Raw genomic sequence first — 144,179 nt, 5'->3', positions numbered from 1 at the left:
TATAACTGTCCGCTCTAATCAATTGTTGGCCAATGCTTCTATTTTTGCGCATGGCAAAAATGGGTTTCTTTAAGGGACTTGGCAAATCTTACAATAGATGCCAATTTTTCAAAATGATGCGTTTAAACTGATTCGTGTGTGATCCATAAGTTGTGACACACACCAGCTCAGTCAGTTCATTTTTTTCTTTTTTTACCAGGAGATTCTCTCTCGGGGTGCATCTGGCACGTTTTTTGGAATGGTTACGAAGTTTTTTTGGATAACCCCTTTTGGCCATTTCTGCGCAAAAATTTGTAGCATGGTGATCAAAGTCAGAAATTTCAGTACAATTCCTTCTTATTCTCAACATTTGCCCAAAAGGGAGATTTTCTTTCAGGCACTGTGGATGCGAGCTTTTGAAATGAAGGATTGTATTCCTGTCCGTTAGTTTTTTGTGTAAGGTCGTTGTTAGGATATTTTCGCGGACGCCTACTGTGATGTCCAAAAACGTCATTGTACTTTTACTAGATTCTATAGAGAAACCAATGTCTCTGTGCCTGGAGTTTAGCCAATTGTAGAACTGGTCTAGGTCAGTCTGGCTCCCCTGCCACAGGAGCCAGACGTCATCAATGTATCTAAGCCATTGAATTATATGGCCTACGAATGGATTGTTCTCATATATGAATCTTTGTTCATATTGTGCCATATAAAGTACCGCCATCTCAGGTGCGTATGGACAGCCCATAGCGATGCCTTTTATTTGGATGAAAAACGCATTCTCAAATTTGAACTAGTTACTGCGTAACGTAATTTCAGCCAATGAAAGGATAAAAGAAGTGGGGACTCGGTGCGGTCTTTCTCGTTGTTCAAGGTATATTTCCAAGACCTGTAGTGCCTCATCTTGAGGGATTTGGGTGTATAGTGAGGTGACGTCTAAGGTCACCATCAACTGGGTGGCATCATTGAATGATTGTCCCTCTATCCTGTTGATAAAATCAGTTGTGTCCCTGAGATATGACTTGACCTGCGGTAGAAAGGGTTTTAGAAAAAAGTCTATATATTTTGAGACCGGTTCCAGTGCAGAATCGCACCCCGACACAATGGGTCGGCCAGGCGGTGTTTTGTCATTCTTATGGATTTTTGGTAAAAAGTACAGGACAGGCGTCCTTGGTGATTTTTTATTCAGAAATTCAAATTCCTTAGGGCCTAGGAATCCCTCGTCAAGTCCTGTCTTGGTGATGGTTGCGATTTTATTTTGTATGGCATGCAAAGGATCCTCCTTAATTGGTCTGTACCAGTCTGGGTTGTTAACATGCATTGTTCCTTCCTCCAGATACATGGTGCGGGGCCATATAACGACTGCCCCTCCCTTGTCTGCTTGTTTGATTAAAATGGACGTATCTGATTTGAGGTTCTGAATGGCAGATGTTAACCCTTTAGACATATTTTTGTGTACAAAATCTTTTTGTTTTTCAAGTTTTGAGAGGGAGGAAAGGACGGCTTGTTCAAAGGCCATGACCTGTTTGGGAATGTTTTGAGTCGGAGTGAATCTGGACTTGACTCTAAGCCCTGTGGTTTCCAAATTGGACGTCACTTCGGCATCCGCGAAAAACACCTTCAACCTAATCTTGCGACACAAATCTAATGCCTCTAATTTCAGTTTGGTAAAATCCGTTCTTTTGTTGGGGACAAACTTGAGGCCCAGGGATAAGAGTGATACTTCGTCCTGGGTGAGTTGTTTGTTTGAAAGATTAACTATGGTTGATTTCTCTAACTCTTGTAAGTTTTGTTGCGTGTTCGCATCTCCCACGGTTGTTTGAAGCGGACCCGTGACTGTCCGCCTCTGCCTAAAAAAGGAGATGATACTGCAGCCCCTCGTCTTTTAGAATTGTCCTGTCGAGACTCAGATGACGAGTCAGACGATGTTGTATCTGAAAAAGTGAGGAACCTGTTCCTAGACCTGCCTTGGAATGATGTTAGGGCCCCTCTTGATTCCCCTGATGTATAGAAATCCTCTTTCAGGAATGGATAAACTTGTTCCAATTTGAAGGCTTTAGAGTCCCTTTCAAATTGTGCTACTTTTGCATTAAGTGTATTATCCTTAAAAAGTTGTATTTCTTTTTCAATCTTATCTAAAAGATTTTTGGCTTCAGTTACCGTTTGGTTGTCAGATATAGTCTTGATTAACTCTTCAATTTCTTTTTCTTCTTGGCTACAGATACGTTGGGCTGTCTGTATAGTGTGGACCATGAGGTCCCTACTACATTTGGTATTGATCTGACTGAAACCCTTTTTGTAATCTGTGTCCTCGGTGAAAATCACCGGGATGTTCTTCACCTGGAGCCCCCAAGGAATAGTCCCAGCTTTAAGGTGTTTTAGTAAGAAGTGGCCGTGTAGTTCGGTTCGTATGTGTTTCTTTTGGAGACGGGTCAATTTGTCTGCCTCATTTTGTTGTTTGGCTGAGGTACTCAATGTTATATTGGAAAAAGGAGATGATTCAATAAGACTCGCAATGTGGCTCTCCGTAAAGGACAGCGTATCCTTCTCTGCCATGCTCTGCAGGAGACGTGTCCCCTGCAATGGAGTGAATCAATTTATTGATAAGGATGACCAAAAGTGTCAATCCCTACCCACTCGGGTGGAAACCCGCACTATTAATGAAAAGAAAGGAGGGGTTTGGCCCTGTAGGGAAGAGGGTAGGTAGGGCCTGTTAATGCCAAAGAAGGGGGGATTTACCTATGCCTCAATATGCATAATTACAACACTTAATGATTGACAACGAGAAAACCACACTGTTAGTTAACTCAGACAAGTGATTTATGTCTATTATTTATGAAAAATTCAGAGATTGTACATTACTTACGACAGAAAAGAATACATAGTCAACTTCACATTGAACACACTGCAAACATTTTTTGCAAAGGAAAAAGCACAAAAAACAAGTGTGTGAACAATTATTATGTGAGTTGTGGTGAACATATCAACATAATGTGCATATACATTGTAAACAGTGAAGAGCAAATGTCTCGAAAAACAGTAAAAAATAGACTTTCATACAGTCAAATCAGGTAATCACGTTTGGGGGGTACGTCTTATTCAATACCAGCCCAACTTCCTGTAATGTAGTGTTGTAGTTATATGAATACAGGAAAGACCAAAACATAAATTAGGACCAGCCAATAATTTTAGGCAAAAACATTGATGCTAAATGCCAACGCGTTTCGAATGCCAATGTACAAATCATCGGATTCTCATCAGGGCGTGGAGTTTATCCATGGGTACTGTTTAGGGAGAGAGAACAGGGAATTGGATTTAGTTTGGAGCACATAAAAAGTGAAGCTTTTTCAATTGAATGCATCACCCGATGCAGCATACCTTATGTGACCAATGGATTGTGGTCATTTGAGTCTTTTAAGGGATAGTCATCATATGTCATCATATGCCGTGGGCGTCAACCTGCAATGCAGTGACATTGGCAAGATGAGTGTTTTTAATGAAATATAGGCTGGCACTATACGCGTACATTTATGTGGCCAAAAAAGATTACCTCTGTGTGTGGAGCAGCCGCTCCGAGGTCGAGGCCAGGGAGGAAACGGATCTCAGTTCAGTGACCTTTTGTAAAAATCTACAAATACAAGAAAAATGTGTGGTCTTAGCGAGGACAGTTGGTATATCTTTTGCCCCAAAAGAAAGGGAAATAATGGATTGCTTACTGTTCTCCTTGAATTTGGGCGATTAATTGTTTCTTGAAGGTGTCCTGTGAAAAAGAAGACAGGCGGGAGATTCAGAGTGCCCTGTCTGTATTTATCAGAAACAACGAATGCAAATTCGGATGTACGCCGTGGGGCGTCTTACCGTGAATTGTGACCCTCGAGGTATTGGGTCACCCGTGTACTTGAGGGCAGGGGTCTTAGTCAGGAGTGGATCCTGTAAGGGAAAGGACCAGGCAGGTTGAGACCCGGTTGCGCCCGAGTGAGAGCGCGTGTATGCGCTTGCCCCAAAGCGGGTACTTCCACAAACTACAAAACCACTAAATCCAATTCCCTGTTCTCTCTCCCTAAACAGTACCCATGGATAAACTCCACGCCCTGATGAGAATCCGATGATTTGTACATTGGCATTCGAAACGCGTTGGCATTTAGCATCAATGTTTTTGCCTAAAATTATTGGCTGGTCCTAATTTATGTTTTGGTCTTTCCTGTATTCATATAACTACGACACTACATTACAGGAAGTTGGGCTGGTATTGAATAAGACGTACCCCCCAAACGTGATTACCTGATTTGACTGTATGAAAGTCTGTTTTTTACTGTTTTTCGAGACATTTGCTCTTCGCTGTTTACAATGTATATGCACATTATGTTGATACGTTCACCACAACTCACATAATAATTGTTCACACACTTGTTTTTTGTGCTTTTTCCTTTGCAAAAAATGTTTGCAGTGTGTTCAATGTGAAGTTGACTATGTATTCTTTTCTGTCGTAAGTAATGTACAATCTCTGAATTTTTCATAAATAATAGACATAAATCACTTGTCTGAGTTAACTAACAGTGTGGTTTTCTCGTTGTCAATCATTAAGTGTTGTAATTATGCATATTGAGGCATAGGTAAATCCCCCCTTCTTTGGCACCCCTGAAATCAGCATGTGTGTGCATATGGTGCACATACATGCCCTATGGGCATGTATGTGCGTCACATGCCACATTAAAAAATGACAATTTGTGTATTTTTACAAGAAATCGCAAAATACCACCAATTGAAAGTTGGTGGTAAATTGCGATTTCTTCAGCTTAATTCGCTATAGAAAAATGCTTCATACATAGCATTTACGGAATCGCAAAATTGCTATTCCTTAAATGCTATAGCAAAATAAGCAATCGCAAATTTATACGATTCCTTATGATGCGATTGTTTAATACATATAAAAAAATGTAAAACAGCCTTTTGCGATTCGCAAAGGCCGGAATTCACCGAATTCCGTCCTTTGCGAATCAAAAAAGGCTTGATACATATGGCCCTAAGTACCTATTTGCACTTACCTTCTCATTATTTTGGTTCTCCATATTTCTGACATGATATGTCTGTTTCCAATATTCTGTCAGTGGTCCAATACCAGCCTGTCTACCAGAACAAAAGAGCATCCCCTCTTGTGTGTGCCTACCATTTGTCCTTCAAATGTGGCTTCCCCATTGAAGCTTGCCTTTAGGGTTCACTCCCTGTTTGACATTCTGTCCAGGGATAAGTCATTCTTCTCCAAATAGCAGACCCATTGTTTTCCTTCCTAAGAGTCCTTCACACTTCCCCCAAGGAGGGCAGATGGCTGTTTAATGGCCAGCAATCGTAAACGTCACCGGAAAGCTTTGGGCAACAAAGAGGCTGTCTGTTAAAGATGCCACTTGTGCAAATGTTACATTAAATTCAACTTGAGCATCAAGTCAGGTTTAATGCAGCAGTTAGTTTGAAACCTAGAAGTACCAGCTTTAACAGACCCATTCAAAAGTTAGCACAGTTGAGTGATCAGCATGTAAACTGATACTCACCAATGGGGCTACCGGCCTTTCTGCAGTAATAATGACAAATACTCTCCTAGCCTATAACAGGATTCATCCAATGGCTCTTAGAGTTGGCCTACCCTTCAGCTAATTTCTACGTGTTGCAGAACCTGCTCCCATAAAGAAGATTACATGAGAGAAGCCTTAATTCTAAGAGACAAATTGATGAATAGAAGTTATTCCAAGAAAATAGTAAATAACTCTCTCAAATGTACATAGTACTCTCCAAAAGAGTAACTACTTATTGCCAAAAACAAAACCCCTCTCGAAAAATTGATTCATATTACCACCATTTTGCACCCATACCAACAAGATTCACAATTTGATTACAAACAATTTCAATGGTTGAAAGCATTGATCCCACTCTAGAAGGCTATATGTTTGCGTTCAAATGTGGGAAAAATATTAAAGACCACCGGGTACACTCTTCCACACAATGTTCGACTATTCCTAAACCTAGAACATTAGAAACAACATAGGGAAAAAGGTAGTTTCCGCTGTGGGAATTATATTGCATGTACTTTCTCTTTTGAAACAAAAGTCTTTGAACATGGTAACATTAAGCAAGAACTGAATTTCTTTTCCAATTATAATTCACGCAACATGGTATACAGTATTTGGTGTCCATACAAACTACCCTACTTTGGGCAAACATCTCAACCCACCAAGACACAAACATGCCAACACCAAAGCAGGATAAGATGTACAGTACTGAATGGACCTTTGGTCACTCATTTAATTGAAAAAACATAAGTGACGCAGCTGCCATTTCAGAAAGAGATGGAGACATCTTACAGATACTACAGAGGATGGAATGGGTTAACTCCATTAACCTCGGACTGAATCTCTCAGGGAAGTGGTGAGACTTTGTTGTAACTCTATTGAAGGCATTTCTGAAACTAGCTCAAAAACTGTTAATACTATGATCTACTGTGTTGTTCAAATGTAATTATTTTTATATGTATCTATTTTGATATTTTTATTTTCAGAAGAATCGCCCATAGAAAGAAACAACACCCTTCTCCCCCCTTTCATGGAATTCCTTGAGGCTGTGAAGAGCCCAGAGCTGCACAATCTTTGTGCATTTCTTTTTTCTACTCATCTAGCGACGTCAGGCCAGGTTGCAGTGACAAGAAGCCCGGGGCACGCTGCTCCTCTTACATTTAGCTAGAGGAAGGCGCGTGATGCATATCTGACATTTGGCAGAAGGCAGCTCACTTCTGTGGTCCTCCTGAGATCAAAATGCAAGCAATTCATTGAGCATTTACCATGCTGGGTGGTTGACTGCGGCAGTCCACTCTTTTTGAAAAATATTAGAAATGACTCGATAACTTGGGCAGATGCTGCTAGTAGCTGAAACAGGAAACGCTAATGGGCTGTTTTGACGCTAGATAACAGCCTAATCTTTCATACATTTTTTTGTGTATTGTAGAGATAAATTGTGATATGGATTGATGTATTTACTTCCTATTTTAATATTGGACATTTTTATCCGCAACACGGAACTAGAATTGTCAGTTTTCCTTCCCCTCACAGGGGTAAGTAGCCCATATTTGCATAATCTGACAGTGTGTTGAATGATTAATTCATGAAACTATAGCTCATGTTGGTAAATTCCACCTTTTTCTTTACGTATGTTTCTTTTCGTTAGTGCCCAGCTGGACCCCATGTGAATAACTACCCTTCCTAACACCCTGTTTTTTTGACACTCACATGATTGGTGTGCACAGCAACACTCTGGCAATTTATTGCTGTATTGTTTCAGGTAATCCTCCTATCATGCAGACTATGGTTCTCTCCTTTTTCTCTCTCTGGCCTGCTTTGTCATCCTCTTCATTACATTATTCCAGGTGTCCCTCATTGTTAGGTCCCGATGAGACCCCCTTTTGAATGTGGGGTCGGAACGCAGTTGACATGCATCTAAAACGAAACCATTTTAAGACCCTAGTTACTAAAATGAAAGAAGGCTGTGGATAATTGCTATGTATTACATTATTGTTGTTGTTATATACGATGAAGCCTTGCTATGTGTCACAATTCATCACTTTTTGACATTTAGGTTCTAAGTTCACTTGGGACAGCGAGCAATTTCTTCGTCAGCAATATAATAAAGTTGCAATACTTACACAAACAGTATTTGGCCTCTAAATTGTGTTCTGTATAATTGTTTTTTTCTCTTTCAGCATCCTTATATCTATGATAATTGCCATTGTGCATAGTTATTATTAAGTATCCTGCACATTGTCCCCAGGAACCATTGTTCCCTAGTAATATATTACATAACCTGCTTCCTTGTGATAAGGGTGGCCATGTTCCCTGAACACAACGTATTAATATACAGCACCCTGCCTTAGGGCTTGTTAGGCCTGCCTTAGGAGTGACTTATGTATAGTTAAAAGGAAAGTCTGGATTTTGTTTCAATTTTATATACCAATGTCAAGATAGCAGTTCAAATACTGTTTTGCCAGCCAGCAAAAGCAGACTAGGAGTCATGCTTCACTTTGCCACACTTGTGGTGCACAATAGGAGATTGAGACCAAGAGGTAATCTTTAAGTTACAGGCCCAGGGTACCCCTTGTACCAGATTCGAAGGACTTATAAGTAAGAAAGATTATAGCAATTGTCGGTGAACCAATCAGGCATACATGTTTCGAGGGTCAGAGCATTGGCACTGAGGCTTGCTTGTCAGGACTCAGTGCACCGTCAGCGTTGAAAACCCAGCAGCATCAGTCCAAACTTTTTGGTGTGCTCGTGCAATATGAGGCATTCCTTACACTACCAAAGAGAGGTGTAAGCAGGAAAAAAATGTTTTTTAACATCATTACTGCCTCCTTCAATGTGTGATGCATTGTGCATCACACCTAGTAAGATGAATTTATATAGCACAGTGGCGTTTGCCATTTGTAGTTATAGTTAGGTCAAATATCTACACGAAAAGTTCATTCACATTGGCTCCTTCTTGGAAAGCTTGTGAAGTCTGAGCCAAGGATAAGGGAATTCCCACAAGTGCAATTTCCCATAAGAAAATTTGCTCTCACACACAGAAAAAAATGGCTGAATAGAATGATACCTAATTTGAAAAAAAGATATACCTTGACCTTTACCTATGATGGTGCCAGATATGCTCTGATTGGAGCATTCAAAGTTGATAGCTGGATCCTGATTCACTAAGCTGGATGGGCACACCCTGACCACCAAACCCACCAAACTTCCCCTAAGATACCGGCGTCTCACAGCTCGACTCCTCCTTGCCTGGCCTCAAAATGGCGGATCGTGAGGACTCCTCCTGGTCGGAGCCTCACTGGAGCCGCCTGGTTCATCCCTTACTTGACCGGAGCCTACCAGAGCCTCACCGGAGCCACCCTGGAGCCACCTCCGCTGTTGTCTGCCACACACACTGCACTTCCCCTAAGCTGCCCAAGTCTTGCAGCTCAACACCTCCACGCTTGGCCTCAAAATGGTGGATCGTGCGGACTCCTCCTGATCGGAGCCTCACTGGAGCCGCCTGCACCATCCTCCACTCGACCGGAGCCTCATTGGAGCTCCCTAGATCGACTTCCACTGTGTCTGCCACACACGACGCACTTCCCCTAAGCTGCCCTCATCTCACAGCTCGGCACCTCCTTGCCTAGGCCCATAATGGCGGATCGTGAGGATTCTGCCTGTTCGAAGCCTCACTGGAGCAGCCTGGACCGCCCCTTATGTGTCCGGAGCCTCACTGGAGTACCCTGGAACGGCCTCAGCTGTTGTCTGCTACACAGAGAAAAAGAGATCCGCCATCATCACCACACAAAATGATTAGCCGGCACTAAGCACAGGAGACCCAACTCCTGCCTTCTCCCTCCACCGAGCCGCCCCGTCTTCATATTAAAGCCACAAACACCCGCGCCTGTCCTTGTATTGGCCGACTCCAAGATCCCTCTGGCTTGAGAACACCAGTTATTACCCACAGGACCCACGGGACACCGTGACACTCTGTCAGATAGATCAAGCACTCTTACCTGCGTTCTCGCAATCTCTTAACTGTAAGGTCCTTTGATCGGTTTTGCAGAGACGCTATGGGCCAAACTCCCAAAACCCTACCTTACACCTGTGATCTTTCTTTTTAACACTAGGGTGATGGATAGCAGTCAGGGAGAGAGGCCGGATCTGACGCTTTTAAGTTCTTGTAGTCGACCTGCGAAGCAACAAGAAACTCTTTAGACTTTATCCTTTTAACTTTTTCTTTAACTCTTAAAACCCCTTCTACTTGTTCTAATGTCAAGCCGTTAAACTCCTACCTGCGATCTACTAGACTTGGCTTCGCGTCCTGGAAGTCGTCGTCTGATGGAGTCTTTTGAAGAGATGCTGTTCTCTAGCGTCCGAAGGTGGTTGAACTGTCCGCCCCCGACTTTTTATGTTGAATGTACAATTATTCTGTATAAAACAACAATATAAATCATTTGCACTTTCCTTTAAATTTTTTAATACCTGCTAATCAAATCTATTTTAAAATCTACTCACTTTTAACATAATTCACTTGTTGTCCAAACGACTTCTCACTTGGGATTAAAGAATTAAGTTCACATTCTAAAACATCATGTTTACTATACAACATTGCAAAATTTACTAAAACATCCTGTTTCCTAAATAGCGCTGAAGTTTCACACCCGAAAATAAGTCTCAGAATGGATCTGTGTCCAAGTTCCCTTTTTTACGAAGAATGTCCAAAAATTATTCTTTGGCTAGCGTTGGGCGCCTTTTCTTAATAAATGTTACTTAGCTCTTTCTCTTTAGTGCTGAAACTGAAGTATGACGATTTCCTGAAACCGGAGACTCAGGCCTGGATTCCGATTTTAAGACCTCCGATAAAGATTCTTCAGACGCGATGTTCCTCCGCAGGCACAAGAAGACTAAGCATCTTCTAGAATCCCGGGTGTGGCTTTTATAGTCCTGCCACACCCCGGGACGTCCTGGAAGCTGTACCTGGTAACGTTTCTCTCACGCTGTGTTGAACAACACACAGCGCGAGAGCTTTCCAAACGAACGCGTGCAACTTCTAAAATGCGTCTCTTTCTTTCTGTTTTGCCGATTTTGCCTGTAATCTGCTCGCAATGCCCAGATCAGAGTTCCAAGTCAATTTCTTAAAACATCAGACATCGCCATCGACACTTCAGTGTAAAACATGCATTCCTTCAACAATTACGGTCAAGCATAGGCATAAAACACACATTACTACATAAACAATGTACACAAACATAACTGGAGTGCTGGATGCACGGGACAGGGGTGGGTTTCAAGAAAGGTGAAGGTTTTGGATTATTCCTTGTGAGGAGTTTAATTCAGGATTATGCCTACAGAAGGGGTCGCAACTGTTGATTCATGACAGTACCCTCCCCGTAGAATCCCCCCTAATACTGTGGGAACTGGTTTTGGTTTCTCTGGATATCTGTTATGAAAGGTTCTTAGGATCTGAGGAGAATTTCCTAAATTAACAAGGGGTTCCCACGAGCGGTCTTCAGGACCGTTACCTTTCCAATCTACAAGCTAGAACAATTTGCCCTTCACTCTTTTGAAATCAAGCACTTCTTTTACTTCATACTCTGGCATACTGTCTACCTCTACAGCTGGGGGATGAATCAACAATCGGGTTTCTGGATTGCATGGCTTAAGGAGAGAGACATGGAATACTGGATGAATTCGATAAGTGGTTGGTAACTTCAATTTCATGCTAACAGGATTAATAACTTTTTCTATAGTGAAAGGACCTATGAATCGTGGACGAAAGGTTTTATGGCATTTTAATTTTAAGTTTTTTGTAGCTAACCAAACCTTGTCACCTACTGAATAGAGTGGTTGTTCAGTGGGAGATAATTTTCTGGAATAATATGCGATTGGATGCATCTGTCCAGTATCTTTACTCCTTTGGGACAAAATGCCTCCGACTGCAAATTGAGAGGCATCCGCTTCCACAATGAAAGGTTGAGAGGGATCAGGATGCTTTAATACCGGGGCTGTTATGAATTGGTCTTTTAAATCCTGAAAAGCCAATTCAGTTTCTCAGGTCCATTCGAATTTCATGTTTTTTCTTAACAATTTAGTGATGGGAGTTACCTTTTGCGAAAAATTGTTTATGAATCATCTGTAAAAATTTGCAAATCCCAAAAAGCTCTGGATTTGTTTCACAGAAGTAGGACTGGGCCAATCTATAATTGCTTGAACCGTTTTCGGATCCATTTAAATGCCTGCCAGACTAAGGATGTATCCCAAAAAGTCTACTGTGGTTACATGGAATAAGCTCTTTTCAAGTTTTGCAAAAAAAGAATTTTGTAAAAGCTGCTGAAGAATGGCTCGTACTTGCTTTACATGTTCAGTTTTTTCTTTTGAGTAAATGAGAATATCATCAATGTAGACGATACAACAATTATCCAGGAAATCTCTTAGCACTTCATTTATAAAAAACGGGAATGTGGCTGGAGCGTTGCAGAGTCCAAAAGGCATAACCTGATATTCATATAATCCAAATTTCGTACGGAATGCTGTCTTCCATTCATCTCCTCTCGGACTCGCACCAGATGATATGCTCCACGCAAATCCAGTTTAGTATAAATGGTGGCATCTTTGATTTGATCCAGTAATGTTGGAATTAATGGTAAGGGGTATCGTTTTTTTACAGTCACATTGTTAATTGCTCGATAGTCTATGCACGTACACAATTCTCCTCCCTTTTTTGGAATAAAAAAGAGAGGAGAAGAGACCGGAGACTTAGAGTGTCTAATAAATCCGTTAGCTAGATATTTATCAAGATCATTACGTAAATGTTCATTTTCTTTTTCAGTTAGCGCATAAATGCAGCTACAAGGTAGAGTCGCCCCGGGAAGTAAATCTATTTGGCAGTCAAAATCTCTTTGAGGCGGTAAGGTGTTGGCCTTTTTTTTATCAAAAACATCCACTAGATCTTGATACTCATCAGGCACTCCAGCAACAACCAAGACGCTTTTGGAATTCTTTGGAAAATCATAACCCTGTATTAACAACTCTGAACCTGGGTATTGTTGAAAACACGTGGCATGACAATAATCAGATTTAAACAGTATGCTTCTGTTTGTCCAATCAATATATGGATTATGAGGCACTAACCATGGAATGCCCAGAATTAAACCAAATTGAGGAGCATCAATTATGTCAAAAGTTATTTCCTCTACATGTTTCTCAGCAAAAGTCATCTTTAAACTTTCAGCATGATGTTGAGTTCCTTTCCGTCTACTGCTCTAACAATTTCTGGAGAGTCTTTTACTACCTTTTGTAAACCTAGTTTTTGGAATAATTGAGTGTCAATGAAATTGCCTGTAGACCCAGAATCTATTAAAGCATCTATGACCAAGACCGATTTTTATCTTCTTGAGATTGAAGAAGAATACGCATACTGAGATGACAATGAGAGGCAGTTGGAGTTTAGGAGGCCAAGCTGGTATGTGCACTCGATAGATTGACCTCATTGTCTACCGAGTTTTTTAGTTTTCCGTATGCTGCATTGTTGCTATCTCTGAAGCTTTGACTTTTGGTCTTACAGGTCGTGTGGGACAGTCCTTTATGAAATGTCCAGCTTTCCTAAAGTACATACACTGGTTTAATTTCCTACACTTTTCCCTCTCGTCTTTAGAAAGAGGTCCTCTAATAGTCCCTATTTGCATAGGTTCAATTGGGTCTAACTTAGCTGTAGAAGGTTCTAGTTTTGAATTTCCCCTTTCTTTGAACATCATCATCCTGAAATCTGAATTTCCTCTTTCACCCTTTCTTTCTGAAATTCTATGATTGAGTTTAACAACTAGATCAATAAATTCCTCGCAATCTGCTGTTGGATCTAAAATTTGTGTTATCATATCTTTTAAATCATCACGTAAACCATGATAGAACAGAGATACACGTTTTTCTTCTGGCCATTCTGCTTCTATGACCAGTCTATTGAAGGTAGAAATATAATGTAACAGATCAGACGAACCCTGCTTCAGATTACGTAGTTCGCGATCTGCTGTTTGAACGAAGACATGTTTGGCAAATAATTTTTTCTTGGCCCTTTTGAACCGTCTAAAATCATTTAAAATTGGATAATTTCTCTCTACATATGGTACAGACCACAAAGCGGCATCTCCCCCTAAATAAGATAAAATGAAAGCAACCTTGGAGGAATCGTCCGGAAATGTTGTAGGTTTTGCCACAAAATGTAACTGACATTGATTAAAAAATATTGTAAACTTGTTGCAGTCCCCATAGAATCTCTCTGGGGGTGCTAAAGGTACAGTAACTGGAGTAACCACCTGAATTTGAGTACTAGCTGAAGTATTAGGTGTGGTATTCCCACCATACAAGGTTTGCATGGTTGGTTGAAAAACTGGAGGCTTTATATAGGATTTTTTGTCTGAGCTAAAGGTCCAGGTTGTAGGACTAGAGGGTTGTAATCTACTCTGAATTGCTGTTAAATCCCTTCTTAAATCAGCATACTGAAGGACTGGGCTATTCTAAGGCCCAGCGGTGCCAGGGAACAACACCTGAAACCTTCGTGGGTTACCTGTTCCGGCGTACAAATCACAGAGACACGGGGCACTTCCTTCGGCGTCAAAGATCAAGGTTTATTTACTGCAGGGATACAGAAATTGCAAGAAGTACACTACGTGTAGGTTCTGAGAGACTGCTTCGAATTGCAACAGTGGATCGCTCCTTTTATACATATTTTAGTCATAGCACAACATGGCGAACAAAAGGTTACAACTCAGTTCCCACAGTAAACTTCAAAAGGGTTGCTTTCATGTCTTCAGGAGCCCGGAACATAATTACAGTAGCATTGCCGGTTCCCAACTGTAAAAGTACGTTATCCCACCATTAAGTACATCCCATTCTGGCTGTAAACGAGTTGAGAACAGAAACAGAAACAGGTGCAAGGAAGACAAGGATAGACAACAGATTGAAAAAGAGTGTAGAGGGCAATATCGGAAACACGATTGCAGGATCAAAGGATTCGTGCCTAATGCATGCACGGCTGAAACAATAGACCGGCACGGCAAGATGAGCCTCGAACGGAGCCATCTGCCTTTGCAGTGTCATCCCCCTTGTCATACAGACACCCTCAAAGGAACACGTGTCTTCCGCAAGAGCTTGGGAATCCCAGGGTCACGAAGCGGACAGTGTCCGTTCGCTGGCTACTTGAGGGCAAGAGACAAAATGGATGCCGTATCTAAAATGGACCCGTGGGTTCAGATGGAGAAACCCACGAATAAGACGAACGGTTCAGGCCAGCGTAGCGAAAACGCGTACACCCACTAAACTCATCATTTGCGGTTCATAGATACCAAACTCGTCCATATTCGAACGAGTCGGAAACGCCATTATGATTGTCACGGAACCTCAGACGCTCCTTTTGCCCTCATGTAGGCAAGCACTAGTTGATATCAGAATCGATCTCGATATTCATCAAATCATTCAGATGTTGCTGCAGCATCATTCTATCAATCAATGCTTCTTTGGTAACAGATGGCTGTCTTATACACGTTGTAGTTTTGGGTAGGTATCAGGGACCCCCTGTTAGGATCTACTCCTGGGTCAGGGAAACAATAATTTTTTAAACGGTATACACCCAGGCAGACTTAAGCTACAAGGAACTGGCTAATTCGCAACACATTTTAAGAACAACATATGATAAACACACAAATGGTAAAAAACAATTAGTACAACAGACTGTTATGATATCAAAAATATATTTTTAATCTCGATATCTTTTTTTAAAAAAATAGTATAATAAGTGGTTTAGAAAATGTTACTGTGTATACATGATGAATATAGTCAGTAAATTAGTACATTGATTATGAATGACAATTCTGATACATTGTTAAAACCAAAACATAAAAGAAAATACATTTAAAGTTAATTTCAAGATTATTCCTTTAGATTTTGTTAGACTTGGGCTGTGTCAATAAGACGAACGGTTCAGGCCAGCGTAGCGAAAACGCGTACACCCACTAAACTCATCATTTGCGGTTCATAGATACCAAACTCGTCCATATTCGAACGAGTCGGAAACGCCATTATGATTGTCACGGAACCTCAGACGCTCCTTTTGCCCTCATGTAGGCAAGCACTAGTCGATATCAGAATCGATCTCGATATTCATCAAATCATTCAGATGTTGCTGCAGCATCATTCTATCCATCAATGCTTCTTTGGTAACAGATGGCTGTCTTATACACGTTGTAGCACAGAGGCCACATGATCATCAGAATCTTCCAACCCCACGTCGACATCAGGCCCCAAAACCATCCTAGTAGCGTCCAATCACCTACGTCCACTTGTATGGACTCGGAGATCTTATGCAACTTCGAGATGGCTTGATATACAGTTGGAGCGTTATCAGGGATGAAAATACAACAACTCGAATGGATAACCTTGCACACACCACCTCGATCTGCAAGGTCAACGTCTAGAACCATACGGTTCTGCAGCGTCATAAGCCTATCCGCCTGAAGCTCTGCTGTCAAATTACCAAGAGCACTCGCAGTTATATTAGCAGTCAATTCGACCACACGAGTCATCTGTCTCAGGTTCCTACTATTAACAATAGGTCCCCAAAACGGCAGGAAACCCTTAAAGAAGTCTCCTGCTTCTTGACCGGCAGTGTCCTCTTTGCTAATAACACCTCTCACAACTCTAGTCTTGTGATAGTCCGAGGCAACTGTGAAAGTCGGTGGCAACAGATTCGCAATATAACAGGTGCCCGAGAAGTCACGGGGCAACCATGTATATGCGCGATCGTAACATACAAAGTATGTACCCTTGGCAGTCAGGAAAACGGGGGGAGAGAGCATTGGTAAAACATAAGTTTCAGTACAAGCACTCTTCCCAAGCTGAGCTCGCGGATTTCGACCAAGACCTTGCAAGCAGAAATTACCGAGGTGGGGTACGATCCAGATCGGAGACGAGCTTTTAAGCTGTCTATCACCCACTGACATGCTATACTCAGCCTCACTCAGATCCTCATATGCTCGCACCTCTTCCTCTGGAATAAGCGATGCATCAAAAATATCTCTATCTAAGTCAACAATCGCTCTTGCCAAAGGCTTGTGGTACAGGCCGGGACCAGGATCTGCAGAGCGTGGCTCTCGATGGGGGTAGGAATCTAGTGCGCTACGGAACATAGTTTGAAATGCTCGAGCTGACCCCTGGGAGCTGTAAGGAAGAACCAAATACGGAATACCCATATCCATGGTATGTGGCATTAACCCACACACCCAACAGTTAGTAGTATTCATCACTAACTGATGCTGATGTAGGAGCTGGACAAAGGAGTTATTCATGAATTCCGCACGTCTAACCTGTTCATGTTGGGGCAGAGGATGAAAGGGATCTATGCCGTTACAACGCGTTATTTTACAACGCAGACCGTTACAACGCAGTTTTTACAACGCAGGTACCATTACAATGCATGCCATTACAATGCATGTCATTACATAGCAGATACTATTACAATGCATGCCATTACATGTAAGTATTGGTAAGTATATCTTTTTTTTAAAAATGTAATAAAGTTAATGTAATTAATTTAATTTATTAAATATAATTAAAAAATTGTTAAAACAGTAATTAATTTAATTTAATTTAATTATAGTAATTTAATTAATATTAAAATTTTTATTAATTTAATATATTTAATATAATATAAATAAAGAAATATATTAAAATAAAAAATAGTAAATAATATAATGTAATTTATTACAATAAATATAATTTAAATAAAATTAAAATAATACTTAATATAATTTAATTTAATATAATTAAAGAAATTTAATTAATTTAAAAATTGTAAATAATAATAATTAAATGTAATAAATTAAATAAATTTAAAAATAAATTAATTTAATTCAAGTAATGTAATTCAATTAATTTTTAAATTGTAAAAATTGTAATTAATTTAATTAAATTTTATTAAATTAATTAAATTAATTTAATTTATTTAAAGTCGTAATACCCCTGTACCCCAAAACACAAACCCAGCCCTAAAACCTAAAAATACCCCTGTACCCCAAAACCCAAACCCAGCCCTAAAACCTAAAAATACCCCTGTACCCCAAAAACCAAACCCAGCCCTAAAACCTAAAAATACCCCTGTACCCCAAAAACCAAACCCAGCCCTAAAACCTAAAAGTCGTAATACCCCTGTACCCCAAACCCCAAACCCAGCCCTAAAACCTAAACATACCCCTGTACCCCAAAAACCAAACCCAGCCCTAAAACCTAAAAATACCCCCTGTACCCCAAAAACCAAACCCAGCCCTAAAACCTAAAAATACCCCTGTACCCCAAAAACCAAACCCAGCCCCAAAACCTAATAATACCCCTGTACCCCAAAAACCAAACCCAGCCCTAAAACCTAAAAATACCCCTGTACCCCAAAAACCAAACCCAGCCCTAAACCTAAAAATACCCCTATACCCCAAAAACCAAACCCAGCCCTAAAACCTAAAAATACCCCTGTACCCCAAAAACCAAACCCAGCCCTAAAACCTAAAAATACCCCTGTACCCCAAAAACCAAACCTAGCCCTAAAACCTAAAAATACCCCTTTACCCCAAAAACCAAACCCAGCCCGAAAACCTAAAAATACCCCAAAATTACTTAAATTAATATATTAATATTTTATTTTTAATATTAATTAAAATAATAAAATAATGTAAAATAAAATTAAATAAAAATAATATACTTACCTATACTTACGATGTAATGGCATGCGTTGTAATAGTATCTGCTATGTAATGACATGCGTTGTAATGGCATGCATTGTAATGGTATTTGCGTTGTAAAAGTTGCGATGTAATGGTAGTGCGTTGTAAAAGTTGCGTTGTAACGGTGCAATACCGATGAAAGGAATGTGGAGAAATAGTGGGAATAGATTTCGGTTCAGAAGAAGAAGTAGGTGAAGCAGAAGGCAATAACAACTGTATTCCAAAATACACTCCACCCACCAATAGCATAGAAACAGTCAGAAACAGCAAGAATACCTGAAACAAAAAGCATTTTGTTCGTACAACCCTGTGCAATTTCGATCTTTGAGCCGACATCCTCTCTACTTCCAACAACTTAGAGAAATCCATCCTCTAAAAAACCGTCCGTAACTTTCTTGAAGCACTTCGTTCTGAGTAGCTATTATCAATTCCCAGGAGTTCCCAGGAATCGACAAAAGTAACCGACCTAGTGTCAGGAACCTGCTAAACAGAAGGAAGTACTCGCACGGCCCTACGGTCAACCCGGATGAAAGGTTTTCTTTAATCAAACATTCAATTTTTTAATACAAAACTCCTAGCTGTGGAAAAAAGGAACACACGTGAAAAAGAATTCAAAAATCAATAGAAGATGCAAGTGTTCATAATGTTCGTGGCAACAGTAAGGGGGTAAGATGAATTCAAAAAGAAAAAGGAATTGCATTTATTAGTCTTTGTCACGTGAACGAAGGAAATATCTACTTCTTCCAGGACGAGTCTGTTCTTCAAATAATTGGTCAGATTGCGAACCGGTGTTCAATTGATCAGATGACAGTTCAGGCCTCGAATTCTCCAACGCTGACGATTAAACAAATGTATCTGGCTGCAATGAAGTGTCTCCTACCGGTTGAGCATCACTAAACGGCACAAAATGTAGAGGGGTCTCTGTTTCCGTTGCGGCAATCCCAGTTCGAACCCAAGAATCTGCCGGCAAAGGGATCGGAACTTTCTTGGTGTGGGTGGCGTGCACCCAATTCTTTCTGCCTTCCAACCGAACTGCAGTCCTTGTAGCCAGCAGGACTTGGAAGGGACCCACAAATCTCGGCTCCAAGTTACGCTTTCTTCCAAAGTTGCGGGTGACAACCCAGTCACCCGGTTGGAGCCGATGTCCAGGACCCTCTGTCTGTGCCGGTAGAGCTTCAAAAACCTGTTGATGAATTAACCTCAGTTTAGCAGTCAGATCATGAAGATAATCGATCAACATTGGGTATTCGAGACTATCAAATGCCTTAGGCTTCGGGACCCCCCAAATGTTCGCAGGACGGCCGAACACAATCTCATATGGGCTAAGCCCTACTCGAGAGTGCACGGTCGCCCTGGTCGACAAGAGAGGTAGAGGCAAGGCATCAGGCCATGACAAACCAGTCGTCGCTTGAATCTTAGCAAGTTTCAGTTTCAGAGCACCATTGTACCCTTCAACTAAACCCGCTGACTGGGGATGATTGGCGCTATGGAATTTTTGTCGAATTCCAAGGCCCTTACACACACTCTTCATCACACTCCCCACAAACTCACTTCCGTTATCCGACCATACAATCCGTGGCATTCCATACCGAGGAAAGTATTCCTTCAGTAGGACTTTCGCTGTGGACAAGGCAGTATTATCTTTAAGAGGATAGGGCTCAATCCATCTGAAGAACGCGCAAACCACAACTAAAACGTACTTCAGGTTATTGCATCTCTCCATATGGATGAAGTCCAATTGGATAACCTCAAAGGGACATGTAGGAGGAGCAAAATGTCCAGGTGGAGTGGGGGTGCCCTTGCCAGGATTATACATCATACATACCATACAATTCTTAACCACTCTCTCAGCACATTTAGCGATACCATCATTCTTCCATACAGGGGACAACAGCTTACCTATACCTTTCGCGCTAATATGTGACAAGCCGTGAGCCATAGTCACAACGGCTAGCACATATGCATCCGGTAGCATCCACCTCTGACATTCCGACAAATCAACCCAACATCCATGCGCATCTAACTTTCGCGTGCTTTCTTTCCACTTAGTCTTTTCAGTTTCGGTGGCCTCATTCTGAATTGCTTTCACACTCTCAACAGTGTCCTCACATATACCAGTCTCCGCCGGCCACCTCACTAAACTCGTAACGTACATTCGGGTTGCAAGATTCTTAGCTGTCTCTTTAGCAATCTCATCCGCAAATGCGTTACCACGACCAACATCATCCGTAACCTTTCGGTGCGCGCTGCATTTAATGATTGCCACCTGCTTAGGCAATGTAAGTGCGTCTAAAAGATCGTTCACGAGCTGTCCGTGTTGGATCTTCATGCCATGCGATGTCATAAATCCTCTTTCTCTCCACAATCGACCAAAGCTATGTGCAACGCCAAACGCATATTGACTATCTGTAAACACATTCACTCGCTTTCCCTTAGACAAAACACACGCCCTTGTCAACGCAATCAACTCTGCTGCCTGCGCTGAATTCTGACTCAATCTCGCAGTTTCTACAACCGTACTCAACGTCACCACAGCATACGCAGTCGTCACATCACCATTCGGCAACTTGAAACACGAACCATCAACATACAAAGTACCATCGGGATCTGCCAATGGAGTGTTTTTTAGGTCAACACGACCCTTCGTTTCTTCCTCAGTTCGTAAATAACAATCATGTGGTGGTACATCATCTGATTCCATATTAGTCGGCAACAATGTCGCCGGGTTCAGTACATTACAACGCTTTATTTGTATATGACTTGCCAAGAGCGTCAACTTGAGTTTTTGTACGATTTAAGAGAGTGTCAACTGCATGCGGAACCATCACCGTAAGCATATTATCCATGACCAGTCCTGCAGATTGCCGGATGGACACCGCAGCTGCCGCTGTCGCTCTTAGACAACTCGGCAATGCTCTAGCTACTGGGTCCAAGGTCGAGGAAAAATATGCACATGGACGCTGCTTACCGCCAAATTGCTGCGTCAAAACACTCAATGCACAACCCTCTCTCTCGTGAACGTATAGTGTAAACGGCTTGCTGTAGTCAGGAGTACCTAACACAGGAGCCGAACACAACGCATCACACAATTCAGAAAAACTTTTCTGACACTCTTCAGTCCATGGCAAAGGAGTCGGAACATCCTTGCACGTGAGGGCTACCAATGGCTTCGCTAGCAATGAAAAATGTGGAATCCATTGCCTGCAGTATGACGTGATACCTAGAAAGGCACGCACATCTCTGAGTTGTTGGCACAGTCATTCGAGCGATCGCTGCAATTCTCTCTGGGGTCAACCTTCTTCCCTCCTTTGACAATAAGTGACCTAGATAGGTTACTTCTTGACAACAATATTGAAGCTTAGAAGGTGACACCTTGTGATGTAAGTCACAGAGATGCTGTAACAGCGATACTGTAGCAATTTTACAAATCTCTTTAGTGTCAGCAGCCACTAATAAGTCATCAACGTACTGAATCAAGGCCGCACCAGTCGGTAACACAAACGCATCAAGTTGACTCTTTAGGGCTTGGCTGTAGATCGATGGACTCTCACAGTAGCCCTGAGGAGCGCGTTTAAACCTGAAGCTGCGACCACCTAATGAGAAGCCGAAGAGATCTCTGCTTTCCTCAGCAATCGGAATGCTAAAGAAAGCATTCTTCAGATCGATTACCGAGAACCAAGAGGCAGAGGCTGGAATCAGAGTCAGTAAAGCCGTAATGTCAGGCACCACAGGAAATTGTGGAATCACAATTTTATTCACCTTCCGTAAATCAATGACAAAACGGTACACAGGAGGCTTGGATGGATCAGTTCGTTTTAGAATAGGTAACACAGGACTATTACACACATTTCCCCGAGTTTCCTCGATAACATCCTTCTTGATCAAGTCATAAATGATCGCTAACAGCGCTCGTTCACCATCAAGAGAGATACGATACTGGGGAATACGTGGTAATCGCACATTCAATTTCAATTGGACAACATAAGGTGATATGTCCAGCAGGCCCACATCATTGGTACCTGTTGCCCACAAAGACTCAGGAAGAGAACTCAATTCTGGTGGAAGCTTATCAGTTGACAAATACATAGGAGAGATCACTCTCTGACCCAATGTAAGCCCCACTCCTGCAAGAGAACAATACAGAGTCGCATAGAACCGCTTCAACAAATCCAGGCCCAAAATATTCTCACCACAACCAGTAGTCAAAATCAAAGGGGCTTCTAGCTCGCGGGGCCCAATTGTGAGGGGCAAAGGGCTAGAGACCGGGTTGCTAACGGGGGCGCCAGAGAATCCAACGGAAACATTCGTTAAGCCAGACAAAGGTGCACCAGGGAGTTTCGAATGCATGATGGAACTTTTCGCTGCACCAGTGTCCAACAGAAAAGGCTCAACTACGCCCGATGTTGCAACTGCGACGTAAGGCCCTCTCTGATCAACCGGAACTGATACTACTCCCTCTCTTTGTCTGTGGCTGTCCTAGTAATTACTGTCAGCATCAATATCATGCTCGACGTAATAATCGTCCACATGATACTGGGCAGATCTACCAGACGATGAATTGCGCTGATCAAATCAATTATTCGAGTCTGATGAAGTGGTAGAACGCTCATTCTGATTTTGAGTGACACCGCGACCTCTACCACGTGAAGCCTGTTGAGGACCACTACGACCTCCTCGAGCCGAAACACCATTGTTTCGGTCACGCAAAACTTGACAATTAAACTTCAAATGGCCTTCACCTCTACAATATGCGCATTGATTATACCCGAGCATAGATCTCGGTGTAGAGGAGTCAGTACGCGACTGAGTCCTAGAAGACTGTGATTGTGATCTATTTTGCTGTTGTGAGTCATTTTGATTCGAGCGCAGAGAATACGCTTGCTGCAACAGAACCTTAGTTTTAAGATCCTTCGTTTTCTTATCTGCACGATCACTTTCTTCCTTTTCTCTATTTTATTATAATGTAATATTGAGCCGTAGCTAATATTTGAGCAGAGGTAGAAACAGCCCACAAACTTTCGGAATTTTTCAATTTGTTGCTTAGTTCAGGCAACAAATTCGATACAAATTTATCCACAAACAATCGCTGACCTCCCTCAGTGCTCATATCCTGACCACTGTGATCGATGAACGCTTCCTCAAATCTGGTAAAGAAATCAGAGACACTCTCGTCCTTCTTCTGCTTGTACACAGACAATTTATTCCAATTAACTCTCATTGCCGGCATAAGAGTCTTCATAAGTGTAATAATCCTCTGGGGCAGATCAGTAATGAGCTGTTCAGGCTTAGCCCCACCAATTTGTCGTCCGTCGGCCGCCGCAAGAGCAGCCCAATCACCGCCTAACTCGGCTACGTGATTCTCTTGACGTATTTTTGCCCAAATTGGTTGAGGTACTACATTACCGAACAACATGTCGATATCGGCGAGGTTCATAACAGTAGCATCCACTAATTGGGATAACTCTTTATAATAACCTGCCGGATTTTTACGAGGGTCAGGTAAAGTTTGTTTCACCTGTAAAACTTCAGACCGCTTCCATGGGAGGTGTATCCAAACTCTCTGGAAATGTGGCAAAATCGGAGGGTTAGCACCAGGGTTACCTGGCATCCACACTGGAGGAACTTCTCGCATGGGATACTGACCAGGTTGTGCCATCCACTCCTCAGTTGAGTCATTAAACAATGCTCGAGGTTGTACTGTAGATCGAAAGGATAGGAAACGCTCTAAAGCACGTCGAACATTACTACCCACAATCATACCGTTCGAAAACTGATTCTGGAGTTCAGTCATTTTGGGTGGTACATTGTCTACCTCGTCATTATCCCACTCCTCTCATAAGGATTTACATATTTCCTCAAACACAAATCTTTGTGTGGGCTCATTGAATTGAGAGAACGTCTCGAAAACTATGCGCGGGGTGTACTTAGCAGGATGCCTAATCCATTTACGCGTCATTTTCACTAACATCTCACTCTCCCTACCACCAGGAATTTGACTTCGTCTTTGAGGAGCATCAGAAACATCGGACCCAAGGATCGGTCCAAATGGAGAGTAAAGGTTAGCAACAGCATTAGGTATGCGACTACGGACAGAAGGAGAAGAAGAGAGAAGTACAGGGGCAACAACATGAGGGCTAAACGCAGGAGCAGTAGGAGCAGTAGGAGTAGCCAAGAGAGCAGAAGTAGCGGGAACAATAGACTGAGAAGGGATAGGCAGTGGAGCAGTAGGAAAAAGGGCAGGTAAGGGAGCAGGGACAACTTGAGGAACAAGAGGATTCGGAAGAACAGGACCAACGGCAGGCTGACCAGCAGCTGCCGGAACAACAGGTTGGGGAACAGGAGGAACCACAGGGGCTTTAGTATCCTGTGCGTATGGAGGTGGTGATTTCAGTAGATAGGACAACAAAGGGTCCTCTACCGCTTCTTCTCCCTTTTTATCAAAACTCGACGGTAAAACAGGATAACACTTATCCACCGCCATATGTTTCAGTCTAGCAAAAACTTCCTTTTCCTTCTCTTCTTTGTCTCGCTGGAACTGCTCTGCATTTCGCATCACCGTAATGATGCCTTCTCTCTTATTCTTCTTAATCTGTTTGATTTCTTTCTGCTTGGCCTCTTTTCGCCATAACCGAAAGGAATCAAACATGGCCGGCCTAGATTTCTTTTTAAACAATTTTGCCTCAAGATTGTCCAAAATTGCAGTTTCGAAACTACCATGAGGTGGCCAACTGAGGACACCATTGTCTTTAGTATAGCGGATCCAATAATCATTATATACGATAGGACCCACTTCATGGCGACTATAGAGCTCATAGATCGGAGTTCCAACAGGAGGTATCGGATATGAGTCCTCCAATCGGGAATCCGCACCGCAACATTGAAGGAAACCAAACAAAGTACTACGGCCAGGCATCGTGCACACTAACCGAGCTTACAAACTTCAAGGGTTATCGAATTACGATGTCCTCGCAAAAATGCAAGACCCTCAGTTTTTGGCAATTGCAATCGTCAAATAAAACCCAACAACTAAGAACCAACAACTAAGAACCACAAATGCAATGGAACCATGCAAACAACCAAGTTTCAACAACAACGACCAAGGACTATGGGAGCGACCCACAAATACTTAACTGAAAGAGCAATGGCGTCACCAGGAAGGCCCGTCTATCGTCTCGCCGTACAAAGGACTACGCCAGGTGCCAAAACAGGTCGACAGTCAGGGCATCAGTCCGTCGCAGCCGTCAGGAGGCGGGAATCTTGGCGGGAAAAGTCTTCGGACCACTTATTTCGACAACAAGATCGATGAAGCGGGGTGCACCTTCCCTCGGAGATTTCACACGAAGTTCCTCACGATCGTCGGGCTTTGGACCAGTACCGCTGATGTCGCCCCACATGGGCGCCAACTGAAGGACTGGGCTATTCTAAGGCCCAGCGGTGCCAGGGAACAACACCTGAAACCTTCGTGGGTTACCTGTTCCGGCGTACAAATCACAGAGACACGGGACACTTCCTTCGGCGTCAAAGATCAAGGTTTATTTACTGCAGGGATACAGAAATCGCAAGAAGTACACTACGTGTAGGTTCTGAGAGACTGCTTCGAATTGCAACAGTGGATCGCTCCTTTTATACATATTTTAGTCATAGCACAACATGGCGAACAAAAGGTTACAACTCAGTTCCCACAGTAAACTTCAAAAGGGTTGCTTTCATGTCTTCTGGAGCCCGGAACATAATTACAGTAGCATTGCCGGTTCCCAACTGTAAAAGTACATTATCCCACCATTAAGTACATTCCATTCTGGCTGTAAACGAGTTGAGAACAGAAACAGAAACAGGTGCAAGGAAGACAAGGATAGACAACAGATTGAAAAAGAGTGTAGGGGGCAATATCGGAAACACGATTGCAGGATCAAAGGATTCGTGCCTAATGCATGCACGGCTGAAACAATAGACCAGCACGGCAAGATGAGCCTCGAGCGGAGCCATCTGCCTTTGCAGTGCCATCCCCCTTGTCATACAGACACCCTCAAAGGAACACGTGTCTTCCGCAAGAGCTTGGGAATCCCGGGGTCACGAAGCGGACAGTGTCCGTTCGCTGGCTACTTGAGGGCAAGAGACAAAATGGATGCCGTATCTAAAATGGAACCCGTGGGTTCAGATGGAGAAACCCACGAATAAGACGAACGGTTCAGGCCAGCGTAGCGAAAACGCGTACACCCACTAAATTCATCATTTGCGGTTCATAGATACCAAACTCGTCCATATTCGAACGAGTCGGAAACGCCATTATGATTGTCACGGAACCTCAATTCTCTGATCTCATTTCTAATAACACTGCAGCTATATCCTGCAGAGTTATCTGCGGAGTTTCATCCATACCGTCTGGGCAAAACTTTTTCGTGGGCTTGGTCTTCTGTCAGATAGATCAAGCACTCTTACCTGCGTTCTGGCAATCTCTTACCTGTAAGGTGCTTTGATCGGTTTTGCCGAGACGCTATGGGCCAAACTCCCAGAACCCTACCTTACAACCTGTGATCTTTCTTTTTAACACTAGGGTGATGGATAGCAGTCAGGGAGAGAGGCCGGATCTGACGATATTATGTTCTTGTGGTCGACCTGCGAAGCAACAAGAAACTCTTTAGACTTTATCCTTTCAAGTTTTTCTTTAACTCTTAAAACTCCTTCTACTTGTTCTAATGTCAAGTCGTTAAACTCCTACCTGCGATCTACTAGACTTGGCTTCGCGTCCTGGAAGTCGTCGTCGGATGGAGTCTTTTGAAGAGATGCTGTTCTCTAGCGTCTGAAGGTGGTTGAACTGTCCGCCCCCGACATTTTATGTTGAATGTACAATTATTCTGTATAAAACAACAATATAAATCATTTGCACTTTCCTTTAAATTTGTTAATACCTGCTAATCAAATCTATTTTAAAATCTACTCACTTTTTTTTTTTTTTTTTTTTGAAACCTTTATGGCACAATAGCAGCAAAACAAATACGGGCCTACAACCATCCGGCCGGCCACAACATATGTTGAAGCAAGTTAGCAAGCAATACGGTAACACGGTAGTATCTGAGCACAAAATAGCAATCAGCCTGGGTTACACTGGGTATCTTCGCACTACCGAGAGACAGGAGAAGTTAAGGTTAATTTTTAAAGTTTTTTAAGTATGTTCCAAAGTATAAGCAATAGGAAGGATCAGAGTTCCAGCAATCCACCAATAACATGAGAGGGCAACGTCGACCAGAGAAATCCAAGCAACAGAAAAACATAATCAGACTAGCGGCATGGGAATGATACGACAGGATAGTGAGAACAAAATATGTTGCATGCCAGTTGCCGCCCCCCTCGCACCGAGCCACCCTACTGACCCAAGAAAGAAACAGGAAAAGAAAAGAAAACCAAGTGTAAAGAAAAAAAGAAGGCCCATAGAAACTGAAACGGACAAAATAAAATCCCTACCCCCCTACCCCCACCCTACACGCATGCAGAGGCTACGGCCTACCCCCCCTAGCAGTGTACCTGTCGCCCAAAAAGGAGTACCCGGAATGATCACAGCGCTTCTGGACCTGGAAGCGCTGTGATCCCTCAACGCTCCTGCGCTGAGTGGTCGCTCCCCTGTCTCTCTGCCGAGACACGGTATCGTACACTGCGCTGCATTGTGCTTAACTGTGATTAACTTGATTATTTGTGTCCTGCTATTCATAGCGCTCGCTGCATTGAGATTAACTGTGTTTAACTTGATTATTTGTGTCCTGCTATTCATAGCGCTCGCTGCATTGAGATTAACTGTGTTTAACTTGATTATTTGTGTCCTGCTGTTCATAGCGCTCGCTGCATTGAGATTAACTTTGTTTATTTCTGACCTGTAGTTCATTGCGCGATATCCCCCGGAGCCCTGCTCTGCTCCCCCCTCCATTTTGTTGCTGTTGTGCTCCGTTTGAGGTCACTTGAGCCCGCCCCGCCTCCCAGCTGAGCCGCCCTCGCCCCTCCCCCTTCCCACTTCCATATATGACCGTCACAATTGCGCGCAGTGTCCACGCGCAGCGACCGCGCCCAATCCGCGCCAAAGTTGCGCCAAAGGTAAGCCCGTCCACGCCCGTCCGCGCCTGGACCGCACCCAGCGCCAGACCCCCTGCCCCTCACACTGCCCAGCCCTCCCGCATTACCTACGATGCCACCACCCTCCTAGCCCTTAACCCCGGCCGCTTCCCCAACTGCGTCCAAGCCGCTCCTGGACACACTCATGGACCCTTCTCCTGCTACTCCTGCAAGTTCGACGGCACCAAGAACAATTCCTCATCTACGTACACACATCAGATATCCAATCCCAACCACCTACAATGCATCCTGCTCAACACCCGCTCGGTCCACAGGCACGCCATTGACCTCTGGAATCTACTCGACACCATCTCTCCGGACGTCGCCTTCCTAACAGAAACATGGATGAATGCCTCTTCAGCCCCACACATCTCCATTGCCATCCCGGAAGGTTATAAGATCATTCGGCCACACAGGAGGAGGCATCGCTATCGTCCATAAGAAATCCATCCGCATCTCAACCAACTCAGACGCCAATCTCGGCAACTCTGAACACCTTCACTTCCAGATTTACATCGACCCCAAGACCACACTCAGAGGCACTCTCCTCTACAGACCCCCAGGACCCCGCGCACAATTTAGTGAGGACATCACGGACTTCATCACCCCACACGCGCTCCCTTCCAAAGATTACATCCTTCTGGGAGACCTCAATTTTCACCTTGAAAAGAACAACAACCACAACTCCACCACCCTTCTGGACAACCTCGCCAACCTCGGACTTAAACAACTGGTCACTTCCCCCACCCACATCGCAGGTCACACACTCGACCCAATCTTCACCTCCAGCAATCATGTCTCTTTCAGACACACTACGGCCCTCCTCTGGACCGACCACAGCTGCGTTCACTTTACCTACAACAAGCCCAAACCCAACAACCACCCCCAACCAACTCTACAAAGAAACTGGAACAAAATCACCATCGACCAGATCTCCTCATCGCTTCTTCTAAACCCCCCAGCCCACTCCTCAAACCCCGACCAAGCCGCCACCAACCTCACACTATGGTTATCCAACAGCGCCGACATCCTAGCACCACTGAAAAAACGACAAATCAAACTTGGCAGCAAGAAGACCTCCTGGTTCAATGATGATCTTAAGAAATCCAAGAAACTCTGCCGCTCCCTTGAGAAGGCCTGGAAAAAAGACCCAACCTCCAGCACCAAGGACGCCTTCAAGAACGCCACCCGCATACACCACCAACTGATCCGAAAGGCCAAGAAAACCGCCTTCAAGGACCGATTAGATAACAACGCCCACAACAGCAAGGAACTTTTCAACATCGTCAAGGAATTTACCAATCCCCCGGCTAACTCTAACGACATCACCCCCTCTCAAGCCCTCTGCGACTCCCTAGCCTCATTCTTCCACAACAAAATTGCAGACATCCACAACAGCTTCGACAACCAACCCGGAGACCAACCCACCGAACCACATGCTGGACCTTCACCCCCCTCGAACACCCTCAACGACTGGAACCCAATCTCCACTGAGGACACCATCCGCCTGATGAACTCTATCCACTCAGGATCCCCCACAGACCCATGCCCTCACCACATCTTCAACAAAGCAGACTCCATCATAGCACCGCACCTCCGAGACGTCATCAACTGCTCCCTCAACTCCGCCACCTTCCCGGAGAGCTGGAAACACGCTGAACTCAGCGCCCTTCTGAAAAAACCCACAGCGGACCCCACCGTACTCAAAAACTACCGTCCCATCTCGCTCCTTCCATTCCCGGCCAAAGTCATCGAGAAAGCTGTCAACAACCAACTCGCCGCCTTCCTCGAAGCCAACAACTCCCTCGACTCCTCACAGTCTGGCTTCCGAGCAAAACACAGCACGGAGACTGCCCTCATCGCAGCAACGGACGACATTCGAACTCTACTGGACAATGGAGACACAGTCGCCCTCATCCTCCTCGACCTCTCAACAGCCTTCGACACAGTCTGCCATAGCACCCTCCTACAGCGCCTCAGAAACATCGGAATCCAAGGAAAAGCACTAGAATGGATCACCTCGTTCCTCACCGGAAGAACCCAGAGAGTCCGCCTCCCACCATTCAAGTCAGAGGCCACTGAAGTCATCTGCGGCGTACCACAAGGATCTTCACTCAGCCCCACCCTCTTCAACGTATACATGAGCCCCCTCGCTGCCATCGCACGCCAACACAACCTCAACATCATCTCCTACGCGGATGACACTCAACTGATCCTATCACTCACCAATGACCCTAGCACCGCCAAAACTAACTTACACGAAGGAATGAAAGAAGTAGCCGAATGGATGAAACACAGCCGTCTGAAACTGAACTCAGATAAAACAGAAGTCCTCATCTTAGGCACCTCCCCCTCTGCATGGGACGACTCGTGGTGGCCAGAAGCCCTTGAAAAGCACCCATCCCGACAGACTACGCACGGAACCTGGGCGTCATCCTGGACTCCTCACTTTCGATGAACAGACAAGTCAACGCCGTCTCTTCATCCTGCTTCAACATTCTTCGCATGCTCAAAAAAACATTTCGTTGGATCCCCACCGAAACTAGGAAAACGGTCACCCATGCTCTGGTCACAAGCCGACTGGACTATGGAAACACCCTCTACGCCGGTACTACCGCTAAACTCCTGAAAAAACTCCAACGAATCCAGAACGCCTCAGCCAGACTCATATTAGACATCCCACGTAAAGAACATATCTCAGGTCACCTGAGGAACCTCCACTGGCTTCCCGTCAATAAGAGGATCACTTTCCGACTCCTAACCCACGCACACAAATCACTCTACGAAATCGGACCAGAATGCCTCAACACACGACTGTCCTTCTACACCCCCTCCCGCCAGCTACGATCATCCAACCAAGCCCTCGCCACGGTACCCCGCATCAACAAAACCACTATGGGAGGCAGATCCTTCTCCTACCTGGCAGCTAAAACCTGGAACTCACTTCCCACTTACCTTCGCCTTACCCAGAACCACCTAGCATTCAGAAAGCAACTTAAAACGTGGATATTTGACAAGTAATTCCCCACCCCTCCTCAAGCGCCTTGAGACCCTCTGGGTATGTAGCGCGCTATATAAATTCTCTGACTTGACTTGACTTGAAAAAAGGAAGAAAGAAAGGTATCACATAAGATTGGAGGAGGGCCATACATATAAAGTCAAAACAACCAGCATGTGATTTCTCGGCCGCCCATCCCCGGATCCCCGAACCAAAGGAAAACAATGTTCAACTCCACCGTCTATCCCCTGCAGCTACAGCAGTATACTCTACCGCAGTCAATGAAAGGGGGAACACCCTCAACCCTGTCCCCTGCGATCTGGGGTATTGACGTAGTCCAGCTGCACGGTAGCCAGCTTGAATGGGATAAGCAAACGGGATGATCCCAGCAGGTTAGGACGCTGTCCACCAGAGTCTGTCCAGTTCAAAGCCATGCGTGCAACAATGATAGAAAGGGGGACAACGCATTTCAACAGTCCGCCAAAATCAGCCGGCCAAAACAGTAGCATCAGCTTCAGGAGAGAGTTGTGAATGTCGCGGGTAGAACACAAAGGAATTGCCAAACATGGCGCCCACGGACGACCCTCCGGCCATTGCACAAGCCCACTAGCATCAGACCTCTTCACCACCATTTCAATCAACACAGAGGTGTTATCAAGCTCACGTATCTCCAATGCCCCGGAGCACACCCGGGTAGGCACTCCACAGTAATCGGGGATAGGGTGTGGCACAGTGTCCTGCAATCAAGAGCCATCTCTGCCCATCGGGGGCACGTAAGGGGAAGTAGCGTCCAGCCGGTCCCCTAAGTCCCGGGCATTATCCTGTAGAGCAGATCTCACAGTACTCAGAGCGCACAGGATGTCTCCAATCTGCAATGGTGCCATAGGAGGGAAGAGGGCAGCGGGTCCCTGCACATGGGGCTCGCGGAATTGTTGTAGCCCTCGAGGCTGGTCTCCAGTATCCCTGCCACATAGCCGGTCACCCCATCTGGGTTCCGCATAATAGGACCGGGCTGGGGGCACAGGGGAAGCACAAACCATGTTGACACCATGCACGGCGTCAATGTATTGTGGGCAATCGGTCAACTCACCAGCAACAGCCCGGAATAGGCACAAGAGCCGAGAGTGCGACCGTCAATATGGCATCCACCGCTTCGCTGGAAGGGACGAGCGACCAAGCAGTGCCGTCTGCGGATTAGGGCGAAGATACAATGTTGCACTTTCAGCCACGATAGCTCCCAAGCGTAGAGATGAGCAAAGCTGAGTGGATCGCCGTAGCGGAAAACACAGCGTAGCAGCTGTTCTCCGCCGGCCGCCTCTGCCCCGCTTCAATGTCCGCTGTTAATGCAAACATGGCCGGCCATCGCAAGGAACAAAGACCCGAGTAGCTACAACCAACGCCAGGGAGGAGGTGAGGGCGCCCCGGCACTTCCACCGCAGGGAGCGAGCAGAGAAACACACCGCTGGAGTCAGAGTCACCTCCCGGTCCCGAGGGTTCGACTCAAAAACAGGATCGCTAGCAGGAGAAGTCGCGGTCCGGGAGGAAAACGAAAGGATCGGCGGAGCCGAGGGATCAAGCGGCCATCATGGTGGCAGCCTAGGCTCCTCCCCCAATCTACTCACTTTTAACATAATTCACTTGTTGTCCAAACGACTTCTCACTTGGGATTAAAGAATTAAGTTCACATTCTAAAACATCATGTTTACTATATAACATTGCAAAATTTACTATAACATCCTGTTTCCTAAATAGCGCTGAAGTTTCACACCCGAAAATAAGTCTCAGAATGGATCTGTGTCCAAGTTCCCTTTTTTACGAAGAATGTCCAAAAATTATTCTTTGGCTAGCATTGTGCGCCTTTTCTTAATAAATGTTACTTAGCTCTTTCTCTTTAGTGCTGAAACTGAAGTATGACGATTTCCTGAAACCGGACACTCAGGCCTGAATTCCGATTTTAAGACCTCCGATAAAGATTCTTCAGACGCGATGTTCCTCCGCAGGCACAAGAAGACTAAGCATCTTCTAGAATCCCGAGTGTGGCTTTTGTAGTCCTGCCACACCCCGGGATGTCCTGGAAGCTGTACATGCTAACGTTGCTCTCACGCTGTGTTGAACAACACACAGCGCAAGAGCTTTCCAAACGAACGCGTGCAACTTTTAAAACGCGTCTCTTTCTTTCTGTTTTGCCGATGTTGCCTGTAATCTGCTCGCAATGCCCAGATCAGAGTTTCAAGTCAATTTCTTAAAACATCAGACATCGCCATGGACACTTCAGTGTAAAACCTGCATTTCTTCAACAATTACGGTCAAGCATAGGCATAAAACACATATTACTACATAAACAATGTACACAAACATAACTGGAGTGCTGGATGCATGGGACAGGGGTGGGTTTCAAGAACGGTGAAGGTTTTGGATTATTAATTGTGAGGAGTTTAATTCAGGATTATGCCTACAGAAGGGGTCGCAACTGTTGATTCATGACACACAGGCACAGGTGAGCTGCGCCGACGCTAATCCCTGGCGACCTGACTCCTGCCTTCTCTGGCCACCCTGCAGCCCCTTCCTAAGAACTACACCTCCATTCTCCCACACCCGACCTATAATGGCAGACCACAAGGACTGTCCGGCCCGAGGATTCCAGCTATATTGATCCACAGGACTCCGTAGTACAGATACAGGTGAGCCGTGCCGGCGTTTATCCCTGGTGATCTGACCTTTACTCTCTCCCTCCACCCCTAGCAGCCCCCTCCCCATCTCATCCTGTCACCCCCCGTTCCCATTCATCACCTCCCCCCACACTTGCACCCCGCCGGTCACTGTACCTTCCCTTCCCTCCCAAGTCCCAACTCCCCACCTAATACCCCACAGTCGGAACTCTTTCACCATCATCTTCCCCCCTCATCTCTCTACAAAAACGAGATGCCTCTTCAAACAGAAACTTATCCGCCAGCACAAAGAAACCCTAATCACAGACATCTACCACTCGGCCTCCAATGGTCCGACTAAGATGGACCTGATATTCCACACTGAGAGAACGGAAGACTGGATCTCCATGATCAGAACGCAACTGTATATCGCCAAAACCACATCCACTTCCCACAGTTGCAAACTAACCTCTATACTCCCTATGAGCTCGGTTGGAAGAGGGTACACATCCGTGACCATCTACACGAACGGCACGGTCCTCATTCAGGCTAATAATAAAAACCTTGAAGCTTTCGACTCCCTATTTCCCACATTAAGATCAGCCCTCCCAACCCTACTGCACCCCGCCCCTATCTACACCTCGCCCACATCCACAACCAACAGAGAAGCCTTTGTTCCTCCCTTTCGCGATACCGACATGGCCCTTTACGCTCCTCTTCTCCCCGCCACTTTCCAATGCACGCTCACAGCCAACCGACCACAACAGAAAACTCTAACCACATACCCAATTCCCCATGCCAGCCATCCTACCTCCCACACCTACCGTATCCCTCAGCTCTGTACGGATAACGGTACCCCGCCCCCTTATGGGGTCCCTCCCCAGCAAACCCACAGATGCGATATGCCGACAGGGACCACCCTCCCCACGAGCCTCATCATAACTCTCAGACACTCAAAACCTCTCACTGTCCCTTCCCCTCCTCTATCTCCGACCTCTCCTTCGTTCCCGAAAAAGGATAACCTGACTTGCTCCACCATTAAGAGACCTCAATTCCTCAACCTGAATGACAACACCCTAGATGCCCCCAACCCCTCCCTCGATTCCGTGTCACAGCGTCTAGCGACTCTTGAAAGCCAGATAGACGTAATCTCCCGGGGCCTAACGGAAATCTTCTCTAACCTAGGTATAGCCCGTAAACACCTAAAACCCCCTTCCGGGTCTCCCCACTACGTCAGCACCAACCTCCCCCCTGGGCTCTCAGAATCCACTAGTACCCATCTGCTGCGGTCTCCCCGACCGGGTCCCGGAATCATATGCACTTAAGGCCCCAAAAAACAGAGCCCCCTTCCCTAAGATCAAGATCCATACTCTATCTGATACAAAACACCCAATCTCAAGGCCCTCCAGAACAGAAGCACCAATGTCAGACTGTGAAGCAGCCCTTCTAGCCGCTGCATAAAACACTCCCGCCTTAGACTCTCCTAAATCCAAAATTCAAGTGATCACAGGGCACCGGAAAGATCTTCCCTGCACCAAACCACTGAGACATCCTGTCCTGACCGCCAAACCGAGGGCGACTAAAGATAGAACTACCTGAAATCAGATGCTTTCACTAACTGCCTACTAATCAACTGCAGATCAGCCTCATTACACGCAACAGAACTAGCCGAGGCTATCCTCACTCATGATATTGACATTGCGTTCCTCACGGAGACCTGGTTGAATAAGTTATCTCCTCCCTGTCTAGACATGCTTGTACCGTCTGGCTTCTCCCTCATCACTAAAGACAGGATAGAACAGCGATGAGGAGGGGTAGCTATCATCCACAAGGATAGTTTGGGAATCTCGGAAACCACCTCTTTCGAGTACAATTCCTTTGAATGTCTATCCGCCATCATCAACACCAAAGACAATGATACTTTACTATGTCACCTGCTCTACCACCCCCCAGGCAGAAACAACGCTTTTGGAGAACAACTATCCGACCTGATAGCACAAGGTGCACTTGGCGACTCCAATAACCTACTTCTTGGGGACCTGAATCTACGATGGAACGAGGCACACAATCCTCTAATCCAATCGCTATCTAGCCTCCTCGAGGATAACAATCTTAAACAACACTGCACTGAGGAAACTCATTACAAAGGAGCCACATTGGATGCCATCATTTCGCAAAAGAACTCTATCACGATCAACCACATACTTTCCGTCGACTGGTCAGACCACCACATGATCCTATTTCATATCAATCACCCCACTATCTCCTACCAACCTCCACATGACCCCCCAAAATGGGTGAGAAACATCTCCCAACTACCCCTGGATACCCTGGAAGCATAGTTAATCTCACTTCTCGCAGACAACAAAGCCCACCTCTCCACCAAAGATCTCACTGATCGGTACATTTCCGAGCTAGTGTTCATTCTCGACAAGCTAGCTCCACTAAAGCTCAAAAGAAGCAGAACCACTCCATCTAGAACTTGGTTCAACAATGACCTCAACACAGAAAGGAGAATCCTAAGAGCCAAAGAAAGAAAATTGAGAAATAACCCGACTGCCATCCTTCGTGACCAACTGAAATCAGCCCGTAGGAAGTACAACAACCACATCAAATATAAGAAATCCAACTTCTTCCGCGAGGCACTGGAAAAGGCCAAAAACAGACCGAAGGAACTCTACAGCATCATCAGACAACAAACCTCCAAGCCAGTGTCCTCATCTGTACAGGCATCCAAAGAACTCTGTGATAACTTTGCCCAATTCTTTAACGATAAGATAGCAAGAATTGAACTATCATTAGACATCAATGAATCACACCCCAAGAAAAGCAGCTCGGCTGTACCCCCTGCCCTCTCTCCTGGCTCTTCTCTCACCCCCTGGCTAAGCTTTTGTCTCGTTCTAGAAACAGAGATAATCTCGCTGATTTCGTCCTCCAAACCATCAGCTCACATCTCACATCCCATTCCTCCACTACTAATCAAGAAACTGAAGCACGCTTTTGCACCTGTATGGGGCAAAATCATAAACAGCTCCTTAAAAAATGGAGTGGTCCCTGATTGCCTAAAAATGGGACAAGTCACCCCCCTGCTGAAAAAACCCGGTCAAGACACGACAGAGCTGACCAATTTCAGACCTATATCTAACCTCCCCTTGCTCCCAAAAATACTTGAACGCTGCGTTCTTCATCAACTGACACAACACCTGGTCATCATCAACCTCCTAGACCCCCACCAGTCTGGCTTTAGAAAAGGCTGCAGCACAGAAACCGCGATGCTGAACATCATAGATGACATCCATGGTTCTCTAGACTCAGACAAATGCTGCCTCCTCATTCTCCTTGACCTCTCGGCAGCATTTGACACAGTGGACCAAAAACACCTCATCAAGGCTCTCCAAGAAAGAGCTGGCCTCGGCGAGGTAGTTCTCAAGTGGTTCTCCTCCTTTATACACAACCGTACCCAATTAATAAAAATCAAGAACTTCACCTCCGAAACCCAGCAAGTTAACAAGGGCGTCCCCCAAGGTTCGGTGCTCTCTCCACAGCTTTTTAACATCTATATGGAACCGCTCGCCAAATTACTCAATAAAGCCAACATCCGCTTCCACCACTATGCGGATGATACGCAGATCTATCTGGAAACCTCCTCTCTCACTGACATCCAAAAATTAAATGATGTCCTGAAAGATGTTCAAAAATGGCTAACAAATAAACATCTGAAACTAAATCCAGACAAGACCGAGACACTCCTCATTTCGAACAAGGATGACAACCCTCAAATCACTGAATGGCTAAAGGCAATCGATGAGCTCAAAGGGAATCTTACTCTAGCAGACTCTGTTAAATCTCATGACGTCACCCTGGACCCAAAACTAAACATGATGAAACATATTAAGAGCTCTGCCAAAAGTGCATTCTTTAACCTAAAACTTCTGAACAAAATCAATCCCTACATTCTTAACGAGGATCTCAAACTGGCCACTCAATCCCTGGTACTGTCAAGACTGGACTATGGGAACGCAATTCTAACAGGTATTCCTAAATCGCACCTGGCACTGATCAAAAGAACATTACATGCGGCAGCCAGAATGATCACCAGCATCAAAAAATCTGATCACATCTCCCCGGCACTCAAAGAACTCAAATGGCTACCAGTAGAAATGCGAAGTAACTTCAGGACGGCCTGCCTAACCCACAAAGCCCTCCATACTGGCAAACCCGAATACCTGGCAAAAAAACTCAAAAAAGCTGGTCAAGCCAGGAATCTGAGAAGCTCTATTTCCCTCCTGCTCATCCTACCTAAAACCAGAAAGAAAAGAACAGCAGACTGCTCTTTCACGGGAAATGCCCCTAAAATTTGGAACTCCATCCCCACGCACATCAGAACCATACCGTCCTTTGTGGAATTCAAAAGCCAACTCAAATCCTTGTTCCTCATCCATTCCCTTGGCTGTGGATAACATGGGACAGACTGCAACACCAGAACTTAGTGCCCGCATTGAACCCTGATACCAAAGAAGCTATGTAGTACATTTATGCAGCTCTTACTCTTACTTGTGGATTGTCAATTCCTTTCATATGTTATGCCTGTGCTGATTATATGCTATTCTATTACTGTAAAGTGCATTGAACCCTGAAACCAAAGAAGCTCTGCAGTACACATATGCAGCTCTCATTGTCACACTCATTGATTGTCAAAAACCCTTCATATATCATGCTTTTATTGATTATATGCTATTCTCTTACTGTAAACCGCTCTGTTACCTCTGGGTCTTGACAGCGCTGTAGAAAACTTCTAAAATAAAATAAAATAAATAAAATGGTGAGGTTTTCAGAGGCCAGAAGAGGTCTCTCCTGGTGACCCAGCAGAGATGAAAGGCACCAAAATTGTCTAAAACAGCCCACTGGGGTACAGAAAATGCTGAATGAATATTGTTTTCCCCTGGAACTGGCTAGGAATAGTCATGCACAGTTCTGCACTCTGAGAACCTTCCAGAACAGCCAGGGAGGGCCAAGCCCCTGGGGTCCCCCCAAGAAGGGAAACAAAAACAACGAGGCAGAGAGGGGATATGCACGGGACTCTAATCTCACAAGTCCATTCATCCTCAAAGGCCCTCATCTCCTTGGCTGCCGATGCAATGGAGGACGAAATAAGCACCAATGTGATCTTTGATTCTCTGCTCCAGGGTCTCAAATCACTCAGGCGACCCAGAAGGAGGAGATTGGGCCAGGTGTCTTTCTACCGTGTTGCCTGGGTCTGGGAAGGACAGGGCACCTGGCCTCAAGTCTACTGCCCGCAATGACTCTGGGTGGGAAGAAGGTTTGTTTTGCTTCCTCGAGGAGCATGAGGGGAAAGCCAGCTACCAAGCAGCACACAAGAGCTGAGCCAAGGATGCAGGGAGCTGGTATGGGCAATGGGAGCTCTCGAGCTCCAACCACAGCCCTTAATAAAAATTATGAATATGGCTGCCTGAAGTAAGATGGGGAGGTGCTACTTTCTATTGAGTTGTTAGTGGCACCAGTTTAGAGTGTGTTTATAAGCACTAAACGTAAAATTAAAATAGGAAGTTCACACCACCTTTATGCAAGAAAAAAGAAAAGTTAAGCAAGCTCCTTTAAGACCTTGAATTGAAGTAATCTTTGTCCCATCATCAATCAACAGGGCATGATTCTTTCTTTGTGCCATAGGTGAGGTGCATTCTGGCGGTAGACAAGTCAAATGATGGCATGGAAGAAGACTTATGCCCTAAACTAGAAGGTGTCGTACCTGTCTGGTTGGGAACTGTCTTGGCAGCTTCGTTTGCAATGTAGGGTTTCAAAGCAGTATGAAGATGAAACGGATTGTGTGAGGAATCTATGAAAATAGCATGGTTACTGGTTTAAATAATTATTGTGAGGTTCGTAAGCTCACTGGAGGAAATGATGCAGCTTATATTAAAGGGAGAGCTAAGTAGTCAATGTTAGGAAACTTAAGACTGACCTTGAGGAGAGAAACAAAATGGTTACTTATTGGGGACCATGTGGCAATTGCTATGTTCAAGGTTCAAGGTAGTTTATTATGATGATTATTTAAAATCTTACAACATTTTGAACTAAAAGAAGAATTTAAAGTTAAATTCCAGTTTAAAATCATATAAAATGACATTACATAGTCTTTACAACCCATTAAGTTTTTGTAATAGCTACGTCTCCAAGTTTCTTTTTGGCTAGCAGTAGGAACTTTACAAAGGCGAAGTTTAAAATGATATCATTTGAGATCATACATTTCATCACGGCCTGCCTACATGACCGTATGCCGCGTGAGTTAAAATGAGCTTTTAGCAATGATTTTCTCTCTTGGAGGAGTTCAGGGCAAATACACAAAAGATGTTGAATGTCTTCCTCACCCCTATTGCACAGTCTGCATTTCGTTTGGGTTACTTGAATTGCTATGTGATCCTGGCAGTCAAACGTGGACTATGAGGTGTCCATAGAAGAAGAGTCCAAGTGCTCACAACAAGGGTGGGGGTGTCTTACATTGACGGATAGGGACGGTTGTCAAGTGTGAGAATAAAGCAGAGATGTCCAGACGTGCATTAGGAGGCTGTGCCGGTAGGCGGGGTGCAACTTAAAAACTTAAAAAACCCAAATATGATATTAACTCAAAAAGTTGAAGAAACAGGAGCTGTCCTGTTGTAACCTCAGTTAAAGTAAAGTAAGGAAGTCATGAAAGGCTTGATCTAAGGATATGTAGCATTGGTGATACAAGACCCGGTAGCATAAAAGCAAAGAGCTTCATCTGTCCTAAGAAAGAGGCTTGAGGGGAAGATGTAGCATGCAGAAACACACATTACTTTAACGAAAAAAAGCACTTTTTTTGTTGTTAAGTGAGTATGTATTTCTCTTCTGCTAAGCTACTTAATCTGGCAATGTTGAGGTGAAATGTAATAACACTTCAGCTCTTGCCATAAAACCGCCCATGGAATCAATGATTTCAAAGTATGCGATTAAGCAAATGGCCAGAAGATTTCTTGTTTCGTCTTAATACAGTTGACCTTTGAGGGGCACACGCTTTGCTGCTGCAGGAAAAGAATACTCTCAGGTCTTATGACATATTATGATGTATTTAACTATTTAGTGAGTAGCGCCTCACAGCTATTAGGGCTTCCAATCTGTCGCTAAGGAAGGGGCAGCTGCTAAAGTAACTCCTACAAAAGACATGCTACTCCATCTGGCAAAATCAAGGTAACATGATTGAAAGAGGCTATCTAGAAAGAAATCACAGGCACAAGAGAGTTTTAGACATTAAGGCAGGTTTAGTGTAGTGGATTTGTGCCAGCAATCAAACGCTTTGCAAAGACCTTGCTGCAGAAAATGTATCCTTAATCCTTAACAAATAACAGACACTGAAAGTGGAAAAACACATACACCGTCCCACACACATTAGCTGCTAATAAAATCAATTCCATAAGTAAACGGGGATAAAAATAAAAAAAGCCATATCTCTTTGTTTTTAGATGTAATGCCCCCTTCGACAAATAATCTGTTCTTCCTTATGCCTAAGTGCTCTTTCCACAGGGAACAACAAATACAGACATGACAGTCACACCCTGATGTTTCCTGTTTGAAAAGGGAAAACAAGTGTGGGAAACAGGCACCTTTTAGGTTATCGTCGCTTGAGCGCACAGATTCAATCTGATAAAGTGGTCATTTGATCTGTGGTGTGATGCTCTGGGAGGAGATCGAGGCGATGCTTCCAGTATAAATGTAGGCGTCCTGCATTGATATATTCACCAAGAGCTTGAACAGAGTATTGTAGCTTAATACTCACTGCTGTCTCATCTCTCAGTCATGAAGATTGCTGTGGTGTTCCTGCTGGTGGCCGTTAGCACTTGCTATGGTAACTAACTTTTATATTACAGAGTTGTGTGTACTGCTAATTGAAGGTTCTGTGTTTTGTTGTCTGTCCATTTGTTAACTAGCACCTCCATTCACCTCTGGCTCACACAACTACTTTCAGAGTTGATTAATTAGAAATCCAAGGAAGTGGCATGATGTAAATTGAATGATGGGAATTCCAAGCACAGAATGCTAAGGGACTCCCGAGATTCCATTAAACTTTCACCAGCATAGAGCACCCCAAAAACCCTCAGCATCAATTAATGTGTGGTTCAGGCTTGCTGCCAGTGTCTAGACCTTTGGGGATGGACTGTCGAGGCTGGCACCCGAGAGAACGAGTCCCACATGCAGCAGGGATTTGGGGGAAGAGAAGGTTTACAGTTTGTGTCCTGGTCCAGGAATTACTTTCTGAGTTTCAAACAAACAGTTGAGTTTCTTGAAACCTGTGGGAAAATGGCACAGGATAATTATCAAAGAAGCATTCAGAAGGGAGACTTTGCTCGTCCGTAGTAAAGAGCTTTCTGTTTAGATGTGACTCCATGCCACCTGAAACTTTATAAATCACAGGCTAGAGGGAGAGTTATCCCAAGTGAACAGTTTTATGGTGCAACAAGGCATAGGACGGAAGGCAGGTTTTTTATACAATTCTAAGCCTGTATAGAGATTTTAAACCTAGCTCCTTGCTTTTACGCCATCAACTGGAAATAAGTTGTCGATAAAGGGCACAAGGTAAGCTGTGGAGCCAAAACCTTGATATCTGGGGTTAAAAGGTGTGTGATAACACTTATTTTACGTCTAATATTTTTGTGAGTCAATGTTCACGAAAAGGTTGCATGTGTTAATGAAGAAATGATATAGCGCTGGTCTGTAGCACTGAAAGGGCTAATAGGTGGTATATCCAATGTGAACATCACTGGCCTTCATTTTTACTCCCAGGCTTGCTATTAACTCCTGCTGGAGCAGCAATCAACACGGCCCTTGTTACACAGGATGTGGTGAAGGTGGGGCTTCCAACTGAGGTTCTAGTTCCCATTTCCAAACAAAGTCAATACTATGTTATTGACAATAAACAGGAATAATTCTGAACACATCATTGTATTTTATGGAATTAAAACAAATGAGTTGCATGTTCAGAGTTGCATTTCCCGCCAATTATCCATGTGTGTATGCAGTGCTTAATGTATCGAGTCTAAAAGTAAAGTGAGTGACTGAGTGATTGTACAAAATGGAAAATATATTACAGTTCACGACACAAATGTGTTTGCCTTCAGGGAATATGTACAATACCAATGGCAGCATATTGCAGACTAAAGTTTTATGTTATTGTTTCTATTCTAGGTTTTGTTCGCCCACATGGTGGTCATGTTCCCCTAAACCCAACCAGTGATGGTAAAGTCCGTAAAACAAACTGTCCTGTATTAGTGGTTAATTGCAACATCCTCCAAATAAATGTATGCTTTAAAGATCAAAAGCAAATCAGAAGCAAATCTCTAGAATTATCTCTTACAAGCTGCATTGTCACTGTAAGAAATGATAGAAACACCTCTGTGATCTCGCCGCTCATGCTTTGTGCACTTAGTACAATGTTGTCAGCTGAATGTGAAGTCTTCAATATAGTGATTTGTTGTAAAGTCATTCTTAAACCCATCAATTGGAAATAGAGAGATTTATGAATAATGTCAGAAAACAATATTTTTTTAAAGGAGCATGTGAAAGTTTATAGATATGTATGTCTGACCAATTGACATGCTCTGTTGTATACTTTAGGCTCATTCCATTTGAACATAGCAATTTTATGGATTATATGGTAATTAGCTACTTGCCATGCTAAGTAATGTGTGGTAATTACCTGTAACAAGTGGTTAGAGGTGTGGGACTCTTAAGATGTAAATGCTTCATTCTGTTCAGGATACTGAATGATGTATTGTCCTAAATGTTGTAAAGTGTATACAAATGCAGTAAATGAGAGTGTAGGTGAAAGGAAAATATATAAAGTGCATACAACACATTTAATTGACTATCCAACATTGTGGCATATTTCAAAGTGAAGTCTTACACGATTATATTACTTTTGTAGGTTATGTGCGCCCACCTAGTGGAGGGACGGTCCCCTACACAAACTGTCTTGATAAAGTGCTGGTAAGTTTAACACTTGTTGCTGGTAGCATTACTTCGAGCAAAATGTACATTTTAAATTAGTGTATTGTGTGTTAACTAATTTGTAGCTTCTATCAGGATCCATTGCTGTGAGCATTTAAGTTCTGACCTGTCGAAAAAGATTCAGCGAGTAAGCACCTCCACACTAAGAGGAGAGTGTTAGTGAAGCATACAAAGTACTATGACATTTGCTAAGAGTAAGCACAATAAATAACTTTCACTAAAACTGAGATGGCAAGTGTCCTAATGCAACCCTCGCAAGAGTGAGATTTTGATGTGCATATTAGTATTAAGTGTAAACCCTTTCAAAGTTGTAGGCAGGGCGAATTTGCAATACTGTTGTCTCACATATGCTGGCTTCTTATAGGAAATGTCAGTTTTATTTTGGGTTGTGTTAATTTTATATTAAAATACTAACAAAGGTGTAGTAGAGATATGCCACAAGGATATACACAGAGACTCTAAAGCATCATATTAAAAGACTTTGGCAGATTAACTCCATCCTCATGAATGTTATTCAGTCATTTATCATTTTGGCATCATAATGATGCATTAGTTATGATCCTTGGATTCAACATAAACATTGGAGAATATAATATGGCACTATACATCTCTTTGAGAAATCCAGATGGGACTAGGTGGCTAAACCATTATAAATAAACTACTACTACATAACTGTACTTTAATCCTCTTTTAGAAAATTGATGTGAAAAACCTTCTGGCTGCATTACAAGAACTTTTCTGCTCATACCAGAACTGCAAGGTAAATATATTTTCTTCTCTTATGCTTATTTACAGAGCATGTTGACCAGTCCAATCAATAGCTCCTCTGGGACTCCACTCAGAAGTTTCAGCATTTCCGATAACATTTCTATATATCACTGTCTCCCTGAATGAACTCTTCTTACAGAGGGCCCCTATTACATCCCATAACCTTTCTCTTTCATGGTTGTCAGTCATTTATGATAGCCCAGTCTGGAATACTTGAATGGCAATGAAAGAGCCACATCAGTGCTCACTTCCTGAGTGCGCCCTCCCACATATAGTCTCCCATCAATGTTGAATAGGAAAGGATTTCTTGCTGCCTAAGTAATTGCTCTGCCCATAATTGTCATTATCACAAGCTCATTAATTAGTGATGAATTAGGCCACTGAGTTAGTTGTCGTTCACAAAAATCTGTATGTGCATTTAAGATCACAGGCTAAATATACATCATGTTCATTCAAAGTTAGGCAACCCAAGATAAAGCAATGGAACACCCTCATACTGGGTTCTGGTAATACTTCTTATTTGCTGCCCTATGAAATGCTACATTGGAAGTATTATCACTTTGTAACAACACTGATTAGTATTACTATGTCTGGCACTCCTCTAGTCAAAATCATAAAATCACCTCCCTGCTTCCAGAGGGGTAATTGTGGTATCTGTGCCATAGCACTTTCCACAAGACTACCATTCAAACTAGAATCCACACAAACCCCTTCTACTCAGTGGTACATCATTGTCCTCATATAACTCCTACCTTCCACCCCCTGGTGAAGTCCCTCTTAAAGGTCCAAGTGTTACCATTGTTTTTCTTTTTAATGGTGGGCGCCCACAAGTCTGCCCTAAACAGCAATCTCTGTCACTTTGTGTAAACTCAACCAAAATATGTACCATGCTGTGTCCCACAGATATTACGTTTTATCACTTTGAGTTCCATTCACCTCTGTGCAACCACTGTACCTTTGGTGTGTCCTGCAACTTACTTCGTATTTGTGTGTGCCACACACTTTATTGTTATCCACATTTTGAGCTTTGCCCCGTAACGCTGGCAATTCTTTGTGCTGTAAACCCTGCTGTGCATGATTCCAGTTTCCCTACAGTGGGGTGTCTCCCACTGTTGGAACCTGGGATGTCAGGTCACCTAGGGTAGCCTGGCCTAGGGTAAGTCACATTCACTAGAGGCACATGTGTGAAGGTTGCAAACCACCCAGCAGTAAATTAACGCAATAACACCCAAAAAGGACGCTACACCAATGTTTGGAAAAATATGAGCTTGTTTATAAAAATATTCTTTGCTCTTCTTGTCAATTAATTAGCTTGGTTAAGACATTTCATTGCATTACATCTTACAGTAGAATTATGAATCTCTTCGCAGTTGTCAAGCTACTTCACTTTTTGGCTTTCTCGCACCACATCACATTTCCTTGTTCTTAATTAGCAATGACTGTATTTAGTTGGACTTAACTTCAGTGGTAAAGCTAAGCACATACAAAGGATTACTTTCTAGAGTTGGCCCCTACGTAAATACAGGCAAACGTTTACAGTCCCTCAACTCCAACTTCCCACCTTCCACCTGTACACAGGGCTATATGGCAACTCCAGTTACTTCTTGCAGTAATTTTCAAAAGTGATATACCAACCACAGCTGTTCCCCAAACTTAAACAGGTGAAATGCCCTCAACCTCCCCCAGACATCGACTGTTGTCAAGCTCCCAATTCCTCACCAGTCTGTCTAAGTAAGGGCAGTTTAACCTTTGGACACAAGTCTTCCCCACTCCAAGCCTGGGAAGTGAAACACCACTCTCACCAGGGCCCAACCAGAATGTCGATCTACTTTTGTACTTTCCCTCCTCCTCCTCGCTTACTGTGTTAGTCAACCGGCTTCAGCTGGTGGGAGGGCTTCCGCTTCCTAAGAGGACTCTGCCACAGGAGCCCGGGACCACGCAGTCAGTGTAACCGGCAATAGGGGGTACTCCGCCCCCGTCCCCGGTCAGTCGCTCCTCCCGCCTAACTTCCTCGAGGCGCTTGCCCCACCGTCTTCTGGGACGCTTCCCCTCACCTCACCACAGCATCGGTCGAGGGAAGCACTTCTCTTCCTGTCCTGCGCGGAGTTCTCCCGCAGTCGCCGCTTCTCCTCGGGGCTCCGGACACTCCCCTCGGGTCCGCCTTCAAAGCGCTGGCGCCAGGGTGGAACGCTACTCTCCCACACTTCCGCGCAAAAGCGGAACTGATCCACTACGCACGGCGGCTTCCCTGAGCGTCTCCGCTGCCAACCCAGGATCAACAGAGACGAAGGCAGAGGGGGCACCCGGCAGGGGCGCGAAAGTCTCTCTCAGCACGCGCTGGCTTCCTACTTGGGTGAGGGTAAGGAGAGAGAGTTGGGAGACGGGCTGCTTGGTGGCACTATCCCGAAGACGTCCTGAAGCAGGATTTCCCCCCTAAGGTCCTCAAACAGCTTGAACCTACTGGTGGAGATATACCAGAGGAGGGGAGGGGGAAGTAATCGTGAGAGGGAAGGTGGGGAGGTTCGTTTGGAAAGGCTAGGGGGTACTCCCCTTCTTCTTAGCCACACACAGCAAAGTCTTTACAGAGTCTTTCTCAACTGGGCAGAGGACTGCGCTTCACAGCGCTGCAGTCTCCTTCTCCTCCTTACACCCCTTACTTTCAAACTATGGGTTGGTCAGGGGCCCAGGGTCTCCCGCAATCCAACACAGCAGGGACAAGTCAAGTAACCCAAGGGAGGAAGGGTGGTGAATCAATAGGTCAACCCTTTGACTATCCTACCCCCACCTTCAGCTACAGCCTGTCCTCCAGCTGCCTCTCTCTGGTAAGACAAAATTGCTGACCAGCATTCCGCCTTTTATAGGCTGACCCTCAGAGGTCCAGAAGGGACCAGAAGGTTCTGGAATGCCCTACTCTATCCTATGGGACAGATTCTAGGTTTGTCAGTTGGGACAGTTGGTAGCCACCATTTTCTGTCTCCAACTATATTCCTGTCAGAAAAGGCCTCTAGGCCTGTGGTGAAAAACTACGAGGGTAAAAGAACACCTATCCCCTTGACCAACACCTTGAAAAAGCTAGTGGACACAAAAATTAATAAAGGTATGAGGGGCAAAAAGGGGACAAAATAAATAATAAATTGGAGGGACTACGCAAAAAGTCAGACAGGTCTAACACGCGTCCCCCCCAGCTGAAAGTGGGGAGAACTACCCAACCCCTTGGAAGTCCTCATCACTAAGGCGGAAATACCTAGAGAGACCGTCTGCATTGGCGTGGTCAACTCCAGGTCGATGTTCCAGCCGGAAGTCCATTCCCTGTAGGGAGATGGACCACCTCAACAGCTTGGGATTTTCCCCCTTCATTTGCATCAGCCAATGAAGGGGTCGGTGGTCAGTCTGAACCAGGAAGTGCGAGCCAAACAGGTATGGCCGCAGCTTCTTCAGAGCCCACACCACCGCAAAAGCTTCCCTCTCAATTGCACTCCACTTCTGTTCCCGGGGAAGCAGTCTCCTGGATAGGAAGACCACAGGCTGATCCAGGCCCTCTTCATTTAGTTGCGATAACACTGCCCCAATGCCATGTTCTGATGCATCTGTCTGGACAATGAACTCCTTGGAGAAGTCTGGGGCCCTCAGGACCGGTGCTGCACACATTGCTGCTTCAGTTTCTCAAAAGCTTGCTGACAAGCGTTCGTCCAAACTACCCGTCGAGGTTGTTTCTTAGAGGTGAGCTCTGTGAGAGGCGCTACAATAGTGCCATACCCCTTCACAAAGCGACGGTAGTAGCCTGTGAGGGCCAGGAAGGCTCGGACCTCAGTCTGTGTCTTGGGGGGTTCCCAGGCCATGATTGCCTCAATCTTTGCCTGCAGGGGCTGCACTGTCCCCCTACCCACCAAGTGTCCAAGGTACACAACCGACCCCTGCCCAATCTGGCATTTGCTGGCCTTGATGGTCAATCCAGCTTGTTTCAGGGCCTGGAGAACTGCTTGCAAATGTTGCAAATGGTCCTCCCAGCTGCTACTGAAGACAGCAATGTCATCCCGGTAAGCAGCAGAGAAACTCTCCATTCCAGAGAGGACCTGGTTCACCAGCCGCTGAAATGTGGCGGGGGCATTTTTGAACCCAAAGGGCATCACGCAAAATTGGAAGTGTCCCTCAGGCGTGGAGAAGGCTGACCTTTCCTTTGCTCCATCTGTCAAGGAGATCTGCCAGTACCCTGAAGTGATGTCAAAGGTACTTAGGTATTGGGCAGCTCCTAGCCGGTCAATTAATTCATCCGCCCTAGGGATCGGATGAGCATCAGTCTTTGTAACTGAGTTCAGTCCCCGGTAATCCACACAGAACCTCAGTTCTGGGGTGGTGCCTGGTGGAGCGGCTTTTGGCACTAGCACCACCGGACTGTACCAAGGGCTGTTGGAAGGTTCTATAACTCCCAGCTCTAGCATCTTGGCAACCTCTCCATGGATGCTAGCCTTCACCTTGTCAGACAGCCGGTAGGTCTTCGACTTCACTGGTGGGCTGTCCCTTGTGTCCACATCATGGGTACACAGGTGAGTCCTTCCCGGGACAAGGGAGAACAACGTAGAGTACTGCTCCAGTATCTGGCGGCAGTCCTCCCGCTGTTCAGGAGTTAGAGTGGGAGAGAGAATCACTCCCTCCACTGACCCATCCTTCTCTTGAGACGAGAACAAGTCTGGGAGAGGTTCGCTTTCCACTTCCTCTTCCCCATCAGTCACCATCATTAAAATGACCTCGGGCCTCTCATGGTGGGGTTTGAGTCGGTTGGCATGCAGCACCCGTAGGGGCTGTCGAGGGGTCTTAAGGTCCACCAGGTATGTGGCCTTACCCTTCTTTTCCAACACTTCAAATGGGCCTGTCCAGTGATCCTGAAGGGCACTAAGCTCTCCAGGTTCCATCACCCACACTTTCTGGCCAGGCTCCAATTCCACCTGGTGAGCATTGTGGTCATACCACTCCTTCATGACTGCCTGGCTGGCCTCCAAATTGTCAGAAGCTTGCTTCCACAACTTCCCCATTTGGCTCCTGAAGGCCAGCATGTAGCTCGCCACATCCTGGGGGGGTCTCCTGGGAGATTTTTCCCAACCATCCTTCACCAGGCTGAGAGGACCGCAAACAGGGTGCCCATACAGAAGTTCAAAGGGGCTGAAGCCCACTCCCTTCTGTGGCACTTCCCTGTAAGAGAATAACAAACAGGGTAGGAGGACGTCCTACTTCCTCCGCAGGCTTTCGGCAGACTTCTGATCATGCCCTTCAAGGTTTTGTTGAACCTCTCAACCAGTCCATTTGACTGGGGGTGATAAGGAGTGGTGAACCGGTAGGTCACTCCACACTCCTTCCACATTGCCCGCATGTAAGCTGACATAAAGTTGGTGCCCCTGTCAGACACAACTTCTTTGGGGAAACCCACTCGGGTAAAGATCCCCATTAGGGCCCTAGCCACCACAGGTGCAGTGACTGTCCTCAGAGGAATTGCCTCTGGTTATCGTGTGGCATGATCCACCAGAACCAGGATGAACCTGTGACCATCTGTTGTTGGTGGATCTAAAGGCCCTACAATGTCGATGCCCACCCTTTCAAAGGGGGTGCTAACGACTGGAAGTGGTTCCAGGAGAGCCTTCACCTTCACCCCTGTTTTCCCACTGGCCTGGAAGGATACACATGTCCGACAGTAAGTGTTGGACGCCACTTTCATCTGAGGCCAGTAAAAGTGGTGGACAAGCCGAGCAAAGGTCTTGTCCTGACCTAGGTGTCCTGCCAAGGGTATAGCATGAGCCAATTCCAGTAGAAAGGCTCGGTATTGTTGCAGGACTATCAAGGCCCTTGATGAACCAGGTAAGGGTACCTTGGGTTCACTGTAGAGGAGTCCATCCTCCCAGTAAATATGGTAGTGTCCCGTAACATCACCTGCTGCCTGGGCTTCAGCCTGTCGCCTCAGTCCCTCAAGGGTAGGGCACTTCCTCTGCCCCTTACAGAATTCCTCTCTGGTAGGTCCTCCCTCCACATGCCACTCAGCAGGGATGGGTAAATCCTCCAGAGAGTCTACTTCCCCCTCCACGGACTCCTGGTCCACCACCGCAGGTGGCCGATCTGTCACATGGGGTGTGGAAGCCGAAGCAGGCTCTTCCTGACTTCGGGTCTGTCCCTTTTTGGCAGCGGGTTGGGCCATTGTTCCAGGCTCCAACCCAGGCGAACTCCCTCTCCGGGCAGTCGCAGACCGTGTGCTCACACAGGCCCAGTCAGGTGTACCCAGCATCGCAGTGTGCGTCCGGTATTCCACCTCTCTCCAAGCGTTGTTCTCCATGTCATTCCCCAGCAGACAATCAACTGGCACGGCAGGGCTTACGGCAACTCGAAGTGAACCTGCAACCCCCTCCCACTCAAAGGGAACCTCAGCCACTGGATAGTGGCCCATTCTGCCGTCAGCCATCGCGGCAGGATGGAGTACATGGGGAACCACCTGCTCTGGAGACACCAGTTGACTTCTCACCATAGTCATGCTGGCTCCTGTATCTCTCAGAGCCTCCCCTCTCTGGCCATTGATGGTGACCCATTGCCCATACTTTGCAGTATTTGGGGGCACCTGGATCTTAGGAACCATCTCCCGTTCTCCCAGGGACACTAAGGTGACACCCGCCCACTCATCTAAGGGCAACTCCTCCCCGAGCGCTACACTAGCTACTCCCGGTGGTTTTCCTCCGGTGGGAGGGGGTGGTCTCTTTGGGCATCTGACATCTCCCTTATAATGTCCAATACCAACACACTCAAAACAGTGGAGAACCCTTGGCTGCTGGCTTTGGCCAGGATTAGGGTTTCTGGGCGGGTTTGCCTTAGGGGTGAAACCTGTTCCCTTTCCTTGGAAATTGTTTTGGGGACCTTTAGAGAACTCCCTCTTTTTATCTCCCCCCTCCTTCTTCTGGGGGGGCGCCCTGTCCGGCCTTTTGGGAATCCCCTCCAGTCCCCTTTGAGGACACCCGGGTACTTGCCCAGATGTCCGCCTCCTCTGCAAGCTTCCGGGGATTGGTCAGCTTGCTGTCCACCAGGGGTTGGCGCAGCTCGGGAAAACATTTCTCGAGGAGGTGCTCTTTCAAAAATAGATCATACAACCCCTCATAATCCTTCACCTCACTGCCCTTGACCCAGCCCTCTAAGGCCTTTCTGGCGTAGTCAAGGAAGTCCACCCAGTTCTGGGTGCTTAATTTGTGGCTCCCCCTGAACTTCTGACGGTACCTTTCTGGGGTAAGCCCAAACTTCCTTACCAACGCTAGCTTCATGGTGGGGTAGTTGGTTTGTTCCTCTGGTTCTAGAGCCAGCAAGGTGTCCCGACCAGCAGGGGGCATGTACTTATACAAACCACCCCCCCAGTGCTTCTCCTGCACCCCACGGGCTCTTAGGGAGACCTCATAGGCAGCCAAACACTTGGCTATGTCGTCCCCCTGACTAAAGCTAGCTATAAAGTCTTTTGGTAAATAGGGTCTGGACTCCCTGGCTGTCTCTTTTGTTTCGCTGCCACCATTGATTACAGGAGAGGACCCCCGTCGTAGGTTCTGGAGTTCTAATTCCTTCAACCTGAACTCATGGGCCATCCTCCGCTCCTCCTTCTCCTGCTCCAGCTTAGCCAACTCCCATTTTAACTGTCTCATTTCCCTCCGATCAGTGAGCTCTGCTTCAGTCAGGCTTCCTCCGGAGACACTACTGCCCCTCCGGGAATAGGATACTGGTCCTGGGAGTAGGTTTTCCCCCTCTGATGGAAATAAGCCTTCTATCTCCACAACTGTGTCCCGGTCTGTCCCTTCATCCTCCTCCTTCCCTTCTTTGTGTGCCTCCACCCAAGCCCTTAGACTGGTTTGGAGCTCCCCCTTCCTGGCACCATGCTTAAAAAATACCCCCATTTGGTGGCAGAACTCTTTCAGCTGAGCCACAGAATAGGTGTCTAGTTTTTCTAATGCAAACTCCATTTTGAGATAGGCAAAACCAGATTATCCACACAAGGAAATTAGAGTTGCAAGGGCAACCTAAAGCCACCTCCACCCCACCACCAAGAACAAATTTGGAAAAACAAAAGGACAAATTAGGAGGGCAGCTAGGAGAAAACTCCTGGTGTAGGCTAGTGTATTACGTTCAATTACTACTGAGTAGCTGCACCCACAGTCAGGATCCCACCGCTAGACACCAACTTGTTGGAACCTGGGATGTCAGGTCACCTAGGGTAGCCTGGCCTAGGGTAAGTCTCATTCACTAGAGGCACATGTGTGAAGGTTGCAAACCACCCAGCAGTAAATTAACGCAATAACACCCAAAAAGGACGCTACACCAATGTTTGGAAAAATATGAGCTTGTTTATAAAAATATTCTTTGCTCTTCTTGTCAATTATTTAGCTTGGTTAAGACATTTCATTGCATTACATCTTACAGTAGAATTATGAATCTCTTCGCAGTTGTCAAGTTACTTCACTTTTTGGCTTTCTCGCACCACATCACATTTCCTTGTTCTTAATTAGCAATGGCTGTATTTAGTTGGACTTAACTTCAGTGGTAAAGCTAAGCACATACAAAGGATTACTTTCTAGAGTTGGCCCCTACGTAAATACAGGCGAACGTTTACAGTCCCTCAACTCCAACTTCCCACCTTCCACCTGTAAACAGGGCTAAATGGCAACTCCAGTTACTTCTTGCAGTAATTTTCAAAAGTGATATACCAACCACAGCTGTTCCCCAAAGTTAAACAGGTGAAATGCCCTCAACCTCCCCCAGACATCGACTGTTGTCAAGCTCCCAATTCCTCACCAGTCTGTCTAAGTAAGGGCAGTGTAACCTTTGGACACAAGTCTTCCCCACTCCAAGCCTGGGAAGTGAAACACCACTCTCACCAGGGCCCAACCAGAATGTCGATCTACTTTTATACTTTCCCTCCTCCTCCTCGCTTACTGTGTTAGTCAACCGGCTTCAGCTGGTGGGAGGGCTTCCGCTTCCTAAGAGGACTCTGCCACAGGAGCCCGGGACCACGCAGTCAGTGTAACCGGCAATAGGGGGTACTCCGCCCCCGTCCCCGGTCAGTCGCTCCTCCCGCCTAACTTCGTCGAGGCGCTTGCCCCACCGTCTTCTGGGACGCTTCCCCTCACCTCACCACAGCGTCGGTCGAGGGAAGCACTTCTCTTCCTGTCCTGCGTGGAGTTCTCCCGCAGTCGCCTCCTCTCCTCGGGGCTCCGGACACTCCCCTCGGGTCCGCCTTCAATGCACTGGCGCCAGGGTGGAACGCTACTCTCCCACACTTCCGCGCAAAAGCGGAACTGATCCACTACGCACGGCGGCTTCCCTGAGCGTCTCCGCTGCCAACCCAGGATCAACAGAGACGAAGGCAGAGGGGGCACCCGGCAGGGGCGCGAAAGTCTCTCTCAGCACGCGCTGGCTTCCTGCTTGGGTGAGGGTAAGGAGAGAGAGTTGGGAGACGGGCTGCTTGGTGGCACTATCCCCGAAGACGTCCTGAAGCAGGATTTCCCCCGCTAAGGTCCTCAAACAGCTTGAACCTACTGGTGGAGATATACCAGAGGAGGGGAGGGGGAAGTAATCGTGAGAGGGAAGGTGGGGTGGTTCGTTTGGAAAGGCTGGGGGGTACTCCCCTTCTTCTTAGCCACACACAGCAAAGTCTTTACAGAGTCTTTCTCAACTGGGCAGAGGACTGCGCTCCACAGCGCTGCAGTCTCCTTCTCCTCCTTACACCCCTTACTTTCAAACTATGGCTTGGTCAGGCGCCCAGGGTCTCCCGCAATCCAACACAGCAGGGACAAGTCAAGTAACCCAAGGGAGGAAGGGTGGTGAATCAATAGGTCAACCCTTTGACTATCCTACCCCCACCTTCAGCTACAGCCTGTCCTCCAGCTGCCTCTCTCTGGTAAGACAAAATGGCTGACCAGCATTCCGCCTTTTATAGGCTGACCCTCAGAGGTCCAGAAGGGACCAGAAGGTTCTGGAATGCCCTACTCTATCCTATGGGACAGATTCCAGGTTTGTCAGTTGGGACAGTTGGTAGCCACCATTTTGTGTCTCCAACTATATTCCTGTCAGAAAAGGCCTCTAGGCCTGAGGTGAAAAACTACGAGGGTGAAAGAACACCTATCCCCTTGACCAACACCTTGAAAAAGCTAGTGGACACAAAAATTAATAAAGGTATGAGGGGCAAAAAGGGGACAAAATAAATAATAAATTGGAGGGACTACGCAAAAAGTCAGACAGGTCTAACACCCACTTTATGTAATCTAGACTCCAGTGCCTTAAATGCTATGTGCCCTAGCAGTCAAAAACATCACTGTCTGGGCCCCTACAACTCAGTGTCTGTAACTCCATATCCCCTCTACGAGTCTGTGTTTCCTGCAACTAAGCATACAGATCAACCACTCTGTGTACTTTGCACCACAATATATACTACACTGTTTAGCATATATATCAGTATTCACAAATCTATAAAAACTCTCACGTCAGTGTGAATTAGTTAGTGTACCCTGCATATCCAAGCCATCTGATGGGTGTCCCCAACATCACCATCTAAAAATCAATTTATGAATCCAATAGCAAATTTTATTATTTTTAGATAATTAATGTTAAGCTACTGGAAACCGTCCTCAGAAAGCAGAACAGATGAATAAACTCATCAAGAATTTCTGTGGGCTGTTGGCAAGATTGTCCCTATTAATTCATAACAGTAAAACATGCTGAGGGACTTGCATATAATTTAATAATACAACCATATTCACAATTATGATCTTTTTCAAGAATTTCTGCTCAAACTATATTTTGAAAAGACTCAAAAGAACCACAGGTGCTGCGATTTGTAATTGAAGGATCATTCTTTAAAGCGAGAAGCTGAACTAGGGGACCCCAAGTATCATCATCCTTTGCCAGTCACCTGAGGAGGATGTAAACCCTTCAGCACTGTATAGTACAATTGACATCTCTGTGGGATGTGACATAAGAAGCTGTATGAGGGGACTGCAAGCCCCATCATCCCTTGTGAATCCCCTGAGGAGGAGGTGGGCCCTCCAGTGTTAAATAGTTCCAGAGACATCCCCGCAGTGCGGGCCATGCCCTGGTTGCACCCATGCAAAGCCAGGGCAAGTGCATGCCTATCCGCTCCTGTCAAAGACAGGATAAGGCAGGGCAAGACCACCTCCCTTGGATGTGCTATTACAACTACTTAACAATGGATTATATTCGCTTGATAAGGTACTGTTTGATTTACCCACCTTTCAAATAACATCCCGTAAGACTATATAATTGAATATATTTTATTCAAACTAGTATTGGTTCCTTTCCCCTGAATCTGATTTTCTTGTCCCAGTTTCTGCGATTGTGACAGTAACTGGTTCTGCTGCTATGGTAAAAAGCAAAGCGGCCTCCAGCCCTCAAGATCTTGAGAGCAGGAAAAATACAATGAAATACACTGCATACAATTGTACAGTGTAGGATTTGCATATTTTAATCGAGGAGCCAGAATGCATGTTAAATAAGATATGGATAATGGAAGTGAAACCAAGAATGTTGACAAAAATATTTGAGGAGAAGAGAGTCCTCATAGCACTTCTATCACCACAACCAAAAATCCCACTGACAAATGATTCCAACCAGGCTCCTGAGGACCCAAAAGACAATTTAGTCAGATCTGGAGGCTCTACATCTCTAACTCCACACATTGTTTGTTATAACATGTTTTCGCCCTTAGAGAATGAGCAGTGCAAAACCCTGAAATCGCAGGGGAAATGGGAGAGGATGTGTGTTCTGTGGCATTTTAGGATTTAGCTCCATCTCAAAACTACATACTCTTGACCCCCATGGAGTTTGGAGAACTTAGCATGTCTTTAACAATGAAGAGCCAAGACTACTTGAAAAAAACAACGGCGATGTTGATTGATGTATTTCATAGTCAGATCCCAGGCTTACCACTGATTACCCCATCCACAGTTGATACCAGTAGTAGTGAACACCTTAATACTTCTGTGCCTGGTATACCTTAATACTTCTGTGCCTGGTATAGGTAGAGTTTTAAATAGCTAGAGGAAAATGAAGACTGACAAAGCTAGCACAAAAGAATATTTGTTTTATACAAATGAGTGAGAAGTGGACACCATTGATCACACACCTTATACTTGAATTAGAGGCACACCAAGATAAGTTTCTGGCGATGGTATGGTAATGGTAGAACTACATCACATAATTATAATCCCTCAGAAAGTGTACGTAAACCAATAACTACATTATACACTTATAAACCCCTTGAAATGGCCCATCAACCCTTCAGACTCACATTTGTATGCACTGATAATAAAAGGAGCTTGAGGGATGTTATCAATTTTACTTGTGATTTAACTCTCCTCATTAGGATCCCAGCAATTAGAGCTAGTGTTAGAAACGGGACCCTGGCCGGCCAAGACTCGCGTCGAGGTCAGTCAGGGATCACCATTTCTAAAGTCAGGGCAGGGGAGTCACACACCAAGGCAACCCCCACTCGCCCTCTAGGTAGCGTGGCGCGAGCTGTCTAGGCTAAACTTGGAGGCGGTATGAGTTAAGTATTTGCGCACGCACCCCAGCAACAACACCCAAGGCCCACCACAAAGAAAGACTCTACACAAGGATATATATCAAAAATAGCCTTTGTATTTATAATAAACAAGACACATTAGATAACGCACGCAAACTGTACAATGTGCCAGAGGCACGGGCAGAATTTACAAGGGGAATTATGTACAGGACAGGGCCACATGGACCACTGTCAGGGGTAGGCACTTGTCAGAAAATAATACTGGTAGATATACACTTATGTCTTAAACATAGAATGAGTAGCACCAAAATCATAAATGCAACACACATCCAGTAATCACTGGAACAGTAAGGACCTCCTACGCAACCCTAAAACACTGTAGGAAATCACGCAGGTAACTAGGACCTAAGGAAGGAATAGCAACACCTAAGCAGTTCACTCTTAGCAAAGGGAAGGAAACCTAAACATAAACTGAAACATCACTAATCCTCTATGCAGGTCACATTTAGCAAAAGGAGATAACCATAAAAATACCTAATCAGGTCACTTTTAGAAAAGGTAAGCAGAATCAGCAATTCACTATGCAGGTCGCATTTAGCATCATGGAATAAACATCAACAATCCTCTAGGCAGGTCACATTTAGCACAAGGGGGATAACCATAAGACCACCTAATAAGGTCACTTTTAGAAAAGGCACAGGTTAGAACACATGCGCAAGAATTACATCATCAAGTACATTACAATGCGCAGGGTGCACATAGCACAACACTCAAAAAGGGTCCCTCAGGCCAACTGGCCTCGAAAGGGGCGGAATGCCCTGAGTCTCAGTGTCAGGGAAGCTGAGCAGGCAGCACAGCACACAAACCTAAACGTGGCAACTGTCCACTAAGTGCTGGACAGTTGTAAATATGACTTGAGCAACGTTGGAGCCAGGAGGGCTCAAGAACAAGGTGGGCAAGGAGCCTCACAAGGGCTCACCAAGCAAAATGCGCAAATAGAGCTTCAGCGCTCTCAAGGTAATCAGAATGCCCCCAGAGCCTCTCTCAGGGCTCTCACTCGATGTGGGCAACAACTGCGGCTTCTGGAGCCTCTCGGGGCTCGAAACGGACCAATGGGGCGTTGGAGTCCCTCACGGGGGACTCAAGAACAGAATGGCCCCTCAGAGCCTCGTGGCTCTCACAGCGCAAATGGGGGGGGGGGGCGTTGGAGTCCCTCACGGGGGACTCTACCTCCACGAACAATGCCCCCTGAAGCCCTCAGGCTTCCCAAAGCAATGCGCGCAAGATCGCGCTATGGGGGAGGGGCGGACACCGGCAATGTGTCCCGACGCCCCTCTCCCTCTCCAGGCACTCACCGGGTCTCTGGGGCTGGAGGCGTCTCCTCGGCGGCCGTCGCGAGGCTCTCCTTCACTCGGGGAGCCTCGAGGACAGAGCCGGCTGCTCCTCTCGCGCTCCGCCTGGCCTCGTCACGACGTCCTCCCGCCTGACTTCCGCCGGGGCCGCCAATGGCAGCGTGGCCCTGGGGGTCAGGGGGCGGGACTTCCGGGTCGCTGCAGGAAGCGCGGCGGCCCGGCAACAGCTTCCAGTGCCCCCGGGCTGCGGCGGTGATTCCTTGGAAATGCTGGGTGGGCACCGGCTCGCAATTAAATAAATACCACGGGGCAATGCCGGGTGGCACCGGCCTTCTAATTAAAAATAAAGCGAGGTGGCACTCGCTAATGCCGCAAAATCGGCAATCTCGGTCCCAATGCCGGGTGGGCACCGGCCATGCAAAATAAAGCGCTCCCAAGCGCTCGGGGACAAAGAAGAAGCGCGCTCAGCGCTGGAAATGTCAGCAAAGCGCTATGGAGCGCTGGGCCACCAGGGAAGCGCTCCTAGCGCTACAAATCAACATCAGGGTGCCTCCAGGCACAGGAAAGCTCCAGCAGAGTCTGGAGGCAGGCAGAGGGGCAAGGCAGGGCCAGAGCCAGCACACTGGGTCTCCAAGCAGGGAGACAGCCAAGTGGCGGTCCTCTTGGCCCCTGCAGCAGCAGCAGCCCCCTCTGGCAAGATCCTAGAACAGAACCAAGAACAGGACAGAGAACAAATTGTATGGGGACACAGCCCCTTCTTATACAGCAAGACCCCTTTGTCTCAGGGTGCAGGGTGGGGGGAAAACCAGTCGCAGCTGGTTCTGAAGTACTCTGTTTACCTCAGCCACCCTCTCTATTCACTGGCAGGGCTAGGGCCATCAGTCGCACTACAGGGGGTGGAGCCAGCATTGTCCGGGGAAAGTCCAGGCCCATCAGGGACCAAGTGCACTCCTCCCAAGCCATCAAGCATGCTGATCTCACACTCACCACCGGGCAGACCCATCCAGCCTTCCTGGAGCCAGGCTCACCAGCCAGCTCCAGCCAATCACACTGCAGGCATATTTTCCATTAATATGCCAAGTCCCAGAAATGGCATCTCTACACATGCCACATTCACGCAACATACATCATTGCGAAGCATTCATTCCCACGAACACGCACATACCAAACTCGAGCATGCACTCCCCACACATCAGGAATTACTAGGGACACAGACATTCCCCATGCATCCCTATGGGAGAGCAGGCCAGCCTAACTACATGCACGCACTTTACTCTGGGACACAGAGAAAAAGTGCGCACAGACCAGAAAATCATCCACGCATATCACAAATTAAAAGCAAAAAGATTAGGGGTGAACCTGCCATAAGGGCCAAGTCCAACACAACCCCCTTCCAGCCAAAACGCAGGGCAGACCAATCACCACCGTGATGGACTTACCTGCTTGGGGCGATAAAACACGGACGCGGGCCCGCAACTGCAGGGACACCCTCCTGTTTTATGCCACTGTGAACCCCTGGGGTTCTTTCTAAAACTATGGTAGGGACTCACTGGATTACCCCACTGGTACTCTCCAGCTGCCCTCGGCCAGGACCAGGCCCTAGGCCACCCAGGTGCCACTGGTTCCTGCCAACTCACCAAGTGGGGGTAGTAACCCCTGGCACATAACAGCCATGCTCCACTCTTCCTGTCTGCAAGACAGGGCTAGACTGCCACTGGTTCTCCGGCCTAGGATCTACAACCTTAGGTGGACCAGGAGTCTCAGGGAAGGCTCTCCTCCCCTTACCTCTTCTCCTAGGGTTCCTCCACCTCCTGCGAGGTGTACCCTCTAAACACCACTCTCCCAACCTAGGGTTTAACCCCTCAGGTGGTACCGGGGTCAGAGGTGGGCTTTCCCACCCTCTGCACCCCCTTCCAGAGTCCTGCTCCCTCCCAACCGGGGCGGTACCTCTGGAGAAAGAACTGGTCAGGACACTGATTACAGTATTCCTACCCTTCAGGTCAGGCAAACCCTGAACCTGGACCTCCAACCTCCGGTCTAGAACCTTTGGTGGAATCACTGCCTGGCACTCCAGGACTTCTGAGGACTCACAGGTCACTCCCAAATCACTCCTTTCACTGGACTTCTGTACTCTCCCTCCCGGAGCAGTACTGCCAGACTCCACAACTACAGAAGCTCCGCTCACAGATGCTCCAGGTCCCCCACACACTAGGAGATCTCCCTCAAGTGGACTAACAGGTAAGCATAGGTCCCCACCCTGGTGTTCCCTAAAGAAACCATCCAGGCTCTGAGGCAGGGCTTCGGGCATCTGGGGACTCTCGGTCTCACACTCACTTCCGCTCCACTGAGACAGACAGCAAGCCCCTACACCCTCCTCACTATACTGAGACCTAGCTGGGCTACTCTCACCCTCCTCCACCACGCTGGGTTGGAGAAAACCTGACCCACTATTATTGGAATCACTCACTAGCGGCGCTAAGGAACCTCTTGCACTCTCCCATCGGTCGGCTTCCGCTGCAAGCTCACATGCACTAAACGATCCAAACTTCAACAGATGCTGGCGCAACTCTGGCACACAATAACTGAGCAGGTGCTCTGTGACAACCATGCAAAACAATCCGCCAGACTTGTCGTTCACGTGAGCCTTTTCCCAATCAAACAGTGCTCCACAACACTCATCCTCAAAGTCTTCCCAAGACTGATGAGGCAGTTTCCTAAGTCTCCTGAACTTCAACCCAAACTCTTCTGCGGGGGAAACAGGCAACATACTCGGGGAACTGGGAGTGGGACTGTCAACACCAACACTTAAAAAGCTGCCACCACTGGACTCCACCCTCCCTGGGGAATCCAGACAATTACACATGCACTCAGGGGGTAACCTACTCTCTTGGGCTACCTTCTCCCTGAACAAGGCCCTCTCAGCCTCTAGCTTGGCATGCTCCAACCTGAGCTGTTCCAACGCTAGCTGATACTCCCTCTCTTCCTTCCTATCCAACCACTCCTCTGGGGACAGGGAAAGGGATGGGGCACTGGTACTGACACTGGACCCAGCAAGGGACTCCCTATCTATGGGGTCCTCACTCTCTGCTGGCATCCATCCACTGTCATCACCATCCAACTCACATTCATCAACAGAATTTTCAGGGCTCCCCACAGACTCACCACCCTCATGGCGTGCGGCCCGGGCCCTATCTCTCTCTCTGTGCTCGAGATCCCACTGATCCTTTTGCCACAGGATCAGGCTGTCCCTAAGCTGGGACTGAGTAACCAACTCACTCCCCTCTATGCCTCCCTTTTCGCAGAATCTGACCAGCTCTAACCTACTGTATCTAAACAGACTACAGAGATCAAAAACTGGCTCCATTTTGACGGACGTTCTCGGGAAAAGTTTGACACAGGGAACTTGGGGGTCTGAGCTAAACAGGAGAACACAATCACAAACTTCAGCAAGATTCCTATCAGAGAACTTGCACTCCACTGTCCAGCGTAACACACACTCATTCACACACAACCCTCCCCTCGGACTGGTAAGGCAGTTTCTACCACCCCTGATTCTCTCAACCTGACCACTAGTGACACAGGTACCAACTCTGGGAGCAGGGCGGGGAACAAGGTACTGGGCAAAATACAAATGACACCTTTCAGGAGAAGCAAAACTGAACTTCCCTAAAAAACAATAATTCCCAAAATGCGGTTATCTAAAAAATGCAGAGCTTTGAAGTGTGGCCTGTCGCTACTGTGGTACAGCGCAAACACAAATCCTTATCCTCACCGCTTGCCGCCAATGTTAGAAACGGGACCCTGGCCGGCCAAGACTCGCGTCGAGGTCAGTCAGGGATCACCATTTTTAAAGTCAGGGCAGGGGAGTCACACACCAAGGCAACCCCCACTCGCCCTCTAAGTAGCGTGGCGCGAGCAGTCTAGGCTAAACTTGGAGGCGGTATGAGTTAAGTATTCGCGCACGCACCCCAGCAACAACACCCAAGGCCCACCACAAAGAAAGACTCTACACAAGGATATATATCAAAAATAGCCTTTGTATTTATAATAAACAAGACACATTAGATAACGCACGCAAACTGTACAATGTGCCAGAGGCACGGGCAGAATTTACAAGGGGAATTATGTACAGGACAGGGCCACATGGACCACTGTCAGGGGTAGGCACTTGTCAGAAAATAATACTGGTAGATATACACTTATGTCGTAAACATAGAATGAGTAGCACCAAAATCATAAATGCAACACACATCCAGTAATCACTGGAACAGTAAGGACCTCCTACGCAACCCTAAAACACTGTAGGAAATCACGCAGGTAACTAGGACCTAAGGAAGGAATACCAACACCTAAGCAGTTCACTCTTAGCAAAGGGAAGGAAACCTAAACATAAACTGAAACATCACTAATCCTCTATGCAGGTCACATTTAGCAAAAGGAGATAACCATAAAAATACCTAATCAGGTCACTTTTAGAAAAGGTGAACAGAATCAGCAATTCACTATGCAGGTCGCATTTAGCATAATGGAATAAACATCAACAATCCTCTAGGCAGGTCACATTTAGCACAAGGGGGATAACCATAAGACTACCTAATCAGGTCACTTTTAGAAAAGGCACAGGTTAGAACACATGCGCAAGAATTACATCATCAAGTACATTACAATGCGCAGGGTGCACATAGCACAACACTCAAAAAGGGTCCCTCAGGCCAACTGGCCTCGAAAGGGGCGGAATGCCCTGAGTCTCAGTGTCAGGGAAGCTGCGCAGGCAGCACAGCACACAAACCTAAACGTGGCAACTGTCCACTAAGTGCTGGACAGTTGTAAATATGACTTGAGCAACGTTGGAGCCAGGAGGGCTCAAGAGCAAGGTGGGCAAGGAGCCTCACAAGGGCTCACCAAGCAAAATGCGCAAATAGAGCTTCAGCGCTCTCAAGGTAATCAGAATGCCCCCAGAGCCTCTCTCAGGGCTCTCACTCGATGTGGGCAACAACTGCGGCTTCTGGAGCCTCTCGGGGCTCGAAACGGACCAATGGGGCGTTGGAGTTCCTCACGGGGGACTCAAGAACAGAATGGCCCCTCAGAGCCTCGTGGCTCTCACAGCGCAAATGGGGGGGGGCGTTGGAGTCCCTCACGGGGGACTCTACCTCCACGAACAATGCCCCCTGAAGCCCTCAGGCTTCCCAAAGCAATGCGCGCAAGATCGCGCTACGGGGGAGGGGCGGACACCGGCAATGTGTCCCGACGCCCCTCTCCCTCTCCAGGCACTCACCGGGTCTCTGGGGCTGGAGGCGTCTCCTCGGCGGCCGGCGCGAGGCTCTCCTTCACTCGGGGAGCCTCGAGGACAGAGCCGGCTGCTCCTCTCGCGCTCCGCCTGGCCTCGTCACGACGTCCTCCCGCCTGACTTCCGCCGGGGCCGCCAATGGCAGCGTGGCCCTGGGGGTCAGGGGGCGGGACTTCCGGGTCGCTGCAGGAAGCGCGGCGGCCCGGCAACAGCTTCCAGTGCCCCCAGGCTGCGGCGGTGATTCCTTGGAAATGCCGGGTGGGCACCGGCTCGCAATTAAATAAATACCACGGGGCAATGCCGGGTGGCACCGGCCTTCTAATTAAAAATAAAGCGAGGTGGCACTCGCTAATGCCGCAAAATCGGCAATCTCGGTCCCAATGCCGGGTGGGCACCGGCCATGCAAAATAAAGCGCTCCCAAGCGCTCGGGGACAAAGAAGAAGCGCGCTCAGCGCTGGAAATGTCAGCAAAGCGCTATGGAGCGCTGGGCCACCAGGGAAGCGCTCCTAGCGCTACAAATCAACATCAGGGTGCCTCCAGGCACAGGAAAGCTCCAGCAGAGTCTGGAGGCAGGCAGAGGGACAAGGCAGGGCCAGAGCCAGCACACTGGGTCTCCAAGCAGGGAGACAGCCAAGTGGCGGTCCTCTTGGCCCCTGCAGCAGCAGCAGCCCCCTCTGGCAAGATCCTAGAACAGAACCAAGAACAGGACAGAGAACAAATTGTATGGGGACACAGCCCCTTCTTATACAGCAAGACCCCTTTGTCTCAGGGTGCAGGGTGGGGGGAAAACCAGTCGCAGCTGGTTCTGAAGTACTCTGTTTACCTCAGCCACCCTCTCTATTCACTGGCAGGGCTAGGGCCATCAGTCGCACTACAGGGGGTGGAGCCAGCATTGTCCGGGGAAAGTCCAGGCCCATCAGGGACCAAGTGCACTCCTCCCAAGCCATCAAGCATGCTGATCTCACACTCACCACCGGGCAGACCCATCCAGCCTTCCTGGAGCCAGGCTCACCAGCCAGCTCCAGCCAATCACACTGCAGGCATATTTTCCATTAATATGCCAAGTCCCAGAAATGGCATCTCTACACATGCCACATTCACACAACATACATCATTGCGAAGCATTCATTCCCACGAACACGCACATACCAAACTCGAGCATGCACTCCCCACACATCAGGAATTACTAGGGACACAGACATTCCCCATGCATCCCTATGGGAGAGCAGGCCAGCCTAACTACATGCACGCACTTTACTCTGGGACACAGAGAAAAAGTGCGCACAGACCAGAAAATCATCCACGCATATCACAAATTAAAAGCAAAAAGATTAGGGGTGAACCTGCCATAAGGGCCAAGTCCAACAGCTAGCAATTACTTGGTTGTCAACACAGCATCACCTACTTATGGTATCCCATCTGAGAGTGAGATCTATATGATTAGGGTCCTTAAGCAAGTTGCATTGGAGAACAAGGTTGTTCACTGGATACAAAATGTTCACTATTACTATTCGGTCACTTATTCAGACATAATTGTTGTGAAATGCTATCCACACACTAGTGGAGTTTTGTAAATCCTAGTTTAGTTAAGGGAATAGTCAAGTGTGGCACAAGGACCAATTCTCCAATTTAAAATGGCCACACTATGGGGCATATTAGCAAGAACCTCCTTAAAAGGGCTTGCCTATATGCTTTATAGAATTCCAATAGAAGCCCAGGTTAGATGTGCAGGACATCTAACCTGGGCTGCCATTGGAATTCTAACATGCATATTAGCAAGCCCATTATCGCCATTTTAGCGTCAGTTTCCTGCCTCTAAAACGGCGATAATTTTAAAGAGGTTCTTGCTAATATGCCCCTATGTCTTATAAACACCCAAAAGCGACAAACTCCCAGCTCAAAGAATCCTTTGAAACCCTCATGTGCAACTGCTGACACCCTATAAAAGGGTTCAGGAGTATCACAATAACTCAACAGGAGGGGTATTACCACACTTAATAATGTCTATCTCAAATGCATTTGTATGTACTATTAATGATTTATTTTAGGTAAACCAATCCTGAGACTCAAAAACTCAAAAGCGATAGCTTATGACCACCCAAGTATCAGCAGTACTCCCTTTGTCCAGTCTAGTGTTAGCTACAATGTTATTGTCAATACTACACTTGAAAATAAGGTGAGCAGATTAAAATCCATAGATTGTTGGAACGCCAACGCCCATTAAATGTGTAAAACCTAGAAAGATCACTATAATAAGCCCAAAATCAAAACAGTAATATAGGGATTGAGGTCATTTTATAGATAGCTTTGATTTCTGTTTATTCCAGGAACCAGGGGCTACTGCTGCTTAGTATTTGAGTAGGAATTTATATAAGGCACCCATACATCATGCTCAGTGCAAAAAAGATCAGCTAGAATTGTATCCAAGCCTGGGACCTTCCCGATTTTCCCTGCAGTTATAGAAGATTGAGCTGTAGAAGTTTCCAAGTTGTGGACAAAAATTCAAGTGCAGGCCAGGCTTCTGGTGATTTGAGCATTTGTCTGAGAACTTCATTGTCTGTGGTACTGAGCAAATTCCCACTGGCTCTTTAGACATACTAGAATTAAACGTAATTACTTTAAATAATGTGAAACCTGTTTTACTAATCAATATCTACTGAAGATGTATCAAGCCTTTATGCTGGTTTGATAGCCTTCTAACCTCTTACAGCAAAGATTCTCTTATAATCATTGGGGGACACTTTAATACGGCATTTGAACCCTCTGGGCTGGTAACAGATTTAGCATAGGATGAAGATGCCTATTGCAGCATCCTGGAATTACCTACACCCCTGAAGATACAATTTACCAAATTAGCCCTGCAACTAGGTGTCATCGTGTAGTTATACTGTCTACAGGCTTACAATGGACATTGCCCCTCGGAGATTGTTGCAGCACCAACTTTTAAGAGAGTAACATATAGTAGCTTTATTGATTATTTACTTCTTGATTATTACAAGAAATGATCAATATGATAGTTGTTCCATTCCCGAGTCCTCCATTTAACTGAATCCTTGATTGAAGATTTATCAGCCACTGGGAAAGCAGGAGGCAACAAACTAGTTATCACCAATAAGAGAGGCAATGAAAGTGGGGAAGATTGTTGGAACCCCAACGCCCATTAAATCATTAAATGAAACCATTATTCCTGTATTGGATTTTGTAATGATCATTTAGATTGCCCCTCGTACTAGTGTAGGCACACAATACATTATTTACTAACATTAAAGAACTTTTTGAAAGACATCAAAGCGAGTACAAGTCTGCCTAGAAAACAGAAGTGATTTAATCGTGACTATCAGACAGGAAAGAGTCTGCTGATTGCTGCTATGAGGCAGGGGACAGAGATAAAATACGAACTAACAAGAAAAGCTTACAAAAAAACTCACTGAAGACCAGTGTTTACCTGGGAAACACAAAATGAACTAAAAGCAGCAAAACCTAAATATTTTAAAGTATTTCCAGAACCAGAATCAGAATTAACTTAATTTGGGCGCAATTTTTACCAGTAAAAGCATGAAAAATATGACAATTAAAACATAAAATATAAAAATAAAATAGTATATCTGCACATAAAAGCAACTGCAGAAAGTAAGTCCAAATTAGCAGTAGATTAGGAGAGCATAGTGCCATGGGCGTTTACAGCATATTTCTGAAAGGAGCCAATATACAGTGTGGCTTCTTCATCGAATAATTGCAGTAATGAAATATAGGCTGCCATACAGTGCCTAATGTTATAAAAAACATTTTTTATGTGGAATTAAGAACTATATTCTATATCTTTTATAAAACTTGCAAAAAAACTATAAGGTGCATTATTGCTTGTCTTGAATTCCCATCCCATTGGCATGGACTGATATCTAGATTTTGCTTAAAGCTTAGGGGGAACACAACACATACTTAGCAGTATCAACTCATAGGTGAAAAAGTAATTAACATTCCCAGTGCCCTTGTGCTTGCCACAAGAAATCAGTAGGGCAGTTAAACACATTCAGGCCACAAAATGTGCCTTCCTCGCCATGCTGTTGAAGCGCCTTGTAGTCTCAGAGTTATAAATTGCTTGTAAGACATGTTTTTTGTTAAGGGCATTACAGATACTCAGCTTTTCCAAGGCACTCTGCATACCAATTTTAGAGTATTTAGATTTGACAAACGCCAACCATGGTATTCGAAGGCCGTTATCAATTCAATTCAATATAACTTTATTCGGCGATTATGTAAAAAAAAATAACCATAAAAGTACAATTAGTATATCACAATTTAAAAATTTGTAGAAATATAAAAACAATCATGGTACATTAAAAATAAACGGATTAAATTTCATACATGAATTGATTTCCGTGATCTAAAAAAAATTTTTAAGAACGCAGAGACAGATGCAACAGTTAATATGTTATCTAATTTCTGAATGGCTAAAAAGGCAGGACGACATTGCCTAAGTTCCATACTCTTCAATATTGGTACAATCCATCTTGTCCTAGGAATAATATGGAAAATTCGCAATATTGCATCATTTAAGCGGGAAGTGAAGAGCTTCATGATTAGCAAATACCTTGCTTAGATAAGCTGTCCCGACCTTGAGCTGCTCTCAGAAGGAGAAGCTCCAACTGGAATAATATCAAAGCTATTTGATGACTCAAGACTTGAGATTTATATAAGATGCGGAGATACTCTTACTTAATGACCTGAAGGGCAATGGGATAATATATCTTAACTGGGTATATGGCATATGATATAAGCTTAGCCTTACCCCACATCTCAATACGAATTGCATGGTACCTGTGCTTCGCATATATACTATTCCCTCATATTCATATCCACACTATCTACCTCATAACGGCTCTGTTTTTAGAAAAGGTTAACACTTGTTAAGTCAAAACTTTACCATCGCCTACCTAGGAATATGGGCATATGATATAAGCTTAGCCTTATCACACTTATTAATGCGATTTGCACATGTGTTTTGTTTTGCATATATACTGTTCACATAATTGTATTCATTCTATTATATACCTCATATCTGTTTGTTTCCTATAATGTCAACATTTGTGTTGGTTATCTATTCTGATGTTAAGCGCTCTGATACCCACGGGTCTTGTTCGCGCTATATAAAACTCTACAATAAATAAATAAATAAATAAACATGATATGCATATCCGATTGGCTGGACAAGTCGTCACATGGACATTTGCAAAGTTGTCGTGTCCAGTCATTCATCTTGGGGAAACTTAAGAATTTAAATAAAATATTTAACCGAAACCGTGTGAAAAGAAACCTTTCAAAATCACTCATGTGTAGCCTAACATACGGTTGAATATTAAAAGTAGTCATTGTTAGGTGGTGAGCCACCATAGTAAGTCATTTCGGTATTAGTTCTATAATCTCCCAAATGGGTCATACAAAGATTTTTAAGTTCTTTCCTGGAGACATGACACATCAATGAGGGATCACTATTGTATTCTTGGTGGCCTATTTGTGCGAGGAACGTCTTTACATAATTTAATCATCCTGGCTTGCTAACATTATCAAGGCTCATCACACCCTTCAATATAAAACGGTAAAAAAACACACTCCTCAGTAGTCCATACCCTGTGCCACAGAAGAACCGGTTGTACCTTGATAACATCTTCTAGGTATGGTTGTCCTAGTTCAGCATGGCAGATAAACGTGGAAACACTATCGGGGACTGCTAAGAGGTATCTCATAAAACCATTTTCTGCCACCTGTAGTGATCTCACGTTTGCATAGCCCCATATTCCTGCACCATAAATTGCAATTGCTACACAAGTTGCTCTATAAATGCATAAAAGTTCCCCAATCGGTCGTCTGCCCATTTTTCTACTAAAATTGGTCAGGGCCATTATGATTTACAAAACAACAACCTTCTTAATTTTATCGCGTTATTCCATGAGCCGGACTGATCAAACAGTATTCCCAAATAGGGAAAAGTGGTGGTAAAATCCAGTGGTTTCGAATTAATGTACATCACTTTTTTCTTTTTATCTGCACCAGACCCGAAATTCATAAAGAACGTTTTCGTACAATTATTTCTCAAATCCAAATTTGTCATGAATTGGGAGAAAGATGTAACCATCCTTTGCATGGCCACGGGCGTTCGGGCCATCAAGACCGTGTCATCCACATATAGGAGTGCCAGGACAGATCTATTAGCTATCATGGGCATGTCCCTGCACTCCTGCAACAATGTTCTTTCTAGGTCGTTAATATAGATAGTAAACAAGAAGGGGGCAAGAACGCATCCTTGCCACACTCCTCATGAAATACTAAAAGGCCTAGTGCACTCTCCATTCTTACCAAATGTAACTTTGGCTCATGCCTCCGAATAAAGATCCCTGAGGAAAAGAATTATGTTTTCATCTATCCCTAATTTCCCTAAAATCAACCATAGCTTGCTGTGGGTGACGCAATCAAAGGCTGACGTTAAGTCAACAAAGGTTAAAAATGTGCAACCTCCCTTGGCTGTATTATATTTTTCTAAAAGAATATGCAAGTTAAGACCCTGGTCAATGGTGCCAAGGCCCTTCCTAAATCCATATTGAAGATTACTAATTATCGAATGTTCTCCAGCCCATGATTGAAATCGATTTAAAATCATGCGACCGATAATCTTAATTGTTGAGTCTAGTAATGATATAGGGCAATAGCACGAGCAACTTGTTCTATCTCCCTTTTTAAATATGGGTACAATAATAGGCTCATACCATGACGGTAACAATCCGGTCGAACAGCATGCATTAAACAATTGTGTAACGAGTGGGCCCCATAGAGCCACGTTGTTTTTGAACAAGCCAACCGGCACCCCGTCCGGGCTCGGAGCCTTTCCTCCCATACTAGCTTTAGTACTAGGTAATACCCAGATCCACTCTCTTAAAAGTACGTGAGGGCTCCTCGTCCACTACACTCTCAGTTTGTACCTGCTCTGATGTCATTGAGGCACTATATAAGTCTGCGTAATGTGATACCCATTCACTCTCTAATATAGCTATCTCTACACTTGCTTTTACTTTATCATTTAAAAAAGGAGCATTAACTACCTTCCAGAAAGCTACAGTATCTTTTTTCAAAGAAGCCTCACACAAAGAATCCCATGCTTCCTTTTTCAGTGCATCCTTTCTTTTTTTCAGGATCATCTTATAGATCTTTCTCAAATCCCTTATTAAAGGCTGATCTTTATCATGGGCATTTAGGGCACACTTAAGATTAGAATAAGCCTTAGTGCAAGCTGTCGAACCAACCTACTGTATTTTCTCTAAGGTTATTCGTTTCTACCCACAGACTTGTTTTAATATGTGAGGAAATTACTGCAAAGTTTTTAATAATTACAGAACTGTCTGAATTTTCATCCAGACAATCACCGATACTGAATTCACATTTCTTTACTAGATTATAGAGAAAATCTTCTGGGATGACCTTTGTCCATTTTAGGGAATACCCATTTTGTCTATTCAGGACAATATTATCCCTAAGCTTCCTTGGTGAACTATTTTTATTGGGTTCTTGATGAGATGTTAGAATTTTGACACTTAGGGGAAAATGATCGCTTAGAGCATTATCCAGGGTATTAAAATTCTTGACCTGTCCACTAAATCTAGCAGATATCAATATATAATCAATTATTGAAAAAAATCCACTGCCATTGAATGTGGGACATAAAGGAACCTCTGGTTGACAAATTCTATTAGCAAAGCCCAAGTCACAGGTAAACATGATTTCATTCACAAGATCCTCGCATACAGTGTGTTCAAAGTGCGTTAGACTGATCTCTTTGTCCAGCATTATACCGCATGTCCCTAGCTCCCCTCTTTTACATAATGAACAATTAAAATCCCCTCCGCAATTAACAAGAACCTCCTTAGTTTTCCAACCTAGCAAACTTTTAACATGTATCCTCAATGCTTTCAGCATGTCTTCCATTACCTCCGAGGGAGCATTATTGTAAAAATTTACAATGATCAAACAGAACACTTTATCAATATGTATCCTGATGGTATGATAATATCTATTGTTATGGGGCATCTCTATTTTCTCACATCTAAGAAGATTTGATATGTAAGTACAGAGCCCCCCTTTAGCCCTACCATATGTTGAGCCTATCGCTGGTGTAAATAATGTTTTAAAACCACACAGATGATGGGCCTCTTTAGCCCAGATTTCTTGTACACTCAATATGTCATACTCATTTACAAGATCAATCCAAATTTGATTAGACACCTTTGATTTTTGGCCTGCCACATTCCAAAACATGATTGACCATTCCAACTTTTTCGTTGTACTATCTACCCGGCCAATGCAACCAAAATTTTCACTAATATTGATGTTATTTTCAGTCGTAAGATTGGCTACTGTGCCGTGTTCCTCAATTACTCCAACCTCTTCAATTTTAGGTACCCCAGTTCTCACACAAGGATCTAATTGAGAACAATTTACTCCATCTAGGGGATCACCATTTAGATGTTTTACATTTGGTAAATTTAGCGTCACATTAACATTAGGGTTCCAGGGACTCAGTCAATCTACTCCTTCAAGCCCATAAAGCATGTCAAAGTGATTAAATGTCAGGATGTTAAATTGGTTTTTATGCATGATCATGGAACCTCCTCATTGTACCCCAGATGGATACAAGTTTGATGGCACACTAAAGGAGGGAGGGTAAAAATAACTTAAATCAAAAGTTTGTATTCCACTTACCCCTCTTAGGTGGTGCTAGTCACAAATGTGATGAACCACCCGTCTATCCCTAAAATTAACAATGATACAATCACCAGCTAGGTCCTTTGATCCATGGCCCACCCAACTTACTCTTCATGCATACAATATCTCACTATGTATGTGAGAAGGGAGTGGTCCATTGTTGTTTAGCCAAAAGTTTACCTTATTTTTTAATTCAGAATAAGTTTCTATTTTATCATTGTCCAACTCAGGAACCCCAGTCAGAACGACAACATAAGGAAAGGAGTCTGGTGGTAAATCAATGCGCAAATGAGTGTGCTTTGTTTTTACAGGATTTGTTGTTTCCTTAACTACACATGTTGATTTTTGGTCCTGTCCCAGAACCCGGGATCCCGTTTCCAGCCCCCCCCCCCCCCCCTCGCCCTTGACATCCCTCTCTTCCTTGTGTCAATGTCCCACTTTGGGCACTTATGCCAACATGGCTAGTTCCACGTGACAATGAGGAAGGTGTATTAGATGCAGTTGGAATGTGCAATGAGGGAATTATGGTTGTAGGTTCCCATGTTATGTTACTTTCCACAACACTTGACTTGGGTATACTCTTTACAGATTTTTTCAGGGTATCAAAATTTACTGTGGTTAGCTGTTCAAATTTACCCAAACTTTTGCTAATCATTTTCAGCCTTTCTAATAAGGGTAACATTAAGGACTTAGGGCCAGATGTAGGAAGGCTATTACCAGTCGATAACTGCCGAAATCGGCTGTTACCGACCGGTAATAGCCTTTTCTGATGTAGGTGGCAAATTTACCGATTTGGTAAATAATGAATCGGTGTTTACCGATTAGGTATTTACCGAATCAACATTTACCGATTCCGTATTTACCTAATCGGTAAATGACATGTAGGAAGCACTTTAAAGAGTGCTTCTGTGCTTTAAGGATTCATTATTTACCACCAACTATTAGTTGGTGGTAAATAACAAATCCCTCTGTAAATGCAAATCTGTGCATTTACACCTGTGCCATGTGACAGACATACATGCCCTTAGGGCATGTATGTGTGCCACATGTGCACACAAGCACTATTGAGGGGTGCAACAGGGTGTCAAAGTGCCACCCTTGACTCTTTCCCTATTTTACCGAATCGGTAATTACCGATTCGGTAATTGACATTCATTCCTATGGGCCTTCAGGCCCATAGGAATGAATGGCAATTACTGAATCGTAACGATTCGGTAATTTTTACCGAATTATTACCTACATAGCATTTACCGATTCTAAAATACGAATCGGTTAAATTTGGTATTTTAGAATCGGTAAATCCTATTTACCTACATGTAGCCCTTAATCAGTTGTTCTATTTTCTCCATAAGTCCCTCAACAATTTGGGCCGAAGGCAGGGGAAGATCAATCGACTCCATCGGCAAAGCCCTTGATGGGGGATTAGATGTTGGTGAGAGTACAATAACTGATGGAGCAGAGATCTCAGCTTCACCATTCTTAGTTACTCTAGACATTTTCGTTATCTTTGGACATCTACCCTTATGAGTACCCCCTCCATGCTTCCTCTTAGCAGTGGGTCCTGATGCTTGTTTTAATGGTTGGGAGTTAGAGTTAGGTTTCGATGTAGACCTTGTAGGTAAGCCTAAAGCTGTTTTATTAAATGTATCATCCAAAACAGAATCATTAATTAAAGCAGAAGGGCTCCGGTCTCTTATCTCAAGTCGGTTTGGCAACCCCTGTAGCTGATGGTCATTGCCTTCTCCCGCAATAGTGTGGTTAAATGTTAGTATGCATTAGTTGATCTGGATGTTCTGGCGAGATTACTGACATTAAACCGCCTAGTGATGATCGTTTGTACATAGGGTCCAATGACAGGCGACGTTCAGTCAAGGCTATATCATGAACTAATACTGATGTGGCCCTAGTTAGAAACTGGTTTAATGACCCAGCAACACACCCGCCCGTCACTGCTTTCTTTCCTTTCCCTGCACGAGCTGCCATTATTCCTGCTTGCTTGGCTATATAACGTAACCGAATTTTCCTATGCCACGAAATACAACAGATTTCAAATCAAAGCTAATAATGTCCTTACGATGGTAACTTTGTTTGAGGGGTGTCCCAGCCCAGCCTCCTTCAGTCTCAGATGGGCTCAGACGGGCCCACCCTTGGCCCGGCGCCCGTTCCGCGCCACGGGGATGATGTTACACTTAAATAGCCAACGGACAATGCAACGCAGGTGTAGCGTGTTCTGTGGCCCCCTGGGACCTGGAGTCCCTCTGCAGTTCGTGGTTCAATCCTCACAGGCAGAGAAAACAACAGCGCAGCGGCTTCCGCGAAGCGGGAGCGGCAAGATGTTAAAATGCTGTTGTGGGCAATGCGGTACAAAAGGGGGTGGTGATGGACGGAGCATCTGAATCAATCAAACACTCACACCCAGTCAAAAGATCTGGGTTTAATCCATCACCGTTCTTTAGCCCAGTCTGCCACCCCAGTTCAGACATGGCTATATGCAAATCAGTCTGACCCTGTGCCTCATGGGAACAGTCCAGCCCGAACTGCCAAGCCATGTCTTCCCTGGACCGGAAACAAGCTTCCGAGGACTAGTTTCTGGCATTCCAGCCGTCTTCAGCCCGGCTTGCTTGAATCCAGTGGCAAAGTGAGCAAGGGACTCACGTCTGAGCATACCCTGCCACACTTATGGCTGCCAGAAGCGGTACAAAAGGGGGTGGTGATGGACGGAGCATCTGAATCAATCAAACACTCACACCCAGTCAAAAGATCTGGGTTTAATTCATCACCGTTCTTTAGCCCACTCTGCCACCCCAGTTCAGACATGGCTATATGCAAATCAGTCTGACCCTGTGCCTCATGGGAACAGTCCAGCCCGAACTGCCAAGCCATGTCTTCCCTGGACCAGAAACAAATTTCCGAGGACCGGTTTCTGGCATTCCAGCCGTCTTCAGCCCGGCTTGCTTGAATCCAATGGCAAAATGAGCAAGGGACTCACGTCTGAGCATACCCTGCCACACTTATGGCGGCGAAAAGTGGTACAAAAGGGGGTGGTGATGGACGGACCATCTGAATCAATCAAACACTCACACCCAGTCAAAAGATCTGGGTTTAATCCATCACCGTTCTTTAGCCCACTCTGCCACCCCAGTTCAGACATCGCTATATGCAAATGCGGTCCGGTCCTCACAGGCAGAGAAAACAACAGCGCAGCGGCTCCGCTTTATCAAAAGAGAGGGAGACCAATATTATATCTCTAGTTATGGCCGCCTCCTCATTATGCCAGATTGCCAGCCGTAGTATTGTTGGAAGCCGTCCATCTGATGCAGTTCCCTAGATAATGTAAGCCGAACTCCTCATGACAAATGTAATGGGTAGTTGATATCGGGGTTGAGGCGAGCTTTCACCAAAGCCTATGTTTTTTTCCGCTGTATAGCCACACAGTTTGAAATAACCTGCACTCCCGCTCCATTTGTTGCAATAGAAGTGTGTTGTGACTTATATGCCTTGAGTTGACATGGCAACAGTCCACCCCCCACCCCCGAGGCTGTGGGAGATTAAAGAGAGAGTCAATTGCCTTTGATAGCTGCATCCTATTTTTTTGTTGTTAGACCTGGCATCTTTTGCCATGATTTCCATGGTGATTTTGCTTCTGACTTTTTGATTGTGTGATGCATTTTGCTTTTTCTGATTTTAGGACTCTGGGCAATTTACCACTGCTAAAATGCAAGCGCTCCCTATTTAAATGGTATCACTGATTGGATTATCTATGATATGCATATTTTATTTACTAGTCATTCCCTAGCAAGGTGCACCAGAGGTAACCAGGCCCTGTAAATTAAAGGATACTAGTAGGCCTGAAGCACTAATTGTGCCACCCACATGAGTAGCCTTGCAAACATGTCTCAGGCCTGCCGCTGCAGTGTCTGTTGGTGCAGTTTTAAGCCATCCCTAAGGTGGGACCAAGGCAGCCTGTGGGCAGGGTGCAATGAGTTTAAAATGTAGGACATGCACTGGTGTGTATTACATGTCCTAATAGTGAAAATCTTTTACGTTTAATTTCCCACTGGGAACTAAGAAATATTTGAAGGTTGGGGTCTCTGAGCGCACAAATGTAAAAATACATCTTTTTTGTGAAGTTGGTTTTTGAATTGTAAGTTTGAAAGTGCCACTTTCAGAAAGTGGGCATTTTCTTGCTTAACATTTCTGTGCCTCTGCCTGTCTATAGAATACACATCCAGGTTGGCTGACAGTTGGGCTCTTGTTCATTCACTCTAGACAGTCACACAAAGGGAGCTGAGGTATGCCCTGCATTTCATGATGGTCCATCATCAGGTGATGGGCCTTTCTGAGCTAGAGTGGTGGTAGGAGTTGTCCCTGACACCTGAATTGGGTTGTGCCTGTCCGCACACAAAACAGTCTCTGACCAACTGTAGTGTGTCTGGAGCCACGGCAGGGAAAGGCAGGGTCTTGCACACTACAAAGACTTTCCTTTGAAGTTTGCCTACTTTAAAGGCAGAAGCGGTATAAGTATTGGACCTCTGACACCCAAAATCAGAAAACGTCTGGACTGAGGACAATCTGGCAGGAAGAAGAGCTGGAGAAGCTGTCAGGAGGGACTGCCACTTTGCTGTTTACTTTGCTGTGTTTGCCTACTGCTGTGAAACTTCAGTCCTGGGAGTGAATGGACTTTGCTTTCTGTATCCTGCTTCCAAGATTTCCAAGGATTTGAGTTGAACTTGCCTCCTGATAAGAAGTCTCAGGGCTGTCTAAGACTTCACCTGCCAGTACCTGGACTCTTCTGATGAGAGTCCCCACTTGCCAATCAGTGCCAAATCCAGTTCCTGGGCCCTTTGAAGTGCAACCTGATGACCTTAAGGAGAAAATCCATGCACCAACTCTCACTGCCTGTTTTTTATCAAAAATGTATACATCGCCAGTGCCTGCCCCGAAGAGTGGTCCCACTCATTGCATCAACCACAGCTTTCACTGCAGACCCCAGCTTGCCATTCGCAGTGCGTAAGAAAAATCGCTGTAGCGTGAATTACGAGCACCGTGTTACAGATGTCCGTCAGGGCACCCATTCTAACTACAATGCAGCACCTGCTTCACTGCTCTGGAATTGATACAGCACCTGCTTCACTGTGTTGCATTCACACAGAATGTTGACACAGAACTTCAGAATTTTTGACACATCGTCCCTGGGCGCCAGTTCTTCATCCACTCCGCATTAAGAAACTGAGTCCGCTTGTCCAGACACCGACACATTACATGCCTTGCCAATAAGGAACAGGCGCAACACCTTCCCTGCCAATTAATAACCTGCCTAGAAGTAAGGTACCAACGTATCACCACCTCTTCCAGTAAGGAATGAACGCATCACCTCCCCTGCGTAGTAAAGAACTGATGCAACACTTTGATTCCAGAGTGTCGCTGTCCCTGCGCCTCGCACCATCTTCGATTTTTGACCTTTCTAAGGTGCTTTGAGCTAAAACCACTGCATCCATTGATTTATATGGGCTAAACTTGATTAACATTTTAAAAGTTATATTTTCACTTGTGCATGTTGGATTTTTGTTGTTTTGATCTTGATTTATTTAGATAAATATTACCTATTTTTCTAAACTGGTGCGAACACCTTTTGTAGCATTATCACTGCGTTACTGTGTGTTTCTACAAATACTTTATATATTGCCGCTGAGATAGGCCTAACTGCTCGTGCCAAACTGCAGTGGGGCTGAACAGAGGTTATATCCGCTGTTCTGACTCTCTTTCCCTGACTAGAGTGAGGGTCCCTATTTGGACAGGGTGCAAATCACTATCAACCAGAGACTCCAATTCTAACAGATGTCCATGATACTGCAGCCGAGAATGTGACTCACAAGCATTTTAGTTCTTAGTAACTGATGAACGGTGGCAAAACAGTTCAATGAGACCAGAAGTTCCTGTCCCGTCACATAAATTAGATGCACCTTTTAAGGTTTTTTATAGTGATTATTTAGAAACTGACACTGTTAATGCTCAAGTAGATTACTTTATGACAAACAAAAACCCACTTTTACCTCTATTATTACTCTGACCCATTCTGAAACTATATCAGCTGTTTGTGAAGAGAACAACGGAAAGGTAGCAGGCTTGGATAAACTTCTGGCTGTTCTTTTTGCACTGAGCAAGATGTATGAGTACCTTATGTAAATACCCTCTCAAATACTATGCAGAAGGTGCTCTGGTCCCAGATTCATGGAAGAGTGCTGAAATAGTGACACTCTTTAAACAAGGATGTCATAATATACATGCCAATTACCAAACAATCAGTTTGATCGATAATATGCAGTAGATATTCTTCAAGCAAGTCCTTAATAGGCGCATGCCTTGGATGATCGAAAATTAGATTGTTAATCTATACCAGGCCGGATTTAGACCAAGAGCAAGTATGATTGGCCAGGTCTTTTGCTTCCTCTTGAATAAGTGGGGCCTATGGACATCGTCTGGTGCACCCTTTATGTTGCCTTGTTGATTTACGGGCAGCAACTGACATTGTCATGGTCCCAAGAGTGAAACTGTGGAAGGTGCATGCAGAGATAGGAGTTCCTTCAGACTTGTTCAATTTAATAAGAAGGTTTTACACACATAATTGAGCTATGGGCCAGCAAACTGTCCGAAAGCATAGATGTGAGCACAGGAGGTTGGCAGGGCTGTGTTTGCCCTCATCCTCTTCCTCAATGGTTATGTGGAATCCCTAACTAACTACCCTGTATTCTTTGGCCAGAGAGTACCTGCTTTACTCTCTTTATTAATATCTAAAACCCAGAGATGGCTTCAGATGTTGTTACAGAGGTTTGCCACTGTCAGTAGCATCTATGGCTTGAAAATTAATGCATCCAAGACTAGATTTATTGCATCTAATCCCCATAGAAATTTCAGTGGCAAAATGAGGCTGAGTGCAATCTCTTTGGAGAAAATGACATAGTTCGTTTATCTTGACATCACACTTTCTGACTCTCAAATATAGCCTTCAAAAATTTAGAAAAGCACATTGATACTGAAATTTAGGGACTCTGCAATAGTCAGGTTTGCAAAGCACACACAACTTTTCCTGTGTCTCCGACTATCAAGATCTTTGAGCACAGGCAGTTATTTCTGCCTTGGAAGGTTCAGAATTATGGGGGAATAGTGTTGCAAAGTCCATTTGAAAAGCTGATTTTTTGAGATGCTTGTTGAAGCTTCAATAGAGCTCTCTGCTATTGTTGTTGAGATTAGACTGGACCTTTAAACCAACAGATGGGTATGCTATTACAGCCCATTCTATATTGTATTCAAATCCTCTCAGAGATGAACTAGAAACATATTAGGAGAGGCTGTGTGATGCCATTGCAAGACCATAGGCACTTAAGATTCCTTGACTGATATACATTAAAATAGTTTAGAAAATCTCGTATTAAGTGAGTCTACTACTTTATCTATTTTTTCTTGAGCCTACATTGTGAATGAGAGGTTCTGGTACTTGGTCTCAGAGAAACAACAGACCTCACCACCCCAGACAGATTATCCATATGCTTCCTATCTCAGAAATCAGACTATATATTCAAAGAATTTTTGGATTAGATGAAATCTTCCTCATCCAGAACTGTGTTCATAAGGTTAAGATTGGGTATCCCTCTCATAGCATTCTTTATGAGTATGTGGATGTCATCTGAATTTGAGTGTATGCTGTGCTCTATTTGCCACTAAGTTGAGAAAACAGAGGGTCATGTTTTACTTTTTTGCATGCGTTATACAAGGACAAGACCTAGATGGGTTAAGCCACTTTGCCTGCTGCTGGGATTTAGGATCTACCAACATGCTATAAAAACATGTTTGATTAAGTCTGTGTGTTTTTTCTACCATCTCAAAATTTCTACAAGCAACTTGGCAAATAAGATCCAAAGTATTGCAGTTCTGATAATATTGATCTGTGTGTACAAATGGTATATTGATGAATTTGTAAATGTATTATTTTGTTTTTATTGAATGTAATTTTATATTGTACCCGAACTGAAAATAAATTAAAGTAAAGTAAGGATTATTCTTTAATGTTTTCACTGTCATATATGCGTTTTACAAATGATAGAAACCCTTGAGTGTGCCACTGCTGGAAGCAGGGAATGATTATCCTCTTGGAGATCTGGAACACAATTCCTTTATCTATAGAGATGCAAGCAGCCAGGCAGTATTGTGGAACTCCATTAGTAAACATTCCTACCTGTTGAAATCATGCAGCCTTCCCTTCTCACTCAGACATGAACTCTGTATGTCATTTGTGACCAGTTTCTGATCTTCTCCTCCAGACCAATGACTGCAGCCTGGAAGAATGGACGAAACTTTTTGCTGAAGTCAAAGAAACCCTGGTACAGTATTGCTGAAATATTATCTTATTAACTATCTTTATTTTTGGAGGTGTTTTAGGGTGAGAATCAATTCAGTATAGTGCAATTTTGGAATATTTCCTCAGTGCAAGTATTGCAATATATGATCATTTAAAGACTACTCAGCAATGACATATTTGTACTTATTGTTTTACTTGCTCACAGCCAATTACATATGCAATTTTCTTGTACTAGGTTATTTTCAATGCTTATTGGTATTATAATACTTTCATATTGTTTCATTATTTCAGAAAGACACTGGATGTGTGGTGGATCATCTTCTGTTAGGCGGAAATCCAACGGTGGTAAGTTCTTAATTGTTAGGTTGTTCTGTTTTCCGATTTCATCTTTCACATCTTATCCCTAATTCATAAATATGATCCTAATTGAAATTGTCTGTCTTTAGTGATGTAGTGATGTCTCCCCTGAGCACCTCAGGACAATACTTGGTGGCTATCTCTGGGATGTCTCACATCAGTAGAGTTCTTCTTGACTGTCTATGGTTATGTCACCCCTGAGAATCTGAGAATTGTGCTTGATGTCTGTCTCTGGTGCTGTTTACCACAAATACCTCCGTACATTACTTAGTAGGCATCTTTGAGGTGGGACTGTTTACTCTTAAAGGTTTTATCATCACTCCAGTGTAGCACATTGATAACTCTAATGAGGCAGCACCAGCTCAATGCAGATGATATCCCAACTCTTGGTTTAACCCCAGGATGGATCACCTACAACACTACTCCAGCCTTACTTCTGGGCATTGCCCTGATATATTGGAGTGGCTATGGCGCAATTCATTTAGTAAATATTTATTCACACATCCTGATGAAAATAGCACACTAATCCAGCAGCTTGTGCAAATATTGTCTGATTTACTTATATATTTCTTTTGATCCTAGTACTGGGTAAAGAGAGTAAGAAAATTGAACATGTGCCTGGTGTCCCTGAAATTCTTTTACCTGCTTATATGATGGTTTCCAGTGAAAGTATTGATAAATCCTTGGACAGTACATGCCATTAGACACCCTTGAATCTTCTCAACTTTTTCACATAGTTCCGCAGCTTTAGTAGGTTCATTACTGTGGTCAGTGTTTAGGATCATATTGATTTTTGAGTGAAGGGTTCCATTAAAGCAGACAGGCTGATGCCTCTCTTATATTTTGTGTTACCAAAAGCCCATATTTTGCCTACTGTTTTTTTCCTTGGTTGAGCAGTGTCCTAAAGTGTGTCTTCCTGTTACTAATCTTTATTTTAATGCCCATTACTACCTTTACAGCATTGTGTAGTGCAGATCTTTGAGAATCGTTATATTTTGGAGGGATTATAATAAATATGTACCGAAAGAGTTCCTTTTAAGTTTAAAAAAGATTTCTTATAGGCAAATCCTATGCCAGTAAATAAGACATTCAGATTGCATCAAGGAGACTGGAAATCCACTCTCCAAATACGATATGTGCCTCTCCTACTGACACTTTGTCTGCGGGGTTTGTAGACTGCACAGGGTTGGTTGGGGGTTGGAAACTGTCAGCAGATAAGTTGGCAGCAGTTTCCCTTGGATGTAGGGCTAATGTCAATGTGAGTTCAAATTCCTAGGCCATCCACAGAAAAAATGACCATACAAGCTGGGACCAATGGAGAAGAAGAATTGTCGGGAGATAATGTGTATATTTAAAAAATATATATATTTAATTAAACATAAGTAAAAATCATATAGAGACTCAAGTGATAAGTCAAACTATATGATACAATAAAACAATGACATATTTAATTCTTGAACACAATACATCACATATATTCATTAAAAAGCAATGACATCATAATAACAGTGTAAATCATGACTAGTTTTAACAGTTATATACAAAAAGAGATGTTTACTTAAACAACAATTGCACTTATCAAATTATTAAATGGACTCAAATGATGATTTTTACTTATGTTTAATTAAATATATATATTTTTTAAATATACACATTATCTCCCGACAATTCTTCTTCTCCATTGGTCCCAGCTTGTATGGTCATTTTTTCTGTGGATGGCCTAGGAATTTGAACTCACATTGGTTTTTACCCTGCCCTGGGAATCTGTGTATTTTTGATACCCAGGGGGTCCTTGTTTATCTCTCAATTGTAGGGCTAATGTCTACATAGGAATATGGGGGCATATTAGCAAGAAGCTCGTTAAAATTATCTCAATTTTAGGTGCAGGAAACTGCCACGAAAGCAGAGTTAATAGGCTTGATAATATGCGCTATAGAATTCCAATAGAAGCACATCTAACCTGGGCTTTTTTTGGAATTCTATTGCACATATTATCAAGCCTATTATTGCCGCTTTAGCTGCAGTTCCCTGCCGCTAAAACGACGATCCTTTTAACGAGCTTCTTGCTAATATGGCCCAAGGTGTGGAAGTGGTATTTGTTATAGGAGCTATATTTTCAGAAATCATACATATTGAAATAAGTGGTCTTGTGCTTCCAGATTAAATATCAATTTAGGATTTTCATGGGTTTCAAGGAATGTAGTCAATACTAAAAAGAAAAATAATTTAAAGCTTAGGTATGTATACATAAGAAGGCCCTATATAACATGAAGCAAGCTCTGGCAGTGCTAACCAAAGATAGTTCTCTGCCACAGTTTTGAGCTAACTCATCTCTTAAGTTAAAGCACTGCTCTGTTTTACCACTTTAGAACGTAATACATGGCTAATTAATTTGTCACTGAAATGTAAAGAAATGCTCTACCTTTGGCTAGAAATGTACCAGAATGTGTTTATGTCTCTAAAGTAAACCATAAAACATTGCAGAATGTCATAACACAAGGACACATAACAGAACCACTGACACATAAAGGGAGCAACACAGTACAACAGTCAAAAGTGAATTCAAATTCAAAAGAAAGTACCTAACCTTGCAGTTTGGGCTGGACAGTTCCCATTGGGTACAGGGTCACGACTGATTTGCATATGACTGGGTTCAAACTTGAATGGCATGGAAAGCAAAACAATGATGGATTTAAGCCCAGATCTCTGTATTGGGATGAATGTATGACATTGTTCTGCATTCTGTCCATCAATTGTTCTTTTTGCATTTGTCACTTTGAGTGGGACGGGAATGCCCAGACGTTGGTCCTGTGCTCTCCATGCCACTGGAGTCTTAGCTCTCCTGGCTGATGAGGGGTGAAACCCCAAAACCGGTTCTAGAATGCTTGTTTACAGTCCAGGGATGACCTGGCCTGCCAGTTCGGACTGGACTGTTCCCATTGGGCACAGGATCAAGACTGATTTGCATATGGCTGGGTTCAAACTGGAATGGCATGGTGAGAAAAAAAACAATAGATTTAGGCCCAGATCTCTGTACTGGGGTGAATGTATGACATTGTTCTGCATTCTGTCCATCAATTGTTCTCTTTGCATTTGTCACCCCGAGTGGGACGGGAATGCCCAGACGTTGGTCCTGTGCTCTTCATGCCACTGGAGTCTTAGCTCTCCTGGCTGATGAGGGGTGAAACCCTGAAACCGGTCCTAGGATGCTTGTTTCCAGTCCAGGGAGAGCCTGTCCTGACAGTTCAAGTTGGACAGTTCCCACTGGGCACAGGGTCAAGACTGATATGCATAAGACCAGGTTCAAACTGGAATGGCATGGTGAACAAAAAACAATGAATTTAGGCCCAGATATATGTACTGGGGTGAAATTTATGACATTGTTCTGCATTCTGTCCATCAATTGTACTTTTTGAATTTGTCACCTGAGTGGGACGGGTATGCCCAGACGTGGGTCCCGTGCTCTCCATGCCACTGGAGTCAAGCTATCCTGGCTGGTGAGGGGTGAAACCCCGAAACCGGTCCTAGGATGCTTTTTTTCAGTCCAGGGAGGACCTGGCTTGGCAGTTCGGGCTGGACTGTTCCCAGTGGGCACAGGGTCAAGACTGATTTGCATATGGCTGGGTTCAAACTGGAATGGCACGGTGAGCAACAAAACTATGGATTTAGCCCCAGATCTCTGTACTGGGGTGAATGTATGACATTATTCTGCATTCTTTCCATCAATTGTTCTTTTTGCATTTGTCACCCCGTGTGGGACGGGTATGCCCAGGCGTGGGTCCCATGCTCTCCATGCCACTGGAGTCAAGCTACCCTGGCTGACGAGGGGTGAAACCCCGAAACCGGTCCTAGGATGCTTGTTTCCAGTCCAGGGAGGACTTGGATCAGCAGTTTGGGCTGGACTGTTCCTATTGGGCACAGGGTCAAGACTGATTTGCATATGGCTGGGTCCAAACTGAAATGGCATGTGAGCAAACAACAATGGATTTAGGCCCTGATCTCTGTACTGGGGTGAATGTATGCCATTGTTCTGCATTCTGTCCATCAATTGTTCTTATACAAAGGTGAATACAACACAACCACACTAAAGCACATCCAAAATACAACGTCATAATAGAGGAACAAAACACAACACAAACAACAAAATAAGATATCACCACCATAACAACATGTGACACAACATATATGTACAAATATTCTTCTCTTACATAAGGAGCTCCAGAAGTCTGTTTTATAATACAGGGTTTTTCTGCCCCCCCCCCTTCCGGTGTCCTGTGGGGTTCCCCAAGGTTCCTCCCTTTCCCCTCTTCTTTTCAATCTTTACATTCGTCCTCTTATTGTTTCTCTTCTCGATCTGGGGGTCTCTGTGTATAACTACGCAGATGACCTCCAGCTCGTTTTCGATCTCTCCTCTTCCTCTCATTCTCTATCTTTCTTTCGTTCTACTCTGGTTTTCATCTCGGGGTGGATGGGCGCCAATCACCTCAAGCTCAATCCAGACAAGACTGAGCTTGTCTTGACCGGCGGCTCATCCAGCCCTTGGTCCTCTGCTTTTTGGCCCCCTATCTTTGGTCCCCCTCCCACCCCTGTTCCCTCTGTCAAAACGCTGGGCATTAAGGTCAGCCATGACCTATCAATGCATGGCCAGGTCAGCTCTGTTGTGTCCTCTTGTTTTCTTTCCCTCCGTCTCATTCGGAAAATTTCCCGTTTCTTTTCCCTTGATTCTCTTAAAATTATTATTTCGGCCCTCATCACTTCCCGCCTTGATTATGGAAACAGCTTGTTCGTGGGCATTCCTGCCTACGAAACCCGTCGCCTTCAAGCAATCCAAAATCAGGCTGCTCGACTCATCTTTCACCTTCCCAAAACTCACCATATCACCCCTGTTCTCAAATCCCTTCACTGGCTCCCCGTTTTGCAACGCTCTTTGTTTAAACTAGGCTGCCTAGTCTTCCGGGCTGTTGATCGCTCTGCCCCGGCATTCATCACTTCCTTGATTTCCTCTCACACCCCTGTTCGCACCCTCCGCTCTTCTTCTCTGGCCCTCCTCACTGTTCCCCGTTTCCGCAAATCCCGCACTGGTGGCACTAGATTCTCCGTTCTTGCCCCCCGTTTCTGGAATTCCCTCCCTCTCTCCCTGCGTTCTATCCCCATCTTTTCACACTTCCGCAAAGCGCTCAAAACATTCTTGTTTGCCCAGGCCTACCCCGCTTAACTTCCTCGGGCCTGTTTGTTCTGTCCAGTAGAGCTCAGCGCCAGGAAGCCGCTTGGCCACCGTGCGCTCTATAAATATCTTATTCATTCATTCATTCATTCATTCATTCATTCATTCATTCAGGGTTAAATGGTGTTTGCACCAAGAACTTCCAGAATAATTTTCGAGGACATGTAATAGCTCAGGCTAAAAATGCTTTGTGATGCGCCCTAAGTGTTCTATCTGTGACCTTAATTTTAATCTTTTTAGATTGAAAGACAATCCAGGCTAAAATAATTACCAGTTTCTCTGTTATCTTCTAGGAAAAAATTGCAGCTGAAGTTGGGAATGCTCTGCAACAAATCCGTGGCCCTGTCAGAGACCTTTTGGTAACACTAACTTATTTGGGTTATAATTGTGTGATATATGTTTCCCAATTTATCTTGTGACTGACTTACCAAGGCTCACCATTTCAGGGCACTTTGAAATATAAGAGGTAACTTAGACAAACAACTTACCTACAGCGTCTTCCCTGGGCACCCACTATAAATGCAGGATTAGTGATCCATATCATAATGTAAATATGTATGGAAACTATCCAAATATTCTCCAAAATGAAAATGTGTAGGCTGTCTACGAGACTCCCCTCTCAATATAGGCTACCACTAACCATTTAACTTAGAACTAAAGGTATGCCTCCATTAATTGCCACTGCAACTGTTGACATGCTTGGTGCTCTGACTTTAAAAAACCAAAATCCTGGATCACTGCAGATCTACATAAAGTATCTAAAACTACATACTGAGCAATAATGTGATGGACTGGAAGAGGCCCAACCTAATTGAAAGCTGCTGAGATGAATTCGAACATAACACTCATCATCATTTATTATTCCCGTTTATAAGTCAGACCATAATACATTTTTAAAGAGTGCTCATATTTTCTGCTTGAAATTGGTATACATAAACTAAAATGATTTACGAGAGGAAACAGTACACACCTTGTGGGTGCAGACACCTTTTCCATTCCTCATAGTCAGAAAATGTTAATTCCAATGTAATTAGGGAATGCAATGGAGAACCACTAATTGAATGTAAAATGCAGTCTGCCTGGAATGGTTTATATGGAGGTGGCCACCAAGATGATGTCAATCTTTGCCAACTGCCCTTAGATTTCACTTCTTAGTTACAGTTTTGATTCACCAGATTCCTTGGTGAAGCACTGAACCTGAAGCCTGAGCACCCCTTGACAGTTCTTGACAAAATGTGATCAAGATGAATTGATACTATAAGGGAGTCTGAGTTCACAACCTCTCTTACCCCCTTGGTTAATAGAACAGCCTGAATAGCTGTATTGAGTACCCAATAATGACCATTTAACTAGAAGCTGGACAATATAACATGCTTCATTTGATGCTTAGGGTCAAGGTTAGGAGACTGTAAAGCCTGAAGCCACTACATTATACTTGCTGTATTAGGTCAATACTAGCATTGACATCTGTCTTGTTCCAGCATGTTTATTTTCATCCTCATGCCCCTGTAACCCTAATGGAAGACTACAACCATGCCTTCTAATTGCTCTCTTGCAATAATTTATCTTTTTACATTATGGTTTCTTATATTTAACTCTGGTGTTTTGCCTGACTGCAGTTCAGTTATATTGCTGCACTTTTTGATTATGAAGGAGAGGAACAGGGATGCAAAGTCATTGCTAGCTATGAATTGGTATTTTTTCATATGTTATGGCAATGCCATGGTATGCATTTTTCCAGTCCCTTTTTGATAGTCCTAATGAGGCAGCAATACATTCCCACAATGATACACACCACCCACTGTAGGTACCAGCACCAGCATCCAATCAGCTATGTCATGATACTATGTAGTTGTAGATGTGTCCCATGCAACACAAACTACTGGAACAGCTCTTGAATTGAACCCCCATAAAGTAAAAACAAGGGAACCCTACTCACAAGCGAGCCTGGGTGATTAAGTATTATACATAACATCTATATGATGATAGAATGCCAGTTGCAATGGTTCGCTTTTTCTCAATTGTCGACGGCGTTTCGATCCTAGTATGGATGTAGGGTCTCTTCAGGACCTATGGTGTGGGGTACATCTGATTTCGAATTGGCTAGAGTATACGTTGTGCGCCAGCGTCAGTCTTCCCGAGGTGCAATGACCAGGAAAGAAATTAACCCTTTTCCGGGAAATGCAAACAAGCACCCGCATTGAATGAAATAATTATTACATGCTTCAGAATCTTCACGCAAGCCAGAGAATCTAAAGGACAGCCATTGTGCATCCCAGAATTGCTGCAACCCACACGCTTATTAGGGAACCTGGCTGGGTTTCCCTAGTAAGTATTTTACTTCACCTGCACACGGTTTCAGATACACTTTGTGGTTTACAAAAAGCGACCACTATCTTTTTTCATTTTTCAAGTACATAACATCTATATGATGATAGAATGCCAGTTGCAATGGTTCACTTTTTCTCATTTGTCGACGGCATTTTGACCCTAGTGGCTAGATTATACGTCTTGCATGTGATCAACCGTGTGCAGTTGAAGTAAAATACTTACTAGGGAAACCCAGCCGAGTTCCCTAATAAGCGTGCGGTTTGTAGCAATTCTGGGATGCACAATGGCTGTCCTTTAGATACTCTGGCTTGCGTGAAGATTCTGAAGACTGTAATAATTATTTCATTCAATGCGGGTGCTTGTTTGCATTTTCCGGAAAAGGGTTAATTTCTTTCCTGTCTTTTAGCAGCAAGACCACCAGCGTCAGTCTTCCCGAGGTGCAATGGTCACTGCACCCCGGGAAGACTGACGCTGGTGCACAACGTATACTCTAGCCAATTCGAAATCAGATGTCCCCCACACCATAGGTCCTGAAGAGACCCTACATCCATACTAGGGTCGAAACGCCGTCGACAATTGAGAAAAAGCGAACCATTGCAACTGGCATTCTATCATCATATAGATGTTATGTACTTGAAAAATGAAAAAAGACAGTGGTCGCTTTTTGTAAACCAAAAATTGTATCTGAAACCTCACACATATTGTTATATAAATGTTTTTTTTGGTTCATAATTTCACTTGGGACACACTACACAACTGTAAATATTTCCTGTAAATCGTAAAAAATTGTTTTTCACTGGAAAACATGTTTTCAATACAAACATTGAAGAACTGAATCAGTGTGTTCATGTGTCTTTCTCTATCTGACATCTCACCCCAATCCCTGCATATATACGTGAACCTTTCGCCAATGCTTGAATCAGCATTTAAGTATCTTCCCACTGGAGCTACTGTTGTTTCTTATAATACTTGAATTGAACCCCAGCAAAGAAAGTTTAACTTGTTATATTGTGCCTCATCTTTTTAGGCCTGGCATTAGCTTAAACCTTTTGATTTTATTACAATTATATATATATATATATATATGATTTTATATAAACATATATATATATATATATATATATATATATATATATATATATATATATATATATATATATATATATATATATATATATATATATATATATATATATATATATATATATATATATATATATATATATATAAATCAGCCCACTTCCTCCGTTTACACCGGGACCTGTAATGTGCAATCCAGGGGCGGAGGTCGCCCTGTATTAATTGTTTTCCACCAAGCACAGCGGCCGCTGTGCATATGCACTTCCAATCCAGTTAGTTCCGAAGAATTCCACAAAACAGTGCGTGTGCTCAAAATAGATTTATTCCATTAAAGTTCCAGCATGTGATACACGGCAAGTATGGGACAGGTGCCTGCCTCGCATTGTAGCTGCTGGTGAAGTGTCACTGGGCCCCCCCTGCAGGGTCCCAGATCTTTCGATCCAAAGTTGAACCAAGTAGGTATCAGCCTGGACCTGCCAGCGCAGTGGGTCACTTTCCACGACCGGGAGCGGCTGTTACAAATCCAACAATGCACGAAACCCAATTTGGAAATGACCACAGGAAATGGATCCAAAACTTCACTTTAATACCGGCAGCTTGCCAGCAGACTCCCAGTCACAGGTGTCCTCACAAAAATACATTAGCCAGACGCGTTTCGAGAGACGAGACTCTCTTCTTCAATGGCATTGGTTTGTAGTTGCAAAGGGACGTATTCTTTAATGCACATCTTTAAACAGTTCCCGCCCCACTGGGCATGTCACCCACTGCGGCTTTGTGGGATCTGTAGTGCCAAATAAGTTCCAAGTGGGTGCATCTCTTTGTTCGAATAAAACCATATCAAGTCCAAGTGGAAATGAAGTCCACAAGGGACAGGTGCCTGCCTCGCTTTGTAGCTGCTGGTGGAGTGTCACTGGGCCCCCCCTGCAGGGTCCCATATCTTTCGTTCCAAAGTTGAACCAAGTAGGTATCAGTCTGGACCTGCCTGCGCAGTGGGTCACTTTCCACGACCGGGAGCGGCCGTTACAAATCCAACAATGCAGGAAACCCAATTTGGAAACAACCACACGAAATTGAACCAAAACTTCACTTTAATACCGGCAGCTTGCCAGCAGGCTCCCAGTCACAGGTGTCCTCACAGATATATATATATACCGTTATTGTATGAAATTGTATGAAATTGGGGTATTAGTTGAGAAGAGTGACTGACTACCCACCTCAAATAAAAATCACAATCCTTGTCAGGGTGACGTAATAAAGTCACTACAATATTCTGATCTCAACCCCTTGGTAGCTATAGCATTGACCAGACAAGAAATGTGTAAGTTATGTATATAGCACCAACACAATAATAGATTCAAAACACAACAAATGGAAAATCCCAACCTAATCTGGAAGAATAGTTTACATTTTACATTTTATTGATTAAAATAGCACCAAAGCAATTAAAGTTCAATAAAGGAAACCAAACAAATGAATTTGAAAGTTTAAAATAAAAATAGCACCAAAAAGCGCTAAGCATCAACTTCAATCTGCTTGGCTTGACAAGCACCAAGGCAGAAGTTATGGGTGACCACAATGTAGTGTGGGTAGGATACAGAAACCAGGTTCTACCCATTCAGACGCTTTCCTCCTGACTCAGTTTATGGAATGAAAATCTAAAACCTTCAGAGGAGCAAGGCAGCATGCAACGGCCAAAGGGGGCTCATCAACACTGGATATCTGTTGGATGAGGTCTCAGTGAAGTGCTGACTTTTGGCAGAAAAGTTGCAAGCATGTAAAATTTGAAATTTTCCCCCAGACATGGTCCCTCATCGGAGAGATACTTTTGGTGACTTTACCCAGTGAAGATGTCTATTTTCAGACTTAGTTACGTTTTTGCGACCTTGGATTCTTCCAGCAGGGCAAGGCAGTAGGCTATAGCTTAAAAAGGGTCCACAGGGCCGAACTCCTTCCCATCAAGGTCCTGCTGAATACAATTGGAAGTCAGCCTTATCACCCTAGGAGCCCACGTCTTTGTCCTAGGTGCAAGACACAGCAGATCCAGTCCTCCGCAGCCCTTATTAGTTAAGAGACAGCAGGTTTAGCCTTTTTCTGTTCCCACAGGTCCAGTAGTGCCTGGCACCACCCTGTTTCAGTAGTACCTGGCAACAGCCTGTTGGTGAGGTGACACCCTAACCAATAGGGCAAATGTTACCAGGTGTAAGCAACATTTCCTGTGTTCTCTCCTGCAAACAATCCCACTCTACCCCTCTCTGCCTAAAGATTGTGGAACCCTTCTCCCATTGTGCAGAGCCTGTGTGTCCACCACATTGGAGTGGTAATGGAAATGAACAGCACCTCCTCAGTGGTCTCTCTATACCAGTTCTGAGGCCAGCTCCCCTCCCACTGTGATTGGAAACTGCCTGGCAGAGAGAACAAAAAATCACCCTGCCAAAGTGCCATCTAACATTTGCTTGTGGCAGGGTAGGCCTTCCATGAAATTAATTAAGTTCCTGGCCACAGCCTGCTGTTTGTGCTGTTAAGGAAAATAAAACAACACCTCCCAAACCAAAGGCCTTTGTCTCTGCTCTGGGAGCAGAGACAAGGGGTGCTGTTCAGCTGCTGTATGACAGTTGGAGGTCATGGACATGGACTCCCAGAGATTTAAGGCAGGGAAAAAGTAACTTTCTAAAAGTACCTTTTCCTTATTTAGTATTAAAAAAATAATTTTTAATAGCTATTAAATAGAGTCCTGCAACTCTATTTTTAGCTGACAAGTGGAATTTGCAGTTTAAAAACTGCAACAAAACCAGTACAATGTTAGGCCTGAAGCCTTGTTTGTATTGTCACTGTAGTGGGTGGGGCAATAAGTGCTGTAGACAACTAGTGATATTTAATTACAAGACCTAGGTACACTTGGTACCAAATACTAGGGACTTATAGGTAACCTAAATATGCCACTTAGGGGCATATCAATTTCATCATGTTGAAAGGGGGAGGATAGGCACTATGCAACTCATTAGCAGGGGTAAAGTGCACAGAGTTCTACAGCCAACAAAAACAGATAAGGCAACAATCTGAGAGTACAGCATGCAAAATATGACAATTTCTTACAGATATTTATAGGATGTTTCCGGTATCTCATCATCCATTCGTCTGTCACTGTGTCATTCATATTCTTAGGCCACCCACCAAAGCATACAGCATGGGGCACATGGTCAGCTGACATCAGCAATTGGCTTACCTCTCTGTGAGTGACAAGATTCTGTTCTTGCACAATGTACACATATAAAGGTAGTCCACTTTGGCAGTATTTAATAAATACATTAATGAGCATTAGCACAGCCAAATGTTTGGCATACAGCACCAGACCTATTGGCTTTCCCAATGCTTGCTTATTTTGTAACCTGGATAATAACAATGAAGCCTGCACCAGGAAACATAGAGACACAAGGCCACCAGGCCACTCAAAGAAATTAGAAGACTAAACTGCTAAATGAAACATTCAGAGATTTTTTTTTGCCTTAACTGTTGTTTAACTACTGAATATTTGTACATGCGCCCCTCTGGCCATCATAGAATTTCACCTTTTTCACTTTTGATTTGTCGTTGATATCTCCTGCAGCCAGTGCATTTTTTGTGCACCACCCTTTGTCTGAATACATTGCTATTCTGAGTCTATTCTGTTTCTTTTTGAGGTAGTCCTAATACCCCTCTACCCACTAACTCTGATTCAACATCTAAAGTTATGTAGATATCTTCATGTGTTCCAGCTTGAGAGTTGAGATGTTTCTCATTGCTCATGTCGGATATCTTAGAAACCTGTCCATTGTCAGGCAACATCAGTTCTACCACACACACAAGGTGCATAAACTATGGAAGAAAACCTACTACTATTGAAACTTTGGATTGTATCCTTCTCAATGCATTGTTAGGCACCAAATTATCTACTCATGCCCTTCTGTCCCCCTTCCACCTCCACCTGTATAGATCTGGTGACATTTGGTGTGGTATTGTGACTATGCCACCAGTGCCACATCATGATACACGGCCCAGAAATATATAGCTCATATTGATTTTGCTTTATGCATTTCGCTGTCTGTTATATGATTCTGCCTCCGTCTTGATATACACTATCATCTTGTCCTTTTCTAGCTTAAACTTGAACTTGAAATTGAACAGCTTTAGTATACTGGCAAAGAGCAAAATGCACTATTTTGAAATTATTTCTTGGAAACTTAGAATTAAATGAAAACTTGTCCTATTTTTTCATATGTTTATTGTTAATAATGATTTTTTCCCATTTACAAAATGAAATATTATGTCATCATTTTTATGAAAAAAAATTAGAGGGAAGAACTTGAAGACTGTAGCCCTATAGGAAGCAGGGTACTCTCAGAAGGTATGGCCTCCAAGACTATCTTGTATACTTACTTACTTACTCATGAATAACAGACCTGACAATCTCAACCTCCTCAGGTTCAAATAGGAGGTTGAACTGAGACCAATAAAAGGTATTGATTGGGAAGCAGCCCTAATGCATTCTCGTGAAGTGGCGATAAAAACAGCCTGAGGCTTAGACAGTTGAAGGTACTGCACAGCCTATTTCATAGGCAATGGTTGTTTGAGATGGGTAGAGCGCAGACTTCTAATTGTTTACATTGTGAGGATAGGGAGGGGTCTTTTTTCATTTAGTATGGGAATGCCCACATTATATTCATTATATAGAGGCAGAGAAGGTGATTTATAGTGTGTGAGGCTGGCTAAAGAAAATTTGGTGTGGGCCCTGGATGGCCTATTATGATCCAGACTGGGAGTCTGAAACATACCCTAACACCCTGATAGGGAGAGATGTCACCCTAGGGGAATAAGAACCCTCTGTGCCACTGAAAGCACAGCACGAAGATTGCTGAGGATGGAGAGGCTGAGGAGAGCTCACCGATGGATGGTTCACACCCCCCCTGTCGCTGTCTTTCAGTGTTATATATGTTAATTCAGCCAGGATTGCCTCTGTATTTGCATTTAATGTGTGCCGATTGTACAGGTCATGGTGGTGAGGTTTGTAAAAAGCAATAAAACAGTACAAAAAGTAATAAATAAAATGTTCTGGTTGGAAAGCAATGCATTGTGCTATTCTGTCAAAAGGACATCTCACTGTGATTGCCTTTACTATTTTCTAGATACAACTTAAACTTGAGGAACCTGTTTTTGATCTGCTGTGTAAACTGCTGGTAAGTCTCTCTCCTCTTTGGTTTATCTTGGGATTCCCCTAAACAGAGAGAACATTACCCTGTCACCTACCTTGTATCAGGCACCAGGGGTACCTCTTTCAGCAGTGATGAGGGTCCTGAACTCCCCTGACCTGCTGATTAAGGTCCTACTGGTTCAAAATGTCCTGCAGCAAGAGATCATGAAGCTACAACTTCTGTGTCTCTGCTAGGAAGCCATCTTAAAAATAATTACAATTAAACCACTAACTTATTTGTTTTTCTTTTCACAACTAGTGAAGGATGGAATGTACTCTGCCATACACTAAAGACACCAGTATTTAACTATGATTTAACTTTAGTAAGTAACAGCATTAAGTCTCATTGCACTTATCATGACAAAAGAAAAACGAATGGGCTTATAATACATGCCCTTTTCCGCAAGAAGCTCCATCTGCATCCTTCCAAAGTCAAAACAGAGCAATTCCACCCTATGTGTATTACTCTATCACAGTAAATTTCAGCCTCCGCTGGAAATAATCATATTATGCTATCATGCGCACAATGCTAACACCTTCAAGCCAAAAAATGTCAGGTGTTAAGGTCCATTAGAGAGATCTGAAGCATTAGACAAATAAATGCATTGTCCACATCAGAGCAGATTAGTTTTGTTGTCAAGCTACTGTTATACTCCAAAAAGATTTTTTATTGTCAAGTTAATTAAAGCTCACAATTAAAATACATTGTTTATAAAAGAAAGTATATCAAGGATAAAAAGTTAGTTATCAAAAGTTAAAATATTGTAGTTCATATAATTGGTTGGTCAGTCGATGTGCCTCGTTTGGGTCGCCAACCCAAGAATGCTCAGTGTCACTATCTGGCTATTGCACTGTTACATCTTTTTGTGCTTCCTTGATCCTCATTGCCACTGCGTCAAGGAATTTTGTAATTCTGCAGTTTAGTTGAGTCTCTTGCGGGTTGAAACACAATTTCACTACCTGTCGACAGGATCTAATCCCCTTTTGATTCCAAATTACACGTAGTAGTGTTCTCCTTATGTCAGTTAAACCTGGGCAAATACATATTATGTGGGTTAGATCTTCAGAGCCTGCTCCGCAGAGACGGCAAGTTTGGTCTTCCTTGTTCCTTTCCCATGGGGCCAAGTGAGGGAGAATTGGTAATATGCCTAGGCGCAGCTTTAAGAATTTCTCCTTGGTCTTCTGTTTGAACCCATGGTCTAGGTACACTTGGGGCTTTAAAGTTTTGTAGTCATTTAAGACTAACCATCCATGGGCCCTTTTTGCCAGATTTTCTTTGTCTTCCAGTAGCGATGTTATTTTCGTTGCTTTTGTTACTAGCTTTTTAAAGCTCTAGTGGTCTACTGTGCTGTTCCAGAGGCCAGTCAGTTCGAGACTTTCTAGAGATTCTGTCAGATACTCTCTAGCGTGCAATCGTTCTTGTCTTTGCAGTTCGGTCCAAAGGTGGGTATTTAGGGTGCCTGGCTCTGCATTTCTGATCTTGTGCCAGTATTTTATAAAGCTACCCCTTCTTTCCACTGTTTGTTTTTGTACCCCGAACTCCAGACAAATTTGTGCAGGAGATGCGTAGCTGGGTAGCTGAAAGATTGACCTATAGGTTTTGGCGATCACCTTGTCGAGTGTCAATGCATCTCTTCCGAAAGTGGATTCGCCCCCATATGTTAGTGTCGGTTGGAGACGGGCTCCAAGTACCTGTAGAAAAGGCTCAAGCGTGTGGTCTGGCAGAATCTTCTTCAAGGGTTTCATCGCGAGGTGGCTCATGATTCCTTTTCGGTGTAGCGACTCTAATTGGGGTTTAAACGACCCTCTGTTTTCCACCAGAACACCCAGGTACTTGTAGCATGTTACTTGGTCCAGTTTGTGTCCGTCCAAAAACCAATTGTTCTTCCTGATCTTTTTGTAGATTACTGCCATGATTCTTGTTTTTTTCAGGTTGATGGTTATGCCATTGCGGTGTGAGAATGAGATAGTGGTGTTTAGAAGATGTTGGAGGCCTATTGGGGTGAGACTTATTAAAACGAGATCTTCGGCATAGAGGAGATTGGTCAGCGTAATGTCCCCCAACCGTGGGGCGTGCGATTTGGTGTTGTCCAATTCCTCTGGTAGGTCTGCCAGTTAAAGGTTGAACAAGCTCGGGGCTAGGACGCACCCTTGTTTCAGGCCGTTGGAGGTGTTAATTCGCCTTGATAGGTGCGTCCCATCACCCAGCTTGATCCTGACCCAATTGTTGGTGTGGAGTAGAATGAGTTGGTTCAAGAGGGGGTATGATTTTCCCCATTTTTCGAGCTTTTGCCATAGTTTACCCATGTCCACATGGTCAAAGGCTGAGCTGTAATCTATGAAGCTCAAGAACAGTGGGTTCTTTCCAAATTTTGCCGCATCTGTTAGTAACGACAGAGCCATAATGTTGGTGGAAATTCCATGTCCTCTACAGAATCCTGTTTGAGTTGGTGGAATTATGTGGTTTGTCTCTGCCCACGATGTGAGTTCTTCTAGTAGTATGCCCGCGTAATACTTTGCCTCTATATCTAATAGGGCAATCAGCCGATAGTTACCAGGATTACTCCTGTCTCCTTGCTTGTAGATGGGCTTATGATAGATCCATTCGAGGATTCTGGACATGTTTCTAGTTCCAGAGTGCTCGTAAAGAGTGGCACTAATGTGTTGCTCCAGAATTCTGAGTCATGCTTGAATATTGCTGGTGGAATCCCATTTGGGCCCGGGGCTCCTTCCATTTTTCCCTTCTTGATTTCGGTTTTAATCCGGTTTGCGGTTATTTTAATGTCATTTTCAATGCTGAGTGTTGATGTACTGTTATTCTTTGCCCCCCCCCTGCCTTCTCTGGATTGTATTGTGCTCTTGTACTTTCTACTGCAATTCTAAGCCCTTTTTCAAACTTTCTTGTTTCACTGTTCTCCTTATTAGGCTCTTTTTCTTGTGTTATCGGGCCTGAATGGTTGTTTTATTTGGGTTGGTTGAAGTGGTTGTGCAAATAGTCTGCCCAGGCTGGCTCTGATATATGTGAGCTTATCCCGTGATGCCCTGGTCGCTGCAAACTGTGAACCGTTTACCAAAATTTGGCGCTGTTTTTTAGTTTGGAATCATACTTTATTTTTGCCCAGAGTTCGTCGTTCGCCTGCCTCTTGTTTTCCCAAATTTCCTTTTTTAGGCTTACTTTTAGACCGCGTAGGGTGTGTTGTAAGTGTTCTTTTGTGGGCTGTATGCGCAGTTGTTTCAAAGTTTGCTTGATATCCCTTTTGAGGCTTTTTATCTCCGGTGTACTTGTCTTTCTCATTGTACTCTTCGAGGATTTCCCTTTAGACGTTCTTGGTTTGGTTGCGTGTTTGGTCCGAGGTCCTTTATGAACCCTTCCTAGACCTCTGTTTGATTTGCAGCCGAGTTGCTTTGCTGTGTTAGCTCCTTTGCGTCGGTGGAGAGTGCTTCAATGTTGTCTTGTTTAAATCTGATGCATTTGAAGTCTGTTGTTTATTCAGAGCCGTAGGTAGCCCTGACTTCCTTGGAGTTTCCACTAAGGGTATTTAGGACAATTTCTTGCGGCAGATGGTCGCTTTGATCGCTGTCGCCCAATTGAAATGATCTGATGGCGTCAAATAGGGAGAGGGTTACAAATGTGTAGTCTAGGTAAGAGGAGGATGTGACAGAGTGGTAAGTTGCTGCTGGGGGAGTGTCTTCTTCAAACCGGCCATTCAGTGCTCTTAAGTTTAGTTGCTCTAGGTCTTTTAGCAATTGTGTTGAATATTTTGTTGGTTTTATTGCCGGCACTTGTGCTTGCACTGGTATTCCCCATGCTCTGTTGAGTTCTTGTGCTATTTCGTCTTCCGCTGCAGTGCCAAAGAGAAAGAGATTAAAGTCTCCTGCCAGGATTATGTCCTCAACTTCCCCCTCAGTCATGATTCTTGCTGTTTCCTTGGCCAATTCTCTTGCACCCTTCTGCTTGTGCTTCGGGTGTATGTAGGAGTTGATTATTACAAGAGGGTGATCTGGGTTCCTTGTGTTGCGTGTAATGACTGCCACCTGTATCACGTTAGGAGCTATGGTTTTAGTTTTTATTTCCCTCATTGATCCTATTTTGAGTATTGAGGCAAGGATCGTTAATCCTCCTGAGCTGTGGCCAAAGGATGAGGTCCTGGTTGCAGGGAAGGTTTGCGTCATATATTCCTCCAAGGCTATCTCTTCTACTTCCCAGGTTTCTTGTAGTAGTATTAAGTCAAATTACCTTAGGTATTTTAATGTTTCCTGGTCGTCCAGTTTGTCAGTTAGACCGTTGATGTTCCAGATACATATTCTGAGGGCAGATGAATTCGTTGTTGGAGGTTTTGTTGTTACCGCTTGAATATGGGATGGCCTGCCTTGGTAGCCTGGTGACTGGCTGACTGCTCCTTTTAATATTGATGTGGCTTTGGGGCGATGTTCTCTTTCGCTTTCTTTTAAGAATGGCGTTGGGTAGAATGGCCTTCTGCCTGGTTCAAGTTTTATTCCCCACTGTGCGAATTCGTTATACTTTTCTAGGATACGATCGACCCGGTCATTTGTAGACCATGTCGTCTTAGTTGTTTCTGAGTTATTCTGTACAGATGCAGGTTGAAATTCGATTTGAAGTAGATCGGTTGAAGAAATTCCTCCAGGCCCTCAATTGAGTTAATCAGTTTTTTAATGTTCCCTCTATTCAAGACGTCCACTCTGCCTCTGGATTTGTACTCTGGAACAAATATTAATATGTCTGTCTTGTTGGACGAAGTAGCGCGTGTTGGTTGGACTGCAGTTTGGACGGGGTCGTTAGCCCTGTTGAAAGGTTGGCTACGGTTGAAATCTGTTGTGACTGTGGTTTCCCTTGGTTCGGGGTATTCGTAATCCTGCTCCAGAGCCGGCAGGCTCTCGTTTTGTGGCGCGGAGGTGTGACTACTAGTTGAGTTGCATTCGTTGGTCGCTCGGTCTGGGCTTTTCCGCTGATGTGTGGTTTGTGTCTTTAGCTTCTCCTTATGCCCAGGGTGATCGATTGTTGTTGTAAATACTTCTATTGTGTTTGTTGTTTTTTAGTTTGTCGGAGGATCGTGCGGGAATCAGTTTTTCCCCTGGAGTCAGTTTTTTGCCTGCGAGCAGAGTCCGCTCGGCCTCATTGTAGGAAGATGCAGTCTCATCTTGTTCCTCCTGGCAAACGGGCTCCTTTTGTTGCCTTTCCTGCTCTTGGATGATAACTATCGTTTTCCCGTTCCTGTCTTTCCTTTTTTGTTTCCGGCGGATTTGTGAGTTATTTGGCACTGCTGTGCTCCTTACTTCCGGAGACGGGAGGGTTGAGAGTAAATTTTTGGGCAATTGGGTGGCTTTGGGAGAGCAAGTCTTCTCATTTTGATGTAACTTATTCTCTGTTTTTGGCGGTTTTCCATTTGGTTGTAGGTCCCTGATCTCATTTCCCTCAGTGGCTGGGTCTGTTGGGACCGGTGCCATGATTGGTTTCAGGTCGTCCAGAAGGCTCTCTAGCATTGTTGGTAGCGTCGCTAGCATGTTTATTATTGGGAGGCAGTCGCATTATGCTTTTGCTAGCGCTGAAAGTTCTGCTGCTTCCTGTCCCCTTTTTATAAGACCGTTTAGGTCGCCTAGTTTCCTCTCAATCCCTGGGGTAAACTCAGCTAGCGTTTGTAGTACTGTTAACTGCATGTCTAATTTTTAAGCCGCCACTAAGTCTTGCCACTCCCGTGATGCAAGGAAGGTCACGTCGTTAGCTGTGGCGTAGGGGTTCTCTTTTTTCTGACTTTTAGGTGTGTTGGGTATGTTAAAACGGCCTGTGTCACTCTTCTCCTTAGGTGCCATTTGGAGAGAGTTTTGCGCGCTTGTGGGCGTAGATGGGGGGGTGCTACTTGGTTGAGGTGTTACTTCCATTCCTTCCTGTTCACTCGGGGCTTTTTGCTGCGGCGATCGGACTGATAGATCGCCCCAGTCATGTAGATCTTGAAGTTCAAAAATGATGGAAGCATCTAGTGCTCTGTTTACTCTTGGCCCACTTGGAGTGGTGTCCTTAAGTGGAGAGCTTTCTGTTGTTATCCTCCTGGGAGGGTCTGTGTGTTTTGGGGACTCCTCAATGTCATATTTAGTGAGCTGCTAGACTCCTCTGACCGATCTGTTGTTGTGCAGGCTGCGACGCCTTTTTCCTTGTTGATTGTTGGCCCGCTTTCAGTTGATACCTTCTGCGAATTGCCGATGTGGATGCCCACCACTACAAGTTTTGAGGGTCTTTCTGCTTCCGATGGTTGTTGTGCTTCTAGTGGGGGATATTCTATCTTCCCAGGTTCCAGAGGGGTGGGTAGATGTTCTATATTCCCGTTTTTTGTAAAGATTGCTGCTCCGGGGTGTTTTAAGAACGCAAATTTCGTGTAAATTTTTGGTTGGTAGGTATGTGGAATTTTGCTAGCTGGTTCTCCGTATATAGTTATAAGGTCTTCAGTTCTGACTCTTTTTAAACCTTTGTTTGGTTTGCTTGGTTTTCTTACATTTTATTCGTTTTTTGGGCCCGTTGTAGTTGGTGAGTAGTTGTCTTTAGTGGGTTCCGAGCCGAGTTTTGAACTCCTAAAAGATGGTTTCTTGAAGCTGACTGTAGAAGTATTGGGGGAGCAGTTGTGCCCATGCTCCAAGACCCTGAACAGCTCTCTAGGTATGATCCTATTTTAGACAATGGCTGTAATGACAGAATATCCAACTTGGAAGTAGTAGCCATCAGGTTGCTTTTTTAATCTAAGACTTCGGAGAACTTGTTGGACGGCATGCACTCCTCTCCTTTAGAACATTTTCTACTGCAATCTTGCATCAATCAACCTCAAATCCTTTAGGCCTATAGAGAACTTTCCTGGGTTTTGAACACATGTTGGAATTTAGTTTTTGGGGCGAATGTTGTACCTACAATACAGTGTACATAAATTTTGTATGTAATTACATTATTTTAAAGTACATTCACAATAACGGGGTGCCTACAGGTGTTTATAAATTGGCATATAATATCAAGAAATAATAATGTGAAGTAATAATCTACATGTTACAAGAGAGTATGAAAACCGCCAAAGAGGTGCATTCAAATGACATTGTTTTGGGTGACAAATGCAAAAACCACAGTTGATGGACAGAATGCATAACAATGTCATACATTCACCCCAGTACAGAGATCTGGGACTAAATCCATCGTTTTTTTGTTGTTGTTTTTTTTTTGGCGCAGGGTACATTAAATGAGATAACTACCTCTGTTTTACATATAAGCAGTAAAAGACCCCTTTAGGTTTGCAAGACAGTTTTGAATTGTATTATAAGTCGAAGTGAATGAGATCAAAAGAGGTTTTGGGTTAACGACATCTGACATCCCAGATCATCTGCATCCAGAGCAATAGAAGGAATTTACAATAGCAAATCCCTAGTAGTTTCCCTGAAAATAGGCACCAGTATTTTTTATGAAGAACACAAATAAAAGGTTTTCAGGGGGAGACCAGCCAGAGAGCAACCCAAAAATTGATGTGGTATAAAATAGGGTTTTCTCTGAAGGGAGAAATGTTGTTCTCCTTTCGAAGCTATAGTTATTTGGTGCAAATACACTGATGTGTTGCAGCAACATAATTGAAATACTTATTTATTACATTTCCAATTGCGTATTTGTTTATTGTTATGAGTCCCTTTTGGAAGATGTAATAGTTAAGTACTCCTGACATGCTTTGTGAATTCAAATAAATGTGTACATTTCTTCACAATATAGTAGTAGCCTTACAGAATCTAAATTCTAACTTTTGTTGTGAATTGGACCCTAAGTTATTAAAGAAACTGCCACAAAAAGATGTCTGTACATTGTTTTGTGGTTTTTATAAGAATGGTGCCTCTCCTGGAAAATAACTATGTGTCTGCATGAGTGAGGACGCTTATTTCCCTCCCAAGGAGCTGTAGATAACCAAGGCACCTAGTTGGCATGTCTGTGTTAACGGTGGTTGGTCAAAAATCTACTCTATTCTTTTAACATATTTCTTGTTGGGCACAGGTTGCTGCTTTGTTCCAGCTGATGAGATCTACCCCTGTATTGCCAATCAGACAAGCAAATGCCTTGCTAATTTCAGCCTTTTCTATCCTTCCTCAACTAAAGAGTAATGCCATTGGTAAAGTAGCAAAGGCAGTTAAATCTGGATCCCCTTTAGACCCTGCCCCACAGACATTTTTCTGAAAGGAGGTGATACTATTTTATCATCTTTGACCAACCTATATAATCTCTATTTGCAAAAAGGACAAGTTCCCAACCACTGGAAACACGCAGCTATTAGTCCATTGCTGTAGAAATCCTTCTTGGACCCCGACAAGACAGAGAATTACAGGCCTATATCTCCACTCCCTGGTGCAATCAACATTTTAGAGAGGGTGGTCAATAGCCATCTGACCAGTTTCCTGGAATTGCATAATCTTTTACATCCAACTCAAACTGGATTTAGACCAGGGTATGGCGTCAATACGGCCCTCCTAGTAGCTATGGAAGACCTTAGGAGAATACTGGTTCATGGTGGCTCAGCTGCGCTCATCCTTTTGGATATGAGTGCAGCTTTTGACACTGTTTCCCGCCCTATTCTGCAAAGTAGGCTGGAGGCGCTAGGAATTAAAGACAAAATACTAAATTTGCTGACCTCCTTTCTGGAAAATAGAAGTTTCCAGGTTAGTGTGGGACTCTGCCTGTCGAAGGTCCATCAGATTAAATGCGGAGTACCCCGGAGCTCATCCTTAGGCCCTACTCTTTATAATGTATTTATGCGCCTCTTGGCTGACATCATTTGCTCAGCAGGTGTTATGATGGTCTCATACACTGACGACACCCAGATTGCCATCGCTCTTGCTTCTAACATCTGTCAAACCCAGGCCTATTTACTAGATTGTATGGACCAGGTAAATGCTTGGATGCACAATAGTCACCTTAAACTGAATGGCTACAAGACAGAGGGCATGTTGGTCTGTAACAGTTCTTCCTTCTGTAATAATACTTCCTCGCCCCCATGCCTGGGTGATCATCCCTCTCCAAAAGAGAAAGTTAAGAGCCTGGGAGTATCCCTTGATAAGGACCTTACCATGGCATCACAGGCCAGGAAATTGGTGGGACATGTGTTGATCTTTTGAGAGCTCCCAGGAAGACGTTCAAATGGCTTCCAATTGAAACTCACAGAACAGTAATACAAGATCTCATTTTGTCACGCTTAGATTATGGCAACTTACTTTCTCTTGGTAGCCCTGTGTATGTCACCGGAAAGCTGCAGGCTATACATAATGCCACAGACAGAACTTTGCTGAATATTCCCAAATTACAATCAGCGAGACCAGTGCTGGCCAGCCTTCATTGGTTGCCAGTGTGGAAGAGAATTGAGTTTAAGACTCTTTGTATTGTACACAAAGTAAAGCATGCCAGACACCACATTTTCTGAGGCAATTTATTGTACCTCACACGAAAGCACGTGACTTAAGGTCAAAAAGTCAACTTCTCCTGGCAATGGCAAAAATAAAAAGGGCCAGAAGCGGAGGACGATCCTTTGCTTATCTGGTGCCCAGGCTTTAGAATTCCCCCCGACTGGCCTAAGAGTCAACAATAATTGCTCAGCTTTAGGAAGCAATAAAAAAAATGACCTGTTTTCTTGAAGCAGTATGTCATCCCTCAGGTCTCATATTAGCACTGGAATGCCCATGCTTGGGTAGCCATGCACTCTACAAGATCTCGTAAAAAAAAAAGAAATCCTGTATCCCAAGTGATATCTAGGCGTACATTCACTCAACAGAGAAATGTCTACTCACACTCTGACTTTTTAAGGCACCAACAACTCTTGGGAATTTTGGCAGTAGCCCAAATAACACAGGCTTCAGATCAGACTACATGCAAAAATTAAAAAAGGTTTTTTACATGTTTTTGTAAATCTATTCAAACACACCCAGATCTTAGCTCATGTAGTAGGTTATTTCGCCATTCTTTGAACTATTCCACTAAATAGTTTTAAACCTAGGCCTCTATTTAACAAGTTGGGCCCGTTAGATTGTTCTCAGATGGTAATTCTCAAATAGAATTGAGTGGATTGTATTGAAGAAGAGATGATCTTTCTTCTGTGGACCTATAAAGAACCAATTATACCTACTGTTAGGTCCAGCCTTTGAGATAGCTTTAGCTGTTTAACCAGACTGCTGTATTCCCCCAAATAATATACATGTTATCAGATCTTTCAGTCAGTGGATTTTGTTTTTGGTCTGGTAAATTGTCGTTCAAATATTGCTTCTGTCTACCACCAACTACAACATGGACCAAGGGGTCGGCCCAATTGAGTAATCAGATTCTCTTTATGCCAGTGATGACAATTGGCTTCTCAACAATGTGGATATCTACCAGTCAAATTGTCCCCTTCAGTTCCAGGGCCAATGGAAAAATATGTACTTTCCTTTTCAAAATCCTTTTTCTTTTTAAATATTTGCTTCTTTTAATTACTTTTTGAGGACCTGGCAGGTTCCAAATATTGCTAACAGGCCCTCATTGTCTCTTGCACAGCACAGAATCCCATGTACTACTTCTGGAGGTGGGCATCATACAACAGGACTTTCCACTATTTCTTAACAGTAAAGTCGTTTATAAAAACACAGTCAGAAATATTTTACTGTTTTTTGCAGTAAAGTATAATACAAACCACTGCAAGAAGTTTTCCTCTGGGAGCAGATGCAAGAAACATAGTTACTGCCATCTTACAATGTTGATGTCATGCTTTATTATTACATACCAATCCACAATGGCCAACCCAGTGCTTTCAAAAGCATCTGACATCTTGGAATGCTAACGTAATGAAATGAAACAAGTACTTCAATGGGAGCTTCTCTAAAATGCTCGACAACAAAAAGAGAACAGTGTGAAATCGGTGTTAATCTGACATAATCCAGGCTTCTCAAATATGCTCTGCAGTATACTGTAGCAAGTCCATCCACTATGTAACAATCAAGTTTAGCAGTTTAAATCAATCCCTTTCCATTTAAGTTATTGGTCTCCAGGACTTTCTTTGGCACAATTATATTATAGCCTTATAGCCAGCCGTAGAGGGCTATACCATCTGTTAAAGGCCCTCTCCAGCATTAAAGGCCCCGAGCCGAAGGCCAGGAACTTTAACAAGGGAGAGGGACTTTAATAGCCGGTATAGCCCAGCTACGAAGGACTATAAGGCTATTAGAACATTCTGCCACTAGAAGACAGAATATTCTAACAAAAAAGAATAAAGCCTTAAGGGAGCATGAAGGGATTGGAATCCCCTCTGGGTCCTTGAAGCCTTTGTTCACAGGCAGAGCTGCGTACAAAGAGACATTGGAATGTTGGAGGGCATATACCAGCCATTATAAGACCGGAGCAGTCCAACATTTCAATGTTCTAATAGAAGTTTCTTTTCAGTAATGATGTTATCTTACATTGGTTTTAACAATTCTACTACAGATGCTCAAACCCCAATTTTTAAACATAGCTTTGCATGTAGAAAGTTCACATACTCTATGTATGCTATGGATTTCTTCACTTTAGTGATGAATAGTTCAGCCTTATATAGGAAGGTTTTGACAATTATTCATATTGGACGTGTTCATCCGGAAAATTTGCATGTCTAACTATATGCAACTGTTTTTTCTCTCCAGGGTGACACTTTGTTAAAAGTTGGAGATCTTCTGGTAAGCCAAAGTATATTTTCATGTTGGCACAATTTCATGCAAATATGTTCAATCATATGCATTTGGGACAGGTGCAAAATGTTAGCTCCTGAATACAATGTACAACTAAGAATATCAAAGCACTTATTTTTCCAAATCAAGATGTCATATGACTCTGTAAGACAGACTTGTATCAATACAGTTTACATTACAGCAACACTAAATATGATAGTCTAGAAAGATGCTACAGAACATGTGGTCATGTGTCTTCTTTTCAATACAATCACAATGTCATTGTGTTTTTAGGACGACCTGACAGGCTCTCTGAATCTTGGGGTAAGTCATTCAACTTGTCTCTCATGTTGCATGGTCACCTGAAATAAAACACAGGCTATAATTGTAATTAAAGCATCAGCCCCGTTCACTAATAATGAGTTTTTCATGTTTACAACAATCTGGACTCTGATTTGAGAGAGTGCTAAAGCCCTCTCATGATCCCTCTCCCAGTGTCCTCATTATTATGGGTTGACACGCCTCAAATGTAGAATTACATTAGCTGCGTGTGCCTGTTGTGTTATTAATCTCAATAGCAGGTCAATTATTTGATGTTAATCTAAAATATATAATAATTGGGCATATCTTTGATATTGAATATTGTAATGAGGATGATGATGAGGATGATATTATCATTATTTATATCTCCTTCTTTTTAATGTCATGAGTGGGTTGCTCCTCATCAACAGTATGGACCCAGTATATTAGGGATTGTTGTGAAAATGTCTTAAGTGGGACATCTTACCTTGCTACAGAAAGTCCTGTGGTTGTCTTAAGCTTAAATAAAAACTTTTATATATCAGCCCTTTTCACTTCTTTTAAAAGGTTATCATCTAAAGAGAAATTCCTGGAAATTGAATCTGACTATGGCGCTCAGGCTACACTTAAGATGACAAGCCAAATGACTTAGACAGTAGAACATTCACCCTAATAATGAGTTTACATACAAACACAAACAAGCATTGTTAAATGCATTAAGTTTAGCCTTTGTGATTAATAATAAGTTTTTTTTGCTGTAAGGTGTAGCTTGCTGGCTAGTTTTAAAATATAAGTTACAGAAAGACTGGTAAAGTGTTATGACTTGCTTACGTACAAAAAGGCAATACATTGTGCTGCTACTAATGGTATAGTGCAGTTAAGTAATAGCAATATTGTGTGTTTAAAGGAGTTCTGACAACTTTTGGATCCGATGCCACTGCATTTGTGACTGCCTGTTTAGTAAGAAAATATAGCAATATTTGGTGTTTAGAGGAGTTATGACAAATTTTGGCCCTGGTGCCACTGCACCTGCTTCACCATTCAAATCATGACCCTATTTCCTGACAGGTAACTGCACTTGTCACTGCCTCTTTAGTACTAAATCTTGCAATATTTGGTGTTTAGAGGGGTATATAGATCTCTGAACCTCGGTTTCACTGCAACAGCAGCGCCATTGAAATCACAACCCTAGTGCCTGCTAGATAACTGCACTTGTGACTGCCTATTTAGTAGTAAAATATAGCAATAATTGGTGTTTAATAGAGTTATAACAACTTTTAGCCCCAGTGCCACTGCAGCTGGTGCACCATTTAAACAAAGCCCCTTTCAATTGCAAGGTAACTAAAATTGTGACTGTTTAGTAGTAAAATATAGCAACATTAGGTGTTTAAAGGAGTTTTGACAACTCTTTGGACCGGTGACACTGCACCTGCTGCGCCATTCAAATCATGACCCTTGTACTTGAAAGATAACTGCAGTTGTGACTTCTGACTGTTTAGTTGTAAAATATAGCAATAATCGGTGTTAGTGTGTTGCCTGGAGCTTTTGGTCACAGTACCACTGCACCTGCTGCACTATTGAAATCATGTCCCTAGCACTTGCTAGATAACTGCACTTGTGGCTGCCAGCTGTCTGTTTAGTTGTAAAATATAGCAGTATTAGGTGTTTAGAGGAGTTCTGATAACATTTGGGCCCAGTGCTACTGCACCTACTGCACCATTCAAACAATGACCCTGTTGCCTGAAAGACTGCGTTTGTGACTGCCTGTTTAGTAGTAAAATATAGTAATATTTGGTGTTTAGTCGAGTTATGACAACCTTTGGTCCCAGTGCCACTGCACCTGCTGCCCCAATTAAATCAAGCCCCTTTTAGCTGCAAGGTAAATGCAATTTTGACAGCCTGTATTGTAATAAAATATAGCAATAGTAGGTGTTTAGAGGAGTTCTCACTACATTTGGGCCCGGTGCCACTGCATTTGCTGCACTATTCAGATCATGACCCTGTTGTCTGCAAGGTAACTGCACTTGTGACTGCCTGTTTAGTAGTAAAATACAGAAATACTATGTGTATAGTGGGGTGCCTAGAGCTGTTGGTCTTGGTGTCACCGCACCTGCTGCACCCTTGAAACATAACCCTGTTGGCTCAAAGATAACATGCTCTTGCGACTGCCTGTTAAGTGTAGCATTTTAGCAATAATCTAGGATTAGTAGTGTCCCTGGAGCTTTTGCCCCAGTGCCACTGCATCTGCTGCATCATTCAAATCAAGTCCCTTTTAACTGCAAGGTAACAACAATTGTGACTGCCTATTTAGCAGTTAAATATAGCAATATTATGTGTTTAGAGGAGTTTTGCCAACTTTTTGACTTGTGGTATTGCACCTGCTGCACAATTCAATTCATGACCCTGTTGTATGCAAGGTAACTGCACTTGTAGCTGACTATTTAGTAGTAAAATGTAGCATAGCTCTTGTATATTATTTTTATTTTTAACAAACAACATTTATTACAACATTTAGAATATGATCCTAATAACAAAATAAATGAAGTTGAAAAAAATCAATCTGATAAAGCCTACAAAGTGCAAAGAAAGTTACTAAGGCATGAATAGGAAATGCCACAAGTGTTCTAAGGGTAAAGCATCTGCTGTACACAACTAAGTAATAAAAAGCAAGCATTCCAGCATACTGTTAAAAGCTGTCTGCATTTTCTGTGGGAAGAGGTCTTATCCTAACAGTGAATGGGGCTTAAACAGTGTGAACAGCTTTAGTAGACGTATTGTCAATGCGTGCAGCCAGGGGAAGTTAAAAAAAAGAACGTTACACACAAAAGCGGATTAACACAGTCATTTGGTGTTTGGAACTGTTAAGAACCCCCTTTTAAGATATATTAAATACAAAAGATTTCATAAGCACAGTAAAAACCTAAAAATGACTACAGACCGATGTCTCTAATGGCGGACATGCACCTCTTCTCCACAGACTGTAAGTGTTGTTTGAAGGCACTGGACAATAGCTGTATTTAATAAAAGGTGTAGCATTGTTCAACTTTGATTATACTATCTCCTTAGTAGGGTATCCGCTCTGCCCATAGTTACTCACAAAAGCTAGACTAGTTAAACTAACCAAGAGAACAACAGGTGAAGTGCATCCACAGGCTCATAATGATCAGAGGTTTGAGTCCCAATGGCACTGCATTATCCTTTCATTCCTTCAAGCTCATTACTAGGGAAGTGGGTAATTAGAAAATCTAATATTCAAGCACCTAAAGATAATTTACAGTTGGGTTGATATAAGTAAAAGCCTTTATTATCAATATCATACTAACATTAACCTTTACATGAGTAGCCAGTAACAAACAGTACACCATAGTATCCAGGTCCAGCACAATCCTGGGTCCGTGCTTTCACATTGTGGAATAATATCAAGAAGAACTATAATGTTTTCATCCTCAGCTGACTGATTATGTTTTCTTCCCATATAAAATTGACCTGAAATGTACTACTCTGGAATAATTATGTTTTTTGTCTTTGATAAAAGGGCATCGCTGGTGGCCTTCTCCAGGGCGGTGGCCTTCTTGGTGGTGTTAGTGGACTCCTTGGCAAATGAATTGAGGTAACGCCAATGTCTGGTTAAAATTCTAAACATGTGCATCATTCATGATGATTTCATCCCAGCACTGTACCTATTGTCACAGGTCTGTCACCGTTCAACCCATCTGTGCGACAAATAGGTGGTACCAACAGAAGACATCATCTTAAGCCTAAAAACAAATCCGATCCTATTGACCACACATGGAAATTCTGTATATTTCTTCAAATATCTCAAAGACAATCACAATAATATTTTAATTTCACCAACTCCAAATAATGAGGCTCAGGGACTAGAAATGTCAACTTAATACAAGAGCAGCCCATTTAATTCTTCCATCTACAAATACAAACCTTGCCCTGACAAACCCCTTATAAACAAAAGGAATGGTGCCAGGTCCACCTGCTACAACCACTAGTGTAGCCCCTAAGCCCTTAAGCCCAGACTTACTAAGGACTTGCACTGTCCTTGTGTGTCTCTTCACTTTCCTCAGAGAGCTGCTCAGCATTTGTGGTTGTTTTCTCTTTCTAGGAGCACAGTCTCTGACCTCTGCACCAGTGGAAGGATTCCGATGATGAATGCCTGACCCTCATCTCTTTTACATTTCGATGCAAGAGATTACCTTCTAACGTTCAATGTGAAATACAATGTTTCCTGCTGGCTTATGTGCCAATCCTTCAATAAAGTAGCAAAAGCATCATAAATACTGTCTCATCTGAATTACTGTAACTCCTCTACAAATGCTACAATGTTCACCAAGTCGAAATTAAACTGCGTTAATTAAAAAAGTTTTGGAATGCATTGATAACACTTGTTATTTACAACACTTGCTCGTCTGGTATGAAGAGCAATGGGAAGAACAAATATTATATTATCATAATTGCTTATATTTTTGGTTGTAATATTCTGACTTGCTGCGAACGTTCGCCTAATGAGATATTTTTGGTCATATGGATGACATATTTGTCATAGGATAGGAGATAATTCTTCGCATTTATGACACTTTCAATTTAGGTAGGAAAGTGTAAAGATCTGTCATTTGTGCGTCTATTTTTCCAAGCACATGAAACATAAGGCCTGATGTCTGAGACTCTTTTGCTGGCACAAAGCATTCAACCCACAAAATCATAGGCTCTGTGAGTGAAAAACAAATTCGCCATAGGTAATTTAAAATTCAAAATGTTGATTTTGCTACTCATTCTGAATTGCAAAGAGGAGGGGTGTGAAAGGGGAACGCCAATCCTCCTTTGGAATCACAGTGAAATGTATTAGTGTTTTAGAATAGGCAATATTCATTGAAATAGTCAGTGGGTCAAATCACTACAGCTTTCTCTCACTAAAGTCTTCCCTTATAGGAAACGTTTTTTAAATCAACACGTCATTTTAGTAGACAAAGTCTGCTTTAAAAAGTTTCCAAATGTTATGGGAAGCAAATTCAGGGACATAGGAATGCTGTCTCTTGCAGACCACCATTCCTACATTCACAGTTCTTCATACAACTCTGTAAATTAATATCTGCCTAGTTATTATGCAGTTTGCGATGTGACTTCTTTGTTCCTTAGTCATGTGTCAAATTGGTTTGCAGTTCACAGACCAGCTGGCCAGCTGTGGAGCCTCTGCTATGACAGAAGAGCATCACCCTCTACCCCCCACCCCCCGGCAGCCACAACAGTTGAAAAATAAAATGATAATAAACGTGTTTAATATCGTTTTATTTTTCTTCCATTGAATGAGTTTTTGAGGCGGGCCAGTGTAGGGCAAGTCATGTGGAGCAGTGCGCATGTGGGTTTGGCTTGCAATATTAGGACGGCTAAACAGGTATGTGCTCTGAAACTGCCCCCAACCCAGTTTGCTCTGCTGGGTTGCAGACAGCAGGCACAGGCTCCCAGTCTACCTGGGAATGCAAATTGAGGGCGCTCAGACCAATCCTGATGCTGCTTTTATACATGAGAGCAGCATCAGGATTTGCTGCATGGAAGGCTGGGAGCCTCGGCTGCAGCGAGGAAAAAGCAGAAGAGCTGCATTTTGTCGGGCGGTGATGCAGCAGATAAGTTCTTTTTTAAAGTTTTTATTTGAATGTTTTCCTCGTGCCTCATCACGCCATTTGCCCCACTGCCCGCCACACTGCCGGCATGCCCACCGGTAGTTGGCTTGCAATTTTGACATGCTGGCCAAAGAGGCATGCCTAGTTGGTAATCTATTTTGACAGTGAAACAAGAAGGAATATTAAGATCAATGTGAATGAAGTCATTCAGAAATACTTGGGCTGACCCAGCTTAAAGCAAGTTAAATGGACTGAGAGGTTTTCAAAGCTGCTGCAATTGTACTAAATCAACAGAAAGCATTTCCATAGCACACGGGCCTGGCCACTGAGCAGCTTTATCACATTTCCAGAAGAAGGAAATGTTGTATACAGGTTTTGAATATCAAAAAGGAGAGAGACAAAGCTTAGCAATCACGAACAGTTTAAGGTTTTTATTTTTTGTTGCAGGCAAGAAAAACGAGCACAATCAGGGGGCAGAAGGCAAGAAAACGAGCACAATCAGGGGGGCAGAGGCAAGAAAAAAAAGCTATTCCGGAGGGGTGGGGGCTATGTATCTGTCACTGCTCTCCTTGTAGGTTCGTCTTAGTGGTGAAGGGAGGGCGGCATTCAGAAAAGATCCTCAGGCAGAGCAGCGGCGTGCTGCAGTCTGGGGCTGAGTTTTTGCTTTTTAAAGTAAGTTGCCCTGGTTGTAGGAGGACGTCCCAGTCCCGCATGTTGTGCTGAGCGCTGCAGAGCAGGCCGTACTGTTTAAGGGCTGGTCATGCCACGGCGCCCCCACTAACAGCTCGAGACAGCCGGATGATGCCGCAATCTCACGCCAATCCCGGGGGAAGGCAGCCCTGGGGGAAAGAACCGACTCATAGAGGTCGCGCAAAAAATGCATTCCAATGCCGCCTCTTCATATCTTGCCGCCGCCTGATCTCTGCTCTGACCAACATTAATTGTTTATGGTATTTCTCCATATTTTACGTTTTATAATGCATAGCTCTTTCATGTGGCCTAACGGATAGACTGGTTGACCTCGGAGCTTGGAACTGGGTCTCGAGTCTACTGTGATTCTGGGCAAATCACTTAATACCCCCGCCCCCTCCTGTGCCTAACAAAATGCATGTGTCCCGTCTGTAACGGAACTGCTGCTCATGTACGCGCTATATGAAACTAAAAACAAGGAAGAAGAAATAGGACCCAGAAGGATACAGAGAAAGAGACAGCCCCAGCACTTGTTTTATCTGAAATTAAAGCATTGGGAAACTGAAGTCCTGGCACCTGTTTTATCTCAAATTAAGCATTGGGACCGTAAACCAAAAAAACGCTATAAAAGCGGCTGACATGTCAGCAACAATAATGTCTCACAATGTACACAGAAACTCCCGTCTGAAGAGCCTTGAAGATGCCAGGCAGTGTGCCTCAGAGTATTAATTAGCACAATCAAGAACTTTCCGAGCTCGTTGCAAACGGAGCCCACGCCTTTCCAGCCCAGGCTTTCTATTAAAATTTGCACAGATATGGGCCTCCTGGAGACACTGAGAGGAGGCCTTTAATTATACAGGAATCTCCAACTCCTTAACGCGCGTTGCTTTCGAGACGCTCACAGAGCCCTGTCTGCACTGGAGCCTGGCTGATGAGTGTGTGAATGAGGAAGGCTTTTGTGTGCGACCTGTAAAGGCAGTCTACATGGGCCTGGCGGTGCTAGAACTAGAATAAATACAAGCTTTGATAAGAGCAACGATATCCTTCGCGAAGGGCAGGTTCTAAATGAAGGGTACTCACCACAAGCCTCCAGCGATTCAGGCGTGAGCGAAACCGAAACCTTCTGTGGGGCGGGACTTCCGGCTTTGGAAGCCCGTGCACGCGCCCATGGAGAGAAGCAGTGCTGGTGACACGGGGCTCCCATGCCCGAGGGAGAGCCCCGCGGTGGCGGCTGAAGTCCGGAGTGGCGGTAAGTGGGCCGGGGGGGGCGCTTGGTGCACTTGTGTATGTGTGTGTGTGTGTGCGCGTGTGTGTGTATGCAACGGCGGGGGTGGGTTCTCTGTATGTGTGGGTGCGTGCGTGCATGGGCGCTCGTGTGTGTGTGTGTGTGTGTCTCTGTGTATGCGCATGCGTGTGAACACCCTACGATATGGAGCATTTTCGTTCATGCCATGAAACACGCTGCTTAAAAGAAACTGAAAGTTACACGTTTAACCGCACTCTAAACGCGCATTGCCACACTCTAAACGCGCATTGCAAGAAACTTGCAACAAAGTCAATTGAGCACTCGTACTTGTGCGCGTGCCAGTTTCAAATCGCCTCCAAGGAGATGCGCGCGGCCAGGATTGTCTCCTGGAAAGCAGACACGCCGACAAAAGGTCTCTGGCGAGAACGCGCTTCGGCGCGCTTAGCCGATACCTAAAAAGGAAACAGAGAAAGAGAGATCTATGGAAAAGGAAGCTAAGGATGATAATAGAGAGATAGAGGAGGAGAAAGGGTACAAAGAAGCAAACAGAAAGATAGAATAAGAAGACTAAGACATTGGTGCCAGTTTCAAATCGCCTCCAAGGAGATGCGGGCGGCCAGCATTGTCTCCTGGAAAGCAGACACGCCGACAAAAGGTCTCTGGCGAGAACGCGCTTCGGCGCGCTTAGCCGATACCTAAAAAGGAAACAGAGAAAGAGAGATCTATGGAAAAGGAAGCTAAGGATGATAATAGAGAGATAGAGGAGGAGAAAGGGTACAAAGAAGCAAACAGAAAGATAGAATAAGAAGACTAAGACATTGGTGAATGAGAGGATAAATAGGTAGTAAAGGGTAACCAATATAGATCTGGTTTGATCTTCTTAAGTATCAGTGAAGAAACATTAGTTATTCTCTGTTCATCACAAATAAAATTCCACCATGCTGACACTAATAATGTTGTATTATCTTTTCAACTAGAGAGTATAGACTTAAAACAAATGCAATGAAAATGTCAAATAACATATGTTTGGGTATAGTCATATTAAAATCAGGTGACATAGATCCAAAGAAAACCTTTTGTATTCATAACTGAATATTCCACAGGAAGATTTTTAAACATTTGGACCAAACAACTTTCCAAAACTTAAACACATGAGAGTAATAGTAGAATAAATGTGTTAGAGTGCCATTAGAAGTTGACCATGACCAACTTAGTGGAGAAGTAGTGGTATCAATTGTAGAGATACATTTAGGATTAATAGGAGCTCTATTATAAACAAAACATAGTAATTTTGTGATACATGCATCTTTGGAGCTGGTAAACACTTTAAGCCATGTTTGATCCCATTGATGAACAGAGAACGATATGGAAAGATAATTTCCCCATAATACTTCAATAGAATTCTTAACCCCTTCGACGCTCATGACGAGCTCAGCTCGCCATGAGGTACACCTCTCGTACACTCATGCCGAGCTGAGCTCGTCATGAACAATGGGTTTTACAGATTTTCAGCGCAGGGGGGGAAAATCATAAGAGTTGATGGTGTTAAATAGCACAGAAGCAGCAGATGCTAAACGCTTGTGTATGCAGGTAGCTTTGGGAATACAATCTTGATCAATAGTGTATAATAGTGTCCTGGGTGTGACTGGAGCAGGGTCAGGAGTAAAAGTGTGAATTATGAAAAAGGATTTGAAAGCAGAATATATAAACTCATCTTCTTGTAAAAAAAAGAGTTTGGTTAAAGTAAATAGTGCTTGCAACTGAAAAGAAGGTATATTATAATGATAGCTTACCAATTGATGTACAAACATAATTCCATTCTCTTTCCAATGTTTAAAATTGAATGATTTACAGTGAAATTTAATAACCTTACAGTATACCAAATGGAAGAAGATAGAAAACATTGATGAAAATCAAAATCAACTGAGAATATTGTATGTAACAAATGGTTGGAGTATTTAAAAGTTTGATTTTGGGAGATAAAAGTACACTTAGATATATAAACCATATTCTTGAATGAGAACTCCTTTAACCGCTTTGCCGTGGCTGACATTCCGCCGAGCTGCTGCGGACGAAAATGACGCGTGCGCAGTTCGGACGGCCCCCGGTCGTCCTCCGCACACGCTCACCGTGACGTGGAAAAGGTTAGTAAGGATCGTTCAAATACAATCCAGCGTGGTATGAGAGAGTTTTGAAAATTATTAATTAAAGCATAAAATTGGCAAATTTGAAAAGCAGAGTGACTTCACTTAAAATCGGGGAAATGGGCCCCCTTCATTCTTTGGGCATTTAAGTTTATATAAGGCTATCTGTGAGTGTTTGTTGTCCCACGGAAACTTGATCCAAATTCATCTGAGAAACGTAGTAATCTTGAAGGGTAACATAGAAAGTGCATAGAGGACATGTGGCACAATAATCATCTTAAGGGTATGTAATCTACCCTACCATGATAAATGAAGGGGAGACCAGAATGTAAGTAATTTCTGTATATTGAGTTTTAAAACATAAATGGTATGACTAATTATGCTGGAAATGGTAGGAGAAAATCCAGTATATAAATCTAGAAGTGCACAACATAAAGTTAGTGTTTGCAAACATATATTGATAACATAAGGAGTTCAAAGGCAAAACTTTAATTTTGGAACAGCTGAGTTCATAACTAGAGATATTAGAATATAAGTTGACCCCTTATAAAAAGGGGTTTATGGTGGATATGGAATTGGACATGTAAATTAAAACTTCATCAGCATAAGCCAATAGCTTAGTTTCAAGGAAATTATATTTGACTTTAATATAGTTGAAACTGGGGAGAGGTGTATTATACTGAATATGTTCAACAAAGGGTACAAGACAATGAATAAAAAGAATAGCGGAAAGGGGACAGCCTTGCCTGGCACCTCAATCTAACTCGAGGGTCAGAGTATAGTAAATATATAAATGAAATACATTTAGCACCAAAGTCAAACCAACTGAGAGTAGTAAACATAAATTGGCAATTAATGCGGTCAAATCTGTTTTCATATTCAAGAGATAGGGTTGCAAGGAGAAGCTGATATTTTGTGCCCCATACAAGAATATTAAAAAACAGTCCGGCATTAACCTCAGCCTGTCTGCCATCAATGAAACCTGATTGTTCTGGTTAAACAAGGAGGGGAACAACAAATTTTAAGGAGGATTTATAGGATTTTAGCAAATATTTTGCAATCATATTTAACTAATGAACTAAGCTGGTAGTTTTTACAAAGGGTGTGATCTTTATCTGGCTTAGGGATAATAACAGTCAGAGCTTCTAAAGAAGAACCAGTAGCCTTTGAATCTAAAAGAAAAGAATTAAAAAGCTCAAGTAATTTGGGGGAAAATAAAGATGAAAAAGAAGATATTAGTTCAATAGAACATCCGTCCAGGCCAGGAGCATTAGCTTTTTTTAGGGATTTTATAGCATTAGTAATTTCTTGAAGTGTTATGTTGGCTTCTAAAGTTTTGAAAGTATCAGGAATAGAAATAGGATTGGCAAGACCCTGAAAAGAGTTGGCATATCAAGTTCTGAAGGAGCAGTATCTTCAGTTTAAGGATTTGTAGTAAGCTTGAAAGACATTGGAAATATTAGTATTGGAGGTTGCAAGGTTATTTGTGACTTCATTACGAATGGGCCCAATAGTTTCACTTTTATTTATTCAAGTAAGTAGCCAGCATTTTATCCACTTTATTTTGTCCTCTGTGAAACTTAAATTGAACCTTAAGTAGGATATGACATTCATCAGTAGTGGATAGTTTATTGAGGGCAGATTAGGCTCAAACAATTCATGTACGACAGAGGGAGATTTATAGAAGAAGTAAGTATGCTCAAGTGACTTATTTGCTTAAACAGCATAAGGTTTCGACAATCTAGTTTCTCTTTCTAAATAGCTGAATAAGCTATAGTGAATGCCCAGAACAAAGTTTTGAAAGCATCCCAATTGTTATAACTGGAAGTGTCAATAGCTTGGTTAATTTGAAAGAACTTTTTTATAAAAGCATGAGATTCTGTAATAAAACTTGATCAGATAGCAGGGAGTTGTTACATCTCCAATGTCCTGTTTTAGAAATATTTAAAGCTACATCAAATGAAGATAAAACAGGGGCATGATCTGAAGTAAAAATGGAACAAATTTTAGAAGACTGGAGGGAAGTAATGAATTAGTAACTAAAATACAATCAATGCATGATTTGAAGTAAAAATGTAACCAATTTTAGAAGACTGGAGGGAAGTAATGAATTAGTAACTAATATATAATCAATGCTGCACATGGAATGGTGTACATTAGAAAAAATGTGAACTTGTAAGTATCAGGATTATATGGGAAGAGGAGGCCACTTGGTCTTTTGGCTCTACAGAGGCATCCAGGCACATGCAGTAATCTCACTTGCTCGTCTATGCGTGAAATGGGAACACTGGATTCAAATACATCTAATACAAGGTACTGCACAGAGCATACCTTACACCTCATTGCTTGAACTGCATATACACAGATGCCCAGTTCACTTGCCCTAGGTGCAGGGTGGCAGATGTGGACTTGTTGCACATGCTCTGGAACTGTCCAAAACTAGGTAGATTTTGGGCACAAATAAGAGAGATACTAGCAGACAACACAGGCACTTCGGTATGAAACGCAGCTGCAAGCTGCCTTGTGGGATGACACCCTGCCCCAAACAACCGAAAACACAATATAGGTTTGCGGACCTGGCTATGCTGCTGGTGATAAGAACCATCACCATGAGATGGAAGTCTGCGTTCCCTCCTCGACTACACATGTGGCATACGGAGATAGTCCGATGGGGAGCAGCTGAGAGCGCCGCGCTACGGCGTGAAGAACAGAGAGGTCAACACAAAAATCCCATCTCCATGGACTGGAACAGCATGATTGAATCACTTAAAGCAGTAGATGTGTCGGAGCCGGCTGGTCCTCAGTTAGAGTAAAGTATAACCAAAACATAAACATAGTTAGGAATATTTTTTCCGGGTAATATGTCCACGCTCCAGGTCAATCGGAATTGGTTTTTGCTATGAGTAGTGGTGTTAAGATACTGCATTGATAGGGCTCTATGCAAATAGTTGAATGATGATATGTATTCCGGCGAGCCTACTGATAGGGTGATGTGTGGCTGGGACGGTTAAGTTAGATTACGTTTGTTCATTAGATAGATAACATAGAACTGGACTGAACATCCGGCCTTTACAGATAACTGTCATATTATGCACAGAGCCTAGCTGCCAGGTTGTACTGGTAATATTGTGACAATACTCATAGTGCTGAGGTTGTACAGATTTTAAAGATCACCATGTTACACAAATGGATCCAAAAGTATATGTCTATGATTGTCTGTGATGATTGTCTGTGATGACATATTTTTTGAAACTCAATAAAAATATATATATAAGTATCAGGATTACAAGTTTTCCAAATATCAAAATATGGATGAGTGGTAATTGTTGATTGAAATGCCTTATGAGAATTATCAGGTTTACATTTTTACATTTAAATTTTCTGTCTGTAAACTGCATTAACCATTGATTGAAAGCACCTTCAACAATAATGTCGGGATATCAATGTAGGCAAGTTTTATAAAATGCCAAAAGTCAGGGTATGGTGTGACAGGACCATAAATGTTGAATCTAGAAATATGTTACTGTAAATTAAATTATGGCATTGACAAATACCCATTGTCCATCAGCATCACCTTGAGTTGAGACAATCTGTGCATTTAACAATTCATGAAAAAAGATACCAACACCACCATTTCGATTAATGACTCGTAAAATGACAACTTGGTCTACCCATTGACGTTTTAGATTTAGCGATTCAACATCATTACAATGAGTTTCCTGTAAAAATGTAATATGTGAATTAAGTTTCGACAGAGGAGAAAGTACCTCTTGTCTTTTGACTTTATTCCCCAGACCACGAACACTCCAAAAGACAGTGTTATAGATATTGCGGAATAGAAGTAGAGAGACAGGAACATGGATGACAAGCTCCAAAAATGGAAAGAGAACAAAAAGACACCATTTATTGATCAGAACATTACGGATAAAAAATGATAATATAATCATTTTTGAAGACCTACGAGCACTCACACAATCAAGGAAAAAGAAGACGAATACAGAATGAGGAAAACAGATAAAGACACAAGGATGAAGAAACAGATCAAGGATAATTAGAGTCCAGACCTGAAGAGAAGAGCATAGGACATGTCAGCACCACAGTAAGAGTAAAGAGTAAAGTATAATTAAAAAAGATATACATACCTAAAATGACAAAAGAGACTAAAAAGAAAAACATGCGCATGACAAATTTCATTTGGAGCATAGTCAACAGTATCCATATAAGACAAAAACATTTTAAGAAATATTTTTAGTTTAGAAGGATTATTAAAGGAACACAAAGTGCCTTCGTGTGCAATTTTGCAGACACAGGGTGTAGAATGCCACAAAGAATATTCAAATGTCTCACTTGAGGTCGTAAGACAAGGAAGTCTTTTCTTCTAGCATTTGTTCAATTAGAAAGATCTTTCGAGAAGGTGTGGCCTGAAGCCAACAAAGATGACTACACACAGAGCCGGTGGAACTGGCGAGAAGACTGGGACCTGGTGACGCAGGGCTGGCAGCTCTAAGAGAGAGTGAGGCTGGTTCCTGATGTGGGAGTCCTGCAGTCACTGAGGCTGTTGGAGTTGAGGTTGCACTGGAATCAAGCTAACCTGGCTGAAGAGGGCTGAAAGCCCGAAACCGGTCCTAGAATGTTTGTTTCCAGTCCAGGGAGGACCAGGCTTGGCAGTTCAGGTTGGACTGTTCCCATGGGACACAGGGTCAAGACTGAATTGCATATGGCTGAGTCCAAACTGGAATGCCATGGTGAGCAAAAATCACAATGGATTTAGACCCAGATCTCTATACTGGGGTGAATGTATGACATTGTTCTGCATTCTGTCCATCAACTGTTATTTTTGCAATTGCACCCACATATGCAGCTCAACGGGCAGCCCTGATTGTGGAGAGAGTATCATAGGGCCCACTGAGGTCTGCGAGGTGGAGGGGGCAGTCATCTGGCTGCCGCAAGTAGAGTGGCAAGAGCTGGAAAGATTGAACCTTTGGCACAGTGCCTCCCCTTTTGAGCCCTGAGAGTGAGGGAGGATCCCCCGCTTTGCTGCATGTGGGGGTCCTGCTTGTGCTGCACTGCCCAGGACCAAGCTGTGGACTTGTGGAGGTGCAGGGTAGCAACAGGATTGTTGGGCCATTCCTCTGCGAGGTGTGGCCCCTGCGTTTGTCATTGCGCAACACGGGTGTTGTGAGTGCCATACGAGTCAGTGTCTGGGGTCCAGGCCTGCACTTTCAAACCAGAGGTGGCATGCCTCTAGAGAGAGATGACCGGGGCCTGCGGGGGGCACAGTAGCCTTCTGACAGTGAGACAGGCATGGCAGTTAATCGAGTCTCTTCCAAGCAGTGACTGAGTGGCTGACCACAAGAATGGGATGCTGTTAGACCCTACCGGGTGTTCAAGATCCAGGCACTGGATTCTCTGCTACTGGACACAGTGCATGATGGCGATGGTTCAGACTAAGGGCTCTCACCCAGTCTAATCAGATTGAAAAATAAACAATCACAATGGGACCGGCGGGAGGACAGGAGGAACAACAGCGGACACTGCAGCGCGAGGTGGGAAAGACCTCACACATGAGCCCTCTTAGAAGGATATCATGAAGGAAATGAGGGAACTCAGAGGTACCCTTCAGCCTAAACTGGATATAGTGACTGAGGAAGTAAACCTGTTGCAAGAGGACTTATGCAAAATGGCAGATAAGGTGTCTACTGCTGAAATACATATAGAAAGCTTACAATCAAAAACTAAGTGCCTGTAGGAACAAGCGGCCCAAGTCACAAAACAACTCACTGAGGCATTGGCCTGACTTGACCAGGAGAGCTGGGCAAGGCACAGCAATATCCGCATGGCGGGGTCCCCGAGGGAGCAGAGGGACAATCTGCAGATCTTTTTCTCAAGGAGCTTATTCTTAACACCCTCCAGCCCAAGAGACTGTCAAACTACTTCTCAAGTGAGCACATCAGGCATAGAGACCACCATGCTCTGCTTGCTGATAGCCTGCATATTTAACTATAGAGACCGGGATGCAATCCCTCAATTAGCCAGCTCATATGGCGGCCTGCAGTATTGAAATTCAATGATTCATTTTTTCCCCCTGATTTTACCCTCACAAGTGCTGCACCAACAGCGGACTTCCGATGCAATTAAGAAGGCCCTTAGGGAATAAAATGTCAAGTACATGTTGCTCTACCCTGCCAAGCTCAGAGTGGTATTCGATTTTATGATGCCTGAGGAGGCCTGGGACTGGTTGGAATGCTGTTACGCGGCCGGGCTAAGAAAGAAACATGGAAAGGTGGCAGCTGTGTGGGGAAAGCATCCTGAGTCACACAGCCCTACATCCTCGACCACGAGATAGACTTGGACATCTAGTGCCACAGCAGACATCTGGAACTCTTTGCCTCGGCTTTGAGTAAAATAAGGTGGGGGATGGGATAGGCGGTGTTGTATAGTTCTAGCCTTACAAGGTCTGCATTGGCTGTCTCTTTTCACTCAACTGGCCCGAGACACTGTCCAGGCCCAATAAGATTATGAGGCCTGCTTCTCCCTATTGTCATTGGGGGGACTCTAATAAGTTATGACTATCCACTCAGTTCACATCAGTGAAGGGAACGCCTTCCCAGTGTTTCATACACACATTTGGGTGACAGGCACTCTGCAGGTTGGGGAAGTGGGAGGTATATAACTCACTTAGCAGTGAGGGAGGGAGGGGGGAGTTGCAGATTTGTTTTTGATTGCCTTGTTATGTTGAACTGTTTTGCTCATCTTTGTAATGTGCAGCACAAGCACACAGAGTATTCTATGTTGGAAGGAAACGGGTCACTTAAAATTACATGTACACTTATAACCCTCATGGCGAAGAAATGATTATGCCTGCCTTCTCAAGTCAAATCCCGATTCATAAAAAATACACATTGGCAAGAAAATGGGCAGTGGCTCAAGCTCCTGCCTTATATAAAAATCATGTAGGATGGGATGAGGATTCTCCTCACCACAAAATCCAATTAAAAAATCGGCCCACTGCACAAAGACAGTACCCAGTTAAACAAGAAGCTAAAAAGCAAGTCAGGGAGATCTTAGATCAACTTGAACATCAAGGGGTGATCGAAACATGCACCTCACAAATGAACAATCCTTTGTTTCCTGTCTCCAAGCCAGACAAGTCATATTGTCTAGTTTTGGACTACAGACACCTTAACTCCTGTTGTAAAACATTTGCTGTACAAAACTCACATAGTGCAGCACTAATGAATAACATTGTGCGCAAAAAATATAAAACGACATTAGATATCTCTAATGGATTCTTCTGTCAAAACATTGCACCTGAAAGCAGGTATTTGACAGCTTTCTCAATAATTGGATCGCAAAAACAATTTTGACGACTCCCACAGGGATTCAAGAATAGCCCAGGATTATTCTCAGCAAGGGTAACAGAGTTACTACAAATATATGATGATGAGGCATTATCCTATGTCGATGACATCTATCTAACAGATGATGACCTGGAGACTCACTTAAAAAGGGTGAACACCATAATACTTGGGTTGGCTTCAGAGGGTTACAAATTCAACTTTAAAAAGTCACGAATTGCCCATCTAACTGTCCTATTTTTAGGATATGAATTATCAAGTGAAGGCAAAAGCCTAGCAGACAATTTCTTAGAGAAATGTGCTGTCCTCCAAGCATCAAAAACGCTGAAGAATTTACAATCAATACTAGGTTTCCTGAATTTCGGAAGAACATACATTCTAAATTATGCAGAGAGGGCTAAACCTCTCTATGAATTAATAAGACCAGATTTCAAACAAACCAATTGGACTCAGAAACACACAGAAATGTTGAGATCATTGCAAACAGACATGTTAACTAAAACAAAATTACAAACTCGCGAAAACATACGCAATCTTGTAATCCGAGTCATCCCAGGAAGATACGGATTCACATACCTGACCTCTAATGAGGGAGAAACGGTACCTATAGCTTACAAATCACATTTGTACACTAAAGCTGAAATGAAATTCAGCTCTACAGAAAAAATTCTGACTGCCGTTCAAACTGCTGTAGCAAAAGAACCAGCCCTTGAGGCGTTAACAAGTCCACGTAATCTAATTAAAATGGTCTTAGATCCAAAATGGATAGAATGGGAAAATTACTTTGCTACAGAAGACGTGAAATACTATTTTGAACCAAAACTGTAAAAACTAGATGATCTAGTATATGAATGAGAATATCCTCTGCCAGCTGAAATCCTGCCTCTAGAACAATATACCTGCGTAATCTATATGGATAGATTCGCACAACACTACTAAGTAGAAAAGAAATCCTACGATGCAGCGTGCGCGATTGTTAAAGGTCGCTGGCGCTCTGGTAAAGTCAAACCAATGATTACCAAAACTGAATCACTCAGGAAATGTACAGCTCAGCGAGCTGAAATAATAACTTTAAAGATGGCGCTCGAAAATGCTGATCGCGAATTCCCCACACTAATAGTGTGTGATTCGTGTTTCTGTGTCAAATCATACAACAGTGACATGCAGACATGGATCAAAAACGGTTACAAAGATGACACAGGTGCCACAATAAAGCATAAAACGCTTTGGGAACAAGTAGTTCTTTTAAAGAAAGAACTACAAAAGACTCACGTGATACACGCACTGAGTCATCGACTTGATGGTGTTCACGTTGGAGGGAATTCATTGGCTAACACAGCCACAGCGGAAGCGGTTCAACCGGCTCCCGTAGCCATGGAAAAGCGTTCAGAAAAACAAATAGATGGAGAAACCATGTTGGCAGTAAAAGGCACATTAAAAGGCGATTATGCAGCATTACCTCTCAACTATCCACTCAGTAATACATACATAAATGATGCAAACTCCGTTCCGTTTGCTTGAATTCCTGGAGTGGAGGATAGAGTAATTCCAAACACGAACCAGAGAATCTTCTTACAACAAGAAACACATATGGGTTTGGGTCGGAGGCACCAAGAGATCCTGAAATCTCTGATGGAACTACAATCGGAGTACTGGTGGCCGGGAATGAGCGTAGATATCTATTATTTTGCAAAAAATTGCAAGGACTGCAACAGAGATCGCAGTTGTGAACCTGACCAGCCTGTAGCCCAGATACCTCTATTAGATAGCATGAGGATATCTATATTTCAGAAATCCAGTCAGAGAAATGCGTCCCATAATTAATAAAAGACTTAAAACACTTAAAAATGTGGCCCCAGCACTCGGCTGACGCCAGAACTGTTATAAAAGAATCGCTAGTCTTTATCAGCACATACGCAATTGGCATGCTACATTCTGATCAGGGTCCTGCGTTTAGCTCTCGAGCTTACAAAGAGGCCATGAACAGAATGGGCATCGCATTGCGGTACTCTTCTCCCTTCCATCCTGAGGGAAATGCGGTTGTGGAAAGAAAAAACCGGGACATAAAGCAATCTATAACGGTGAGGGTATTAGGTTCGGGTGATGGGTGGGTCAAACATTTAAGAAGTGTCCAACGTAGTCTTAATAATCTGCCAGGAAATTCTCTAAAAGCTTTCACTCCATACGAACTATTGTTCGGAACTAGAATGCTTTTTCAGGATCTTGATAGTCATACTTCAGTGGTAGAAGAAAAATCCTTTGATATCAAAGATCGTTTGGCTGTTTTACAGGATTTAAATGAAACAAGAAAAAACCTGAGTAACATAAAGTTGAAACAACAGCCGATAGCCACTGAAGAAAAACCACCTGTCCCAGCAAGACCTGTCTGGATTCCAAAGATTGGGGATCTGGTCCGAGAAAAGATCGTGGTATAGAAGGAATTTGGGCCTTCTTACAGAAAAGCAGTACCTGTCTTAGCTATCAGCGGAACAAGATCAGTTGTACTACCGCCCCTTGCTGGTAAAAGGGAGAACAGAGTTGTTTCCATCGACCTGGTAAAACCACAATCATGTGGCCAATAATAAGTAGTAGGCCAAGTGGACTCCCAAGAAAAAACAGAATACCGAAATTCGCTACAATCCAAGAGGCGATCCAATACCCGGTGGGGTAGCATGGGACAGAACTGATTATTACATTTTTGGCCCGGTTGAACTCTTGAAATATCCACATCAGTTCAAGGTTTCATTAAGTGACTTTGTGACTCCAAGTACATTCTCTGATGATTGGGACTTTGAAAACATTAATAATAAGATGTCAGATTTAGTAATGTCAGCAAAATTTACAGAACATGATTACTTACAGGGTTCATCGAATTATGAAGAGTTATACTGTTATAACCATTATGGTGATCACTATTTGCATAAAACTGCTCAGCCTAGAAACGTTTTATCTTATAACCAGTGGGAACACTGTCCAACTCCAACAAAAGGCAGTTCGAAAACATTTTATGAGAAATTCCAGTACTTCTCAGGGTTTAATAACTGTGATCCAGAAACGTTTTATTTTAAAATGTTAAGTAGAACAGGAATGAAACCAATGTTGACAAATACTAAACTGATTTATTCTGAAAATTTTTATGACAAAATGTCTACATTTGGTTTCGAAGTTTGAAAAAAACACCATTGAAACAAAAACTATCTGGGGTTCCAAAGATTGGCAAGTACAAGGCCTAGAAGCATTATTCAGGGCCTGCATGATCCCAGAACAATTGATATTCTTGAATGACACAATTCAGCAAACTACTTGTCTTGGCCTAGCTAAGATAAAAGACTTAAATACACCCTCTATTCCGAAACCCATGACTGATAGTGACAGCACTGCAGATGTGGAGATTGACATATCCCATATTTTACACCAAAACAGAACACATCTAGATTGGAAGAAGTGGTTGATCTGGCCAACAGACACAAATAACTGTCAAGATAGATTCCTGAACAAAACACAGGGGTTCAAAATGACCAGACCAGACCCTAGATACTCCCAGAGACAACATCCAGGGATAGTTACAACATACAGTGTAGGGAAACTTTGCCTTGAGTGGCTAGAGAAATCCACACAGGCTGAAATTAATCAACACTTGACTTTACTTAAAGACGGTGCAGACTTGCGTGATTTCATAATGGGGCCACGCAAACAGCGTCAAAAACGTTTCATAGCGGTCGGAATATACGCTGCGTACAACGAAGCATGGAAAGTATTGCAAATTGAAACAGCTGAAAAAATACGAGAAATTGATCGTATAAATTTGGAAAAATCACTTTCTGTTGTGGACAATGGGTTAACGACTCTGTCCTCTAGAATATATTCACTGGACAGCATTGTATCATCTGCTTTTGATGTAATAGAGCAGGACTTACTAATGTTACAACATGGTCAGTCTCAATTACGTTCTATTGTACAGCTTGGTTGGACATTGCAAAATCTGCGTTCAGGATATGTACCATGGCTTTTAATCAACACTACGTCATTATTCGGTATCTTTAACCTTACTGATAAACAAATCAGTTTGGCACAAAAAGGAGCAGACTATACGATTCTGAGCATTGAAAAACTCGAGAGATTACCATTGACAATGTCAGAGAGACCTGTCACTGAATGGATAATACATGGAATGATTACAATTCCGATAACAGCTTTACAGTTTAAATACTGTCAAAAGTATATACCTGTAGGCCAGTATGAAAGGTTGGGTAAAGAATACAATAAATCAACCTGGGATTTACCTTATACACACAGATGTTATAGTGAAGGGAACAAGGAGGTATTTCTTAGTGGTAAAAATTGTAAAAAATCACTAAGCGGTACACTTCTGTTCAAGGTATTAATTTGCATGGAGCCTGCGAAGGGTCTTCAAATAACCTTTCATGTCACCTGCATGGCACGCCTGCAAAATGGATAGAGCCATTTTTTAGACCACTTTCTAACGGCAGTTACGTTTTAATAAGTGACCACAGCTGTTGTGGCATGCTGCCAGGAAAAGCCTATCTGACAACTGTAACTTCCAGGGCCGTTTGCTGTATGCTAGTATTGTATCCACACAGCAATCCAGATATGGGGGCTGCGTTATGGCCTGGGTTGAATATCTCTTCTATTCGAATTGATACTTTAAGCAGAATGAAGTCTATTCTTTTACAGACAAATGTGCCTTTAACGTCATCAAAAGAAATGTATGATCTGCAAGTGGCAAGGACATCAGCAGGGATACATTCCCTTTTATCGACAAATTGCCCCGTGCATTTCATAGAAATATTAAGCCAAATCATAAACATGTCTGATACCAGTGACATCGCACATGTATTTAAGACAATTTTTTGGGGACTGTTAGCACCCTTTGAAACAGTTCTGGGCATCTTCCCGAATTTTGTCCATTCTGTTTTCGGCGGCCTACCCTTAATCTTGGGACTCGTGGCAGGAATTTTATTTTTGCTCCTTCTGCAACGATATGGCAAGCCGATCCACAGACAAGACTCTAGCAACGATGGAAGAAAGGATCTTAGCAATACGATACCGAGACCGTGGGCCCGATTCACAGAATGAACTTAAGACTCAATCCTAAACTTACTACTATTTTGGTATTCACAGAATGCACTTACTACTTTTGGCATTCACAGAATTAACTTACTACTTTTTGTATTCACAGAAGTTAGTATTTTGTCTTAAGTTTGTCTTAAGACAAACTTAAGACAGACTAAAGACAGACTTAAGACAGTCTTAAGACAAACTTAAGATAAACGACAGACTTAAGACAGACTTAAGACAAAATCCTAACTTAAGTCTGTCTTAAGTCTGTCCTAAGTTTGTCTTAAGACAAACTTAAGACAAAATCCTAACTTCTGTGAATACCTAAAGTAGTAAGTGCATTCTGTGAATACCAAAATAGTAGTAAGTTTAGGATTGAGTCTTAAGTTCATTCTGTGAATGCCAAAAGTAGTAAGTGCATTCTGTGAATACCAAAATAGTAGTAAGTTTAGGATTGAGTTTTAAGTTCATTCTGTGAATTGGGCCCCGTATCACTAAGGTCCTCGGATTGGCCCAGCTAAGAGATCTGAGTACAACCTGGTTTCTTTCATTCAGACCAATCTGGCAAATTGCATCATACCTGTGCTTCGATGTCTGCTATGCGGAAAAGAATGCGTGTTGGACATCTGTCTTACACTACAATCAGCAGTACCAATGGATATCGATAGTTTGCTAGGTCCTGCAACAACTAATGCATCGTGTTGCCCCCAGCGGCTACTGAGTCTGATGACGGCATTCGTTGAGACTTCACCACTACGAATAGGTGGCGGTGAAGTACGAGAGGAAAGCAGCACCAAACAGGTACAGCCTTCTGTGAGCATTGCTGATTCAAACATCGATGATAGCAATCACGCAGAGAACTGCACAGTTGCAGCATTTTCAAACTTGGTCGAACTTTCACCTGACGTTGTAGATCTATTTTTTGTGGGTCTGTCTGAAATAATATTTTCTCCAGTCAACGAGAATAACTCTTAATAAAAACAATGAGCACACAGCGTTCCCTGAACTCTGAATTCGGCCTTCAGTTTTGAAAAACAAAACTATAGAAAATATTTGGAACTATTTTTTCCCCTGAAAGCGAAATTATTTTTGTTCAGTTTCCAAAATATTTACTTTTTTTGGCACATGGTACTCTGCTTAAAGTAGAACTATTCGTAGAGAACAGAGCTTCTATTTTAGGATACTAGAGACAATATTTTACCTCAGCCTCTAGCACATATACAGCAATTTGTATAAATATGTGATGAAATGGCCTCGACCTTCTTTTCTGTATTTAGAGCCATTTCATGTGTAATTTTCGCAATTCATTCAGCTGATATATGTATGCATTTATCTGAATGATGACACTGCTTGAAAAGCGTACAGTACCAACACTAATTTTCGTGTTTTTACCTTATACCATTTCAAATGCAAAATATGTATTTTGGGGTTGGTCGGAAAACACACATACATCGTTGAATGTTTACTATTACTTAGTTTTTAGTAATGATGGACATCAATCTGTGGAGTGGGTGTCGTGTTTATATCTAGGACCCTAATTCAATATTCCCGATTTATGCCCTTGTGAGGTTATAATCAATAATATCCCGATAAAGGCATAAGAATCAGATCCATATTCAGTAATAGCCCATGCACTCCAAAGCACAGCACGGCTACTCCCATAGACTCCTAGAAAGCACAATGCGTTCTTTAAACAAACCAAGCCTCCAGCAGCCCGGGAAAATCCCCCCTGCTTTTGTTTTGATTTGGACAAGAACTCCTGAAGTCCAGAAAGAACTGTTAGTTCTTAGTGACGTCTTATGGCCAACCTTACGTCAAACCCGGCACCTTCCAGGTATAAAATACCAACAGTTGCCTTAAGCAAACACACAGTGGTTTGGAGCAGAGCGGCCATCTACTTGCCCGAGAGCCCAGCTGATGCGAGAGCCCACGGAAGCCGCCCCTCCTGTTTGAGGCACTGAGAGAGACGCTGTCTTTTTCTCCAGCCGAGAAAATCCAGCTCCGGTGTTTCCAGCCTACTCTTGCGGGTGGCTGGGATATCGAGTCCTGAGGAAAGAGATACCAGACCTCCCACATTCTATTACCAAGGTACGGAGCTGACTAAACCCTTGAGAGAATTTTTGATGCAGATTCTTGGAAAAACTATCTTAACCAACTTAACTTAAACTGCTACTTATTCATCCCTTCCCATGTATTAGGCTTAGGTCAGGTACACCGGGGTAGGCTTAGTTAGAAGCACCAGTTGAGTACGTTAGTCAATGTATTTGTGTATGTATATATTTTATCCATTTTAAAGTATCATATGGCTAAGAAACCATATCAATGCTTTTACAGTATTATTTCATAATACTACTTTTACTGTACGCACTTTACTTTACTTTAAGTATTGCAATTGTGGCACTTTATTTCTCTTGCATGAGGAAGAAGACTGCTCCATAAATAACACCTTTTATTGAAAACGCCCCTCTCTCTATTTCTCTGCATTCTGGTGAAACTAAGTATGCACTGCTGACTGAGTGAAATAGCTGCCTATTGTTTTCACACGACTCTAGAGATACACTCTTATTCTGAGGGAGCAAAGTAGTCATGTTTATGCGGTTGTCAGAAACTGAATCCCTTCTTGTCTGACCCAGGGAAGTTCATCCCTCCCTATTCATTCAAGAAAGTTTCCAGTGACCTCTGAGCTAGCTGGCGCAAACCTAAATTAAGTTTAACATATCAGTAGAGACCTAGATGACCTCAGTCCTACGTCTACACTGCTGTTTATGTTATTCCAATGCGCAGAGCCTATTGGGAAAATAGGAACTACACTACAAGGGCTCAAGGGCACCCAACATGAAAGACCAGGCCCCAGAGATGGGGTCCCGGGCCGAAAACAGCACCCCTCCCCTTTGACACTTATAAAACCAGAGTCCATGGTTCTTCCTTTTCTACTTACCTTGAGTATGCAAATGCCTATAATCAACTGCAAGCTCTGCTTGTTTGGCTCCACCCCGTTTTCCTTAAGTAGTATGCAAAGGTTTTCCCACCTTTTCCTACATTGATGGACAGTTTACCAAAAGGCCCAAGCGCATTTCCTGATGATTTATATTGATGCGTTCTTAAAGCAGAGGAATTTTGAGGACATCCCCACCAAACAAAGAAGCACTTACTTCATATCATTAGGAGGAAGTTCCCTTCTTTGGTGGAGTTTCCCCTCTATGTAGTCTCATCTGTTTCTCAAGATGCACATTTTGCCAAAATTACATGAACGCAAGGTCCCTGGATACATTTCCTTGTGGCCCATTATGTAGCTGTGGTGTAATATATGTAGTTGTTACTACCCAATGAGGTAGCACTTACTAACTAAGCAGAAGAAATGTCTCCAGTTGAGTAGACATTTTGTGAAAAACTGTGGTCTCTTGTTGGACAAAGGGGAAGGTCAGGTTTTGTTCTGGCCCAGTCACTCACAAAGCTAATGATACACCCACACAGACACTCATATACCTTCACACACACCCATTCAGCCATTCTCACATACACAAACAGATCCACATAGCCAATCACACATCCACCCATGCAGCCACTTACACACCTATAAAACCACTAACACACCCACTCACAGACCCATACAGCCATTCACACATCTATTGACATACCCACATCCACTCACATATCCGCTCACACACCAAGAAAGCTACCCACATACCTACTCACACACTCATATAGCCACTCACAAATGGGTTACATATCAAGACAGCTACTAACACACCCACTCACAGACACATTCTGCCACTCACATATCTAGTCATCAATCCATACAGCTACTCACACATCCACTGATACTCCCACATAACCACTCACACGCTCAGAGATCCACACAGCCACTCACCCAGAAAACTACTGGCCCATCGATTCACAGACCCATAATGCCACTCATACACCCACACCCACAGACCCATACAGCAACTTACACACCCACTCACCCACCTATACAGTCACTCACATACCCACTCTTAAGGTTACAGGTAGAAAATACAATTTTAAAAAACTTACAAATTCACTAAGAAAACCAAAGGTAACAGGGTTGTTATAGTTAGGAATTAACAAAAAAATACAGAAATTAACTGATAAAATGAAAGGTTACAGGTATGTTAACGTTAGGATTGGAATTCACTTGAGCAAAACCAGTGCACTTCAGCCGTTATAGTTGCCTGAGCTAATTATATCTTATGCTCCCTGCAATGCACTGATTATGACCTCACATATTGCATCACTCATGACATGGTCAGTTACATTACTCATGATATCACTGAAAAGTAAGATTACCTGTCACCAACTCATCACTTAACCACCTCTATGAAGGATGAGTCAAACACTCACTGCTGACAATTGTGTGCCATTGATGTAATGATGAAATGAAATACAAATAAGGTAAACACAGCCTTTAATAAGAACATTTTTTAATCCCCTGTATGTAATTAGCAAATCTGTACTATAGATAAATAAAAGAATACAAAAATGTCACACATGTCTGTTTGAGTCCAAAAGGTTGGACTGTTATACATACAAAATGAGGTTGAATGGAATGTTCCAGATCCTGGGGAGTCAATCATGCCTTTAAACGCTATGAATCAGTATGTTAACATATGAGTTTTTTTTATTGTTATTCTTATTATATTTAGTATCGTCAAAACCACCTTTGGACCATTTGGCCACTGCTTAGAGAAAATCCTTCATGTTTATCAGTCAAATTACTGAATCTTCTGGTAAGATGGTTGGAGGAGTAACCCACCACTTACTTCACCTACCCATAATCTTACCTAAGCTTCCACCTTAGTATTCTTTTTTTCTAGCTGCAAGGTTATTACAAAATCATATTATTTAAAAAAAAGTATCCATCTCAACTGGCGAGTGCACAGTGTCCTTGATGAGCTTAAAAAATCCTCAGAGATATGTACAAGAAAGTGGCGGAGAGAGCCGTTAGCCTTCCTGGCTTAACGTCTTTCTCTGCCACTTCTGAAACGCAAGGCTGCACCAGATGTACCAAAATGTGGTGCAGCCCTGCGTTTGCCCCTGCGATGGTGCTAGGTTTAGCAACTTAGTGCCAATGCAGGCACCCTTGCAGGGTATCTGCGTGCAGGGGAGGATTGGTTAGGTGTAGGAAGGTGTCCCTTCCTGCACAGAAACAATCCTAAAATGCCATTCTGTCACTGTCATGTGTGCTGCTTCGTGCAGCACACGTGAAAGTCACAAAATGGCAATTTTTTTAAAGGATTGTTTATGTGTATGAAGGGACACCTTCCTACACATAAACAATCCATGGCATCTTGCCTTTTCCATATGTGCTGCCCAATGCAGCACACATGGAAAAAGCAAAAAAAAAGTAGAAATAATGCATTTCTCCTTGTTTCGCCAACTTAAAACCAGGTTTCTCCTGATCTTAATTTTTGCGCTGCCTATCTACCCCATCCTTCTACACATGGCGCTGCGTAAAAAACAATTGGTGTTGTGTTGGGTGCCACCACAGGAAACAATAAAGTCCCTAGTCTAAAAATTCGGATGATGTGTTGAGCCAAGGGCCTGTAGCAATTTAACATTTTTCATACATGCACACTTAATATCATTAAACAAAAGCAATAACATTAATAAAATCACTGAAATTCAAATTTCAAATGTATTCCAATTTGTTTAAAAAGTTTTTGCTTATAAAAACTGAACATCAGTACATTATACAAATGTAATCACACTACATATAATGTAACACATAGTGTTGAAGAGTCAGAATCATGAAGAAAACTACAACTAAAAAGTCAACGCTGCGTTTCGGTGTAAATTGATTAAACAACCTTCTTCAGGACAGAGTTTTCTGAAACAATTTCAACATATGTTAGCTCTTGGCATGTATATATATATACAAACGTAAAGGCTGAACTTTTCCAGGCAATGGCAGCTGCTCTTGGGGAGCTGAATCCAATGGAAATTGGGGCATCACTTGATGTCAGTTAAGCCTATCACTGCATATGGCCTCTAATTCGGACTCCCTTGACCAGCATGCACCTGCAAGATGGGCTAGCGCAAGGCTAGTTTCAATCATAAAGTGGAGGAGGAGCAAGTGACCACCTGACTGGGAGTGGTCTCGTTACCAACAAAACATCGCTCCATTCTCAGGAACATCGAGAAGCCCATGGAACCGGCACTGATGAGGCCAAATGATGGCTGACACGCGTCTGCCCAAGCGTTTCGTGACTTCTCTCACCTTGCGCTTTGAAAAAAATAAAGCTTTGTTTGTCCCCGGAGCTAAAAAACATGTGTATCCAGTTATTATTAGCTTTGATTAAAAAACATTTTGTTATTAAAAAAGTGTACTATGATTCATCATCAATCGTGATGATGATTCATAGTACACTATGATATACATGCCAAGTTACACCGAAACGCTGCGTCGCAATGTCCAATTACACTTTTTGCCGCTAAAGCAGCGTTTTTTTTAATCGCCCTATCAGCAAGCTGTCGATAACAGGTGTTAGCGACAGCTTTCTGGCGATAGCGGCTGGTTTTCCTATTGCCTTGCATGCCAGTGATGATTATCGCTAATGACATGCAAGGTAGGCGTTCCCAACTAGAAGCGACTGAAAATTCAACTTCCCCCTATTAGAAACGCAGGTGAAGCGATAAAAAAAGTTGCACTAAGCGCGATTGACTTACCTGTATCCTCAATGGGAGGTGGATTTTCAGGCTAGGTCCACCATGGCGTTAATGCATGAATATTGCTGGATTTCCGGTGATATTCAGGTATTTCACCGCTTTCGCTGGATATTTTATCACAGTGGAGATAAACGTTGCTAATAGCATGTTTTCTCCGCTAAAATATCCAGCAATAGGCAGCGATAAAAATAAACACGCTAAGCGTGTTATGCGATAAATATCTCAAGTTCTTGCTAATATCCCCCAAGTTTGGTTTATTTGAATACACAGTCATGCCCTTTGGTCTGTGTAATGCCCCGAAGCCTTTCAATATTTTATTAATGAGGACATCTTTGTAATGGTGTACATAGATGACATTCTCATTTATTCAAAAAATAAAGAAGAACATGTGCAGCATGTAAAGGCAGTGTTGAAAAAATTACAAGTAAACTAACTCTTTGCAAAATTGGAGAAGTGCATATTTAATACTGATACTGTAGAAGTTTTAGGGTATTGTGTGTCACCAGCTGGCATTATGATGGACTGATAGAAAGTGAGTGCCATATTGGATTTGCCAGAACCTACGTCTGTTAAGGAGGTGCAAAAAGTGTTGGGAATCGCCAACTTTTATAGGCATTTTATCCCTCAGTTTGCAGAAACTGTTATGCCTATCACTAAACTGTTGCAAAAAAAGGACAGGCTTTTTCTTGGACAGACAAGGCAGCTCAAGCTTTCACCAGATTGAAAGAAAAATTTACTTCAGCACTGTTACTGAGGCATCCTGATCCTGAGCTCCCCTTCTTTGTGGAAGCGGATGGGTCACAGGTTGCAGTGGGAGGAGTTCTTTCTCAGAGGAATTCACAGGATGGGTAATTACATGCTGTAGTATTTTACGCCAAAAAACAACTTCCTGCTGAGCAGAACTATACGGTGGTTGAGAGGGAGTTACTAGCAATTAAACTAGTCTTTACAGAGTGGCAACATCATTTAATGGGTACTCAATATCCTGTGATCATTTTTAGTGATCACAAGAATTTGCAATTCTTCAGTTCTGTCAAGACACTTACACCTCATCAAAAGGGATGGTTATTTCTTTATCGCATTTGACTTCATCATTACTTACCGGCCAGACACAAAACAAATCCAATCAGATATTCTGTCACGTTATGGGCACACAGCTGACTTAAGGAAAGAGATGGAAAGCCCTCCTATTATTCCTCCTCACAAAATTGTAGCACCTGTTGTAGAACAAAGGTTCATGACTTATACAAGAAGAACACATTGAGTTAAATACTCAGGAATTGTTAGCAAATCCAAATAACACAATTAAGGACAGTTTTTTCCACCACAGTAGTCTTTTATTCATACCCACTACAGAATTGCAAAATAAAGTGTTAACATGGTAGTCTTAGCAGGTCATCCCGGATATCAAAAGACCTTAGATAATTGTAAGAAACAATTTTGGGGGTCCTCCTTGTCTAAAGATGTTCAAAACTACGTAGCATCTTTGTCCAATTTGTGCCAGAAATAAATCTTTGCATAAAGCATAAAGCGCCATCAGGGTTATTACAACCTTTATCTACTCCCCCAAGCCCGTGGCATTCTATTAGTGTAGACTTTATTACTAATTTACCAGTAGCCAATGGGTACACCACCATCCTTCTGATTGTAGATTGTCTGTCAAAAATTACACATTTCGTTCCATTGCATAAAATACCACCTGCAGTAGAATTTAGTAACGTTTTAATGACTAATAATGTCTGTTTGCATGGCCTGCCATCTAAGATTATTTCCAATCGTGGCAGTCAGTTCACGTCTAGGTTTTGGAAAGAATTCTGTTAAAAACAAAAAATGGAAATAGCCCTATCTACAGCCTTCCATCCAGAAATGGATGGGCAAACGGAAAGGGCAAAACAGACACTGCTTCAGACCTTACATTGCCTAATGACTGACATTACTAGTGAATGAGATAAGGCCTTGCCATTAGCAGAGTTCCTTTATAACAACAGTGTTCATTTTGCAACAGTTGGCAATGAGAATGAGACATGCTTGCACTCGTCTTCATGACTCCCCACTTACCTGATTTCCTTCGAGTTCCCGCGCAGCAGGCAGCATTCTTCCTCATTGGTTCCTGTCAGTTCTTGGTGGTTTCCAGGACAATGCCACAACTTCCTCCTTCATTCCATCTAGGAAATAACTATGACCTGCAACAAAGAAAGAAAAAGCAGTGCTCTGTAAAGTAAGGCATTTCTAATTAACAAAGCTTGCAGTGGAAGCGCGTCAAAGATTAAACAGGTACTTTTCTGTTCTATTCCAAAGGCTGATTTATGACTTTTGTGCTCATAGAGGAAATTCTCCAAGGTTCATTCAAGTGAAGTTTCTTCGTATTTTAAGAGTGAGACAAATAAGACTTTTCAAAGTAAAGAGAGACTGACTCATTTCCTACTCAGAAATAAGTGGACATTTTTTGCTGAAACTTATTTTGTGTTATATTACATTTACTTTATGATATTCTTGAAGACCAGAAAAAGGTGTGTTGTTAGTAAGTGTTTCATGGAACATTTGAATTTCAGTTAGTGGTGTGTTATGCTGAAAAGGTGACAAGGTGTTCTTTTATTTCACTACAGAGAGCAGCATTATACACATGTGTTTAGAAACGCCACTTTAAGCACGTGATACATCTGATGATAAAAGGGAAATATTATCTCAACTATATGTTGAGCAGCAAATTACAGTGAAAGGTATAATCTTTATGCGGAACATAAATCAAGATAGTAGTGAATGTATTCAACTAAGTAAGTTAAGGAATGTTTATTGATATTTATCGTTTGTACATAGATATTTTCCCAGAATAATTGCTGTGCTTACAGAGTAGTTAAGATATCATGATCAGCACTACAGTCTTGCCAAGATCCGAATCCAGCAGAGTGTTTTCTTTCTTTTTTCTTTTTCTTTTGTCCCATTTTTCCCCTTCCCCTTAAGATCAGTTCTTGTTAAGCTGTGTTATACATACAGTTTGACAGACGTAGATTTTTGGGGGCTTAGAGAACAAGCATCTCATCTCTCAAATCGAACATCCTGGATTTCAGGTAAGTGGAGACTTGACAGACTGGAACCTCTGACAGCGTCTTAGAGCTTTTTGTCCATGCATGATGAACAATGAGGACAAACCAAAATATTCTACTCAATGCAAATTGTTAGGCATCGGTATCTAGTATAACAGGTTGGGTGATGTAACGCTGAATCTGTGGTGAAACCAGTTTTAAGTTTTGAGAAGGTTTCCCCAGCTTCTGATTTCCAATTAAATGTTACTCTCTTTTTCATTAACTGGGTTATTGAGGTCAGAGTATTAGAAAAGTTAGGTATGGACCTCTGGCAAAGATTTTGGAAGCTGAGGAAACTTTGAATACCCTAAACACAAGTTGGAGATGGCTAGTTTAGTATTGCTGCAACCTTTAATAGTCCCTTTATCATTAAGTAGGCAAGATTATAAAACCCTAAAACTCTGCCGAAGAGACTTGAAATACACAGTTTTCTAATTTTGCATCATGGTGTTTGTCTCGCGATTTTTGAAGAATTGCTGAAAAATTTCATATTTGTTCAGTTTTGGAAGTAGAATAGATTGGAATGTCACCAATACTTACAACTTAATTTCTCTGACAAGATGATATACCCTTGACAAATTCAATTTGCTATAAATGGCAGCTTCTTTAACCTGATCAAGAAATACAGGAATGAGAGTCACCTGATAGTGTCTTATCCATTTCATGGTACTCAATACAAGTCCATACATTTCTGCTGTTCTGAGGTACAAATAAGCATGGCGTAAACAATATATTTTGAAGCCTGGATAAGTCATTAGCAAGGATATCAGCCATATATTGACTTAAATATGGTGTCCTGCTCAGAGAGACTGTACATATGACTACAGGGTAGTATTGCTGTGGGATTAATCTATTTGTGGCAATCAAAGTTGTAATTGGATGGTAGCTCACTCACCTTATCATAAATCTTTGTACTCTCGATAGGGCAATGGTAAAAAGTGCCCACTAAAAGTTGTCCCATTCATGGAGACTCAGGATACCAGTCTTGTAACAAAAGATGATGTCAAGTATAATGTTTTTAAAATACCAATCAATATACTGATTATGTTGAAACAACCAGAGGATAGCACCTGTAAATCCAAAGCCTTAGAACATTTTAAGACTGAGAAATTACTATGGCTCTACAATGAACCTCTGGTTTAGTTATGTACTCCGTAGTGAAGTACCCACTTTTACTGCAACATAGGCATAGATTAAGGCAATGCTCCTATTTTCTGTTGCCTCATATGTTTAGAAACCTCTCAGACCCCAAATCTGCATGGGTTAGATCGGTTGGATTCTAAAGGATTAAGCAAGGACAAAGGTAATTGTTTTAACAAGACTGACAATGCCACTAAAGATGCTCCATTTGATCCAACTTAGAGGTGGGCTTTAGCTAAGTAATGAGGATACAATTTCTATTTATATGTAGTTGGCTGCTCTGTTATTTGGCAAATAAATAAACCTTATCATTAACAACTCTTCAGAGACAACATGACTTCTTCTAACACCTGTCTTGTCATCAGTGGCCTTTACATGGAGTCAGGGATCCTCTATATGACAGTTTGGGTGCAATGGAAGAGAGGGAATTGAGAGAACCAGTTTTTGTTCTGATCAGCTTGCCATCTTGGTTGCTTTCGTTAATTCTTTTGGGTCGAGTCTGGTAACGCCCTATTTTCTATGAACATAAAAGGTACAATTTAGACTCTGTTCAACTTTTTAATAACACACTACCCAACAATTACCCAAGTTGAATTCTGTTTTAATGATTGTTACATCACAAATAAATATCATTTAAGAACTACCTCTTTTCTAGAAGACAGTTTTTCCCTGACCTGTTACCGCACATGAAGACTGCCCTTTTGGAAAAGATGATTATCATTAAAGTTCCATTAGTAAAAATCATTGTTCCATTTAAACAAGGCTGTGTTAAGGGTTTCCTAAACGTTCTCTTGACTTGTTATGTTACAGGATATTTATTTTAATATATCAAATTACTGTGTCAAGCACTTTCAGCTGTTTGTAACATGTTTATTGATTTTTGCTCAGTAGTTTCTATACTCTGTTTTCTTTATAAAGTTTTATGGGTTGTGCATGGATTCCTAACTAGTTTTCCATTTGTAGCTCTTGTTGCCTTCCTTCAGGGAACTCTGGATTTGTGCTTAATGAGAAAATTGATGACTAATCGCTCATGTTTCAGGTAATGATTAGTGAATCCTGAATCACGCTCCAGGTGATAGCTGGCATATCAGGTTCATGAATCCTGATATTCACCTGATTCACCTAAATATTTCTATGCATGGAGTGATTCTTAAAACAACATTTTCATCCCATGCTTTTAAATAAATAATTCTACCCAGAGAGAGTTTGGGATCGAAACTTGTCGTCCTCGATATTTGTAGAAATATAGAATAAAATAACAAACAAACAATAAATGCTCTCGAAACACTCGAGTATTACTTACTTAATGAATATACATAAGGAATTTTAAATAGATTTTTCTGATACATGCCTCGTCTTATCTAAACTTCTTTAGGATACACTTCTCTTGGCCCCTATGCAACAAAGCTGATACTATACAGCTGTTGGAATATATAGACATTTTTTTTCAAGTAAGTGTTGAGGCTGTACTATACAGTAGATTACACATGAGAAATTGGTATAACGGGAGTCGAGTGCAATTAGTAATTTTAGAGTGGTACATTATACATAAAATAGAATTAACTCTAAAATAAACCTTTTTCTTCCCCTATTAGAGTGATAAGAGTGTCATTAAGCAATACATGTTGGGACCGATTGACTGTTCTCCCTATAATTCTTAAAGCTGTTTCAAATGAAATTAGTTTAAAAATAGGCTTTTCTTGCCTAAATAGGATGAGAGGAGTGCCTTTTTGGGATATACGTTGGGAACCATTGATTGTTCTTTTAATAATGTATATAGACATAAAAATATGAACGGCTTAAATTATGTATTTGTTCTCTATGTGATGATGGAAATAGCAAACTTACAAGTGTATGTATCTGTATAACATTTTTTGTCTATAGATTTACTGGGTTCAATCTATTAAGAACAATGATATGAATCAAGACTACTTACTTTTCAAGGTATGTGTAGTATCCTTTTCACTGAATTATAGGTTAAGCGATAGAACCAAATAAGAGTTCTTACTCTTTAGGTATATTTGGTTTAATAAACATGTGATGTTCTTTGCCCTAAGAAATCGGGTGACATATTGACTTCAAAAAATGTTGAGATTTCCATAATTCCTCCTACTCAAGTCATCATTTCAATGTTCTAATCAAATAAAACTACATTGTAAGAATGTTTTCCCTATGTTAATACATGTGTGCAGTATGTACAATTTTGCGGGTATTTCTAGAAAAATCTATTTTTTTAATATGTGTTATAAATGTTTGTCATCATTATTGTAAATAGTATTTTTTGTTTTGTGTACTTTTATAGCCCTGAAGAAGTCCAATAGCTGATGAAACGCGATGGCTGTTTCAATTTCAAGAACATGGATGAAGAATACATATTAAACTTCAAATGCTTTGATCGATTTCATTTGAGGAAACAATTGTGCAGTGGAAATCATTTGCAATGTGGACTTGGCTAAACAAGATGTAAAAAAATGTACATTTCAAATCATTTATATTTGAACCTTTTTGAAGAGTGCGGAGCCATTCTGTGTGTATTGATTTTGAGAGATAATGGTATTTGGCGCTTTTTCTCTCTTTTGGGACATAGGGGATTGTGTCTCAGGCTCCTATGCAGCTTCCCTTTGCTGTATATCACTTCTTGGGATGTTAGGACTGGTGCAGGCTATATTTCTTTAATCCCTATCTTTGTTTGTTATATTGTTATATACAATGAAAGTAGGGTTTGGTGATTTTTCACTGTAGGGGCCTTTTTAGCATTAGTTGTTTATATTTACTACTTTTCAATAGCAAGTATGCTCCCTTATGGGCAGCAAGGCCTCCCCGAGGGTGACATAAATATTTAAAAGGAAGGTTTTGACCTGCCTAGCAATGGTTTTATTTGATAGATCGAATCGCAGTTTAAAAGCTGCTTTAGTTAAGCTACAGTGGTAGGTCTGAAGTCATGTTTTACACTACCACTGTAGTGATTGCACAATGGGTGCTGTAGTTCCCTAGTGACATTTCATTTTCAGGCTCTAGTAGAACATATACTAGGGACTTATAGGTGAGTACAATATGCCAATTAGGGTCATACCAATCTCATTATGTTGAAAGGAGGAACACAGGCAGGAGGAACAGAGGCAAGGGTAAAGTTCAATAGCCGCCAAAAACAATTAAGGCAAATCTCTAGGGGTACAGCACACAAAAGATGGTGATTTCTTACAATAACAATTTTGTAGACCTTCCCAAAAGAATATAGAGGAGGGCCCTTCGGTCTTGTCCAAGCACCTAAACCTTGCCTTCTGGAGCCCAACAGCACACCCCATCGGAACCATTAAAGCATGCATAACCTGAGTCCCTTGAAAAACCTAATCTCAAAAGCAAATGCAAGTGAACTCATGTTTGGATCAGCACATTATAATTACATACACTTAGGGGCTCATTATGATTGCGGATTTTCAGGGACCTCTGGGCCGGCGGTCCGCAGCGGACCCACCAAAGACCCACCACCACATTAGGATGGCTGGTGGGTCCTGGTTTCCGTCCGCAGCTTTTTCTCCGTGGTTGGCTTACAACCGCGGAGGAAAAGCACTAATCTGGTGACGGTGTCTCTCAGACACCGTCCGCCAGATTAGTATGTGCCTGCAAACATGCTTTTCCGCGCTGGCTTTTCCGCAGTGGAAAAGCAGGTGAAGGGAGGGTGGGGGGTGCACATGGGGGGTACCTATGGTACCCCCCTGCATTTGTATGCAGAAAGCGGCAGGCACCGCGCGGTGCCTGCCTCTTTCTGCATGCAAATGCAATGCGTGCAT

General features: G+C 43.2%; 1 protein-coding gene across 1 annotated transcript; it reads left to right on the top strand.

Annotated features, from left to right (window-relative positions):
* The first annotated feature begins 41,800 nt into the window (after positions 1-41,800).
* Positions 41,801-111,620, top strand: LOC147688969 (uncharacterized). Its single transcript, XM_086939989.1, has 12 exons — positions 41,801-41,909; positions 43,247-43,297; positions 43,986-44,047; positions 44,763-44,828; positions 81,090-81,149; positions 81,419-81,472; positions 87,002-87,067; positions 95,279-95,329; positions 107,008-107,040; positions 107,326-107,355; positions 110,867-110,941; positions 111,449-111,620. The coding sequence occupies exons 1-11, from the start codon at positions 41,861-41,863 to the stop codon at positions 110,933-110,935; spliced, it is 591 nt and encodes a 196-aa protein (XP_086796115.1). The 5' UTR covers positions 41,801-41,860; the 3' UTR covers positions 110,936-110,941; positions 111,449-111,620.
* Positions 111,621-144,179: the final 32,559 nt, after the last annotated feature.

Source organism: Lissotriton vulgaris, chromosome 10 (assembly GCF_964263255.1).
Source record: "Lissotriton vulgaris chromosome 10, aLisVul1.2, whole genome shotgun sequence".
In the NCBI taxonomy this organism is placed as follows: domain Eukaryota; kingdom Metazoa; phylum Chordata; class Amphibia; order Caudata; family Salamandridae; genus Lissotriton; species Lissotriton vulgaris.
This window is presented reverse-complemented; position numbering and strand designations above follow the sequence as displayed.

What these genes read in the sequence shown, in the direction of transcription:
- LOC147688969 (XM_086939989.1), top strand. Translation starts at nt 41,861, where the DNA reads ATGAAGATTGCTGTGGTGTTCCTGCTGGTGGCCGTTAGCACTTGCTAT. An exon ending in ACTGTCTTGATAAAGTGCTG is followed by an intron (nt 44,048 to 44,762) that starts GTAAGTTTAACA and finishes ATCCTCTTTTAG; the next exon opens with AAAATTGATGTGAAAAACCT. An exon ending in TAGGCGGAAATCCAACGGTG is followed by an intron (nt 81,473 to 87,001) that starts GTAAGTTCTTAA and finishes GTTATCTTCTAG; the next exon opens with GAAAAAATTGCAGCTGAAGT.